Raw genomic sequence first — 102,673 nt, forward strand, 5'->3', positions numbered from 1 at the left:
ACTAAAATTAGGCTTAAAACTAAACAGTTTGAAAATACAACGAACGAACAACATGTTATTGAAAAAAAAAACCCTCATATTTGTAACGTAAGTTCCATACATTAGATTTCTCAATCTTAGCCAACTATCTAAAGCCTCCTATTGTATGACCACCCTCCAATATATAATACATGTACATAGATAAATATATTTGAACTTTGAAGCATATGCATATATATATATATGAAGCAAAAATTATTAAAGAACAATTAAAGGCATGGAAATATATAAAGTGAACTATATAAAGTAAGTAATAATTAATGTAACATGTTTGGTTTAATATGAATTAATCACAAAACAAAAAACGATGGACAAAAATAGAAACATGTGATGTAGTCTTAATTATTATTATAAAGTACTAATTTTCATAAACCCGGTTCAACCGGGTCGAACCAAAAACTTCCGAAAATACTCGACTCCCAAAACCAAATTTAATTTAAAGGCCAAATAGTAGCATGGGCATATTCGTAATTTAGCACTGCCAATTTTCATTGCCGATCAAAGCAATGAGCTTCCTCCTCCATGGCTTCGCATGAAGTGAACAACCTTCAATCTGGAGCTTCAACTCGTAAATGAAAAAATAGAATAAAATAAAATAAATTTTTGTTCGTTTAAATTCTTTTGATTTTTTTTTTCCTTTTTTGTATTTCACTACTACCCGATTCTGTTGGAATTTTCCAAACCTTTGAATGTCTTGGATCGTAGTAGCTCGAGCTCAGCACGAATATCAACGATTAATTTCGGATTGAAAGTTGAGGTAGATTCATTTTTTTTTTTTAGTTTAATTTTTTTAATTTTTTATCGAATTGAATTGTTGTATTTTTGTTGTACATTTCTTAGTATTTCTGGTTGTTTGAAGTTGGATTTGAGGTGTTTTACGTATCACGAGAATTTAGCTTCTAGGGTTCTTTCTTTCAAATGCGTGGTTTTCTGTTTATTTCTCGTTGGGTAGTTATTAAATAAAGTTGAATTAACATAAGGTCAACGAAGTAGAAGGAAACATTCTTTAATTATTTTTGGAGCTTCGAGCTGGAAATACTTTTCTAGCAGAATCAAGATGGGTATGTCAGTTGTTTTTCTTTCCAGAAATGAAATGTGGAAATCTCCTAAAGTTAAAGATGTTTTTAAAGTTGGAAATTTTTATTTACTTGTTTTCTTTAGACATAGATTTTAGTCCATTTCGTTACAATTTGTGTATTTTGGATCTTGGAGACTCTTCAAGTGATTGGAACGTTATTGAACTGTATTGGGGTGGTGTTAATCATTAGGCTAGCCATATGTGTGTTGAAATGAATTGGTTGATCCAACCACGTGCTGTTTTAGATTTCTCTACTATGGTGGCCTCAAATGGTTGGTAACTTTGTTTTTTTTTACCCCGAAACTATTATGCTAGATCTTAAAGTCAATCCTTTTCTAATACCATTTCCTTTTGATTATAGTCTTGTCTTAGTTTGCATTATTGCTGGTATAATGGCATGATACTGGTTTAATGAAACTGCAACTATGTCTATGGTGGATTTTCACTTCTAGGATTTTTAAAGAGTGGTGTCTATGGGCAACCGAAGTACAACACAACTAGTTAAGGTATTGTTAGAAGTTTGAATTTTCACTCACTTATGTTATTGAACTTACAGAGTAGTGTCTTTGAGGTTATTTTTATTCATTAGAGGGGAGAGGTATATGCACTTGCACATGGTCAATTGCTGTAGATCGAGTGCATTGAATTTCTGCAACTGTATCTTTAGAAAAGTTGAGTTTCTTGCATATTTTTTCATCTTACAAATATTTAAGATTCTCATAGATGCAATACCTGACTGGAACTTGTGTGCATGTTTTACATGAATGAAACATAGATGGGATTTGGATTCTAAAGACTGTCAGTGTGTGGGATAAATGCGTTCTGTCTTAATTATTTTGCAATTTGATCGTGCTGGTATTTGTTTTTTACTTAAAACAGATAGTTTCACTTTTGAAAAATGGTCTTTGTTATACATCAGTTCATTAGAAAGTTGGTCTTTTATTTGTTGAGATAGTTTTATCTTACTATTCTATATTAGTTAGAACTCTTGGCCTTAAGAGGATACAAGCAGTTGAGTGATAGGGTCTAGGGAGTAAGTAGTAGAGACAATCTTTAGTTTCTGACCCAAAGCTTGTGTTCCTCAAATTGAGATAATCATCCAATGGGATTCCAGAGCTGTGCTTCTTGGTCAAGTATGTTTTCCGGTATTTATGACTGAACTGCTAGTAACTTTTTTCTTCTCTGAATATTAAGGTGGGAAATCTGCCCTTGTCTTCTTTCCTTATTAATTTTTTTCCCTTACAATTTCGGATAGGTAAACGATTCTTTTGTTTCAAAGTATGATTCCAAAACTCCTTGCTGTGTGTTACTTTGCTTGCTATGGCATGGATGATGCACGGACTTTTACCTGATGGTGATGTCTAGCAAGTTTGAATTCACTTCAAGTAGCCCAGATAGACCGTTACACTCTAGTGGGCAACGTGGAGCCCACATGGCCGTCCCACTGGACAGATCTGGTAGCTTTCGTGAGAGTTTGGAGAATCCAAATTTATCTACACTTCCAAATATGTCAAGAAGTGCTTCTGCTGTTTCACAAGGGGAAGTTTTAAATTTCTTGCAATGCTTGCATTTTGGTCGAAAGTTGGTTGCTACAGATGAAAAGTCTAATCGTCAAGGGGACTTTAGCAGACAGTTACAACTTGCTCTTAGTATGTCACCGGATGATTCTCCATCTAGTTCTTCAAAAGGTAAATTGCCATCTGTGATGCCAGAAGAAATCAAGCGGATGAAGGTTAGTCTACGTGAGTGCTCTATCAAAGCCAGGTAACTCTTCATAAACTTTGTATTTTGAATCAGAATTTGTCCAATATATTCGTCAGATCCTTTGATTTTTTTATTTTCTTCAGGGAACGCTTAAAACTTTTCAATGAAGCCTTATCTGTATTTAATAAGTTCTTCCCAAGTGTACCATCAAAAAAGAGATCCCGGTTAGAAGGTTATAACAATGAGAGGTCCAATTTCATTTTATCTGGTGAGCGGTCAGCTAGGGGGCAAGCTAGTAAGAGTCATGCAATCCCTGGTGGTGCTTTTGAACATGAGATGCAGAAATCTGAAGAACGAATAAAAAATGCTTTGTCGAATAAACGCACAAGAACTTCATTGGTGGATGCAAGGGGGGTTTGTACCTTAGACCTCTTACATATTTATGTGCTATTGTGCCATTTTATTCAATATTTTGACCATTTTTCATTTTGTATATGTATACTTTTTGTGGTTCATTACAATGGTTTCTTTGTAGTTGTCCTAATTTTCTTGCTTTTTTATGTTTGACGAATCTTTGATAACCATATATTTCTTTCTTAAATCTTATGTCATACTTAAATATCTATTGGTTACTAGAAGATTTTCACAATTTTATTCATATGTTGTAGTTATCCATGCGTTTGTGCGGAGATTTATGTGAAATTCAGCTCCTTTTCTGTTCCTTGACAGTCTTCATGATTTCATAATCTACAGATGGATGTTCGTAATAATCCTCCTGTGAGACCATCTGGAGCTGCAGATAGGGAAAGAGATGCACTAAGGCTTGCTAATAGTGGTGCTGTTCCAGGTGAAGATAGGAGTTTATCAATTGGCGTCGATGGTTGGGAGAAGTCAAAAATGAAGAAAAAGCGATCTGTAATAAAGCCAGATGCCTCTTCAAGCAGTCAATCGACAAAACCAGTAGATAGCTACGATGAAGTTAAACAACAATTGCAGCAAAGACCTGTCTCTGATGCTCGATCGCGAATAAATAAAGATAACCATGGGTTTAGGTATGACTTCTTATGTCTTGTGAATATCCCTCTAATAGTCGCCATTGGACCATGTGGCATAATGACTTGTATTTGTGTATCAAATTGATGACTAAATTTTTGGTAAAACAATTGAATTAGTTATGGTCTATGACACATTTAGTCACATACTCAGATTAATATCTGTGATATTTCTGATGAAATTATTGGTGCTGAAATAAGCATGCAAACCCTTGCCACTTATATTTTACTTTATACTATGGTTCTGTGCTTGAAGCTTGCATAGTCGAGAATTGCCTCATGGAGAGTGATAATTATGATGTGGTTTTTATAGGCCAGGGGTTGCTAATGGAGCTTCTGCTGTTGGAAAATCTGATGGTATTTCCCAACAAAATGGCTTGGGTATTCGTTCATCCATGTCCAGGAGTGATTTGGACAGCAATTCCCTTGTCAATGACAGGAGAGATAATTCTATTGGTTCAGACAAAGAAAGAGTGAACCTTCGGGGTGTTAATAAGTATATCTCTTCCTTGCTGCAAATACTCAAATATTTTCATTTTGTATGTGGTCAAAGCCATCGGTTGCATGCTACATTTTTCCCTTTTCACATGCACTTTCCTTCAGTTTGATTCTTGGATCTTAGTTGGTTTAATCTCTTTTCCAAGCATTAATACGAATTTGAGATTTGAAATGTCCTTCACCTCCGTTCCCTTTATTTTGATCATGTACTTGAATTTTCCATCTGTCAATTGTTAGGTCAAACGTCCGGGACGACTTTGTTTCAACTAGTCCTACATCAAATGCTAAAGTTAATCCATCTGTTCGAGCTCCACGGTCCAGTTCAGGCATCGCTCCAAAATTTTCCCCAGTTGTTCATAGAGCAATTGCTTCTAATGATTGGGATATGTCAAATTGTACAAATAAGCCTATTTCTCCTGTTGGTGTGAGCAATCGGAAACGCATGATATCAATGCGGTCCTCATCCCCTCCAGTTTCCCATTGGGCAAGCCAGAGACCACAGAAGATCTCCCGCTCTGCAAGGAGGACCAATCTGGGTCCGATTGTTTCAAGCAATGATGATAACCCTTTGGATAGCACATCTGATGTTGTGGGCAATGATACTGGCTTGGGATTTGGTAGGCGCATGTCTGGTAGTTCTCCACAGCAGGTGAAAATAAAAGGTGAACCATTATCCTCAGCTGCTCAATCTGAAAGCGAGGAGTCTGGGGCTGCTGAGATCAAATCTAGAGAAAAGACACGAAAATCGGAAGATTTAGATGATAAATCTGAACAAGGTGTTCAAAAGGTACCTGCTTTAGTTCTGCCGACTAGGAAGAATAAGTCGGTTGATGAAGATATTGGAGATGGGGTTCGAAGACAAGGGAGGACTGGCCGTGCTTTTCCTTCCACTAGATCTCTGATGCCAATGACAGTTGAGAAGATTGATGCTGTAGGAACTGCAAAACAGCTTAGAAGTGCCAGACTTGGATTTGATAAAGTTGAAAGGTTAGACATATTTTCCATACATAGCTTATCTAAGAAACCCCATTTCAGTATTTCATTTAGTTTCAAAATTCTCGCTATTTTTCAAATTCCACTCAGCAAGGCAGGTCGTCCACCTACTAGGAAATTTACTGATCGCAAGGCATATAAACGTCAAAAGCATTCAGCAATAAATGTGGGGACAGATTTTCTTGGTAATTGCACTTCAGCTTTGTACAGCAACTTCAGCGTTAGCATGAGAATTATTCCTTCATGCCTCCCTTTGTCTAATCATGTTTTGGTTGACTTTTCATAGTTGGATCAGATCATGGGCATGAAGAGCTATTGGCTGCTGCTAATGCTGTTACAAATCCTGGTTTGTTCTTAGATTGCATACAAACATGTTTCTCTATAGATGTCAAATGTGTTTCTTTTTTCCCCTTTTTCTTTTAAATAAGGAGCTAAATGTTAAATGCTATTTTATCTTTTGTGTTGCATATGTTAATCACCCTGCTGCATCAGGTCGCACTTTTTTCAGCCCATTTTGGAGACAGATGGAGCAATTCTTTCGTTTTGTATCTGAAGCAGATATTACACACTTAAGAAAACAAGTATGGTCTATTTTTTCTATCTACCATTACTTTTCTTTTCTCACTCCACCCCTTTATTTTAATCCAGCAAATACTGCAAAGATGGTTATTTTTCCCTTGAAGTGCCATGAATATATATTATATTTCTGTATCTTGAAATAAGTAAAAGATAGAGGGAGAGACACGCTCACAGTTCAATTTCATTCCAGGTTATTGAGCTGAAGCTTATAAGCAAAACTTTTGTTTTAGTGGATTGCATAATCTTCCTAATATATGAGGCTTCATTTGAAATTTTCGCTGTTTCTTGTCATCCAGCAATAGTGTTCTATTTCATCTGACCTCCAATTGTTTTAAATTTTAATTACCTTGACATGCTTGGTTTCTATGAAGAAATCATTTCTTTGATTGCCGTATTTCAAAACTATCCTAACTATTTTCTTATTAAGAAAACGAAACAAAACAAAACTATCCTAATATTTCTAATCGGTTTCTCTTTTAGGGTGATCTTGAAGGTGCTGCATCAGGGCCAAAAATTGTCTCAGACAAGGACGCTTACAATATTAGTCACGATAATTTTGAGCACATTGAAAACGAAGCAAGCGAAGTTCCTTTAGAACATATAATTCAAGAGTCGAAAGATCATACTGTAATTCCTTTATACCAGAGACTCTTGGCCTCGTTAATTCCAGAGGAGGTGGCTGACAACGAAAATGAAGACACCCAATTTGATAGATACGGAATGCCCGAGTTAGATGAACATTATAAACCAAACAAATTGAGTCACGAAATTTCACCTAGTTCTCAGTTTTCTGGGCATTCTGCTAATGATGATCATAACATGAGAAGGGGATCGGGATCAGATCCATATATGCCTGAAACAGATAGACAGGGCATTCCAAATTCTGTGAGGAATTCCCTAAATGGCTTGATCTCCAATCAAGCTTTGATGCCTGGAATGGCCTGTTCAGAGTTTCAGTATGATGACATGCCGTTAAATGAGAAACTTCTCTTGGAGATTCAAAGTATTGGAATCTTCCCAGATTCGGTGGTACGTACACGTTCAACTAATTGATTTATTAATATCTGAAGTGGTTTTGTATCATACGTGAATGAGCAATTAACATTTAACCGCTTGGTAAAATTTTCTAACCCAAATGTTAAAAATGGAATTACGATTCTTATTTAATAAATATTATGGAACTGCCAAATCTCTTAGAAGTATCTATGCTCGACATAAATGGATATGGCTCTTGGTATAAATATCGCATTCTTTTTATTCTATTGTATGCCATTTATTAAGTTTTGGCTTCTGCTCATACTGTCTGCGAGTTCCATTCTCAGTTTTATCCCTTGTAATTATAATAAATTGAAACGGTGGTCTGTGTTTTTTCAGCCTGAAATGTTACAGATAGAGGAGGAAGAGATCACTAATGACATACGTCAGTTGGAAGAGAAGAAGAATGAACTGGTATGCTTTTACTCAGTTAGTTAAAACTTGCAAATTGTAACAATTCTTGCTGCGCTTGTATCTATATACTTGTCATAGCTTGGTACCTGCATTTTGTTTTTAATTCTCAGCTCATTGTGGTAAAATATCTTACGTTTCAATGTATTCTTTTCTGAGCAATTTTCTGGTTTCATTCATTCATGCAAATAGGTTTCAAGAAAGAACTCTTTGCTCCACAAACTGTTGCAGTCTGCCCTGGGCACAAAGCAGCTTCAAGAAAAGTATAGTTTTCTCTTTGGACTATTTAATGCATAGTAGGGTTTTTACTTCTATCAAATCTTCTGCATATTCAAGGTGTTAAAAAATCTTTTAAATCCCTACAGAGAGTTTGAAAGGCTTGCCATGGATAAACTTGTTGCAATGGCCTATGAGAAGTATATGGTAATCTTCCCTCTCAACTTCATATGTTAGCTTTTCAAACTCGGCTTTTCCTAGGAGATTCACTTTTACTCCATTGTTCTTAATTAAGCACATGAATTTCATGTGACTGCTGCAAACCGTATATGAAATACGCAAACCTTTAATAGTTGGACAATGATTTCAGATGACTGATGTAGATGAAATAGAAAATGGACAAAGCAATTTTTTTATTCCACATACTGGTTCCTTTTTCTTTCCCTAGAACGTGAACTATTATATGGTTTTATTATTTTAGTTTTTTAGCAGAAGTATGAGACGGAAATTTTGATTTTTATTGGCAGTTTTTATTTTTTAATTATATCTTGTTTCATTGAGAATGAGCACTTTTTTCAACTTTACTGATATGCAAGCCCATTCCGCTCTGAAATGTCCGCTCTGAAATGTTGTATATTTTGTTAACCTCTCTGTATGGAAATATGAGTTACAGAATTCTTTGGTGAACAGGCTTGCAAAGCTTCTAATGCGTCTAGTGGAAAGAATTCCAATAACAAAATGGCGAAGCAAGCTGCTTTGGCATTTGTTAAAAGAACATTGAACCGATGTCATAAATTTGAGGACACAGGAAAGAGCTTCTTCAGTGAGCCTTCATTTAGAGAGATGTATTCTTCCTGGTCTGTCAATCCCAATGGTGAAAGACAATCAGATCCTGTGGAGGGTGAATCAGAGAAATCATATGCCTCCATTCAATCTCTGGATGCCAGAGTCTCAGGTGTCTACTAAGATGCATTATAGTAATTTGTGAAATTATGTTCATAATCCTGTGATATCTTCAACATGAACCTCTTTTGTCATTCCGTTTTTTTTTTTCATTTGATATTTTCTTTCCATTATTTTCTTGTATATTGTGTGTGTGTGTTTTGGAGTAACATATTGTGTGCAAAATTGATTTAGCAGAAGTCGTCTATAAAATCATCTCTCTTCTGCAGCTTTGGCAGGTTCACAGAATAGCCCTTCACACTTTAATCAGAATCTGGACAACCACGATGTTACCTCTGGCAACGTGCTTCCACCTGCTACTCACCAAGCTGAGAGAACAACCGGAAGAGAAGAATTATGGTCAAACAGGGTGAAAAAGAGAGAACTGTTGCTTGATGATGTCGGTAATGCAGGTGCCCCATCAGTCATTGGGAGTTGTATTTCAAGCAGTGCAAAAGGGAAGAGGAGTGAAAGGGATAGAGATGGTAAAGGGCATAACAGAGAGGTGTCATCTAGAAATGGAACTAAAATTGGTAGGCCAGCATTATCAAATACTAAAGGGGAAAGGAAAACTAAGACAAAGCCTAAGCACAAAACTGCCCAATTATCAATTTCTGTTAATGGCCTTCTAGGCAAGATGGCAGAGCAACCAAAATCAACATTGTCTCCTCTACCAAAATCAAGTACTTCAACTGGTGGTTCAAAAGAAAAAGATCAATTTGGCTTGGATGGACTTGATGACCCTGACTCAATAGATTTATCTAATCTTCAATTACCAGGAATGGATGTATTAGGTGTTCCTGATGATCTTGATGGCCAGGGTCAGGATCTGGGTTCATGGTTAAATATTGATGAGGATGGTTTACAAGATCAAGACTTCATGGGCCTTGAGATTCCAATGGATGACCTCTCAGATTTAAATATGATGGTTTGAAGTTTGTCCTCCTTGTATAGTCTTCAAGTCTTGTTTATTAATACTTTACAAACTAAAGGGAAATCCTACGTAAAGAGTGACTGGTAGTTGCATAGTTATTGGCTACCGATCCAAATTAGGTTACTAGATTCTTTGAGGCTCCTCTTCAAGTTATTTCAAGTAAATCTTTCGGATGTTTGGAATTTTGCTCCTGTATTTAGTTGGCGACTTTGACTGTAAAGATAGTCTTGTTCAAGCTACAAGTTAGTATAGTCATAGTGATATTTAGGGTACACAGTATCCTTCATGTAGCTTTTTGATCAGAGAATGATACCTCTTGTACATAAGTTCATATTTGAAATAAATCAGCCTTTTATTCTACAAGGGTCTGGAAATTGTTTGTAAACTTTATTTCCTAATTTATTGTGGTACATAATTCTTTTAGCACAGTTAATCTCAACTGCTGGTTTGGCGATACAGAAGGTCTGTGTGCATAGAATTTTATGTGTAGTTCTCCCATTCGCATTGAATCCCCTTGTTCCTTGAATGGTAGGATGTTTTGATGACAAAGTAGATACATTCGGCTATTCCTCTGAATCTGTGCTGTAGCAGATGTCATGATAGATACTGCTATACATATGGGATGACCATCAAGATCTGCTTGGGAACGTAAGGTAAGTTTTGAAGTTGCAACTTACAAATTGAATATTTCGGATATTATTACTTGCCCTAGGAGATCTTCATTAACGATCTGGGTTTACTAGTGTTTTATTATCCTTAACGATCTTATGCATTCAGAAGTAATGGAGCCTCTCCATCATGCTGTGGAGGATTCTAGTATTAGAATGGAAAGGAGTATTAACAAATAGCAGACTTCTAGAGAGCTTGCTTTGGTAAGAAAAATTTTCATTTCCCAGGTTATGTTTAAAAGGATTTGCTTTTTAAATCCATAATGTTGTATTTACAATTCATATAAAATTTATATTTCCAGGAGGACCATGAAAAAGACGCTTATAAATTAATCTGATACAAGAGATATTTGTACTTTCTCTCATGTGTATTTTCAAATTTAAGGGGTATTTGAGAGTTTCAACGTTGCAATACATTACTTGAGTTTTTCTAGATAAATTTCTATGTACTGGGAATATGGACGGAGTCCTTGTTGCATCTGTATAGGGGACACTGATACGATAGCCTTCTTGATTGATCTTCTGATGGGTCTTGCTCCAGTTCTTCAATCCATTCACTTAGGGAACTGCTTCACACTTCCCATAGCTTGATGTTACCAAAGAGAATCCATTTTCCTGGTAACTACAAAAGCTTGAGGTATAAACAGAACTGAAAGGAGGGAGGGAGAGAAGAGAGAGAGAGAGAGAGATGTAAAAGGGACACTGATAGCCTTTCTTTTCTTTTCTTTTCTTCTAATTAGTATGTGTGTTTCTCTTGCTGCAGGTCTCCAATTCGTTCAGCTAAGAAACTGGTTTCGATTTTCCATACCTTGAGGTAATACCAAACGAAATATACATTCCTAGTCACTACAGTAGCTTGAATGAAGTAAATAAAATTGAAAATCTAGGATGTTAGGTTATCATTTTCACCCAGCTCCTTTAAGCTCAAAACTGGAAATTTGTTCTTGGTTAGTTGAAGTGTTGTTTGGTCTGCTGCCACCTCTGGATTTCCTTTTACAAGCATCTACTCTTCCTCTGTTAGCAAAGAAAAAACAATTAAAAGTGTTGTCAATACTGATCATTGTTATTTTTAGAGGAAATGCAAACAGACACATGAAAGTTCGATTACATACAGGAAATGAGATTTGAAAACAACTTTTTAGCCATCAAAATCCAGTCCAGGAAAATAACTTGTCCAAATCCAAGGAAAGAGCAACGGTCGGTTCCTTTGATATGTAGTAACCTAGGGATTATTTTCTTCTGGCTCTGGTTCTGGCTCTTCACTTCACTTTGGCCAGTTTTTTTTTTTTTTTTATAAGAAACAAGTGTATTCATATAACAAAAAAGAACAACCTAAGGGCAAGGGACAAGAGGGCCCTTCCCGGAAGAAACTAAGAAACTAAGAAATGATAGTCTTCCAATTGTTGAAAATCATTGAAAGGCTATAATTACAAAATTGTTTGGTGTAATTCGTACTCCACCAAGAAGCTGTGTGTTGCAACATAGTCCAAAAAGAATCAAAAGAATTATAGCTATCTTCAAAAACTCTACTATTCCTTTCTTTCCAAATGCACCACAAAAGGGACCGAGTCACACATTTTCATAAGATGTTTCCTTTTGGGCTATAACCTCTAATGTTGAGTCCTTCAATCATCCCCCTATCAATCTTACTAGGGAGACAAAGCTCCAATTCAAAAATCCTAAACAAATTGTTCCAAGCTTTTTTAGTAAAGAGACAGTGTAGAAATAGATGGTCCAAAGTTTTCTCTTCTTTGAAGCAGAGACAACACATCGATGGGCTAAGCAAGGTGTTCTGAACTTTTTTTTGTAGCTTCTCATGAGTGTTAAGGCTTCTATAAGCGAGCAACCATAAGAAAAACTTCACCTTCTTCTTTACCATACAACTATTTGTTGACTGCGATATGTAATCAATGGGAGATGGACACCATCAGGAGTTTGAACCTTGTTAGACTTCATACCAGAACTTTGAGCATTCCTTATTGTAAATTATTTATTCTTTCCTTAAATGATCACTTCCATGGAAAATTAATGTCCGATTGCAACCTCATCTCGGCCGCGGAGGATTTGAAATCAGAGGAAGACAGGCTAGCAGCAGACAAATGGCAGCTCGCCATCATGAAGCTGAGGTGCTGTGGATGTTGGATGATTCTTACAAGTGCAATATGGATGCAGCAATCATCTATCAGAAACTCACAGGAAGACAATGTCACAATGGAGCATTTTATAACCTCAAATGGGCATGTTAGTCTTGGAAAACGATGTTGGGAACTCACAGAAGGCAATGTTAGCCTCAGAACAAAGTCAGTCTTCACCAGATTTGGGAGTGGTAAATTCTTTGATTGTTTAGCAATTGCTTTGGACAAATTTTCAACATGCTACAACCTTTCTTTGATGTCCTGCTAGATAAGGAACAATGGGATGATAGAAGGTCTCCTCACAAATCAAAGATGCAACCAAATGGCCCATCATCTGGCAAACCATCTTAGAACATCAACAGCACTAGTGTCGATCGAAGACCATTCCCTTAGGTGCATTCTGCTCGTAAACCTTTATGTTTCTTTTTCTCATGTGGTTTTTAGTTTTGTTTCTCCAAGCTTTCTGTACAATTAGTATGATATTAGAAAGGGATATTATAGGTAATTAACTAGTAGTGTGATGATTTTATATAGAGTTCAGTTGTGACATTTTGGTGAGAGTTTATATTGTAGGACTTTGAAAGAGAGGCCTCTCGAAATGCTATTGATATATTGTAATTTTTTGTTTTAACAACAAACATTCAATCATAATTGCAATGATGGTATGAAATTACAAAAGAGTGATAAGAAACTTTCGTAATGTTGTTCCGTTCCTTTCAAATAAGCTGAAAGTGAATTTTGTTTATTTTGTGCAATCCAAATTCTCTTATACTGCGTACTTGTGTTCTTTCTCTTGTGGATGGCTATGGCCATCCTAATAATGTTTAGAAGCTACACGAGCAAATTTAACTTGAGATAACAATACAAGACAGAAACTTGAGATAACAATATGTATTTATTTTCCTTTGATGCTTCAAATTTTACATGAGTAGCGGTGGAATTGGATTACAAAATGTTACAAGAAATGGCCATGATTTGAAATCTCTTTACACAACATCATATCCCGTTTAGCATTCTGAGCCATCCACAAGAAGGATCAGAATCATCCAAATTAGTGACCAGCATAGGAACAACTATATCATCCAGTTTTGATTGAAACCTCTTTCATTAAGACACAAACTGAAGTAAAACAAGCAGCATTCATGAGAAACCGAGATCCCAGCGGACTCCTCGTCCATCCTTGCAGCAAGCAGCAAACAAATAAGATTCCAGTGTACGAGCCAGAGACGATCAACTGTCGAGAAAATGATGCATTATCAGCATAAACACCAGTTAATGGGTAAAAGCTTGAATGAGAGAAACAGAGACAGAAGGACATGAAACAATATCAAAAAATTCCAACATTCATTAGTTCTAGGTATTTCAATTGGCCATGAATGTTGGAGCCATTAACCATAGCATAATATTTTTACCTAACATTTCTATATTTCATCATTCAAGTAAAGTGATAGTCAGAAATATCACCATACTATATACATAGATTCCATTTCTAGCGACTTTCTGTAGATCTGATTTTTTAAATTAACCTACCATATAAGTTTGAAACAGGTTTCATCTAAGCCGCTTGTCCTTGTGTGCTCTTATATGGCCTAAAAGGTCAGAAGTTTGATCTTCATCTTGCTATACACAGTCAAATGCAGCTAACTTTAAGTCTATTGTCCCAAAGAAAGCTGGCGTACTTAATTTAATCATATAAAAAATGCACACAGTCATACAAAGCTATGATGGGAACTGGCAAAAAGCTGAAAGCAGAAGAATCTCAAAGTACCAAAGGAGATAAACAGTTGGTTAAAAATAAAATAAAAATTTATAAACGAGCTATAAGGGGAAAACATAGTTTAAAATATATGTTTAGCATGCAAATAATGAAGACAGAAATTTCCACTTCATTACACTGAATGATAGCTTCGGTTGCAAGAAATGATCACCTCAATCACGTAATTCAAAACAGAATTAAAAAAGATATCAAGAGGAAGCTTTAAAAGAGACGTAGTTTTTTCTTTCTTTCTTTCTTATTTTTTTGAAAGGTAAACTTAAAAGGGATGTAGTTCCTAACTTACCAGATAAAATTTAGAAAGTTGCAAGTGGAGATCCTGCATCATTGAAGTAAGATGATAGATCAATATCCTTATCTTCATACATCTTGATGAAAGGATGTTCCTGAAAGTCACACAAAAAGTGAAGACAAAATTCAGATTTATTTTTTCTATTGTGTTGACATCTTGCTTATCAATATGTAGAAAGGAAGAATTATATACCAAAAGTTCACGTGCTGACAGTCTATTCTTTGGGTCTGTTTGCACACTGATATTCATAAAGATAACAGGTTTCTGAGTCAGAAATCTCATAATGTAAAAACACTTGAAATAAGCTTAGAGTATAAGAAAATACCTACTTTACAGTTACATTTAGAAATTTCTACATGAAGTACATATAATGATTGTCATAATCTCAGGAAAAGGGACTATAGGAAAAGTTGGGTCCTTACCATGCAGAAATAAATGAACAGAATTCAGGAGTAAATTGGTCAGCCGGAGCAGAAGGAGGTTCGCCTTCAACAATGGCTTCCATAAGCTCATAAAAATTAACCCATCCTCCATCTTGCCCGGGTGGAGAATAAGGAAACTTTCCGGTTGCACACTCAAGTAATATCAGACCCAAGCTCCAAATGTCACTTTTATTGTCATATCCCTCTCCCACAATTCTCTCTGGCTATAAACGACAATACATAGAGACACCAGTCAGTTATACACATAGGTATGGAAGGAAAAACGTACAGCTTTACCAGAAAAAATAAAGGAAAGACAGCCCGAGAATTGTATTGATCCGAATATATTGAGAATTGATACTCACGGACATATAGTTATACGTGCCAACAAAAGTATTAGCCTCTTCATATGTGTTTTCCATAATTGCACTCACACCAAAGTCAGTAATCTTGACTTCCCCTCTATGGTTTATTAATAAATTTGAAGGCTTCAAGTCCCTATGGATGATGTGTCTTTCATGGTGAAGGTAAGACAACCCCTTCAGTACCTGTATGGAAGGAGAAAGGGGTTTAAAAAGGAAATCTTATATTATCTCCTAAAATTGAAAAATAAATTAATTAAAAAAGAATTCTCCAAATCCAAGCAAAGACTTATTGTACCAACCTGCTTACAAAGGGCAGCAAGATATGGTTCTTCAATTTTTTTAACCTTTTTTAAAAAATCTGCTAAAGATCCTCCATCCATGTACTCTAGGATGATATATATTGATCCATTATCATAGAAAGACTGGTAACAGACAACAACATAAGGGCACTGCGCTGATTGATTGATTTTCAGTTCTTGTGCAATCTGCTTGCGGTGAGACTCTTCAATTTTCATCTGAATTACCTGAAAGAGTAGACGAAATGATTTGGTATTTGATATGGTTTGAAATATTTTTTTTACTAATTAATGCAGATAGTTACTACTTTTTTTCTTGATTCTAAGATTTCTAATGGGTAGTGTACGAATAGGAATGTGAAACTGCTGGTGAAAGAAAAATATACCTTCTTTTCTTTTTATTTATTATTAACCATCTTTCAGTTCACAAGAAAAATATACCTTCAATATAATGATGATTAAGATGCTCTAACCACTTTTTGAAGCCTCAACTATAAAGTATATAAATCATAGAAGTCAGAGACAGAGAATTTCAATAATGTTTAAGTTGTGCAGTACCTTCAATGCAAAAAACTGAGCAGTCCATTTGTGCTGAACTAATTGCACAGTACCACCATTTCCTTTTCCAATGACTTTAATAATGTCTATGTCCGCTAAACTCAACTGATCATCTGTAGGCTTAATCGGAGGTGGCTGAACACATAGGTAGAAGGAAAACAAGTTAGTAGCTTAATATACACAAGATAGTTCACAAGACAACATAATCAACCACTTTTTCACTTTGTTCCCTATGTGTTGAAAAACAAACAAGTTCAGTATAGGAATCTCACGTATTATATACCTCAATCAATTAGTCTGAATTTCAATGATAACCACCTAATTCTTAAATTTAAAAAATAAAGATTACAAACACTATTTCCACTTATGAGTTCCTTTATTTTGTCATCTACTCCCTTGAAAAGTTATCAAACCCAAGTTTTTGAAAACTAAATAAAAAAAATGTAGATTGTGATTTTGTTTATTTGGAATTTGGCTTTGAATCTAAATGATTCTTAAAGAGAAATGAAAACCATAGTAAAGAAATGATAAAGCAACAAGCATAATTTTAAGAAATAGAACCTAAAAATGAAAACGATATCACACAGAGATTTAGTTAACTAGGAGTTAGTAACAAATGAAACCCAATCACAAATGAAACCCATAGTGAAGTGAGCACAGTACATCAAGCATAGTATACGGATTTGTAATTCCATACTTCACTGCAGAATACTTTAAGCAACTCAACAGAAACCAAACAAATACTTAATACGTAGCAAGAAAACCCATACTTGAAAAGTTAATGAGCTAAAATCCAAATTCCCTCAGCCATAACATTGAAAACTACAGCACATTATAGTCCTCTAAAGTCACACTAAGCTACAAAACTAAGAACTCTTACTGCTTCAACTTCGCTTTGAGAAACAATCCGAACCCCATCTCTGTTTACAAGCAGATCACCATCTTTAAACGTGCCACTCTGCGTTCTACACAAGAAAAACAAACCCAGATTCCAGATTCATCAGAAATTTTCACTTACACACATACACACACAAGCACAAGCACACAGAGAGAAAGATTACAGGAACGTCGCTATGGATTGGTCTTCTTTAGGAAGATTGAGCTTGAGATTGAGGTTGTTGCTGAAGCCTCCTTTCCTCATTGATGGCTGATCTCTTCCAGACTACCACCGTGTAGAATTGATACTCGGATTGAAGCCTTTTGCGATGTAGAGAGAGAAAGAGAGAGATAATTGCAGAGAAATGTCAAGAATTTGTTTATATATATGAATTAATCAAGTGTTGAGCAGTAGTTGAGAATGAAACTGATAGAATTTACAAAAAATCCAAACTCAAAAACCCTAATTACACCATTTTTGTGACACTAAGAGCTGATTTAAACATTGAAAAGAAAAAGAAAAATAGGGCTGTTCTTGGTTGGATTGGATTGGAGGATGCGGGACCGTTTACTTTTCTTCTTTTGAATCTTTGACTTTTCTTTTTCCTTTGATTTTTCTTACAAAATTCTAACTTTTCAAACTCCCAATATTGCAAAATCCAATTTAAATATGCCTCAACTACATTCATACCATATCAAATTTCTAACTTTTTAAATTGTTAGTGTTCAATTTCATCTATGAACCTAATACCTCTCTTCCCATTTAGAAGAAATAAATATAAAACATCGACGTAAGAATAACAATTTAGAGATTGTTTATTATATTGTCATAGATTATAATAGTTTGTGTTTTGTGATGCATGTTATTTTTGTTTTGATTATAATATTATGTGTTTGAGATGTGAATATTTTAGTTTTAGAAGAAAAAAATAGTAAACAAGTAATTAAAAAAATGATAAAATTCATTAATGTTTATCTTTATAAAATCTGAAATTTTGTATATCTAGTAAATATATTTTTTTAGTTCATTGTATTATATTTAAAAATATCCGGATAATGATGCATGTAAAGTAATAAAACTGCCCCAAGTATGGAGATTTGAAGTAGTGTTGATTGTAAATAACTTAAAAGTAAAAAATACCCCTAAACTCAACTTAAAACCAATTAGTCACGAAAATAACTAATGTATCTAATAATAAATTTGTGGGATCTTATAAGGATTGTGAGGTATTTACATTGTGAGATATTCATTCATTGGAATGCACCGGTGACGAATGTAGTGGACTCTACGATTTAGTGAAAACAATCTAAAAAAGAAATGTAGAAACTTAATGAGTCTAGAGGGAACTGTGAGACCAATTTACCACTATTGAGGGCAGTAGCCAAGTATACATAATGTAATGCAATAAATAGCAGCGGTAATAGTAGTGACAACAGTAACGATAGTAGTGGTAAGAGCGGGAAATAGCAAACAATAAACAACAATTGCAATATAGAAACAGTATGAGTATGTGGCTGAGTCGTGGAACACGCTCTTTTTAAAACGTTTCGCACATCTGCTAAATAATGTGCTAACAGATGGTGTCCGTCATTTCCAAGATAAAACAATCACTCGTTTATAACTGACTTTTCACACGAATCAGTCACTTGTATTCATTCAAAAACATACACAATGTTTGCTCGAAAAGTTATTTTTGGAGATAGTTTGGGAAGTAATTTTGTAAAACTGATATATATAAATGAGAAGTGAACACACAAGTATATATTGACTTTGAGGAGAAAACAGTAAAGAAATAAATAGGGGTTTTGATTGAGAGAAAATAGTGGGTGAATTATAACGTTTTGATTAGAAGAATCACGTAGAGATATAGACATATCTATATTTATCTATCTTCTTCCTCTTTCAAAAACTTAGGTGCCTTAGGGACCAAAACACACCCATCAACCAATGAGTATAAAATTTATTTGAGATTAGAATAATATTATAAATTCCTTTCACAAATTCTTCGTCCAACAACCATTGAACCAATATATAGCTATTAAACTTGGGACTCCATTTTTACGTAGTAGTAAAAGAAAAAAAATGCTGCTTTTACTTAGAAGCCCATACATAAGCCCAAATTTGAAATGGGCTGGCTGGGACCTGGAAGTGTTCTAAAAAGTTGGTGAAAATATGAGTGTGCTTTTTATGAAATTTTAGCACAATTTACAAAAATACCCTCGTAAAATGGTATGGAATTTATTGTAAAAAAAAAGATAAAAAAGATAAAAAATACAATTTCTCTAAATTTATTTAGGACAGAGACTACGTTTTGTATTAGGGTTTATTTGGATTCTTGAGTCTTCAAACTCAATAATTATACTATTAAGGTTTGCATGTAGTTGTAGATGTTGAGAGTACTCAAGATTGTGGAGTTTGAAATAATCAGTGATGTAAATGCAACTAAACTCATACTTGGTAAAACCATAAGCGTAAATTTCTTAATTTTGATCGATCAAAAAGATTAAAAAATTTAACTGATCTAACAATATAAATTAGTTAATAATCATTTTTTTTAAATGACTGGATGTTTTGCATTACAAATGTTCATATCTTTAATAATCGTGTTTATTTTTTAGGAATGTTTTTGCAAATGTACAAAAATGGATAGATAGTTGTATTTGTATAGTACGATTTCTTCTTTTGAAATTGTCCTGCACTTACTTAATGCAATATGGCCACTACAACTATTCATTAACTTAACGTAATTTTAATGTGTATAGCAAATTAGTTTTTACTAATTTGATTTTTTATATATTTTTAAATAATTAGTTCATTTAAACGAGTATATATTTCGAAGTAAAAACTCGATTATATTTTAGATTCTATTAACAATAAAAGTCTATTATCCACCAAAATCTCATTGAAATTTATAAATATTTTGATTTATTATTACGTGTATTATTAGATTGGTTATTATGTGAAATGATGATATTAATTTGATTAAACAATCAATTTGTTTTTCTTTCACATAATTGGTCTCAATCAAATGATCAAAGTACCTCCATTATTTTGCTAAAATAATAAAATCCCAAGTTATTTAATTTAAAAATGAAAAATGAACTAAATAGGAAAAAAGAAAAGAAAAGAAAAGGGATGTCCTGTCCAACGCTGTTTGCTTAGATAGAGAATTGGAAGCGGGACCCACAGTGGGGGCTACAGCGTTCGTACTCGTGTCAGTTGGATCAACCTTTTTCCACGCTGTCACCTCTTCCCTTTAGAAACAACAAATCCAATCCACGCTTTACTTCTCCACGTGTACAAACACGTATGGTTCCGATTTTAGGGATCAGAGCGTGAGGCTGAGTCGCTACCGATGTGCGATATCATACGGATTCCGTTCCTCGCTATCCTTCAAAATATATCTTTTCTTTCTATAAAACAAAGGCTTAATTAGAATAGATCATAATTAATGGCCCCAAATTCCTTCTACTATTTCAGGATTTTGTTTTGGATTTTTTCTAACATATTTCATAAATCCCCTTTATATAACTTATTCTCATCTACTTTACAACATTATTATTATTATGATATAGTTTAGTTGCTTAACTGAATTTTTGGCTTTTTTCTTCTTCTTCACATTTACAAATTTTTAAAATTTTCAAATATAACCAGCACCGTCGATATAAATTTGACATATTTCTTGATTTTTAAAAAAGACGGTTGATATATATGTTAATAATCTAGATCCAATTTCAAATATAGCAAAACAAATTATAATATTTATAAAATATAGAAATACTATATAAGTGATATATACTGATAAACTTTTATATGAGTCTAAACATTTATCGATGATATTGATAGAAATATATCAGTATTTATCGTTGATATGTTCTAAAAAAAATTGTTATATTTGTAAATATTTTCAACAATCCTCAATTACAATAATTTTTCAAATATATACGTATAGATTCAAACTATTTCAAGTTTTTACAAAAGTTATATATTGAAATGGAGACTTATTAATAAAAAAGAAAGAAAGAATGACATTTGCCTAACGATTGTGAAAAACAAATGTTGAATGCTCACTTGATATAAGACGTTATAGAGTAAGAATATGGGTTGAACCCGACAATCCATACAACCTTGGGTTAGGCCTGTAGTTGAAGAGTTGAAAATTTTGGTTCAACCTAACTTAACCCGAATTAATATATATATAATTTATTTAATAAAAAAAAACTAGTCTTCCTCTTCTTTCCTCTTACAAATATAATTTATTTATATTTGTAACTTTGAATGGTTTGAATTTATGTATGTTTAAGAACTTTGAATTTATTCATATTTTGTAACTTTGAATGTATGAATGCTTCAAAACTAGAGTTTATGTATGTATGAAATTTTGAATTATGTATGTTTGAAATTTGAGTGGACAACAATTTTGAACATTTTTTTTTAAATTAACTATTTTAAACTTTACAACCATTAGAAAGTATAAGCGAACAAAAAAAACAATACAACTCGATAATCCAACTCAACCCAATCGGTTGGAATAAGTTGGAAACTAAATTCGGTTTGTTCGTATTGCGAACCCAAAAATATGAATTGGGTTAAGAATGTCTTCCAACCCGATTACACTACAATAAGACATAATAAAAATTAATCTCATATTATTAGTCGTCTCATATTAACAAATTAATTTATTTTTAAAAATAATTTATTATATTAACCATTAAATTATTACAAATTTACTAACATACACACCAAAAAGAAAAAAAAATCAAATTAGGTTTTTGTACAAAGGAATGAAATGACCCTTCAGTTTATCTATAGACAAAAAAAACAATCTATAGAAAGTTTGTTTTGGCTGGCAAGCATGAGTTTTTATTTATTTAATTTTTAAAATAAGTAATAAAAAATAAACAAATTGTGGTGATATAAAGTTGCTTTTTCTCACTTGAAATTTAATTTGAATGGCAAAAGGCATTCAACTAGACGTTAACCAATTGTCTAAACCATTAATATTATTTATTTGTTAATTAATAACAAAAGTTGTCTTTGCATTTGAGGGGAAAATGCTACTATACTTCTTTTCCACTCATCTTCGTTTACTCTTTAAATTATTGTATCAATTAAATAATACTATGCTAATATTACTATTTTAACACTTCAAGTTACAAAGGTAAGAAAAAAGAAGAAATAAGAGAGAGTGGTAATTTAATTAGCATTACCATGAACGCAATATCCACTCCACTTTAGTTTTTAATTTAATTAAGAAAATTAAATATTTTTCATACAAAGAGAGTACAATAGTAGAAATGTTTATGGAAAACAATTTTTCTATTTAAAATTTACTAAAAATACAAATTTAAAATTATATGCAACTTAACTGATATGTTTGTATTAGATGGCAATACGTTTAAGGAGATGTTTGAGGGCAATAAATATTTAATAATATAATAAACAACTCTTATTAAAAGTCATTTGATACATGATTTACTACTCGATATTGTTTTTATCGTTTTTTATTATTTGCTACATTCTTTACCATTTATTTTCCAAACTAAAGTCGTTTACACTTCAAACACATATTAATATAACACAAACTAAAATAGTTTATACTCTAACCCACTATTTGCCTTAAACGTTCTCTAAAAGAATGGAACCTAAAAAAGAAAATGATACTAATATCTAAACTACTGTCTCAAACGACTCTTGAAGCAACGTATAAATTAAAACTATGTGCAAAGTACAACAACATGATTCAATTTCATTTGAGTTTTTTTTAAAATCTTTTAATTTGAGGTGAATTTGTGAGGGACAAATATGGTTGATTTAATTTCTTAGAGGAAATAATAAATAAAAATGGAGAGTGTGTATTGTTGACGTGGCAAAAGCGGCTTGAATTTTAGTTTGGGATTCAAATTCCAATCATTTCCCCCACGCTCCCTCTCTTCTTTGCTCGAATAATTCCTTCTTTTTCCATAGACACGTGGCGTTTTACGTGGGCAGTGGAGCCCTCCCTTTTTGTAGCTTTCCTTTTAGTCCCCTTAAATCTTAATCCATCAAAACAACCTCCCCTTCTCTTTACTTTATCCAATCCTTTCATATTTTCTCTTTCATTTTTATACTATTTTACCATTTCTCTTCTCTTTTCTTTTACATCCTTTTCACCTTTCCCATTTCTTGCCATCTATAATGTAATTAAACAAAAATTTATGTTTAGATTCACCCTTTAAACTCCTTTTCTTATTAAAAATCCATTTTGTTCCATTGTTTCATAATCATATTTTCCAATTTTAAATAGGGGTTACAAAAATTTAGTAAACAAATGAAATTTTTAATTTTTTTTTTCTAAAAGCTTTTATTGTTTTTTTTTTTTTATAAAGATATTTTATGGGTCATGTTTCCTTTACGGAATCTATGTATCAAATTAATATCATGTCTAGTTACTTGGATGATAATAATAATTCATAAAGGCCATCTTCAACAAAATAATAAGTTAAATTTGTTAATAATTTACTAGGGTTATGTTCAATACTGATATTGTTTTAGAATTCAAGTTAAACTAGAGATTAAGTTATGGTGTATATAAATTTTTGAATTCATAATTTTAGTTTATGAAATTTGATACAAATTATCAAGTTTGGAATTCTATTAGATATAAATTTAATAGATCAAATAATAATAATAAAATAATATTAAGTACAAATTCAAAACTAAACTTGTATCAAATAAATAATTGAAACTTTCTCATATAAATAATCCATATTCCTAAACTAATAGCTTTTTCAACTTTAAGATTTAAACAATTTACTGTCTTCTTCTTACATTTTATTCAGATAACGTGAAACTTATAATTCTGTCTATGATTATTTATTTACTTCTTTAAATAAATGTATTCATCTTCGTGAGTTTGAATAAATTATTAGATACAAAGTTATTCCTCATTTTCTTTATAAAGATCTTCTTTTATTATAAAAAAAATAGCAATACAATTTTAAATATTAAATAAAAAATCATAATCACAAATGGACGCAACCACAAAATAATTCATTTAATCATAGATGTTTTATCAAGAGACATGAAAGTTCTGTCACATTCACTAAGCATGCATATTAATTTATTATTATTATTATCTCAAAAAACTATTCTTACTATAATATATATATATATAGAAAAATAATAGAAGAAAGAAAACCATTTACGTAAAATACTCCCAATTAATTAATGAATATATAAAATTAGAAACCTTCTAATGAATTATTGCCCCAAATAGTGGGATTACATATTCTACATTTCCCTACACTCTCACCTAACCAAAACTTTGTCCTAACCCTTTTTTATATATCAAATATATAATTTCATTTTCATTTTTAACCAATTAAAAAAAAAAAGGAAAGAAATATCTTTTAGTGATTGCATTTTGGATTTTTTTTCCTCAAATTTATTCTAGAGATTTCAGCTGTATTTCTATATACACACACAATACAAATTTCGACTTTTAGTCTTTGGTATTTTACATTAATTAATTTAAAACAACTCTGCTATTAAATTTTGAAATTATCTATTAGTAATAGTCTGATGAAATTTGCTATATTGAAAAAAAGGGAACTTGGAACTAAATTCCCAATGAAAGAAGTTGAAGGCATTGAAAATTAAGATTAAGAATTCAACAAAGATTAGACCTAAAACAAAAAGAATTATCTTTTGGAATAAAATAAAATAAGAAGTAGAGTGGAAGTCCCAATTTTGTGCTAACATATAATTTGTGTTCTTTCGCTTTACTTTCTTCTTCAAAATCACAGCTCAACAAAGCTGTTCCATGGAGCCAAATAGCGACCCACCACCATTCTGGCCACCGTCGCCACCCATCCACCGCCGTAGATCCTACTCTCCGCCCTTCATTTCTTTGCCGGTTTTGATTATTCTCTTACCCACGCTAGCTTTGATTCTCTTGTTCTTTGCAATCCGTCCGCTTCTTTCACTCATCAATCAAGTTTACAAACCCAGTTCTGTGAAGAAAAGCTGGGATTCCTTCAATGTTTTCCTTGTTCTCTTTGCGATTATCTGCGGCATTTTCTCTAGACGAAACGACGACGTTCCGACTACCGCCGACGGAGATACCCGTGGTTCTGATCAAATGACGGTTGTTGATACTGGTGGAGTTAAGGTGAACGGAGACTCGGAGTCATCGCAGCAGTGGTTCGGATTTTCGGAGAGGAGATTTTCCGATCCGACGGGGAGAGCGCCGGTGACGACGAGATTGAGGAGGAATAGCTCTTATCCAGATCTGCGGCAGGAATCGCTATGGGGGAATGGTGACGATAGTAACAATCAGTTCCGATTCTTTGATGATTTTGAAATAAACAAGTTTCGTTCGCGATCCTTCGTGTATCGAACGCGAGGAAATGAAAGAGAAGAATCTCCGGCGATTCCGGTTGATTCGTTTGTGGTGAATTCCTCGCCGGCGCCTGAGAAGATGAAGTCTCAGTCTCCCAATCCTCCGCCTCCACCACCGCCGCCACTGCCGGTAACTCAGAGGAAACCGAGACGGACGTATCAAAATATTCAGAAAAAGGAGGAAATTCCTGAGAATAAAGCCGAATTCACGCCGCCGCCTCCACCGCCACTTCCGCCGCGAACAGTTATCCCACCGTCGCCGGTTCGTGTTCGATTGGAGGAGAAATTTGGAAAGAGTGTACGGAAGAAGACGAATGTTAAGAAAGAAATAGCAATGGCGTTGGCTTCACTGTATAGGAAGAGAAAGAGAAAACAAAAAACTAAAGATGCCTACGACGGCGACCGACGATCTCCAACGAACAACGACCGCCGCCGCCGCCCCCACCGCCGCCTCCTTCCTTCTTACGCATATTCAAAAAATCAAGCAAAAACAAGAGAGTTCACTCCGAATCTCCCCCACCGCCGCCTCCACCACCACCGCCTGTCCCATCATCATCCCGTTCAACAAAGAAGAAAATCCAGATCCCGCGTCCACCTTCACCACCGCCACCTCCACCTCCACCAGCACAGCAGCGAAACTCCACCACTAATCGCCGACCACCTCTACCAACGAGCGTCCGTAATTCCTACATCGAAAACCCCAGCATTAACAGCCGAGAAAAGAGTCTCACACCAACTATTCCACCGCCTCCGCCGCCTCCTCCTTCGTTCAAAACGACGACAGACGTGAAATCCACAGTTGGAAGCGACACTGTCGGGTCACGAAGCTCCGAAACATCTCGTTGCGGATCTCCGGATCCGGAAAACGTGAATACGTCGGCCAGCGGTGGGGCCGGAGTGGGGTCGGTGTTCTGTCCCAGCCCGGACGTTAACGTAAAAGCTGCAAATTTCATCGCGAGGTTGAGAGGTGAATGGAGGCTGGAGAAGATGAATTCGGTTAGAGAGAAAGAAAGACTGGGCCAAGGCCCAAATTATGAGATAACGACGGGCCTTGGCCCAAATGTTTAAGTTTTGGACTCTGATTGTGGTTTTTTTGTTCATCTCTCAGAGCAAAAATAAAAAACGTGTGTATATTTTGGGTGAGTGTTATATTACAAATTATTATAAGGTAATATGGGGATTTTATACTTCTAATTGGGTTTATTTTAAAAAAAGGAAATTTATATAGATATATATATATATATATATTCTATATAATAGGGTTAGGTTCAAAATTCTAATTGTGTTTTCTTGAAGCTCTTGGGTACTCATTTGACTGATTTGTGTTTTTAATGTAGAGATTGATTCTTGGAGGGTGAGAAAGATATATATACATACACTTATGGGTATTAAACTTTGGGTTTTGTTATAAGTATCATTCATTATCTATATGGTTTGTTGTTTAGTTCTTGAATTATTGTGAAGATTGGATATGACTTTAATAAGTAGAGGAGACGAGGTAATCACGCCTTCGATAGAGTACCACATCAAGAGGCTAAAATCTCTATGTAAAATTTTGAGTGCAAATAGAACGATAGAACATCTATTTGTTGTATGTTCCTCAGTTCTTGTTATATCACCTCAAAATTTATAATTTTATATGTTGTATGCCTAAGTTTTTTATTGTGTATAAAAACAATTGACTTATTAAATGATACTAAAAGATACAAAAATTAAGCATAAAATTCAAACTTCTAACCCTAAATTTTCTAAAGTGGTTATTTAACCAAAAACTTTTTTAAAGTAGAAAAAAAGAGAAGTAATCATCCAAAGTTAAAAGTAATAAACCCTAATAAAGATACTCACTATTTTAATAGAAAAAAAAAACTTTTTTAGAAAACCAAAGAGCAATCAATTTAAATCTTTAAACCGGACCAGATATGTTAATTTGAGCCTCTTATGACTTTCTTTCTAAATTTCATTAGTCCTGGAACTGATTTTGTTGCGGTAGGCTTTCCTTTTGATTTTGATAATGAAATCTAGTACCAAAATAGTGATTTATTATACGTTTGTTAACGATGATAGGTAAGTCTAAATCCATTTGGCGTTCAAACTTCTATCTCTCACTTTTAGGTTCAGGCTAGGGAACTCTTAATAAAATCTGAACTCATTCCAACCTCTGAACATGTTAATATGGATATAAAGAGAAGGACATTCCTTCTTTTTGTCTCTCATTTTTCATGGATAAACAAGTCCTTCAGACATGTCTTATGTCATCATTTGAATACATGTGACAAGGAATATGATATGACTGTTTCGAGAGGTTATGCTTGTTTATTATCAAACTTATACAAGACTATCTTTTTCATTGTTTTCAAGAAAGAGCTTTGTTTTCGTAGGGTTTTTTTCATAATTTGCTTTAAGACATGCATTCATAAAAAAGAAAGCCTATACGAACGAAGGACTGAAAACCTAAAAAATACTAAGAAAATGATACGAAGAAGAAGAGTTTTCTTATCTTATTCTTTATAAACCTACTTTCTATCAACTTAAACTTCTGATCTTTATAATTGTATCAAAGTACGATCTCTTTCAAATTCTTTTAAAATAAACATACGAATAAAACTTAAAATTATATAATCAAACTTATAAGCCATATAAAACCGTCAATACATCAATGCTTACATCCATATATACTTAATGCACATGTGGAATTGACACGTGGACAATTAGAATTACTCACATATAGATTTTAAAGAAAATTAGAATTACTCATCAAAACTTATATATTCGTTAAAATTAGACTCTCAAACTTACAATGATCGTACATATAAATCAACCAAATGATAACTATGGAACCCTCAAACTTATACAATATTTACAATTATGTAAACTCGATCATAGATGATCCAATTTTAATAGTTGAAAATAAGTTTGAAGGTTCAATTATAGCAAATTAAACCAAAATATTTACAAAATAGTATAGGCTATCTGTCATTTAAAATAAATATTGTTTTGTAATTCTATTCATTGTTTTAACTTAAAAGTTAGAATTTTTTTTTCTCTAACATAAAAATGAAAAAAGAAAAGATTATGCACAGCGACGTCGTTTCATTGTTCTCTTATATATTTTTTTAGACACTTGAGAATAGAGATGGTAACGATCCGACGTGCTCTAGGGCTCACTGTGAAAACACTGACCAAATGAAACTCGCCGGTCTCAAATCCGTTGAAAACGCTCACGAAGAGTCCGTATGGGCGGCCACTTGGGTTCCGGCCACCGACACTCGTCCTTCTCTCCTCCTCACCGGCTCCCTCGACGAGACTGTCAAGCTATGGAAGTCCGATGAGCTCGACTTGGAACGCACCAACACTGGCCACTGCCTCGGCGTCGTCTCTGTTGCTGCTCATCCTTCTGGTTTCATTGCTGCCTCTGCTTCCCTCGATAGTTTTGTTCGTGTCTTTGAAGTCGATTCCAACTCCACTATCGCCACTCTTGAGGCTCCTCCTTCTGAAGTCTGGCAAATGCGCTTCAATCCCGAGGTACTTCTTCCGAATTCCTTTGCTTCAACTGTTCTGATCTATGAATTTGAGAGGTTATTTGTTTTTCCATTCACGGAATAATACTCAACTTCTTTGACATTCCATTAGAAGATTTTGCAATCTACGTAACCTGATTACTTAGGTGAAAGTTTTTGATTGCTATAATCTTTCAATTGATTTTACCATTTGTCATTAAGTGTTCTCAACATTCTGTAATTATTAAGATCTTTTAATTTTTACGAGGAAGAAAGCTTCCTGAACTCATTTTTACCTTAGCAACCAATTGAGTCATTTTGTCCTACTCTAGGGTGCTCATGGATATGTGGTAAAAGAAAATTCATTATCTATGATTCTGTATATAAATCACTTTCTTGGACAGTCGTTTTCTTTTGTTATGGGTCTTTCTTGTTACAATATGGCTGTTTTAGTTGATTATTGGATATCAAACGTTCATTAACTCGCTTCTTGAATGAAGGAAACGTCTGTTGATGATTGTGTTTTGGTGAAGTACAGCTGTTTATAATTCATTATTTGTCCCACTAGTATAGCTTTATTAATTTCACTTGGATCCAGTGGTTCACTTTAATTGAAATTTTACTGGGATGGTAGTTTATGGAATTTGATGAGTTCAATTGCATGTTGCTGATGATGATATCGGTTAACAAGACCAAAAAATTGCATGTTTGTATGCAAATTAATGGGCTGTATTGACTCCCGAGTTATGAATCATAACATGTAGTTATCAATTATTTTCATATGCAAATTTGTCCTTTAAATCGAAATTAAAATGCCATTGGTAATAGTGACACTTGATAGAGGTGTTTGTCTTTAATAGATATTTATTTGCTGAATAAAAATAATGTTGACAGCCAAAGTGAGCATAACACAACTTTCATCCATATATGTTACGACTAAGAGACTTTCAAATACTCTACATCGATTTACTTAAAAAGAGAAGAAAAAAAAGTTTGAAGTATTGTGTTCTTCAATAACTTTTGCACTCCCAAGCTATGTGTGAGCCTTGTATACATTTTTTATCATGTCAGACACGTGTTTAGAGCGTGTGTAGATGTAGTTCTGTATGATGCCGACACCTTGCCTTCCTAGGTTGTGCACATATATAATTCTGATGGTTCTCAAACTCCAATAGCTGTTAAAATTTCCAATCCATTCTCTGATAATATACTCAAAATCGTGGTTCCAGTGACCTTGTCATTGTTTTCCTGAACATTGTTTGATGTCATGTATGAAATCTTGCACTGTTTTAACTTTATTCAAACCTGTTCTCTCTTAAAAAATAACGACTTTGTCCTGCATCTACATGAACTCAACAACCTAAATCGATTAAAGTAATGTTTCATTTAAATTCAATCAAAAGAAAATTCACAAAACTCGTTTAATCTTGGTTGATGTCATGCCTAAACTTAACAGTAACCTTTGCATCAGGGTACCATGTTAGCAGTTGCCGGTGGAGGTAGCGCATCAATTAAGCTTTGGGACACAAACACATGGAAACTGGCTGCAACTCTATCAATTCCTCGTCCGGAAGGCCCTAAGCCCACCGATAAAACTGCTAGCAAGAAGTTTGTACTTTCAGTAGCATGGAGCATTGACGGGAGAAGACTCGCTTGTGGTTCAATGGACGGGACCATTTCAGTCTTTGATGTAGCTCGTGCGAAGTTTCTACACCACTTGGAAGGCCACTTCATGCCAGTGAGATCCCTCGTGTATTCACCAGTGGAGCCACGCCTACTCTTTTCTGCCTCTGATGATGCTCATGTCCACATGTATGACGCAGAGGGTAAAACTCTAATTGGAGCGATGTCAGGCCATTCAAGTTGGGTATTGAGCGTTGATGCAAGCCCTGATGGTGCTGCTGTTGCTACCGGTTCAAGTGACAGAACCGTTAGGCTTTGGGATCTCAACATGAGGACTGCTGTTCAGACAATGACTAACCATAGTGATCAGGTCTGGGGAGTTGCATTTCGACCACCTGGTGGGGTTGGCGTGCGATCTGGTCGACTTGCTAGTGTGTCTGATGACAAGAGTATCTCCTTGTATGACTATTCTTGAATCAGACCGGATGGCAAGGGCTATTTGTGGTTTTTTAGAAAGATCTTGAGCTGTTGCCTAGACTATTCGTTTTACTTCTTCATAAAGCTACTTGTCTTTTCAGTTGTTATAACAAGGAATGATTCAATGGCAGTATTATGTTGTGAACTTATAACCAATGTTCGTTTGCTATGTAGATTTGGAATCAAGGGCAATAGACCCCAATTTTTTATTAGAGGAAAAGAAGAGCAACAGAACCTAAAAAAACCCAGAAATGGAATTGAAAGCAGTAATCTACAACGTTATTACACTTTAGACTTTGGAGCACTATTTAGTAAATAATCTTTGAGTACATCCATGACACTTCCAAAATCAGCCTTCACTTGAACAGGTGGGTTAGCAAATTGGCAAGCCATGTCTGGGATTTCCTTGGAATGATAATCAATTTTGGATTGTGTAAACTTCAGACCATGAGCAGTGCTCACCACCACTGTCCGATCAGTCGGTCCGATGATCCCTTTGTTTCTCAGCTTGATTAAAGCAGTTAGTGCAACCCCAGTGTGAGGACAAATGAACATCCCAGTAGAATCAGCTTGTGCCATTGCATCCATAAGTTCTTCCTCAGTTGCTTCCTCAACAATGCCATTTGAATTCTGCAAAGCGTAAACAGCTCGATCTATAGAAACCGGATCTCCAATCTGAATGGCGGAAGCAAAAGTTGAACTTGCTTTCACAGCCTTGAAATCTTTCCAACCAGATTTGTAATGTAAATACAAAGGATTTGCATTGGCTGCTTGAGCACAAACAAGCCTTGGAATTCTATCAACAAGGCCAAGTTCTTGACACATCTTGAAACCTTTGTAAAATGCATAAATGTTACCAAGATTTCCTCCAGGAACAATCACCCATTCAGGTACTCCCCAATCAAATTGCTGTAGAATTTCAATAGCTGCTGTTTTTTGTCCTTCAAGTCTCAAACTATTCAAAGAATTAGCTAAATAAATTGGCAATTCTGCTGTAACTTCTCTTATTAACTTCATACAGCCATCAAAATCTGTGTCTATACTCAACACAAAAGCTCCATTAGCAATGGGTTGAACAAGCTGTGCCATGGAAATCTTGTTTGCTGGAAGGAAGACAATGGAAGGAATCCCTGCAGAAGCACAGTAAGCCGATAATGCAGCCGATGTATCGCCGGTCGACGCACAACCGACTCCGACAACAGGACGTTTCAATTTCCTTAACCGATTCACTTGACTAACCAAAACAGTCATACCCAAATCCTTGAAACTCCCAGTATGGCTAATCCCACAATGTTTCACCCATAAATCATTCATACCCAGAAACTGTTTGCCAAAACGCTCGGCCCAAAACAAGTTCGAGTTACCTTCAAAAGCACTGACGATATCGTCAGGATCGATCTCCGGTAACACCCATTCCTTCTTACTCCAAACGCCGGAACCATAAGGCCACGTAGTTTTCCCCACGCGCGAATCGAATAGGTTACGCCAATACGCGCCGTCATATTTCTTCAGTGCCTCCATGTCGTGTTGAATGTCGAGCAACCCACCAGATCGGCTTCGGTAAACGATCTCGTCCAGAGAGTAGCACTCAGTGGAGTCGGGGCCAGCGTTGAAAGGGACGTACTTGGCCGAGAAGTTGCTCCGATCTTCTCCGGAGGCAGCACGGTGGCGACGGGCTTCATCTTTAATGTTCTCGTCAGCAGAACGGCGGTTCTTGAGAGTTGACAATGGGGGAGAGCCGTTAGTAGGTGGAGAGGGAGAGGAATCGGAGGTAGCTTTAGGGATTCTGAGAATGGGGTTGCGGAATTTCGGGGTGGATTGGAGCTTGGGGTTGCGAGAAGGGAGAGAAATGGTGGGGTTAAAGAGGGAGGAGGTAGCCATTGTTGGGAGTGAAGGTTTTTGGGTGAAGAGATGGAGGAGGCGGCGGCGGTGGTGATGGCTTTCTTCTTGTGTAATGGTTGGAAGAGAAACAAACAGGGCTTCGTTGATTATTATTATAACCTCCACTTTCTTCTAACCTACTGATTTTAGGGGAAAGAGAAATTAACATATTCAATTATTAACTATTGTTTTTACATCATAAATAGCATGAAAAAGACTGAAAATAATCCAAGAAAATTTTCAAAAAGTAACCAAAGGTGATCATCTATATCTATCTATTACAAATAGATACTCATAAACAACTCTAGATAGTGACATTTTTTATTTTGTTCCATCTATAAATAGAATAAAAAATCACATTTTTACCATTCAAACTACAAAATAACTGGAAATATAGCAAAATATCAGTTTATGTCAACAACACTAATACAAGTTTATCAATGTATATTAAATGCAATAATAGACATTGATATAATGTCGACGTTTATCACTTATATAATATAGAAGATTGTTATTTGCAACTACCGATGTGTCGGTTTAGTGCGTTATATTTGAAATTGCCTCATCTTTTTTAAAATTTAAAAAAAGCAAAATCTAAAAAGTACATTTTCAAAAAGCGACTACCAATCGAATTTGTTCTTGTAAACGTGAGATTAAAATTGTACATTTTTAAAACACAATATTATTAGAACTATAAAAATAGTTTTTTCCTACTGAGTATTTTCAACAATTCCATTTAAAACAAATTTCTCTGAAAAAAATTGTCAATAAAATTATGATGTTCCTCGATGTTTGTTGAAGCCCATATAGTTATTTGAACGTTCATATTGCAAATAACCTAAGCAAAGCAAAATCCACATTACAATCATTAATATATGTGTGTGGATTAATCCAACTTTTCACACTTTGCTTGCAAATATGAAAATGTGTAATATTCAAACCACTCAATCCAATTCAATTAAATTTAAATAATGCATGATTATATTTAATTGAGTTTATAACTCAACCACGTAACTACCTATTCAACGTATAAACAAAATTATACTTGCACCAATCAAATTGAGTACTCAATTTGAATCTACTTCTAAGTGTATAGATATTTTTATCAACATGTTAGATGTTTTAAATTTCTAAGATTTTTTTTAATTGATTCAACTTATGAGAGATGCCTTTTGTTTAAAACAATTGTAGAAGTGGATAATCGAACTTCCATTTCTAAGATAAAGATTATGTCAACTATTGTTGAGCTAAGTTCACTTTGACTTATGACACAACTAATGAAATAGAAAATAATCTTATAACAAAAAGCTGAACACAACTAATAAAATAGAAAATAAAGTTGTATTTGGTGACATCCAAGTAAAATCGGATTGTTATTTAAACACTTGTTCTGGATGTGTTTCACGATGTATTTATAAATCATAAAACTATTTGTAACTAAATATCGAGTTGAATATAAATGATTGTTAATTGTTTTTAGTGCAAAATAAAACAAAATTAGAGACAAAGCAAATCATACACTTCATGTTCCAAATTACTTAAATAAAACTTAACTAAAAATCAGGTAGCAGAGATTAAATCAGTAAACTTCTTTTATTAATTTCAACCCAACAATTTCTACAACAAAATAGAACATGATACAAATTTTCTCAACAAGAATTAAACAAAGAAATGCCGAAAGTCTTCAACCTTCAACGATCATTTAGATTCCTAGTCTGATCGTGTAACTTCTTGACTAATCGCTTATCCTTTCAAACACGATCACTTAGCTACCTGGACGATCACTTACTTGTCTAGTTGGCCGCTTACCTCATACAACCTGGGAAAATAAAACATAAAACGTAAGTCAAAAGACTTAGTGAGTAATACTTTTGAAAACCTTTTAGGAATACAATTTATAGATCATTTTGTTTAACACACGTTCACTGTCTAAATTCATTAACACATTTCAAATTATAAACACACATTAGCTTCACTTATTCATTTCATCAAAACATTAATCATTCTCGTGTATGGACTACTGTGATGACCTTTTTATCAACAACATTCTTGAGAATTTCCCGTTTCATTCCTTGTTGCTCAGTCTTTATGGTGCAATGCACAACTTTTATGCGTTGTCCTGCCTCATTCTACCATGCTTGCCTTCTCTATGTGGCTGCTTTTACTCATTATATGCACATAACAACTAGCTTGTTGATAGGAAAAGAACTTATGGTTTGCACATATTTTCACATTCACCTGCGATAATAAAACATAACATAAACTTTAATTCAAAATCTCTTTGAAAACACTCATATATGAAATATCAATATAAAATAGTATACAATTAGAAGAAAGTTTTTAAGATCGATAACATTTTAGAAAATCACTCACGGTCTAAACTTCCTTTCTCATAATGTCCAACCCTCTCTTCAACGTATCAAATCTCTTTGCTTCTCTCTTTGTAAAATCTCATATTAATCATCATTTCCTCGTGTCTTCTTCTCTTATTTATATTAATCATAAGTTTGATTAGTCATTCTTTTAATAACTTCTATGATTTTACCAACTTTTGCTTTACTAAATTTTAAGTCTTCGCATGCCATGACACCTGAAAACTCCCCACCGATTTAGTAATTAACATCGGGAACCTCTTTGATTTCCTACATAATCGTTTAACTTGTTACACAATCATCTATCTTCTTATATGATCGTTCAGTCTCTTATACAACCATTCTATCTCTTTTACAATATTTTTTTATCCTCGTTTCTATTTTCTTATGCAGTCATCTATCTTGTCATATAACTTGTCTTACACGATCCTTTACGTTCTTATATGATTATTTAACCAAATGATCACCTTTTATTCAAAAAATGATTTTCACAATACACAAAGAGTATACTTCCTCAACTTCAAGCCAAACAACAAAATAATCACCATTTTGAATCACGAGCAACAAGCTTGCTCTTGCGATTAACTGATAGATAGCCAAAGTCGTAAGTGGTGCAGAACAACGAAGATGAAAGTCATGAATATAATCAACAAACACTTGAACCTCATTCTCACGTAATTTTCAAACGATTTGTACCTCATCATTAATTAATTTATGAACATACTTAAACATACAATTTACAATGTTACATATAATTTAAATCTAACAACAAATAATTTGAGACCGTAACATGAAATGTCATATTTATCAATAATTTTATTAATATACTTTTACAATATAAAATTTTCAAATTAGAACCGAAGTAGATTAAAAACATAAAACAAAATCTAGAATGCGTACGAAAACACAATCTTTTACCAAACATAACATTTTAAGTTAGAAATATCCATTTGAGGTTGAATAGATGATGAAGAATGACCTAAATTTTACATTAAAAATAATATTGGAGAGGAGAATGTTTGTATGGAATAGAAAGAAAAGGGAAGAAAGAAAGACATTTTAGAGAAAAATGTGACCAAAATTATCACCAACCATATCTTATTCTTAAGGAATATCAAGGTGTGACAACCAATGATTCTTAGGCATCACATTAGAGTGACGTCAAATATTCCCTTTCCCAATTCCTTTTTACTTTAAATAATCTTCAAAACAATTTGATTTAATTTTTTTTCTTTCAAATATTTAATTTACTTTTTAAATATAACAAAAAATTTACTTGATAAACCATAAATTTGACTGAATTACTCAAGAAAAGTTAGAATTGAGTCGTTGTCATTGAAAACAATCCTTATTGTAAGGATTATTTATGGAAAAGTTATCGTAAGATATAAACATAAGAATCTGTCTAAAAATTTATCAAATCAAAATGACTATATCTTAACTTTTAAAGTTGTAGTAATTGATTTTTTTCTTTAAATATCAAATCATAGGTACAAAATTTATAAACTTACTTAGACCATTTCTAAAAGTTTAAATCGTTAAATTACTTGATTTTGAGAAAATAACAAATAAATAATTTATTCATTTAGCTATTTTAGTATATAAAAAGTTTGATTTTTTTTTTTATATGGATGCAATTTTTATAAGCAATATGTTTGATTTGTTATAATTCAACAATGTAAGTGTAGGTAAATAGTAGATAAGACACGACTATTATATTAGAGTTCAGTGATTTGATTCTTTATCTACATTTTGATTGGAAAAAAACGTGTAAGAGTTAAAATTTCAACATTTAACTTTGAAATAAATATATTGATAACTACATTGTATCACGTTTAAAATATATCATACTTCTTTTACATCACTACCACCGAACGGATCATAATCGGTTTAGTAAATATTCAAACCGACATCGACATCAATGAGTAAAGGTTGGTCGGTCGAGTTTGTTTAACACTTAAAAATATATTTTAAAAATTTATGATTTGAAACTTTTTGAAACCGATACTTTTTGTCGGGCTGAATTGGGTTTCTATAAGGTCCATAGATAGAAAGTAAAAATAAAATAAAAATGGAATGGCAAATGTGGTAAATAAAAGTGAGAAAAAGGGCAAAGACATTAGGGCCCTTGATTAGCTCTCTAATGTCGGATTAAGAGCATAATTATGAGTAATTGAGACATACAGTATGTGGAGGCCACGAATGTTGAACCAGCGCCAGCTGAGCTCTCAGCCAATTTTTTTTTAACTTTTAGAGAGAGAAAACTTAGGGAGAGACCCTCTTCACCAGAGAAGCAGCTTCAACCTTTTTTGCCTTCGTTTATAAACAATCTCGTCTCACTTTTCTACAGAGAGAAAGGAGGAAGAAGAAGCTTTGAAAATAGGGGTAACCCACCAAAAATTAGAAAGAAAACAAGGAAAAAACAACTTCCTTCTAGGCAGCTTTGTTTGGCTTTCTTTTATTCTTCAAAGTTGCCAATTCAATCTTCTGTATTTGTTTCGTCAATATTTGGTCTTCCTGTTTCTTACCCATCAACGGTTTCAATCCGATCTAACTCGGTTCCGTTTCTCTCGGATGAGTTTGCGGCTGAGGAAGATCTTTTGAGGGGTTTTTATTGATACCCTTTTGTGAACTTCAGCTTTGGTGGCGTTGTTTTTGGCTATTTCAGCTGTTGAAGCTTTGTGGGTACTTGTTTGTTTGCTCCGATCTGGGTCACCGAGTCTTTGTTCCTTTTGACCCTTTTCTTAATTGGATGAGTTAACACGGAAGATCTCTGTTTACAATCACCATGGTAACTTCAATGGATTTTTTTATATTTGTTTTGTTTACATTGTAATTTTATGGATTTATTCGGCTCCATGACCATTTTGACTTCATTTCTTTGTATATGGGTGGATAGCTTGCTATTTTTAGCTGTTCCGACAATTGAGTTGAATTTGGAATTTGAAGTTGTAATATTGGGTAGGATTTTCAATGGAATGTGGTTTTAACGCCATTTTTTTCTTCATTTGAGCTCAAACTATATTTGGCATTCATGCTGGTCTCATTTCCATTTTTCCAGAGCATGGGTAGGAATGATTGTAATTGTGGGTTCAATTTAGTACATTAAATAGACTGAATTTTAATATGGAATACCCCTAAAAATAAACTGAACTGGAGAATGAAAGCAATCCCAACCTGTTTATTAGCCAATTCGACCAAAGAAATTGTTGGTTCAGTGCATATTTAGATATTGTACTTCACATTGGCCTGTAGTTTCCTCCCTTGATTCTATGTACAAACGGAGTTTCCCTTGTTAGGCATTTGTTGGTGGATGACATGTACATAGAGTCAAGCATTTTACCCTTTAGTTTTTATTAGAAGGTGCATGCGCTTAAATACTGTCATTTTAAGGTTAGTAAGATACCAGTGGAAAAGTATGAATGATTGCACAAATGCTTATGAGGAGGAAAGGGGGAAACTTGAAAAAAAATTTGTCGTGGTACTGCATGAATATTTTTTAATTTAGTAAGGATTTATCTTGGCAGTGAATCAAATAATAGTTGGTGTGCTCCTTCTTGTAGAAAGTAGTAGGTCGAGTGCCTCCTAGTCGAGTTTTTGTTGACTGTGGCATTCATTTAGTTTTCTCCACACTTTTTATGTCAAATGATCCAGTTTGAGGTACAGAGTAGGGGTGTAAATGAGTTGGGTTAGGGAGACTTTTTGGACCAACCCGAACTTTTGGGTTGGTCAAATTGACAACCCAAATAACCCAAATAAAATCTTCAACCCAACTTGGGTTGTCGGGCTATTTATTTTCTTTTCGTTAAATATATTATTTATTTACTCAAAATACTTAAATTTGTCTACAACACATTTTAATAACTAAAATTTCATAAAAACTCAAATGTTAAATATCGAAATTCAACATATCTATTACAAATGTAAAAAAAACTTCACAAAATATGTATGAATTATAATATTTATAAGTTGTAATATATATTTTAATACTATTAAAAATTTGGGTTGAGTTAGGTCAACCCAGATTTTGAAAAATGTAACCCAAACCCAATCCAACCTGAAAAAAAACATAAAAAATTCAACCCAACCCAACCCAAATTAAAAAATAACTCAACCCAACCCTTTCAATGTGGGTTGGGTAGTCCGGGTTGTTCCGGTTGTTAGGTTATTTGAACACCTCTAGTACGGAGTGATTGCTTTGGAGTTAGGCATGCATTGATAATTGATTCATACCAGTTGATCTTGAGTAACGTAAGTATAATATTCTGTTAGTGGCAAATGGTTTTGAAACTTGACCTTTTTATTGTATAACCTATTTATTTTGTTAAGTTGGAACGTGTTCCTATTCTATAATAACATTTATCATCTACTACAATTGCTATTACAGTTCTTCCTGGTGATGTTTCCATTCATTATTAGGATCCTCATCTGTATGCCCTGTTCTATCATTAAACTTATGATTACTTAGGCATTTAGAGGGGGTTCTGCGGGATTGATCTTTTTTGGGTGCCCTTCAGCAAAAAAAAAGAAAGATTCCTTAGACATTACTCCTTGTTTCTTATGTAGTGTGAATGCCCGTGTCATTCATAAGATTCATCAAAGCATTGAAAAAGTGAAAAATTAGAAAAGAGGAGGAAATAGCCAAGAGAGGGTACTTCAGTTGGTATCTGCTATCTATCAAAGAAGCAGTATAGTTACAGAAAGAGTACGTTAAATGGAAGTGAGCAAATCAACAATATCCCAAAATTCTGACCACTCTTTTGCCCAATTCAAAGAAAATTCTTGAGTTCCCCTCTCCAAATTTTGCACAGAGATAGACTACCTAAGACTGTAAGATTGGAACTTGTCAATGCTGTAAGATAACTAGTCAATGCACAAATTAAAATTTCTGTAGAAGCACCTATCCATGCCAAACTCTTTGAATAACCTCTTGTGTCCCATTTCAGTATGCTAACATGAGAAATAAATTTCTTCTATTTCCTGAATGCCCCCATTTCAATTGGAAAAATGAAGAACTTTCACTATACAACCAGATGTAGCAACCTAAAGTCTGAGATACGAGAAGTCCCCTTGCTACTTCTAAATCTGTGTTAGAATCTAAGGATCTGCTGAGTCTCCTTGCTATCTTATAAATTCTCAGCACAAATATGGCACTGCATGCAGATAACTTAAAACTAGGAATCTGTTTTGAAATCGGTTAGGGGTGTTTCAGCTTTCCATATCAAGAATCTACATAGAAACTCAACTTTTGTTTGGGTATTTCAGTTTTCCGTAGGCTCCAAGTCATTGGTTTGTCAAGAATGCATTCAAATTCTTTGCATTTATAGTCTAGTTCTCCTTTCATGTGTATTCTTTCTGTGAAATCCGTCTTATTCAGTTTCATGCTCCATATAGTTCTGTTGATTATATTTGGATGAAGTAAAAATTAATGTTTAATATAGCTTTTTGAGTTGCGTATGTTATTGAATTGCATGTTACTAATCTTGGAACACTAACACTTCCTTTTGCTGTTTTTCTTTAAATAGAGTGGACCAGTTAACATCATTGTAGGTTCGCATGTCTGGATCGAAGATCCAAAACTAGCTTGGATTGACGGTGAAGTTTTCCGCATCAATGGCGAGGAAGTTCATGTTAGGACTACCAATGGGAAAACAGTGAGTCAGGCACTCAGCATATGAATAATTTCCATGCCAGTGTGTCTTTTCAGATGATGGATGCCATAAATTAATGAATAATAGTTAATATCATTTGAGGCATCTTACCAGGAAGTTTAAGCATGAATAGATGTCCATTGACTTATATGCATTTGATCTGTTCTCCATTACTTTTCCTCGAAATGATGATTTCCTAGATGAAATAATAAATGATTTTGACGCATCATAGTCAGTAGTCAAACTAGTACCATTGAACTGAATCCAACTGATACTTGACTATTAATTGCAGGTTGTTGCCAATATATCAAAGATATTCCCCAAGGATACCGAAGCACCTGCTGCAGGTGTCGATGACATGACAAAGCTGTCATACTTGCATGAGCCTGGAGTTCTGAGCAACTTGGCGACCAGATATGAACTCAACGAAATATATGTAGGAAACTGTAATCTTTTCTTCTTGTGCATGCAGTAAGAATACTTTCAGATGTTAGATCTTTGAATTAATTGCATATTATACATCTGACATCCCTGCAGACATACACTGGAAATATACTTATTGCAATAAATCCATTCCAAAGGCTACCTCATCTTTATGATACTCACATGATGGAGCAATACAAAGGAACTGGATTTGGAGAACTGAGTCCTCATGTCTTTGCAGTTGCTGAAGTGGCATACAGGTAATCTTTGGAGGGGGAGGGAGGTGGGATAACAGAAGGACATGATTTATTTTAATTTTTAAGTAGATTAAGTAACAATTCAATGATTTTGTCTTCTTTTTAGGCTTTGGTTGTTGCAAGGCCTATGGTTTCTTGGTCTAGTTGTACTTTAGTGGGCAGACTAGTGCTGCCATGTAGGCATTTCACACTGCCATTCTTTATAAACCATGCACCTCCTTAAGTTGAATTGAAAAAGAGACCAAAAGAATGAATTTGGACAAAAACATTTCTTCATTCGTAAAGCTATTATTAACACATACACATCTTATGTTCTTTATTGTTTTCTTAAATTTGTCATATTTATGGAATGTAATTCTTGGTATATGTTAGCAAGGTTTGTTAAGTTAAACATTTGATTGTTTTGTCAGAGTCGGGATGACAGGAGAATTTTTATTTAGAGTAAAAAATGCTGTTAACCATGTGTTTTCTCTGCCATTTTGGTTTTACTAGCTTCTTCTATCCATTACAGAGCAATGATTAATGAAGGAAAAAGCAATTCAATTCTAGTTAGTGGAGAAAGTGGTGCTGGTAAGACCGAGACCACGAAGATGCTCATGCGGTATCTTGCATACCTTGGAGGTCGGTCTGGAGTGGAAGGGCGAACTGTTGAACAACAAGTCCTAGAAGTATGATAAGGATCTTTTCATTATAATTTTAAGCACGCCAAAGTTTATATTTACTATGCAGTATAGAGATCTACTTGCATTCCATAACTGAAGCCTGTGATGATTATTATTCCTTTTCATTTCCTCCCAGTCCAATCCTGTTCTTGAAGCATTTGGCAATGCAAAAACTGTTAGGAACAACAATTCAAGGTGAGTGGTTCTAAACGGCAGAATATGTTTGAATCTATAGAGTTGGATGTAAAGTTAAGATGTGTTCATGCTGAGAAAACAATTAGAAATATCACGAGAAATAATTATCTTCACAGATGATTTTTTTTATGAAATTATCTTCACAGATGATAGCAAATTAATTTTGGGACCTCTATGAAATCATTCACTTTTCTTTTCTCACATTTGGTTTTTAGCAAGGTTCATGTTCATGATATATGAAACTATAATTGTCTACTTCTCACATGTCCAATGATTTGTGCGAAAAGGAAAACAAAACTTTATAATCATTTCTATGATCAATGATTATTGGTAGTTGGTTTTAACCAAGCCTTGAAACTCCATATATCTTCACTGCTTCATTATCACTGAATGTTCTCATGCAAGGGACAACATGCTCTTAAATGCCAACTACTTACTTAACTTGCTCAAGAAGTTTATCTGATGGTTGATAATTGTGGTTTGAAATGCAGTCGTTTTGGTAAATTTGTTGAGATCCAATTTGATAAGAGTGGGAGAATATCTGGGGCAGCTGTCCGAACTTATTTGCTTGAAAGATCTCGAGTATGTCAGATCTCAGATCCTGAGAGAAATTATCATTGCTTTTACCTTCTCTGTGCAGCTCCTCCTGAGGTACAATTATCAACTTTAAAATTGTAAAAATCATTTACATGTAATGGACTGATTTGTTAGTACTGATGGTAGCGTAGCTTATATACCTGATTCTAATCAATGCATTGACAAAAATCAGGAAAGGGAGAAGTATAAGTTAGCAGACCCTAAATCATTCCACTACCTAAATCAATCTAAATGCTTTGAGTTGGATGGAGTGAACGATGCCCATGAATATCTTGCAACCAGAAGGGCTATGGATGTAGTTGGAATCAGCGAGGAGGAGCAGGTGATTTTCAGTAATTTTTTGTGTTGTTGTGGTGTGTCATGTTGCATCAGAATTTTGATAATGAGTAATTCATTTCAGGAAGCAATTTTTAGGGTTGTAGCTGCAATTTTACATCTTGGAAATATTGAATTTGCAAAGGGAGAGGAGATAGATTCTTCAGTCATTAAGGATGAAAAATCCAGATTCCATCTTAATACCACTGCCGAACTGCTTAAGTATGTTTTCTGAAACTTCTACTTAGGTTGTTTTAGTCATTATTAATACTTCAAAAGCTATCATTTTCTAAATGTTTAATTTAGGTGTGATGCAAAGAGTTTGGAAGATGCACTGATTCAACGTGTTATGGTAACGCCAGAAGAGGTTATAACTCGAACTCTTGATCCTGTGGCTGCTTTGGGTAGTAGGGATGCCTTGGCTAAAACGATTTATTCACGACTCTTTGATTGGTAATGTCTCTTGTCTCGAGGTTTGGTTTGGATCCTTGGGTCCTTCCTTTTACGCATTTTTTTCTTCCTCGATTCTTATTCTTTTTCTATTCTTCAATCCATATGGATGATCAATCAACCTAGAAAGATCTTTCAAAGTTTTGCTGTAAATGTATTAAATGCTTCTTCATTCTTTTTGAAACCTTTCCTGTAGGCTTGTGGAGAAGATCAACAATTCAATTGGGCAAGACCCAAATTCTAAATCATTGATTGGAGTTTTGGATATTTATGGATTTGAGAGTTTTAAATTCAACAGGTAATGGTCACATGCGAATTCCTTAGTTAAATCATATATATTTACTAGCAATTGATTAATATTTTTTTTATTTAATAGTTTTGAACAGTTCTGCATCAATTTCACAAATGAAAAACTGCAGCAACATTTCAATCAGGTTGGTTGACTTGGATCTGTAAACTTCACTTTAAGACACTTTTTACTTACTTGCTTGATTGTGTATATGCAGCATGTTTTCAAAATGGAGCAGGAGGAATATACCAAAGAGCAAATCAATTGGAGTTATATTGAGTTTGTTGACAACCAGGACGTGTTGGATCTGATTGAAAAGGTTTTGAGCTCTTCTTCCCCCACCCACCCCACTGTTATTTATCATTTTGCAGCTATTCTGATCATACTTCTAAGATCTTAATATTTATGCAAACATATGTTTTGATGTGAGTGAGGGATTTTTAATAAAGCACTCATTTCTTTTATTTGCCAAGTACAAGATTTAAGTAATTAAAATACAGTTCTTTATTCACAGAAACCGGGAGGAATTATTGCACTTCTGGATGAGGCCTGGTATGTCAGCTAATATTTTATCAGTATAAACTTTTCAATGTTTCATTTACTCTCTCAAAATATTTTTAATTCTTTCTTCGATTCTCACGTTCCTTTTTTATTTTTTGCTCCAATCAGCATGTTTCCTAAATCTACACACGAAACATTTGCTCAGAAGTTATACCAGACTTTCAAGAGCAACAAGCGCTTCATTAAGCCTAAGCTATCGCGTACTAGTTTTACAATATCTCATTATGCTGGGGAGGTGAAATATATTATGCTTGTTTCTTAGTTTCTTATGCTCCGGGCTCAAATGCACCCTCTCTCAATTTTTTGTTTAAAAAAACTGCTTCAGGTGACTTATTTGGCAGATCTATTTTTGGACAAAAACAAAGACTACGTGGTAGCAGAACATCAGGCCCTCTTAACAACTTCAAAATGCTCCTTTGCGAGAGCTTTATTTCCTCCTCAACCAGATGAAACATCAAAATCCTCAAAATTTTCTTCCATTGGTTCACGTTTTAAAGTAAGTTTTACTTCTTTATTTTTTATTTATTTTTCCTTTTCTAACTTGAAATTCATGTTATGTTGTGGGTTAGGTATAGTTTGACAAAGTACTGATGCTTTCACATTCTTAATTATGCAGTTACAACTTCAATCCTTAATGGAAACCTTAAATTCAACAGAACCTCACTACATCAGATGTGTAAAGCCAAATAATGTGCTCAAGCCTGCTATTTTTGAAAATTCAAACGTTATCCAGCAATTACGTTGTGGTGTGAGTATGCTGTGTCAAATTGGCTTTGTTGTGCACCTATACTATATCTGGCCTTATCATTTAAAAAAAACTAGCGATGGTTTATCATAGCCTTTTTGTTAATTTTATGTGGTTATTCCATACAATTTAGGGTGTCCTCGAAGCAATTAGGATCAGCTGTGCTGGATATCCAACCAGAAGAACATTTTATGAGTTCCTCCTACGTTTTGGGGTTCTTGCACCAGAAGTTCTGGATGGAAAGTAAGTTAACTTACTGCCCTATGAAACATATTTCTCTCTTAACAAAATTATAGAAAAATGAGGGGTTGAAATAGGAGAGGTGAGACAAGTTTAAGTATTCTTTGTGTCCTGACAGTCTGATATTACTACCATATGTGCAGCTATGATGACAAGGTAGCCTGCCAGATGATCCTGGATAAAATGGGTCTGAAAGGTTATCAGGTGATTTCATTGTTGCTGTAAACTTGTATTTTTTAAGGTCCCTTGGCCATTGCTCTGGTTGGATTTGAAACCCATATCTCCAACACTACACCACACCTCCATACCTTTTATGAGATTACTTCTTGAAATCCAATGGGATCGATAGATTGAAGCAGTTGATTCAAATTATTTTGATAACCACAAATGCACACATCTTTTGCTTATTTCAAATCATTGCTTCATTAATCAATTCCTCTTGCTACAGCTGTTATGAGTTTTGGTTGGGTGATTGCCAAGTGGGGTTTGTTAATGTGCAGTACAGAAAACCTCATTCTTGTATTGTGTTTAACATTACATACTTTTTCTCAAACTTTGAGTCTAATGTCTTAAGGTCCCAGATGCCTTCATTGGCATGGATATCCAAGTACTCAATTCTTTTGGCATTGATGATTGTACTTGTTTGAGACTCAAGATCTCACTTGAAAGCTCCTAAGTGCTTTCTAGTTTCTGAAGGTTTTGCGTATCTCCAAGATTAATTTATTGGTTAACTTGGTTGGGCAGATTGGTAAGACAAAAATATTCCTGAGGGCTGGGCAGATGGCTTCTCTGGATGCAAAGAGAACAGAGGTGCTTAGCAATGCTGCCAGAACTATTCAAATGCAAATTAGAACGTTTATTGCACGCAAGGAGTTTGTTGCATTACGTAAAGCTGCTATACATGTGCAATCATTTTCTCGAGGTACTTTCTTGGACTGTCTCAGAAATACCGCATGCTCATTTCTTCTTAGTCTTTTTTCATTTTAAAAATATTCTTTAACATAGCAAGAAATCATGAAATTTTTATGAGTTCGTCGAGACTGAAGAAACTTTTGGCTTACATCATCAATGGTCTCGGAATCTCGTGTTGTTATTTTTATAAATTGTTTGATCACTTGTTACCTGTGTTCCTGGAAGTATGCCTATTGCGGTTGTCTGGAGTCTTAAGATATCTATTTTGGGATGTGATTGGGTTCTTCTTCACATTGTTTTGTATTATTTTGATTTTTTGTTTTTGTGTTGTGAGAAATGAGAGTCCGGATCACTTTTTGGTTAATTGCTCTTCTTCCGGAAGCTCTTGGGAGAAACTCTTGTTGATCTTCTGCCTTAGTTCATGATGCCTTCCTTTTCTGACAAGTTCTTTCAGATTGACCTCACTTTATCCACGAAGAACTGTTATTCTTCTGTGGCTGAATTCTTGCACGATGGTAGGGGAAATGTTGAAGATGTTTGTGAGAAGGTGTTGATCCAATGTTCCTTGACGGGATGTTAACAATTATATTTTCTTCCCATTTGATAATTGTGGTTTAGGAGATGGTCCAATAGATCTCCAACAATTATCTAGCTATATATTTCATTGATATCTTGAAGTACGATACCAAAGAATATCATATTAAGAGATAATTACAAAAAACACCTCCACTGACTAGTAAGGGTGTTTAGATTATAATTACAAAGGGGAGGTAACTTGCTGCAAGTGATAGTAAAAAAGTGGATTCAATAAAGAAGTTGTTCCATTAAGATTATGATTATTAGTATACTTGTTTGTTTCCTACATAAAAAAAAGTTGCTTTATTATCTCAAAAGAAAAAAAAGAAAAAGGAAAAAAAAGAAGTTGCCTTCTTCAATCTGAAAAAGTTATTTTTATCCCTCAATGTAAACATTTATTAATCCTCTCGATCAATGGTTTAAGATTTATGAAGTTAGTTTTTTTCTCTTAAAACTCTAACGTGTGTTTGTTTCAAATTATAATTAGGTGTTTTGGCTCGAAAACTATTTGAGCAGTTGCGACGGGAAGCAGCAGCTTTAAAGATCCAGAAGTGTTTCAAGAGATATATTGCCAGGAAATCATACTTAGATTTGCTCTCATCTGCAATCAAATTGCAAACAGGGTTAAGGGCAATGAAGGCTCGTGATGAATTCAGATTCAGAAAGCGTACCAAGGCAGCAATTATCATTCAGGTGCTGTTTCTTGTTTGTTTTAGAGTAATTATTTGAAAATATAAAATCTAAAACTTCTAAGATTTGTAATTGAGAACTATATTCATTCTGCAACATTATGTTTATCAAATCAGTTTGTAGTACCTAGATGTTGATTGGATTCTGATTTCTTTTGGTTGACTTGCAGGCACGTTTGCGTTGTCACATGGCGCATTCTTACTATACGAGACTCCAAAAAGCTGCATTATACACACAGTGTGGTTGGAGGCGACGAGTTGCACGAAAGGAGCTAAGAAAACTGAAAATGGTTCAAATACACCGTTTATTTTGACTTTGTTTTATATTTAGGACAATTTTTGAATGAAAGAAAGTTGTGGGAGGAATAAATTAAGGCACTCATATATGCTTTCTATGCACTTAGGCTGCAAGGGAAACTGGTGCACTCAAAGAAGCAAAAGACAAATTAGAAAAACGTGTAGAAGAACTCACATGGCGCTTACAACTTGAGAAGCGGCTGAGGGTATTTTCTTGATTACTTTCTTTCGTTCAATGTAATGTGTGGATCTGGGTTGGGCTGAGGGTATTTTCTTGATTACTTTCTTTCGTTCAATGTAATGTGTGGATCTGGGTTGGGAAACAAAATGCTCTACATTGTTCTGCAGAAATTGATATATTTCTTTTTCCCTGCTGAATTGTAGACTGATCTGGAAGAGGAGAAAGCCCAAGAAATTGCCAAATTACAAGATTCTTTACACAACATGCAATTACAAGTTGAAGAAGCAAATGCTCAAGTTATCAAAGAGCGAGAGGCTGCTCAGAAAGCTATTGAAGAAGCACCTCCAGTTGTCAAGGAAACTCCAGTTTTTGTCGAGGATACTGAAAAAATCAATTCCTTAATGGCTGAGGTGGAAAGTCTGAAGGTAGGTTTCAACCATTTAGCCAATCTATACATATTACTCGAGTTGCAAGTCTATATAATGTATGTAGGCAGGAATAACAAGGCCAAAATATTGGAGAATAATCTGCATGAAAACGTTTCAACAAAATAGCTCTTAACTATTCTTGATTGCTAGAGGAAAATCTAAAATGAATTTGGGTTGTGAAATTGGCCATTCTCTAGTAGATTTGAAGCTAAAAAGTAATGGTTGTCTTGGTTAGCAAATATTTTTATTGGCCATAAGGGGGATCAGAGGGTCTGTGATTGGTCTTTGTTGCTGTTCTTTATGGCCGCTAAATGGTAAAGCTTCTTACATTTTTTCTCAAATCATGAGGATAATCTAACCCCAGAGATTTACAGGCTTCGCTGCTGTCAGAGAAAACGTCAGCTGAAGAAGCTAGAAAAGCTTGTACTGATGCTGAAGCCAAAAATGTGGAGCTGACTAAAAGACTTCAAGACACAGACCAGAAGGTGGATCAGCTTCAGGAGTCAGTCCAGAGGTTCGTAAGAGTGATTAAATCTTTGCATCTATTGTTTATTTTTCATTGAATTGAATATAGCTAGCTTGACCTATGCCTTTCTCTGGGGTGTCAATTTCAGATTATGTTATTTCTTCTCTTGAATTTGTTTGATCTTCTGACAACATTTCTTATCACACAGTCCAAGATTATACGAATCTTTTGTAATTTTGGTTCAGTTTTTCTTATTGTCTCAATGATTCCTTCTTGTGTCTATTTGTTTCTCAAACAATTATATTTTCGTTACATTTTCTTTCATGCATGCCCATTGTTTGAAAAATTCAAGTTTCTTGCTTGCTCCAAAGTTTTGTAAGACAGGTTACATGCCTTAAAGTTAATAAATGAAACTTTATTCTCTGCATTAGGCTTGAAGAGAAGCTTTCAAATTCAGAATCAGAGAACCAGGTACTTCGTCAACAAGCCTTGACGATGTCGCCAACAGGAAAAGCTTTATCTGCAAGACCCAAGTCAATGATTATTCAGGTATAGTGTAATATTCATATGATACTCTGGTCTTTTAAATAAAATGTTATTTCTGAGAAATCCCATCAATTTTTTGTTGAAATTTCAGAGGACACCAGAGAACGGAAATATTCCACATGGAGAGGCCAAAGTATCATTGGTAAGGAAAATTAACTTTTATGGAACAAAAGAACAGTTTTAGTATAGAGAACTTTATATCTTAAATTATACATTCAATGTATCAGGATACAACTCTTGCATTATCAACTGTACGTGAGCCTGAATCAGAGGAAAAACCACAGAAATCACTTAATGAGAAACAGCAGGTAAGAAAGGATCTTACCATAATTTAGAAGAAGCAGAAAAAACTGGGAGCTTTATGCAAACTTGATTCTCCTTTGTGTTTGAGAGTAACTTGTTTGTCTTTTGTGATGCATTATGATGTTCAGGAGAACCAGGACCTGCTAGTGAAATGCATATCTCAAGATTTGGGATTTTCTGGAGGCAAACCAGTTGCTGCTTGTGTCATCTATAAATGTCTTCTTCACTGGAGGTCGTTTGAAGTTGAAAGAACTGGCATATTTGATCGAATCATTCAAACAATAGCTTCATCCATAGAGGTGAGATGCTGTGTTTGCTTCTGGAACTGGCTACATTAAGTTGCCAGTTTCTATTAGTAGTTCTATCTGGTGATGGAAATACATGAATTTCATCTACATATTATTGACACTTGTGGCTTTAACTCTACTGAAGGTCCCGGACAACAATGATGTATTAACTTATTGGTTATCTAATACATCCACTTTATTGTTGCTGCTTCAACACACTCTCAAAGCTAGTGGAGCTGCTAGCTTGACTCCTCAAAGGAGGAGAACTACTTCAGCTTCTCTTTTTGGAAGGATGTCTCAAGTATGACACTAACTATGTTCCTTCAGGCCTTTATGTTTTATTGTTATTTCTTCTTAATCGCCTCTTTTTTCCTCACTTGCACCTTATAGGGATTAAGGGCATCCCCACAAAGTGGTGGACTATCGTTTCTTAATGGTCGGGGGCTTGGTAGATTGGACGATTTTCGGCAGGTTGAGGCAAAGTATCCAGCACTGTTGTTTAAGCAGCAGCTTACAGCATTTTTGGAGAAAATATATGGAATGATAAGAGACAACCTGAAGAAAGAGATCTCCCCCTTACTGGGACTGTGTATTCAGGTAATTGCCAAATCTTATCGTTCTTCTAACTGTTTATAAAAAGTGTTGGAATGCCTTGAATCCCTCACCTCCAAACGACTGAGCACGGGTCTCGCTTGTCCCTAGGGTTTAGAGGAATACATTATATAAACTTTAACTTTGTTGGTATCTCTAAATTTGTAGTTTGATATCGTCTCTCTAATAATAAATTGCTTTCTCTTTTGTTGTGGACGTAACTAACACTGTTAGTGAACCACATAAATTTCAGTTGGATTCCTTTACTCTTTATGTTTTGTTTGTCGATTTTATTATTGAAAAGAGAGACAAAGAGTTCACACCAATTTACGTGGAAACCCGAGTACCGGGAGAAAAACCACGATTGTTTGTGTTGTTATTATTTTCTAATGAATAAAGCAATAGGTACAAGAGAGAATAAATAGAGTACACAATGGAATAAAAAAGGAAAAGATTTAGGAAAATAAGGAATACATTCCCATAATCTTTCCATAATTATTCTAGGATTCTAACAAGGAAAAAACCTAGAAAAAAAAGGAAAGAATTCCAACATTTATAATAAAAAGATAACTTCAAACTACTGTCATGGCATTATGATAACAAGCGAAGCCCCTTTTGTTATTATTATCTTCAAAGATTACTTCTTTCATGGTTATGGTTCTTTGGAGCACTTCTGTTTCCTTTCCCAACATTTCATATGTATTGACTGTTTTTTCAGTTGCTGTTTTGATTGTTTTTCTGCCTTTTTTGGAGTTTGTTAAACTTTTGGTCCTCATCTTGTTAGCCCTTGTTTTTGAATTCCGGGTTCTTTGGTCGCTTAGAGATTTAAGCTCTTTGTATAATTCTCTTGTACTTTGAGCATTAATCTCATTTTATTATATTAATGAAGAGACTCGCTGTCTTTTAAAAAAAGTGATCAATGATGGGACTTTCTTCCCAAGTAGTGAGAACTAAGCAGCTACATTTAATTCAATTAGGCTCCTCGGACATCCCGTGCAAGCTTAGTGAAAGGACGCTCCCAAGCAAACGCCATGGCTCAGCAAGCCTTGATTGCACATTGGCAAAGCATTGTGAAAAGCTTAAACAATTATTTGAAGATCATGAAAGCAAACTATGTGAGTTCTGAGTTAGTGTTATATACTAATAGTTCATCATCTTTATAGCAAGTAGAAGTGTGATCTTATGCCGGTTTTGACAGGTTCCTCCATTCTTGGTCCGCAAAATTTTCACTCAGATATTCTCATTTATTAATGTTCAACTATTTAACAGGTAGTCATTCAAGCTCAACATTTTGTAACTGGATTGGGTATCTTTCAGGCCAGTTAAATTTTCTATTTTCACTTCGGAAAGTTTAAGGAGTCAGTTAAATTTTTTGCAGCCTTCTTTTGCGACGTGAGTGTTGTTCATTCAGCAATGGCGAGTATGTGAAAGCTGGCTTGTCTGAATTGGAACAGTGGTGTTCTGGAGCAACCGAGGAAGTAAGTAATCACAAAGCAAAATCGATTTCAATAGTTTATATGCCCTTTCTAATGCCCTTCTCCTGTACAGTATGCAGGGTCTGCCTGGGATGAGTTAAAGCATATTAGGCAGGCTGTTGGATTCCTTGTAAGTTTATTTAAATAAATCTCAATTCTTCAATAATGTACAATTTTGCCTAATTGATTTGGACTCTTTTCCTTTTCAGGTTATTCATCAAAAGCCCAAAAAGACATTGAATGAGATAACAAAAGACCTATGTCCTGTTAGTGCTTTGCTTCCCTTGTCTCTTGTTTTCAAATTATTTCAGCCTTTACTTCATTTGCTTACTTATTTTCCATATTTTTATACACTGCTTCTCAGGTGCTTAGCATACAACAGTTATATAGGATCAGTACAATGTACTGGGATGACAAATATGGCACGCATAGTGTATCTTCAGAAGTACGTTAACTTATTGGAATTGGTTCTAATCAGTTTTCTCTTAGCCTTTGAATTACCGTTGTGGTTCTAATCGCTGTACCTCAAATTTCTCCTTATTCTGACACCCTTCTTAATAGTGCAGGTTATTTCGAGTATGCGAATTTTGATGACTGAAGACTCCAACAATGCTATCAGCTCATTCCTTTTAGATGATGACTCTAGGTACAATCTTCATTCAAATTGCCGCTCCCATTTAATCTCTATGGTCTGATGAGTTTCATTATTATCAGTGTTTTAAAAAGCTCACCCATATTAAAAAAGAAAAAAGAAAGGTTTTTCTTTTTAACTAAAAAAAGAATAATTCTGAGCCTAAATACAAGTCTCCTTCCTGTGTTTGCTTTCTCATTTTTTGTATTGTGCGCCTCACAGGAAAAGGCTTACAGAAATGCTGATTGTTGTAATCTCTTTTTTGTTAATGCAGTATACCATTTTCTGTGGACGATATCTCCAAATCCATGAAACAAGTAGATGTAACAGATATAGATCCTCCACCGCTGATACGAGAAAACTCTGGGTTTGGGTTTTTGCTTCAACGTGCAGAGTAGTGCCCTATGTGTTCATGAATCATGGCTTATGAGGGTGAAAATCTTGTCTCTGCACTAGGAAGACAAACTGCAGGTCAAGTCTCTGTGCATATACTTAATTGTTTTGTCACCATTCCATGTGTATAGTTATATTAAATTCCATCCTCCCAGCGACCGAGTTCGAATGGTCGTCTTGGTTGAATTTGTTTCGCCTCTCGTGTTATATCAACACTGGGAGGGTCTTCGTCCAGATTCAAAGACATGTCACTGAGCGTGAGCATGTGCTTCATGGATCGAACACGGAAGTCTAGAAAACGATCACCATTGCAGTGGTCTTTCTTATATTCGTTTGGTTTTTTTCTCCTAAGGTTCTTATAGTCTTTGGGTGTATGGCTGTTTTTTAGGCCTCTTTTTTGGGTTAGATTGTGGAAGCAATTTGTATTTAGTGTGATGTAATTTTTCATTTTTTTTTTTAAGAAATAGGAACCAAAATGATAATGCATCTCTTCATTGTATTTTTTTTTTCTTCTCATTTTCTTTTTTTGGGGGGTTTTTAGTACAGTATTATTTTGTTATCTTGTTGCTCATATGTCTTAGTACTTTTAGGCACCATGAATAAAAAGGTAGCAATTATTATCATATTATTATTCAAATGATTTGAGGCTAATTTGTTTCCATTTAACAACCATTTTTTATATGGTTTTGCTATTACTGGATGATGATAAATTCAGTGGAATGATATTGGAAAAAACATAATAGATTAATTGTTATCTGAAAAAGTAGTTTTCATATTTGATTGTGTTTATTAGATGTGTTTTGTAATTGTAATAAACAGTGAGGTCCGCTCTCAAATCTATAATCAAACAATTCGATGAGCAAATGTTATAGTTTGTTCGTATTTGGAAATTACGAACTCATCACATTTACTCTTACCATTGGGTTTAGGGTTCAAATGTGTAGAAATTAATTTTAAAAATTATAGTCGGTAAAATAAAATCGGTGGCTTTTATTTTGAAATTTTATTTTAACAAAATTAGTCTATTTTTACAAAAATATTTATGGAAGTTACTTGAAACTTCCCTAAAATTGAAACTCAAAGGCTGAGTTCCTCCAAATAATTCAAATTTCAAATATAACAATTGTGTGTAAGGACTGAATCGATTTGGTTTTAGAAGGCTCAAGATCTTAAATATCAATTTTCTCTAGGGCTCAATTTGTAAATATCAATTGCTCCAAAAAAATCTAATTTTGTATAGGCTGGATTCTCAAATATCATGAAAAAGCAATGAAAAGTAAACAATATTCTCATTGATAGAAAAAATAAAAAGGTATTGACATACACAAACCTTACCAAAGTTTGCGATGAGTATGGATTAAACAAATGAAACGAATGGAGAAATCTTAAAACGTTAAAAGTAACCTATTTTTCACACCCATTTCCATTGTCTATGAAATGGAAAAGCACAAAATTAAAAGAAAAAAGAACTACTTCATCTCTCTCCTAGAAACACCACTTTGATTATGAAAGCTGTAATACAATACTTACAACAGTCATGGATCAAAATCGATAAATATATATATTGGGTATATATAATTAGACCCAGCAGCCTAACATATTTGAGAGAAAGATCAAACCAGGTACAACTGCAGATTACGACTGCAATGGCTCTCTTGAATTGATATCAGCTCCGTTTTCGTATGCGGGAACTGGGGGATGATGATTTTGATCGTCTTGAAGCGGTTGTGTCTCTGTTTTCTTCTTCTCTTTCTGAATCACCTGCCTTGGCATGACCTCTAACAGAAAGCTCCCTCCATTCCAGACTGCGGCTGAAACTTTTAGCAACTGGAAAACTACGTGCAACCGATAGGATAAGAAGATCGGAACAGCTAATGCCATTGTCAATACTGTAAATATTCCCTGGAATAAGATGTACATGAGTAGACGATTCTGATCTCCAAGTAAACCACTTAATTTCCACCATACGTTGTTTGTTTTCTGTGCCCTTTTAGATAGTTCCCTAGAAAGAAACCACAAAAGGAGGGTGTTAGTGTGAGTTAAAAATAAATGCAAATGCTTTTGCTGTTAATGCAATTGATTTCTAGTCACATAGGGAAAACCTGTATGAAGTCATGACTTCAGGATCTCGTAAGAACCGTTGACGACGCAACACATTGACAATCAGAAAGTAAAGAATCTGCCAAAGAGTGTAAGCAACCAAAGGAACTAGAAACAGCCATGTCCATAAGTATGACTTGTCCTCTACATAGGGCCATGAAGCTCTGCGGGAAGTTCCTTCGGGATGCATGGCTTCAAATGTTGCCTCGTTCCACCATCGAATGGTGAAGAAAACCAAACCTGGAAGAAAAACATCGAGCATATCATTAAGTTGTAACATAAGACTCTAGAAATATTAACTTGCCAGTTCATGGGTGAAGTACAGCATCCTAATCCAACCCCGAAACAGAACTGTTATCAAACAAGGCTCGATTTTAATGGTTAATGGTACTACAAACAGAGCATAATCTCTCTTATGATTTTAATATTGGAGTATTCAATCTACAAGTGGACCCTTCACAGCATTGGAAGCATACTTTCATCTAGCTTATACCTAAGGCTTGTGCTCAATTATTGCATAACTTGTGAAGCTATGTTTCAAAAGTACCTCTTGCAAGATGAAGGATTACCACAAATTGAAGTTCAAGAAATTAAATCATGAATGCTTATTACATTTGGTGTCATCAATCGAGAAATATGATTTTTCCAAAGTTGACAGAAGCAGGTGAATGCTCAATGCACTCTTGATCCAAATTACTATGTTTTTGAGCAACTTCTTCAGTTATCAATAAGATTCCTTTAATTAAATTTTTTACGGGAAAATGTTAGTAAAAAAGAACAACAAACTCACCAGGAATTAGATGTATAAGAACACTAACTATTTTGTCAAAAGAACTAAAAACCAAGCTACAACGCCAAACTATGATCGCCCATGCTAATGGTCCCTACAGCAATAGTTAGAATGTCAAATGGAGGTACATGAAATAAATTTCCAGTCAGATTACAAAATTGTGCAATACTAACCTCTGCAAATGAGAAGCAAATCATGAAAAGTTTTTCATTTTTTGGATACAGAAGAAGGTCAACAATGAAAATCGTGTTTGCATAATAGCAAAAATCCTGAGTAAGGAATATAAATATGTTAGCTCCTCAGCATGAAAGGCTTCCTGATGAAATACAATAAAAGTGATAGCAGTTATCCAAGCATATGTATCTTAGGTAAGTGGGAAATTTATGAAATGGCTTGTGATTAAAAAAAAAACAAAGGAAGAGTTCCAATCGACATTTATCTACCAAGATGCACCTATCCAAAATTATACACAAAAAATGAATTAAAATATTTAAAGAAGGATGCAAGAAGAATTTGTCACATGACAATAAATTCAATGAGATGCACAAAGTTAGGTGTGGCTTGAGATGCACTTAAATACTTTTATATCTATTGGCAAACAGTATAACCTAAAGATTTGAAAATTGACCAACTCTAATTCTCAAACAAGGCCTGCCTCCTCACAACTCCACCGAACCTGCTGCGGAAATTGCTTTACTCGAATCACATTTAAATTATCAAATACACACAACTTTCAAACATCTCCTTCCATCCAACCATAGTTCAAGTCGATGAGATCTTCTCGATGGATTTTATACATATATGAAATCCCACTAAATGATGTATGTCTTTCTATGATTGCTGACAACCCAGCTTGTAGACTCTACATCCAAGAAAATGCCATTTATCCGAACCCAGCAACAATAGGCGATTAACATTTTATACTGTATGAGAATCACGTGTACGAATTGAAGGGAAGCAAGCGAAAAAACAAGAAAAGATGCAAAGCTTACCAAGAGGTAGTAATGCCATTTCTTGAACCGATAGTATATCCAACGAAGAGGGACAAAGGTAACGTAAAAGAAACAATATACATATGGAATATCCTGAGGTCCTGATCAGAAAAAATGGCCAAAAGAGGAAAATCAATCCAATATTGCAAAATGTAAAAGAATCGCAATCCATTGATTCAGATGATTCAACTCACTCGCTCCTAAGATGAAGCAGAATCCTCCGAAACCAAGAACTCCAAGCAGGTGCGTAACCTAAACAAGTTGGAAAAAAAACGCCTCACAAACTCAGATTCAAATGCAACAGAATCGAAAATAAGACATAAATCATTCTCGTGATGGCGATAAATCGAAATTCAGAGCATCAAACAAGTCTAATCGACTCGATTTGGCACTACAGTGAGAGACAAACCTTATTAATGAATCTTTCATGTTCTTCGGCCTGCTTAGCGATCTTTACCGCCTGTTTAGATAGAATCTCTTTTGTTTGAACTGCTTGTTTCGACAACATCTCTTTCGTTTGCGCCATTTTCTACAAATCGAATTAACAAATTGCAAAACTTAGAGAAAAAGACAAAAGAAAAAAATAGAGGATGAAATAAAATCAAAACAGAACAGAACAGAACACACCTTGGATCGGTCCTTCAAAATCTGTTTAGCCTGTTGATACGAGTCTCCATCTATATCCTCCATGTGATCTTCGTTCTGCGCCATATTTGCTATCATACAACACGGATTTCAGAACTCGAAAAGATGAATTTACAGAACTGAAATTTGAAGGAATACAAACGAAACGACCAAGAAAAACTAGTTTGACAAAGATTTTGTTCTTCGTGTAATTTTCTTAAAACTTCGATATCGTTGAGTTGAATTCCAAATTAAAAGATTTATGTATAGAATCAAAGAACTCATGAATCTCTTTTATCTCACATTTCTAGAAGCTACGGATTCATTTGGACTCACGTAAATTAAGATCAAAGCATGGGATTCCAAGATGGTTCTACACAATTTTTTTCCCCTTGTTTATCATTCAATCACTATATCAAATTTCTAACCTTCATTTTCAATTAAATATTTAATTCACTCTATAAACCAATTTTAAAATATTAAAAATTGATTTTTTTAAAAAATAACTAAATAAATTAAAATATTTACATACTATACTACCATTTTTTAATTCTATCATGGTTTGTATGTATTATGAACTTTTTATACGAATTTATAAATAAGAAGTAAAATTTTGTTATATTTATAAATATCTTTTGGTTATATTAAAGTTACTCGATAAATTATTTAAAACAATAAAATATTTAAAAGATATAAAAAAAAATTAATTCATTTTTGTTAGATACTAACAAGTATTTGTTGGTGTCTATTAACATTTATCAATAATACAGGGAAGTAATATAAAAGTAATATTTTTTTTATGTATATAAATATTTTAGTTATTTTGAAAACCATTAATAGAAAGTATTTAGGTAATGACATTGACAATAAAACCTAAACAAAAAATATGGTTTAAAAAGGTGCACTAAATTTATGAATTTAATATGATTTATGTGGTTAACAAAGCTCTATTATATGTTTTCTCAAAAAAAGTAAAACTTTATTGTATGATGCATTGGTTCTTTGTCATAATTGTTCTAAAGTAATAGAAATTATAACTTTATTAATTGAGGATACCTAAGATATTCCATCAATATAAAAAGTTATAAGTTAGATCTTGGAATTTGTTTTTTCACGCTTTTCTATAAATGATTTTATGAGTTATTTTTAAAATTATTTTAAATATTAGAAAATAAAACTAAACTAGATCAATACTTTAAAATTTGTTTTATTTCAGTGTCTCGATTTGACGAGATTGAATTTTGTATTTTTAATAAACTTTAAATTTAATTTCCCAAATTTAAATGGAGTGTTAAAAAATTTGTAAAGAAAATGCAATATGAGATATATAGGAAAATCATGATAAATAACAAAAAGTTTTCAAAATTTTGATAAAGAAACAATCAATAGGTGCAAACAAAAGATTGAAAGACTAATTTACGTGCCACTAATGATGTTGATACAACGTTTTACGTATAGCGAATACAAAGGTGACGGAAGATTGAAGATTCCTAAATGATCTATAATAAATTCGATAGTGATTTTAAGTTTTAAAATGTACTTTCACTTTAAAAATTTGAGTTTAATTTAAATTTAGACCGTACATTTCAAAATTTACATTTTTAATTTAGTTTATTTTACTTAATATTCATTTTTCATATTTGATGTTAATTTCAGGTAATTAATTTTTTTTATAACTTATCAAATATAGAAAAATAGATTAAAAAAATATTTTGACAAATCAATTCATTTTTTATTATTTTTCAAAAAGTCCAATTTTTTAATTAAAAATTTACTTCATGATTATCCTAAATTAATTAATAAAAAAAAGCCTAAAATAATAAATAAAAGGTTAAAATTGTAAAGGTAAAAAGAGGAATAAAATGAATTTCAAACTTCAAGCATAAGATAGTAATATTTTCAAATTTAAATTAAATTGAAAATAAATTCAAAATTGAAGAAGTGAGATTTTTTATTTTTTAAGGAAATATTTAATAACAAAAGTAAACTTGATGTTGATGTATGCTTCACGGAGTGACCACCAAGTGGATCCATTGATGACGTAGATGTATCCTGATTGGTCAATAATTGTGCTCATGTACACGTGTCAGATTTAGATACAAATGTCATGAGAAATTTTCCACCCACTCATTTCCTGCCAAGTATTTCCTACGTGGCTGTACATGAGAAAAAGGAATTCAATGTTCATTTAGCAAAGAAATACGGTGCCGTATTGGATTGCCTTTTACAGCAAAAAAAACTTAGAATTTTGTCTTGTTATATAATGAGAATTGAAAAAAATATAACCCAATGTATAAATAAAAGAAAAGAAAAGAAAAAATTATAAACATAACTTTCATAAAATAAAAAAACAAATTAAAATATTTACAAACTATAGTAAAATTTTATAATTTATCACATACTTTTTATCACTATAACCTATCAATGATTATCGATAATAACATTTGTTAATTTTAAAATTTTCACTTTTATTTCAATTTCATGGATTTAATTCTAACGTGTATGACTTCCAAAATCCACAAAATAGCACTATTCATAAGTAATTTGACAATTTTTAATACTAAAAATTAGCATGTTTAAAACAAGTGCATACAAATTAGATAAGAAGAAGAATGATAGTTGGTTTGATGAATAATGGGTAACTGTTTTACTAATATTTACAATAATTTTATGCCGATGAATAACTCATAAATCTTCTTCATAAATTAAATTTATGCTATAAATCTTTTATGCCAACCTAAAAACATTGAAAATCAAATAATTAAAAAATAAATTTGTTATTTGTTTCTACAAAACTCAACTCTCTCCTTGGCTTCTCCACTATTTATTTATTTCAAATTGGTATCTTCAACGCAAATGATAGGAAAATTGAGTATAATAATAATAATAAAAAAAATTGGCATATAATAACATCATGATAAGGTGAAATAAATAAAATAAATAAATAAAGAACAATTCATATAACAAACAGTTTTTGTGAAATTGGGGATAAATATTTTTCATAAGTAATCTACTTAAGCTATATGATAAATCTAAAACATAGACATTTAAATATTAAAGCTATCTTATGGTTTAAATAGTTAACAAACTTCCAACGACATGAACAAAAGCAAACTTTTCTAAAAGTTTAGGAACTAAAATAGACGTTCATAAAAGTTTAAGGACTAAAATAGAATAAAAAAGCAAAGTTTTGAAACCAAAATATGCTTTAAACATAAAGATATAAGTTGTATTGCAAATTTTCAAAAAAGCATGATTAATAGGTTTTTTATGTACAACCCATGGGATGATCTTCAAGCCATAACCAAAAAACCAAAATGTCAAGCACAAGAAGCTAAACTAAAAGAAATCCCTCCATACAACCCCTAAAATGGAGCTTTCTAAGAAAATCTTTGTAATTTATAATCTTAATCTCATTTGTAATGTTATTAGAAATTTCAACTAAAAGGTTCCACATAACTTTTAAGTTCGTTTTGACCTAAATAGAAGAAAAATACAAACTTCATGGATCATAGTAACAATGTTAAATACGACAACTAGGTTAATGTAAAAGCTTTGCTTTAATATTTGATAGGATATTAATATTATTAATAGAATATTGAGGATGAAGAACATACTTAGAACTATGAAATTAAAAGCCCTAATACTTGATCTTATTCTTAATGCAATTTCCTCGTCTAATCCCTAAAATTTGCCAAGAAAAAACCAAATAAAAAATTGCCCTAATTCTTCAAACACTCCATCAAAATATTTCCAAGCTTCCCTTCATCAATGGCCTCCACCACTTTCTCAATATCTTCTCCAGGGCTAACCTTCTTTGCTCCACTCAACAGTTGAGTCCCCACTTCATTTCTCACGAATCGGTAGATTGGGTAAGTGCTGCATTTCTTGATTCTATTTTCAATTTCGAAATCACCATTCTCGAATCTCCCTCTTGCATTTTCAACATCTTTTTCCAATTTCGCCTTTAATTCCTCGAGAAACTCTGGAATTTGCTTGAATATGGCAATCCCTGTTTCGTTTCCGTTATCTGTTTTGCCTGTTGCAACTCCTTTCAATGCTTTTTCAACTAGAACTTCTAGTAATTTTGGGATTAGGGTGTAGGATGTGTTGGTGGGATCGTCGATGTAGGAGAAGACTTCCTCGCGCTCGATTACTTGCAAGAGATCTTTCTCACAAAATCGTGATTCGAGAAGTGATCCATACTCTGCCATGTAGAGTGTTTTTCTGATGGTTTGTAGAAGAGCATTTTTCACTACCTCCCTCATATTTTCTTCGAATTGTCTTAAATCGATTGCTTGGCAAAGCGCTACCATGTATGTAGCAGACATGAGCTTTAGTATTTCAATGGCTTCAGCGGATTTTCTGGCTGAGATTAAACCTAGAGAGTTTACATCTTGATTGTGTTGTTCTGCACTTTGGACATGGGTAGTGACAGGATTTGCTAAGTATTGGAGCTCAGAGCAATAAGCAGCCATGGCGATTTCCGCCCCTTTGAAGCCGTAGTCCAAGCTAGGATTTGGTCCGCCGCTCAAATTAGATGGTAATCCATTATTGTAATGATGACATACGAGTTCAGAGAATTGGGCAAACATTAGCTTTCCAATTGCAGCGATGGCGATTCGAAGATTATCCATGGAAACTCCAATTGGGGTCCCCTGAAAGTTTCCTCCATGTACAGCTACATCTCGACTAACATCAATTAATGGGTTATCATTCACAGAGTTAATTTCCCTTTCGATCGAATGAGTTGCCATTCGAATGACTTCGATTTGGGGTCCGAGCCATTGTGGAGAGGTTCGAAGTGCATAACGATCTTGTTTTGGCTTTGTCAATGGGTCATTTTCATTGCAGATTTTTGCTTCTTTCATGAAATCGCTTTGGTTCAAGAGGAACTCCATGACTGCAGCGGATTCAATCTGACCGGGGTGGTGCTTAAGCTTATGGGTTAACGGGTCTGTAAATTCTGGCTTCCCAAGCATGGCTTCACAAAACAAAGCAGAGAGAACACTGGCTAAAAGAGCCAGAATGTTGGCGTCGTAGCAAACTGTAGCAGCAACAGCTGACCCAACAGCAGTTCCATTGACTAAAGCTAAACCTTCCTTTGCTTGAAGCTCAAATGGGCCTGCAACTCCAGCTCGTTTGAGAGCTTCAATGGCAGTAATCTCATCACCTTCAATGGTAGTAACCTTGGAATTATGCCTTCCAGTGACAACGCCAGCAATATAAGACAGAGGAACAAGATCTCCAGAAGCAGTAATCGTCCCTCTCAAAGGCAACTTAGGGATCAAATTCTCATTCATCAACTTCACTAGAGCTTCCAGAATTTCCCAACGAATCCCTGAGTAGCCTTGCATCAATGTGTTTGTTCTAACAAGCATCGCCACCTTCGAGTAGCAAGACGGAAGATTATCCTTTCCAATGACACCAGCATTGAGGAATCTAATAAGCTCTGTTTGGAGGTCGGATATTTTGGTCGTACGGAGATGGGAGGTGGCACCAAAGCCCGTGGTAACTCCATATATATCTATTCCGCTCGACACTTTCTCAGCAACCCATTTTGCACTTTCGGCCACACGATCATGTGCCACAGATTCATTCAAGATGACTTTGACATCACTTCGACGAGCAATGGTGGCTACCTGAGCGACAGTAAGCGTGGTGCCTTCAACATCAACAGTTTGAGCCTCTTGAAACTCCGATAACATGCGACAAACCTCTTCAAAATGGGTCTGGCTGAGAGCATTGGCAGCTTTGACCCAATGGTCGGAGGTCGAATCGGAGGAAACCGATTTTGATAGAGGAACAAAACCAGTTTTGGAGCGAGCTGAAGAGCAGAGAAATTGAGAGTTGGCCATTAGAGGAAAAAGAAGAAGAAGCTTAGGAAAGAAAGGAGAGTGATTGGATGGTGTAGAGTTTTAGAGTTTTGTGGGATTTGGAAGAAAACATTGGACATGAATTTATAGCAAATTTTAATGGTTTGAATTCTAATTTCTTGTTGAAGCTGAAGCTGAAGCTGAAATTCTGATGAAATTACACAAAATAGAAAGCTTCTGCTTCCCTTTCATGAAAAATCATATCTTTTTCTTTTCTCTTTTGAAACATTTTGTTTTTTTCTTTTGTATTTTGCATTGTAGTTTCTTAGTCTTTTTCATGAAGAAATGAGCATTTGAGTGAGGGTGGGATCTCTATTACAACATTGTTTCCTATTTTGTTATTACCAACATAATTATTCATTTTTAGGTTTTACACACATCAAGCACTTAAAAAAACCCAAATAATCTAATAACTAAGTTGAAATCAATTTCTTTTTTGTTTTTCTTCTTACATAAAGTTGAATGAAGCTTATTAAAATATTTATCGATATATTCGTAAATTTAAAGGATTAACATCTTTTGTAAGTGCATGCTCGTAAAATAATTTTGATATTTTGTTAGTAGAACCATAAAATTAAAATAAAATCTCTCTAGCCTTAAATAATACTTTTTTCTTTTTTGAAAAATAATCATATCTAAATTTTATTCTTTTATAATAAATTTTATATTGTTTTTTACATGAAATGTTAATATATATTTCTTTTTTTCTATTTCTGATGAGGTTTCTTTCCTCTATAATTACATTTTGGTTACACCAACTTTTGGTGGACAATGGCTTTTCAAACTCATAGTTTGATGTTACCAATTTAAAAGAAAAAGAAAGATTGAGATTTGACATAAACATAGTGCAGGAGATTTACATCATAATTATTAAATGTTAGTTATAATATGAATCTTCCCTTCACATTTACTTGTAGATAATAAATCAATTTCTCTTCAAATTCTATGGAACACGAAATTACACAGAATATTCTCCTCTTTTTCTTTTCAATTTCAAACAATTTTTCAAATTATGCTTTTCATTTGGTGTGAAAGAAAAGAAAAGAAATTAGACCGATGAAAATAAGATGTTTTTAAGTCATACTTCTTTTCTTTGAATAAGTGTATTTTAAAAGAAAATTATGGTAAAATTTCTAAAATATAATAAAATTTTAGATTCAATGAATGAATTAAGTTAGTTGAACTAGGTTCATTTTGACTTCGATTAAAGTAGTATGATACTTATGTTAATTGTTGTAAATATTTTATTATAATATGTTTATAGGTACAGACGAATTTAGTATAGGCACAGGGGCTCGAGTCCCCTCAACTTTATTGTCTTTATATAATATGTATAAACAAAACCAATTATTACTTGATATTTGTAGTCAGTTTAGTGGTAATTATGTTTGTCAGCTCCCTTCAAAATTCAAGAAATTTATTTTTGTGAAAATTGTTTCTAAACACTCTATTTTTTAAATTAATCACTCGAGAATGTATCTCGTACAAAAATAAATTATTTTTAAAGAAATTAAAATTAAGATTAAAAAGAAAAAAACAAAACTTTCAAATTCAAAGTTTTAGGTGTGGAATACAAAAAGCCTAGCTAGGGCTAGAACAGATAGCATATATATATATATATGTGGATATTATGATATAAATTAGACTATTGATTAAAATACTATTTTGATAATTTAGATTTAGTCTCCATTACTTTGTTTATTGTTGTGTTTTGTTATATGTTTATCATTTTTATCTATGGTTGCATAACATTTATTAATTTTATTTAATCTATTTCCATAAAAGTTAACCTTTGATACTAACATTGTATTTTAATCGACATAAATATCTTTATTTTAACCTTGATAATCATTTTGCTTTTAGCTTTTAGTTTTTAAAATTTAAATTTATCAAATAATATCTTTTCAGTCTTTAAAACAAAAATTAAGATTTTCAAAACCAACTTAAAATTTTGAAAACAGTTAATAAAGCGAGTTTCAAAATTTAACTATATAAAGTCACGTACGGAGTGCAAGTCCTACTCGAATAACCAGATAATTTCGATTACCAACTCATATTATATGGGTCGGATTGAGTTAATTTAGAATGTGAGTTGGGTTGAATTAAAATTTTCTATGTTGGGAGTTGAAAAATCCAATTCTACCCAATTCTTATTTATTTAATAAAAGTAAAGTTAGTAATATTTTGTTAAAGGATCCCATGAAAGGGTGTTACGCAAAGTTAGTCAATCCAATAATACAACCCTAAATTCAACTCAACTCAACCTCTATTTTACCGGTTGGGTTGGAAAGTTATCAACTCAAAAATATAAGTTAATAATTATTTACAAATTAGAAAAACATAAATTAAAAAAAATTATGGTTACATTAGAAATTTCCATCTTTTTTTTTCTTAAAATAAAAAAAAATAAAAGACAGCAAAATCCATTCCAAAATCTTTACAATTTCTCTTTAATTTCAAACCAATAGTTTTTGTTTTTTTGTTTGGAAAAAGAAAGGAAAAAACATAACAATATATATATATATATATATATATATATATATATATATATATATATATATATATATATATATATATATATATATATATATATATATATATATATATATATATATATATAATAGTGGAGGTCCACTTAATAATAATATAATATTTAGAAGTAAGATATTCAAAAGTAGGTAAGCAATTTCATTTCTAAAATTTATCCCTTTCATATTCAACAAACTCTTTTTTTTCATTCATAGGTAAATTATGAAGAAATATCTCTCAATCTTTTTCTCTTGTTTAAAAAATATATTTGAATTATAACTTCTTATGATTTTATACAAAAAAAAAAAAAAAAATTGATCACCAATCAATTTAAATCTCAATTTCTATTTGAAATTATAATTTCTCTCGAAATATACTTGATTTGAAACAAATATCAATTAATATATATGAATTTTAAACTCTAAACTAATAATTATATCAATATAAACCCCTTAACTTTAGGTTTATATCAATTTAAATCTTAAACTTTCATAAATGCATCAATTTAAACCTTAAACTTACATACATAGATCAATTTAAACCTCTCAAATTTCATACGTGTGTCTAAATAAAACATGTATAATAGATAGTTTAGATCGAAACAAAATTTAAGGTCTAAATTGATACAATTATTAGTTTGAGTTTAAATTTGATACAATTTTGAAAGTTAAAAGTTTAAATTGATACAAATCTTATGATTTAATATTCGTGAAATAGTGAAGTTGAAGGAATTTATTATAACTTTGGAATATTCAATACAACTTTGATTATAAAATGGATAATATGAAGCTAATAGTACAATAATGATTAAGATGCTAAGATTGTCATAGAATAACAAGTGGTTTGTAATATTTTGCAATTTTGTTATGAGTTTTTAAGATAATAAAGTGACCACACAATTTGGAAAAGAAAAACTCTCTCTTAGCCCATCCAATAATTTCAAAGCAAACCCTAATAGCTCAACTTCAATCCAACCAAACTTTGATATATATACATATTGATTTTAACTAATTAACAACATATTATATAACTAATTAACAACATAAACTTAAATTAGGTGTTTATATAATTTAAGTTTGTAAGTTTTTGGTTTAGCTTTAATTATTTGATTTGTTGGTGTACGAATGTTACAACGATGTTGAGTTTAGGTTTCATTTAATATATACACCCGCTAATTATTAGATTCTTACACTATTTTGTGAATAAATTGATCTTAAACTTCTACGTTACAGTGTTCGTACTAGATTTTCGAAGAAATTTATTTTGTAAAGTTGAACTAGTGTTGATGTTGTATTTGTGGAGTTGAATTAATGTTGATGTATTTTTATTGATTCGATGTTATGTGGTTCGATCTTTAGAATTTGATGCTATGATTCTTTTTCGATTGGATGTTTACGCTTAATTTAAGAAAGCGAAGCACGTAAAGTTTTTGAAGTTTAAGTCTTGAAAGAAAGTTTGTAATTAAATGAACTTCAATCTTCGAGCGAAGTTAAGGTCTTGAAAGAAAGCTTGTATCTTCATAGGAGGTTCAATCTTCGAGAACGATCAACTTTAGGAGTTAGAGAGTCTTCTAACTCTTGAATGAATTATCTCTAGAACTTCTGGACTAAAAAATTTCCAATCTTCGAGAACGATCAACTTTAGTGACTTTATGGGTTTGAGCAAGGTTGGTCTATGGATTAAACTCATGAGTTCAACCACGTGCATCTGAGTAATATTTAGACTCAATTAAGTTTTTTTTTTTTTACAATTGAACTTAATAATTAACTTAATCCAATCATTACGATGAAAATACATGTCATTATCAAAATTGGTCAATTTACATTTTTAATTTTAATTTAGAACACATGTCAATTTTTTTAATTAATTTCAAATTCAATTATTTATACTTTTAATGGTTGTAATTGGTCTACAAACTTTCCAAGCAATCCATAGAAATAAATAATAGTAAATAAAAAATTAAGTTGTTTTGAGTGTAGCAAGAGGAAGAAAATGAGAAAAATAAACCTTCCTTTTAGTTTTTCTTTCAATCTTTTATGTATTTGTTTGGGTCACTGAATTCTTAAAATGTTACGTAAATAATGCATTTAACTCAATTTCAGCTATTTTTGTCTTTAGGTTTTTTAAATTAATTTTATAATTCCACTTTATCATTGATCTAAATTAATTAATCAACCCCAAAAGACCAAAATAGCCACTAAGTGAGGCATATAGAAGCTACGTAATACTAAAATCATACTTCAAGAATAAATGTATTAAAATGTTACTTTATTGTATTCAAAATTATATAATCGTATAAAAAATATATTTACATAAAGTCATAGACCTCCAAATTAAACAGATCAAAGCTTTGACCCAAGAATATCATATATTTCTATGTATATTAACAAACTTCATCACTGTGTGTACATTTAGTATAGATTCCATCATTAGTTGCAAGGCAGCCTCTCAATAGAAAGCTTCGTGATAATATCACCATCAGAATGCAGTCCTCTTAACCAAAGAAATCCCTTGAGGATTCCCACCAATTTCTTCCAAAATTATCAATAAGTTGCCATTTGGACTTAACCAATCGCGGGGAATGTGATACCTGAGATTTTGAAATGTTTATCAATGGTGATAGCTAGAGAAAAAACTTTGAGGGCATGCTTAGTTAGGAATGAATTTAAAATGGTAAAAATGATAATTGAATGTAAAACTTTAAAAGTAAACCTTCAATGATTAAGGATATGCTTTAGAGCGATTTGACTTACCATTTCTGAGAGGGTCCACCACAGTTCCACAAGCATTTCTTCTCAGTAAAGAATCCAGTATAACTGCATTTGTTACACTTGCCCCTTGCAATATATCCAGGAAAATAGCGGCCAATGCTCCGACCGTTAACCCATATTTGACCTTTACTCATGCTGCTCATGTCTAAAGCCAATGGTTCATTACCAGCCGGGGTATTGAAAGTGGTCTGCGGATTCCACAGGTGAAGTTTTCACAATAAAAAAAGATGTAGAAAATAAAGGATGTTAGTTTGAAATTCGCTCACCTTGTACCATGTGAGGGGTTGCTTTTGAAATGAGCCTTTCATCCATTGCACAGAATTACTTCCTTTAACAGAATAAAGATTCAAGATTTCTCCTTTCAAACCAACCTGCTCAGGAACATTGTAATTGAGATTCTGTAGCTTCTAAAAGCATTACTACTGTTTTTCAAGAATACAGAAAAGAAAAAACAGAAAGTGAAAGCTCCGGTACATCGATTTGGTAATGTACCTTGTAAGACCATTTATATTTAGACATGTCTCGAGTGCCCTCGTTCAGACCCTTCAACGTGACAGGGCCTAAAACTCCAGCATTCCAAGTATCAAAATGCAGGCCAACATTCTGACATAAAACAAATGAAAAGGTAAGTCGATTACATAATCAATAATAAGAAATATGGTAACATAGAAACTAACCGGAAATCAATAATAAGAAATATAGTAACAAAGAAACTAACCGGAAGACCGACAGTAACACTCAGCATGGAAAGCTTGTTAACTCCTTGCTTTAGATTAACATATTTACTGAAAGTTATTCTGGGATCCTCCAAACTCCCATATACACTTCCTACATTCAGAAAATAATATTGCTACGATCTTAGAATCATTTAGCTAATGCTCGGAAGTTCTTTAAGTTAAAAATGTGTGTGTTTAAATGTACCAGATAGTTGGCCATTTATGAAAACATGCAAAATATGGCCTGCCGAATTGACTGTGAGAAGGGGCCATTGTCCGCTCTTTAGAAAGCCTTCAGTCGAATCAATCCTTATACTAAGAAAGATAAACGTGGGACAGAGTAAGATATAACAACATTTTATGCTCAAAAGATGGTGAAAATTCGTTAAGTATAGAGGACTTACTCTGTCATGTACCACAAATAATCTGTTGTGTCCCAGGTGACGCTTACTTGCTCCACTAACCCATCCTTGGTTGTTGTATCCTGAGCATAAGCAGAAGCAGGTTCTTCTTTGTACGAAAGCCACCAAAATGAACTAATTGGCGTCATTTTTGCCTCGTAACTTTTAACCCCAATCTGTAAAGATCCCTTGCATCAAACTTCATCTTTCCAAAATAGAAAAGGTATCCAAATAATGCCACTTTGGCTTATTAAGAATTTCAAAGGTTCCATAAGCTTATGTTTTATCATTTTGTTTCTTTAACAATCATTTTCAGACGCAATACGTAATTCTCGACAACCATATAACCATAAGAAGATTTGGAATAAATAATTTTGGATCTCGCCTTACTCTTGCAGTGTTGAAAGTCACAGTTTTGCAATCAGGAAGGATGCTGATCGACCATGGTGGTAGATCGTATGGGTGATTCCAAAAGTTGACCCTTACAAAAGCTGATGTATCATAATTTGCTAGGAAAGCAGCACATGCCCCTGAACTTGACTTGAAGACACGAGCCTTCAATAATCATTGAAAAAATCAAATTAGACTGTCTTTCAAAGAAAAATGCAATTGTTCATAGATATTCTTTCAAAACCCACCTCTTGATTTTTCCCAAGCCATGTACTGGTAGGATCTGCTGATACTAAAGCAGGTTCGCACAACTTGATGGCTTTGTGCAAATCTCTTAGATGTCCCCATTTCGGTTCCCTTAATAGGCCTGTCAAAACCACAAAAAATTATCAGAGTAATAGAAGCATCTAATAACCTATTTTTAGAAGCTCCTATTTCAGTATTTCTAAAGCATACCATATTCATCTATTGGAGCATCAAAGTCGTAGCTAGTGGTAACGAAAAGACCAGATGTTCGGCCAAAGTTAGTTCCTCCATGGTACTGCCATATGAGAAAATTTTAACAGATTTACAGATGTGAGATAATTCCATTCATCAGTTAACCTTTACTGAACACTCAATAGCTCATTACCATATAATAATTGACGAGAGAACCACCATTCTGTATGAATCTTGCGACTGAAAAGGCCACATCTTCAGGTGGTCTGTAAGGAGTTGGACCACCAAATGCAGTGTACCTTGAATATTACACAAATGAGAAGAATGTCAATTCTAAAGGACCTCTGGTGACATGCAAGTGATCTAATCCCTCAAAAGTCAATTTCTTTTTTCTCGGACTTTAGCCAATACAGAGGATAAATCACATACCAACCGCTCCAGTTTTCTGTCCATATTTTGGGTTTATAAATCTGGTTTGGTTTGAAATTTTCGCAGTAAAACCCATTGCAGGTGTCAATCTGAGAGACATAACCACCATGAAGACAAAAGTTTTAAGAGGGAGAATATAGAAAATGACAAAGAAAGTTTATCTACAAGATCCACAATTCTACTGGTTTAGTTCAATAAAATAAAAATTATACTTAAAAAAGAAGACAAGCATTTATGCTGAAGAATCCATAGGATTTTAACTGATCTAGAGACAAAGTCAAAACTTCAAAGAATTCCCAAAAAGAATAGAAATAGGGGAAAAAGGAAGATTGTATTTCCTTTTCGCCTTCAAAGGATTTAAGACATTGAGAGATACAAAAAATGACAAATTCACACAGTGATTGAAATAAGCAAGAGAAACATATAAAAAAAGACAAGTATGGGTCCAAGTGTATAAAAGGAAAATCCACCAATTGAAACGAGCAAAGCAAAGAAAGTGAAGTCGTTAACATTGAAATCCCACAAAGAATGAGGTTCACATTTAAGGGAAACAAAAAACAAACAAGCAAGCTCGGGAACTTAAAAGAGAACGGTATCAATTTTTTTTTTCTAGTCTCTTTCATTCCATCAATAGTTTGAACGAGTCAGAAACAACCCCAATACATGTTCCTCAGTGAAGAGACATCCGCAAAAGGAAAATAAATCCACAACAGAAAGAGATTAGAATGGCTTACCAAAGGGTCAGGAGCATCCTCTTGCTTGCACATCACCCATGGGACTCCAGTTTTAAGACCTACCGCCATTTGAGCAGCCCATTTGGTATAAGATTTCCCTGGGGCACCTATTTCCCATTCTACTGGTCCATATTCATTCTCAATCTGTCATGCCAAACATTGAGACAAACAATGTAAAGTGTATCACTGTTAATGTGTTTTTATTGAATGATAAATATGCAGGAAACCCATTCTGAATATGAGCAAAGATTTTTCTTCACATGTTTGGAAGTTACCTGAGACAAAATAATGGGTCCTCCCTGGGTGTGAAATAACTTCTCCCACTTCATCATATCCACAATCTTAATAACGAATTTTTGCATAGCCGCCTTTATTAAAGAAAATTAGATCAGTTTTTTAAGAGTAAATGGGCCATAAAATTATTGGCTTTGGGAGAGTCCATGGACATTTCAGCATTTTCTAACCTTGAAAGGTGCATTGTCTGTCCTAAAGGCAATGCCAGGAACAAACTTTAGCCAAAGAGGAAATCCACTGAATTATTGACATTAAAAATGGGGGGGGGGAAATCAGAACAGAGCCACATGAAAATAATTTTTATATAAGATAAGATTCTGGTAGTATCAATTTATTTTACCCATAGTTCCATTCTGCACAGACATACGGACCGATCCGGAGATGAACATATAAGCCTGCTTGCTGCACCAGCTTTATAAACCTCACCAAGTCGTATCTTTCCTCAAAGTAATACTGTACATTTGCACATCAAAATATCAAAAATACTAAAACAAAAAAATTCAGAAAGCAAAGACAAAATGTTTTCCCATGCTACCTTGTCAGGAGAAGGTTCATGGCCATTCCAGAAAACATATGTCTCTATAATATCCAACCCTCCATCTTTAGCCTTCTGTATGAGGTCCGGCCACATCTACAACCACCACAAAAACCCAAGAAAAAGTTTTAGAAAGAGATAAATATAAAGCACCAGCGATTCACCGTGGATGTATCTAAACCTGGGGTGTGCTTCTTGGGTAATGAATAGAGCCAGAAATCAAAATTCTTCTCTGACCATTAATGATGATGGCTTTATGGTCATAAGTCACAGAGCCTATTGTAGAACAAACCCACGTAAGCAGACACAAAAACAGCAGCACAGTCTTTGGCATTCTGAAAATTTTGCAAGCCAGCCCCTCTGGTCCTCAACAGCAACTTGTTTTTAGCTCGCTCTCGTGCAGAGATAATATATGTTTTCAGTGAGAGGCAACAGAAGCGAGCGCATGGATTTCTTATTCTTCTTTCTACCCCTCCCTTGCCCTTGTTTAAAATGGGCAGATAGAGAATGTGAGAGGCAGATGCAAGACCACTGAAGGAATGGTGAGTTCCGCTGCAAGAGCAAGGTGCTTTTTATAAGCATTTATAACAAAGAGACAAAAGAAAAGGACAATGTCATCGACTACTTTTAGAAAACTGCCTCTGCCTCTGCCTCTGCCTCTACCTCTGTCCTATTTTCAAGCCAAACATTTTGGCATTGTTTAAGGATTTATTCAACAGCATCTAAATTTTGGATTAGATAACTAATCCCTGAATTTTAAACGTAATTAGGATTCATACCTATATACAAATTTGTGTCTTTTTTTAATTATAAGAATACTGGTAAGAGTTTTAATTTTTTTTCTTTTAATTTTTATTATCATACATGCGTACATGTGTGTGTGCGCGTGCCTACATATAACAATGTTGGTTTGTCTTCCAAAAAAAATGCAAGTATGTGAACACACTTATAACTCCTTGTAATAAAACAATATGCAAATTTAAGGAATATCCACCGGACTTACAATTTTAGTCTGATGCATATAAATAATCAAGTTTTAATTCAAAGTCTAAAAAGATTAGTTATGTATATAGAGTCAAATTGTGTTCTGTAATATATTAGAAAGATAATTTTGGTTCAGTCTAGCATTGTTCTTCTTCGCTTTCTTTTTTCAACTTCTTTTTATTATATGCCAGATGTACAAGCTTGTATTGGGTTTGACTGAGCTATTTTTAAATTTTATTCTATTTTTTATAATATTTTTGGATAAAAGGATATGATAAGGATGTCAAGGAGATAATTTTAAGAGTGCTATATTTATCTAAGAATATTTCTTATAACAATTTTGTAACTATCTTTTTCTAAAAATAAGAATTTTGAAAGCATATTTCACAAAAAGGATAAGGCAACAACCTAATGTCGAGGAAGAGGATGCCCCCTCCTAAAGAAAGTACTTGCTTAACTTTACCAATTATGTAAATTCAACAATCATATACGTAGGGAAGTTAAGCTTGCAAATCATAAAACTTTGTAACTAATTTTTAAAAACTAGGCTTATTTACTGATAACTTTTCTCATGTTGCAACTAATCCACCGTTTTCCTTAAAAATTTTAAAACTTCCTCCTCAAAAGAAATAGACAAGTGAAATTTTAGAAACCAAAAAGTAATCACGAAATCATTATTAAACAAGAAATCATAAAATTTTGAAAATTTGAAAAGGACATAAATATTTCCGGATGTGAATTTCAAGTAATGAAGGTAATATAAGAGAAAAAGAAAAATTATTTGCTTAAGCAATACAATTACTTGCTTGTAAAGAGAACAATTTTGCGAAAATGACACATACTTGACGATGCTAAATCAAGAAGCCTTTACATCAAACAAGAGTTAAAACCTAACAACATGAACTATCTTCAGTTATTTCAATACCTAACACTATCCTGTCAAATTTGCCCATTAGTTAATTAGTTATGGAACCAAATTAATTCATATCTGTTTTAACATTCATTGCACAGAAGTCAATGGGCAAACACGAACATTTCACCGGTGAGAAAATCTGATATGATAAGAGAAATTTACAGAGAGATCCATACCAAGAAGACAAAGGTAGCTGCTCCTCCAGTAAGTCCCTTGGCCAGACTACGGATTTTTCTAGAAGACGTCTCTTCATAGCTGCAAATGATATTCACTGTGGTTAGCATGACCCTTTCCATGAGAAGATGAAAGTTGGATTTTATCTATTGAAATGACACTCACATGACGTCTGAAAATAGCCATTGCATTAGATGATTGCATTAAAATTTGATCTAATCAAACTTCAAACTGAATTTATCAATAGTTTTCCATGACACGAATCATCATCTAAACAGAGACAGATTATAACCATAGCCTACAATCGAAACATCTGTGTTTTCATTGTTGCAATTACATTCGTTCTAGCATCCTGTCACAACCTTTAAGTCAAGGATGACAAAAAATAGAAACTTCAGATCTTCAAGCTACCTTTTAAATCTACTACTAGAAAGAACATTGTTGTCCATATTACTGATTACTTTCCTTCAGTCAAAGAAGAAATGATTGTTCACTCATTGTTCCAATCACAGTCCATGTCAAGTATAGGAGATTCAGAAATGTAGGATATCCAAACCCTTTCAATGGCAGGAGGTCCACCAACTACAATGGTGGAAGCTGATGCATAACATAGTCAAATGGTCTCATTTACAACAAAAGGAGAGAAAAAATTTAACACCACCATTATCAATGACTCCTTACCATTATGCATTTTCCCGAGCATTTCAATACAGGATGAAAAAAAATGAACAGGTGGAATTAGGTAAAAAAATATTTGAAGAAAACTAGAACAAATTTCTTCATTTTTCTTTTCAAATAAAATTTTGAAAAATATTGCGAGAAGAAATTCAGGACAGAGAGCAACTTCACTACTTCTAGACCAAGTAACAGGTGAAAGAAAATATCCTCAACAATGAACAAAGGACCTGTCCAAGAGTCAACCTTCCTAGAGTTTTGGATTAACCCCCTTGCTCAATATTAAAGGTGGAATGCTCCTATAACTGGAGGACTTCTATTGAACAAGCGTACAGAGGACTCTTCTTTACTGATGGTCAAGTTGACCCTCTTTTGCTGGAAGGTAGAACACAGATTTGAATTATGAAAACGAGTTCCACCCTAAGTTTCATTAAAAACATGGAGCCTCCTAGAAAAGAGCTTGGGGCTTTGCAACACACTCGTATCCAATCTCTCGTGGCTTTCCATTTTCATCAATGGTAGCACAGTGAAAAGATTTTTCAATCCTGCCTCTTAATAACCATTAAATATAGATTTGAATCTTCATGCCCTAATAATATTAATTACATTGTGGCAGTCTTTCCAATGTATCTCTTCATCCATTTTGGGCACAACTCTCGACATGTTTTTTGTTTCACCCAAAAGACCTCGTGCCATTGAAAATAGTTCTCTTCACTTACATACCATATATCATCCTTGTTCTAGCCAACGTGGTACTTCGACCACACTCCAACATCTCTTCAATCAATTCTTAATGTAGTAACACAAAAACGTGTGAAAAAAACGAAAATGAGGATGATATTTGATCGAATGAATAAAGTTGCATATAATCTCCTCCCAAACCAAACAATGGGTTATCTTCTAATTGGTATCACAGTAATCAAAGGGAATTAAGGCAGAAAAAAACGCCAGAAAGTAAATAGTAAAAGCATACAGACTCTGATCAACTTGAATAAAACGAAAAGGAATGCAAATTCATCATTTGACACTGAAAAACTAACATAACCCAGATTTCATTAAGCTAAAAAGCGAAAATTCCGATCGAACTTACATAGAAGAGGAAGCGGCAACAATGAGGCCATAGAGGCGATCATTGAGACCCCAGTTGGGAAGGAAGAGTTGAGAAGGTGACTGGTAACAGGTTTGGGCGCCTGCAGAAGCCATGGTCAACGAAGTTACAAAATGCGAAATGGGAAAATCATTGAAATCAAAAGAAAAATGTTGGCAAAGAAATTCAATCTGAACTCACCATCAAATGCAGTGAGGAGCAAAGAGATGGTTTCGAGTGGAATTGAAGAATGGAATGGAGAGCTTGGGAGAAGCTTTGGAGACTGTGAAGCTGAGCTGAAATGTGAATGACAATGACTTGGACCGATTTTGACTATGAAGTTGTAGTTTTTTATTTTTGACCTACTCTTTTCTTAAATTTGAAAATTAGACCTTCAATGAACTCTTTAGTAACTATTAATTCAACTCTTCAAACTTTGATAAACGTATAAATATTAAAAATAAATAATAGGATTGTTTTTAAAGAGTAAATGGTAAGATTGTAAAAAATATTTCCAAAACATATCATATTCTTAAATTATATCAATAATAGACACGGACTTCTATCGATGTCTATTAATGGCAAGGTAGAAACTAGTAAAAATCTACCTATATTATTGATAAATTTTAAAATTTTTTGCTATATTTTGAAAATTTGGTGATTCGTTATGCCATAATTAAAAATGTTTCATTTTTCATCATTTTCAATTATAACAAAATGAATCAAAATTTTGTTATATTTTGTAAAAATTTGTAACAATTTTGCTATTTGAAATAGTTTCAAGAAAGTTTTTCTTTTTATAATTAATTTTTGGACGTTGTTTTTAAGTAAATGGTCAAAAATGAAAATTACATTTAGTTAGGTAAGTTTCAAAATATTACATTTTTAGTAAAGTTTATAATTTGGTTTCAATTTAGATTTTAAGTTCGAAATGTTGCAATGTTTGAGTTTTGTTTCAATCCTAGGTGTAAGGAGTTTTCTTTCTAAATACTCATTTTTTTCATGAAAGTGGTAAAATATACTAGTTAATTTTAAAAAAATTTAATTAAGTTTCACTATTTTACTCAAACCTAAACTTTTAATTCAATCAGTCTTCCAACATATTAATTAAAGAAAACATGACATTTAAAAATATTTAAAAATTTATATAAATCATTGGTAAAAAATTTAAATTCAAAATTTAATTCAAATAAATCTTAAATAAAATCTCAATTCTTATACATTTAAAGTTTAAATACTTTCAAAAAAAATATTTGTTATACATTTTTAGGTTATTTAAGGATTTAAAAATTATTTAATTTAACATTAAATTAGATTTGATTTGTTTGGAAGTTTTTATAAATTTAATAAAATACATTTTAAAAAAATTATTTAAATTAAATTTATCAGAAATAATTTAGATAAAATATTTGAAAGGTGAGAAACGAATAAAAAATAAAAATAAATAAATAAACATGAAACAATAAAATTAAAATAGAGAGTTAAATTTGAGGGCTAAATGTGTAAACTAATCATAATCATAATTAGTATTTAATTAAAATTAATTTTGTAAATAAAATAAATTAAAAGTAACATTCTTTTAAGATTATTAAATTAATTAAAAACAAACAATGTTTCATAAATAAAAGAGTAATTTTTAAAAATAATAAAATAATAAAACTATGGAGAGTTAAAAATGTAGGATTACGGGCAAGTAAAAAAGTTTACTAGAAGGAGGGAAGAGGGGTTATGATAAACCTAAAACAATGGTATGATAACTCTTCCTCCAAACAAGAGTTTGGTTACCATAACCATAACCCAATAGTGATAATCCTTTGACCAAACAGCTCCTAAATCTTATAGATGAAATAAACTAAGAGTAAAAATGTAACATTTTTGGAACGTAAATATATAAAAAGATTTGCAAATACTTTGTCCACCGTTGTCGCTGCCACAAGCTGAGTCGCTCTCATTTCCTTATTTTTGGTGCTCTTTCTAAACTTGCACTTTTTTTCCACTCTTGTCACTGTCCAATCGGTAGAATCCTAAATCATTGATTGGTTCGAAGATAATTTTAATTATATAATTATATATTATCTAACATAGAAAAAAAAAAGTATTCTATTATACCTATCGGACTGGAATTTAGAGAAAGAAGGAAGAGGAAAGGAGATCAACCAAGCGTCACTTTGAAAGGCAACAAGAAACAACCAAGCTTGTATGGAGTTAATATGTTTGAAGTTAGTAAATTTGTGTTTAGAACCTAGAATTATAACATGTAGTTTTTTAATAAATATGAAAATAAATAGATAAATTTTTATGGAAGAGTTACCAAATAAAGGTTCAAATTTCAAAAGTGTTTAATATTAAATTTAATTTTTTTTGTGTCAAGAGATAGATGACCAAACACATAATTTCTGAAAAATAAAAAATGAGCAAGGAGTTCAAATTTTTTTTAAAAAAAGTTTAACTAAAAAAAAGTTTAAAGAGTTCAACTGACCTATTTTTATTCATCGACAATTGAAGTTGATTGAAACAGTCAGTTCAGCGGTGAATTAATTGAAAAATCTTTTCGACTCCCAAACTATTATGATCAATCCCTAAGTCCAAGTGAGTGATTGAGTCCATGCTTCCAAAAAAACAATAACTAGCAACTGCATGCTTCTGATTTCAAATGCTTAATATAAGAGAGAACAAAAACAAAAAGAGAGATTAGCATTGGCCTGGGCTTTTTCTTTCTTCTTGTTGCCTTTCAAATTATCATACAACTAAAATTAGTTGGAGTCCTTTTTTTCTTTTTCCATTTTTTTTCTTTTGGTGTCGAAACCAAAGTGTTTGAAATCCAAATAGTACATACCAAAGGGCACTTTGACTCTGACTCTCTCCATATATATGAAGCCTAAAAATTAAAAAAATTAAAAAAACCCAAAAACAAAACCTCTCCAAGTGAATATTTGGATTAACACTACTACTAACTACTACAGCACATTCATTTTGCTTGCTCTGATAAATCTCTAACTGCACCCAACTTTGTTACAGCAGAGAAAGAGAGCTTCTTGTAGTTCCTGAATGATATGCCACAAATCAATTTGGAGAAGTAAGACCAAATCAATATAATTTCAAAAACCCCACTTCCCACCAACTCATCATCTATCTATCTACTGCCATAACCTGAAACCAATACAGCAACATAAAGGAAAAATATCCTCAGTTTCATCAAGGAGAAATGAAAAGGAAACGTCTATTAACACCAGAGCTTAAAAAAAATGTAATGGCAAATCCAAGGCTTAGTAATTTATGGATTAATGGCAAAAAAAAAAAAAAACAACAGTACACATTCAACACAAGGAACTTCTCCACTACTCCACTCAAACACTGTTTTCGATCTAAGAAGCATGGGCACTCTCCGTTTTAAGACGTATGTCCGTGTTGGACATGCTTTGGACTCGCAGACATGTGGAGACATGTTTATGACATGCTTGAGAAATTTTTTTAAAGAGAAATGGTCCAATTTAAAGCTCAAATCAATTATATGCTGAACTAAAATTTTTGAGACAGAGAGACCAACCTTTTCACCAAAGATAAAGCATAAACATAAAAAATTGAAGTTAGAAAAACTTAAATGATTCATCACCTATAATTGTTAATTAACTTGAAATTTTATGTTTCTTAGTGGGGTGCAATTAGTATTTTATGTTAAATTTGTATATATCTTAAAAAATAATAATAGATAAAGAGTATCTCTAATGTGTTCGTGTCCTAGTTTTAGTATGCTTTTGGCATACTTTGGGTGTTGGCCATTTCATCTTTAACTAATCTAATTCGTGTGATTTATAACTAGTCCCATCATTCTATGTGGCCTATTTGAATGATCTATCAAGCCACTACACAGTTTAATAAGAACTGTGGGGAAAGAAGTTTCATCATTAGTTATGAAGAAAAAATCGTGGAACAAACTCTATATTTGAAATTTTTGTTTCTTAAACAAGAAATTATCGAACCTTTAATCGTCTCCTGAAGATTCACATTCTCTGTTCTCTGGCACATTCTGATCGATGAATTGTTGAATTGTTCTCCAATAATGATCGCCGCCGGCCAGCCAAGTGTCCATATGCATGCCAGATGGGAAGTCAACGAAGAGACAACGGTTGTTATGAGCAGCTGCTTTGGCATACAGCATCTGCATGTGGACTGGGGGAACCATCTCATCTTGTAATCCAGATAAGAAAAGAATTGGCTGCTTAATCTGCAGAGATGGTTTCAAAAATAGCAACTTACAATTACAACCAAAGCAAGCAAATCATGTCGAAAAAACTGATATTTTGAACTGTTAAGCCCCACCTTGCCAACTACATCAATGGTGCTCCATGGAGAACGCACAAGAAAATTGAGAACCTTGGGACCTTTTGATCCAGGGCCTCCAATAAACCACTTTAGAAAGGGTAGCAAAACTCCAGCCATATCCAAAATTGAAGTGAAAGTATTTTCTAATATCAGTGCAGCAACCTGTAATTCAGAATATAGTAAACAACCAACAAAATGCAGAATAAAAAGCACAAAAGAGCTTGAAGAAGATCAACAAATCTTAATGTAGTTTATGACAGTAAAAAATTGATAGTGACACTGGACACGGAACACATTTTGATTCGAAAACTCATAGTAAATCTCTAGGCATCTTTATCATGACCGATAGAGGCTATACAAGGAGCTGTCAATAGGCAAACCGTAGCCCTCCAAACAATACCTTGTCAGGGTTATTTTTGGTAAGAACCGCTCCAACTGCACCCCCAAGTGACCTTCCAAACACTAGTATCCTAGACGTGTCAATGTCGGTCCTTTGAGAAAGATGATCCAATGCAGCCTACTCAAGTGCAATAAAAGCATAATGTTTTCAGTTACACTTGTTGAAAAAAGAAATAACATATGAAAAGAGAACAAGTGTAATCACAGAAAGCGGCTCCGTAAATCTATAGAAAAAAGATAAATAGATTCCTATGAAGATGTGAAAAACTTGTTATTGGATCAATCATAGCATCGCCGGTCACGACCCTTCAGCTATCGACAATGTGGCATTGAACCGATGTTGGAAAAAATAAAAATGAAAACCAAAGCACACCTGAGCATCTCTAGTAATTCCATGCTGAGAAGGATAACCATCACTTGCTCCATAACTGATTGAGGTCAAATGGCATCAGTGATCATTCCATTAAAATAGTAGCAGTATATGTATATCAATGAACATATTTGCTGCTGGAACATATTAAAAGGCATACTTGCACTTGTCAGATTTATGTAAAATAACATACCCTCTATATGAAAGCATGAAAACATTGCACTGTAACCTTTGTATCATGATGCGGACCATTTCAAGACGATGGGCGATGTCTAGAGCAGGAGGTCAAGGTAAAAAAATAGGAATCTATCCCAAAAAGCCATCAGCATAACTAATATACACTAGACTATTTTTTTAATTACCAAATATATATAGTTAAGAGTAGAGAATTCAGACGTGCATCATGAACGAAATTCTAATCAAGATGTTTAAAGAATGCTCCAACATGTAGTTCACAATAATTTTCTCGTATCTAATTTCCACAAAGATGGCCATGACAATCAGGATACTTCCAGCATTTTCTTGGAAAAAAAGAATGGTAGGACCTGCAAAACAGCAATACCACAAAGTAAGTCTTGAAAAGTTACCCCCACATTAAGGTAAATATGTAAACCCAAAGAGGGAACAGGAAAGTAAGCATTATGAATTAAGCTGTTGATGGGTGAAAAACAGGCAAATATACGGTTAAAATAATCTGGAAGAAAGATATATGAAAGAAGAATATCCCTATAACTAATAAAACAACTGATGACAAGGATGTATGAGAAAATCCACTTTAGGAGTTATAACTAATAAAACAATTGACGAGTCTGCAACCACCATGGCAGATGGAAATTTTAAAAGATGTTAGAATCTGCAAGGAAAAATCTCTATTTCTTGATTCAAAGTAAGCCCCAATCATCTAGGGAGTCTTTTAAAAAAATTTAGGTGACTGTGAATCTGGATTCCTCTCTAGAAGTATTTCATTACAATCTTGCATATTCCACCACCACAAATATAACAACAAAAAGGACCTCATAAACAATGTCGTCTACAGTTTTTCTGATACCCCTTTTGCATCAGCATTTTTCTCATTTCAACCTTCAACAAGAAATATTAAACTTCACCACTGTCCACTTAAATCCAGTAATGTGATATCAGCAACGTGAATACTAAATTCCATATACATCCAATACATTGTCTCTAACGTTTAAAAGAACTTTTACATTCCCAGGCACAAATACCCATCACGAGATTCCTGAAACAAGTACACCGCCATCTCACCCCAATACACAGGTCCCAAATATCTACATTCTCAATCAACCTCAATTCCCTTCACTTTTAAGCTAAATTTATATTCCACAGATTTGATCAGCTAAGCATTCGAACTTACTCACAAAGAAATGATCAATCGACCATCCCAATAGACCTAATCATCAATCTCTTCCCTCCATTTCACACCACTCTCTTCAGAAAGAGAAACATAAAACAAATTCATCTCGATAACTAATCAAACAACCCAACCACAAAACAAAACTAAGATCCGCCAGTTCCAGAACCAGAAATTAGCTCAGAGTCGCAAAAAAACGAGAACATACCCACATCACCTAAACCCTACCAGCAAAATCCATCATAATTCAATCAAGATAAATCTCAAAAAGAGAAGAATCAAACCTCGGCAATCGGGGAAGAGTTTAATGAACCACGAGTGAAGCCGGACTCCATCAGAAGATCGAAGCCATACATCCTCATAAACAAGGCGAAGCCGAGATGGGGTAATCGCATAAGATTTAGTAAGTCCAGGAAGAGCAGGCACATAAACCAATCTCTCTTGAAAAGCGACCAGCAACGCCATTCCTGCGACCACCAAACCTCCAACGCCATAAAGCAACGCACTCACATAAGAAACCATATTCGATTCCTCTCCCTGTTGCCGTCGTTTTCCACCGATTTGAAAATTGAAAATTGAAAATTCAGGGTCGGTGGGAAATGGGGAAATTCATGAGATTTTGAAGAAGAAAGAAGATGTAAGACGTGAGAAGATGAGTTGGGTATGAAGTTCAGAGGAAAACTAAACTTGGGTCGGTGTTGGATTTGCCATTGAAGAGTTATACAGTGAGTGCCTGTTCGTGTTCTTCGTACAGTGACATCGGCAAGCAGTGGTAATGGTCTATGACTATGGCTATGGCGCTACTTCTAATCTCTTTTTCTTGGCAAAAAAAAAAGTGAAATGATTTTCAATTATGAAATATGATCCAAAGTCTTTTTATATATATATTTAGTATCATATTGAACCCTTTGATTTATAGATATGTTGACATATTAATGGATATTTACATCTTTGATCACAACTAGCAAACATCTTTTTGTTAAAATCTTGATGGTCCATCTCAATCTAAAACAATTGAGAAAAACTATTTCAACCAACTTTCTAAAATTTCCTAATTGTGGAAGGTGAAAAAATTTTAAGTTAGTTTTGACTATTTCTCATTCTCATTTCTAAGAGGGTGCTAGTTTTGAAGGGTAATCGATGGTTCGATTCGGATCGAGTGTCCTATTTAGGCACTAAAAAAATCCATCATTGATATGAAATTATTTTTTGAAGAGGGAAGGTTTGATCCTAATCTTCATAATCATTATACTAAAAAATATAAAAACTTATTACAATCACACATAGCTTGTGTACGACTATGGGCAGATATATTAAGGAGCACGTTCTCCCTCACATTCCCAACTTTTGTATTTCAATATTAGTTTTGAAGTGTCAAATTACAATATATCTTAAATAATGTGTTTTTTTATTATATTATATATTTGGTATACTGGTTGTGCCCTTTTAAAATCCCAAGGTTTTGAGTTCTTAACTATTTGAAACCAAAGACATTGGCTCCTTTATGATAGATAGTTTTGTGTTTCTAAAAAAATCAATGAGACATTTCATAGATTCTACCAATTTAGAATTTGTTTAAAATTGTTGATATTAAAGTATTGATATAATATTAAATTTACCCTATCGTCTATAGTTAATATTTTTAGGTCAATTGTTGATTTAATAGCTTGTATATGTTCATTTGCTTGAGTTGAACAACAACCATAAATAAAAATTCAAACTTTTAACCTAATCAACGATATATTTCAATTAATTAAACTTTGTTTAGACCGATATATCAATTAAATGGTAGCTAATAAAGTAGTAATAGAGGTAGACCACTAATTATTTTCCACTCATTTTATTTAAAAGTTTTTTTAATTAATAAATAAAATAATGTTTTTTAAACCTTTTTCTTTTGGGTCAAAATGGTAAAAAGTTATTCCTTAGAACATCAATGGATTCCACAAAGTGTTAATGTGAAATAAGTTTTATCTTTCATTACCATATTATTGTACTTTGAGTACTAAAAAAAGACCCATTTTGAAATAACTTTTCCCTTTATAATTCAAAACAATAAATAAAAATGACAAAATTAATGTCAAATTACAAGTTCACTTTTTTTAACTTTTAATGTTCAACTTGTAATTTTATGTTCAATAAATGTATGAATTAAAAAAAATGGTAAATAGGTTTGTGGGTATAAAATGCACCTGATATACGTGTCCAAACATACGTAGATGGATACATTAATTATTGTATAATTATCTTCAATTAGAGACAGTCTTCTCTCGTAGACATATAAATGGTATTTATTCAATTTTTTTCTCAACAAATACATAGAATGTAATATGGATACCAATGAATCAATTCGTGTGTAACCACCTCCCCTCAATAGTTGCATCTTATGACCATAAATTACATCGGACAACTATAATTGCAATATCTATTGATTTATAACAACATCTACTCTTAATCTTTTTTGTTTTTCTCAATGAACACAAGAATAGACGCACTAGTCCATGTGTAATCATCTCCAATTAGATAGTCGTGTCTTATGAGTAAATTTTACATATTTGCCATTTTAAAATAAACGTCTAGAATGGATGCAAATCTATGGACAACTTCCTTCCTTACATCTTATTTGATAACTATTTTGTTTTTTTAAAAGCTAAACTTCTAAACTTTAATCTAAATTCTTTTTTTAAAAGCTAAGCTTCTAAACTTTAATCTAAATTCTAAAGTTTTACGGCATTTAAAATTCAAGTCAAATTTTTAAAGAAAAAAACCGTTATAAACTTTATTTTTTTACTTTAACCAAAAATTCAAATGTTTCTTATAAAAAAAAAGGCAAGGCTAAAATGGTCATTCATTGTGGGTGTAAAATATATGAAGGTTAAAAAGTTTGAGTGAGTAAATTTGAAAGGGTAAAATATAATTTTAGATTGATGAAAAGCAAATGAATAGTATAGGGATATGATTATGTTATTTATTTATATATTATTTTATTTTATTTTATTATTTATGTGAAGTAAATTATGACCAATAATAAAATAAATAATTGATGGTCTTTTTATTCCCACAAAAATGGAAGAATTTTCAACTTTTGATCTGTCTTGAGACAACCAAGCAAGCCATGGAATCAAAAACAAATTCAAGAAAAAGTAGAAGTTAATGAGGAATCAAAGAGAAAAGAAAAACATGTGAAGAAAGTAATTGGTTATCATGCTAGTGGACCTTTGTATCAAACAATTAGCTGGTCAAGCCTAAAAGCCACCTAAACCATAGACCAATTTCTAAAATTACTAAATTGACCAAATGTGAACTTGGAAGGACAAACCTACAAGAAGAATAGGAGTTAATTACGTAATTAGTTAATAATTTGGTTTTTATCCTACTTGTAATAAAACTCTATCAGCATATAAAGCATATATTATCATTCTAATAAACGATATAAAGTCTTGATTCTTTCAGGTTTCTCTCCTTTTGAATACTTAGGTTCCATCAAAACGTTCATTGTCCAAATAAAGGTTGTATGATCCAATGAAACCCATATTTTTAAGAAATCAATGTAAAATTTTTCAAGAAATTAGTTGAATATCATAATAATGTTGCTTAACAATTGATATCAATTTGAGTGTAACTTAATTGATTTGACGTCGAAAAAATGAATATTTGTGTTCGTGAAAAAACCAAGACTCATCTAAATATTGTTTTAATTGGCAATTTTTCTTTCTAAATATTGTTTAAATGAATAACGAATTGAATTGTATAAATGCAGTGTCATGTTAACAATAATTTTGGTGAATTTTGTTCTCACTCACATTTACTTTTTGACCATTCTTTTGTTCTCTGCTTGAGGTTGAGAGAAATTTTGAACATTGAAGATGATTTATTTTTAACAAATCTGGTATTAGATTGGGTTTGAGTTAAAATATATTAACTAAACATAATCAAGACATCAATATTATTTGAAAGTATTTAATCAACAAATAAATATGCCTTATCTTTCAATTGTTTGGATAGAGCCAACTTTAGAATTGGATTGGATCAGCCGGCTGTCCTGGCTAGGCCTGTCTATTGAAGAGGCTTAAATGACGTAAATTTAATTTAATGATAAAACTAAAATATAATTTTTTAAAACATATTTAGAAAACAAAAAGTCATATATTAAGATTTTCTTTGTGATTTTAGCGTGGTAGCATGGTAGGAACCCCTAAAGAGGTTTATTGTGGTCCGTTAGGGTTTCTGATTTTAGTGTGGTACGAACCCCTAAGGAGGTTTATTGTGGTCCATTAGGGTTTCTGATTTTAGTGTGGTACGAACCCCTAAGGAGGTTTATTGTGGTCCGTTGATTTCTGATTTTAGTGTGGTACGAACCTCTAAGAAGGTTTACTGTGGTCCGTTAGGGTTTCTGATTTTAGTGTGGTACGAACCCCTAAGGAGGTTTATTGTGATACGTTAAGGTTTCTGATTTTATCGTGGTACGAACCCTTTAAGGAGGTTTATTGTGATCCGTTAAGGTTTCTGATTTTATTGTGGTATGAATCCTAACGAGGTTTATCACCACGAACGCTAACGAGGTTTATCATTTGCCTTAAATAAAAAGTAACACCTAATTTTAGAATTCCTAGCTAGTTTTGATATTTTGACATAGAGTTGAGTCTAACAAGGACCCTTCTCATTCAAAGTAGAAGAAAAACTTGGTATCTTTTTACATGTAGGGGGGACATGGTGAGTTTTGAACCTAATAACTTGGATTTTTAAGAGGCACAACCACTGTACAAAAAGCTAAGTAGAGTAAAAAAGAGCATTATTTAAGATGTATTGTAATTTGACACTTAACTAATATTAAAATACAAAAACTTGGAATGTAAGGAAGACGTGTGTCCCTACCTTCTTAATAGATCCGTGGTTGTGAATCACTCCTATTCATAAATATGAATGAGTATTAGGAAATATTATCTTTTTGGTAGACAACCAAACCTAATTCTACTTCTCCAAGTGTATTATGAATTAATTAACCAATAACCTTAGTTTAGAAATTGCATTTTGATTGGTAAACATTGATGGCAATCACAATTTATTTTTCCAATACAATGATTGGAATGAAAAATAAAATACTAATGTCCTTTCTTTTTCTCGAAAAAAACCCCTTAAATTTGTCAATATTATTTTTTTAGGTGTAATATTTTTCCACTTCAAGCAATCAATTTACTTTATTGCATGTTACCACATATAAGATTATATTTATGTGATTCTTTTATTTATGTTCATGAAAATTACTAATAATTTCTTTTACAACTTATTCTCAACACTCTTTTGGGTTAGATCCCAACTAATTCTTTGGATTTACAAATATCTTTAAAATTTGTGACGAACTATAACTTCATTATTTTCTATCATTTTTAAGAAAAAAACTATTAACCTAAATTTTGTCAAAACCACAATTACCTTTCATTTTTGTTATTTATACGATTATTCCTTATTTAAATATAAGAAGTGTAACCGCAACTATGATCATATTTATATTTGAGGAATTTATAAAAATAGCAAAAATAAAACAAAAAAACTTAGTAGAGCTATGTCATTTACATTTTTTAAATTGCAAAAAAAAAAAATTTACAAACATATTACCGTCTTATTATCATAATATTTGCAAAATTTACAATAACGACAAAAAAATATCATCATCTAATGCAATTTCCAATTTCCATTTAAATTTTAAGCGACATTTTTCCCATTTTTACAAAATAAACTTTATACGGATAATCCATGTCCAATAGGCCATAACACAGCAGGATAATTTTTGGTTCAACCATTTTGGGCCGAATCTTCATTTGGGCTCAATAGAAAGCCCAATAAGAAATAAGATGAAGTGGTAGTCCCCACCATTCCAAGTAAACTTTTTGGATATTTTCTTAAATTTTAATTTTAATATTCTCTTTTACAATACCGCGTAAAGGAAGTTTCTGTGGAGACCAAAGAGAAGAAAGGAGAATCCTTTCCTCAAGCCATCATAAAAAATTTAATTCAATCAGTTCATACATAAACCAAAATTCATTGATCCGATCCTCCCTCTATTGAAAGTTTGATTCATTCCTTTCAATTCGGATTTTTTCTCTACACTCCGATCGCCCGCCATGAGTTTTCTCTTCGGCAAGCGCAAGACTCCCGCCGGTAATTGCTCTCCGATCACTATTTTTCTCTCTTCCCATCAATTTTCAGTTTCATTTAGTAGTTGTGGTTATTTGTTTCGATTCCTGGAGTTTATGGTTTAATTTGTAGTTAATCATAGCCTCTGCGATATTGGAGTTCTTAATTTTACCTACTATTGGAAGTTCATTTTCTAGTCTGTTTATTGCCTTCAGATGCTGATTCAATGTGAACTGTTAATACGATCTGCTGATTCTTCTTATTTTTGTGGTTTGATTTCTAGATATTGAACCCTACTTGATTTCGAATTGTTGATTGTCTTTTAAGAAATGGTTTTTAATGCACGTGTTGTAAGCCAACTGCATTATTTAATTGCAGATTTGGTACATTTACCTACGGTTTATAGTTAGAATTTAGTTCTGCAATTTGATTAGATTTTTCAATCCGAAAGTAATAAATCATTTTAGCGTTTGAACTCTTTGAGTTAGCGATAAATTAATCTGATTTATAAAGCTTGACATTTCTTTTTACCCTCGTTAACTTAAATATGAAATCGAGCTCGCGTGTTAGGAGTTCTAAGAATTAATATGGAAACACAAACATCATAGTTTAATAGTTAAAGACTCTCTAGCTTAGATTTGCCATCATTAAACTATTAATTGTAGTAGTCAATCTCATAACATCTGACGTTGTATACATTATTGTCAATCCAGAACTCCTCCGGGAAAATAAGAGGATGTTGGACAAATCGATCAGAGAAATTGATAGGGAGAGACAAGGTCTTCAAACACAAGAGAAGAAACTCATTGCAGAGATTAAGAAAAGTGCCAAACAAGGGCAAATGGTGTGTATTGTTTAATTTTCCTATCTATAGTTCATATTTTCTTTTGTGAGATTCCATTCTTATTTTGATTCCTTTCTTTTACTCAATGAAATTCTCTAAAGCTTGGACAGCATACATCACCTGAGTTTTATCATTCAACTTGTATTTTTGTTAGGTTGTTGATATAATATTGAATTTACCACCCATCAGGTTAAGCTTTTGGGTTTATCGAAGATTTAACAATTTTCTTAGCTCCTCTTCTCTATCTTTGACAATGAGTGTCATTGTGGTGTATTCCATATTTGGAAGTGTCAAAGATGAAAACAAATAAGGGAAAAACATTATAACACATTTCAAACGCTCCACAATTTTTGTTTCTAGAATTACATCCCAATTTGATATGATATGTTACTGTTGTAGGGAGCTGTGAAAGTGATGGCAAAAGATCTAGTAAGGACCAGGCACCAGATTGAAAAATTCTACAAGCTTAAATCACAACTTCAGGGTGTATCTCTTAGAATTCAGGTACAATTTATGTCATGACTTGTTCTTTTCCATTCGTGCATCTCATATTTTGTACAACATCTTACATATTAGTTCTTGATAACTCAACATTTTTGTTTAATCCACTTTTTTAGACTTTGAAATCAACTCAAGCAATGGGAGAAGCAATGAAAGGAGTGACAAAGGCAATGGGACAAATGAATCGGCAGATGAACTTACCATCCCTGCAGAAGATTATGCAAGAATTTATGAAACAGAATGAAAAAATGGAACTGATGACTGAAGTGATGGAAGATGCCATTGATGATGCTTTGGAAGGAGATGAAGAAGAGGAAGAAACAGAAGAATTGGTCAGCCAAGTTCTTGATGAGATAGGAATTGACATGAACCAAGAGGTAACTTTTATCTTTTTTAAAAAAGACCCTGTGCAAGTATCAACCTCACTTCAAATGGATAACTAATCTAACCATTTATTTGTATTTGAACTCACAGCTCGTAAACGCGCCATCAACTGCTGTTGCTGCACCAGCAGTGAAGACAAAGGTTGCACAAGCAGAAGCAACAGGGAACGACGATGGTGGAATTGACAGCGATCTTCAAGCGAGGCTAGACAATTTAAGGAGAATGTAAATGTAAGATCTTCATTTCTTGTTTTATATCGATACCCTCCAACCTGACTAGAGCTAAGAGGGACCATTTATGCCACTGCCGTAGACTTAATGCCATGATTTCCAACCTTGTTTTGGATATATGAATAGAAAATGGGAACGATCAATGTTCAAGCGTAACTTTCTGACTGTATATACATTATACATATATTGGTTTCTTTTTATAGGTTTACCACATGGAAATTGTTAGTTAGCTTGACTCTCTATTATGTTGGGTTTCAATTTGGTCCTTATTTTCTTTAAGGCTTCTATACAACATGGAAATACCCATCATGATCCGGTTTCTTTTTTGTCTTTATATTTATGTATCTTTGTAGTTTATATTAAATCCTCCAAGATAAGGTAGAGATGCTTTTTCAAAGCTTTAAGTTTAACACAATCACAGGAACGTAGGTAAATATTAATTTAATGTAAACAAGGAAATTTTGGTTGTACTAATGTCAAATAACCTAAATTAAGAAACTTAACTTTTTGTCTACATCATAATGCACCAACCAACTTTAAATTCCCCTTAAAGCTCATTGACGATCACAAATTGATTAGACTTCAAAAACATGATTTTAAGGTGCATCACGATTTTTATAAAGATACAAATTCTCATCCTTAACTTTTTTGAAACCGTAATTTCATGGAAAAATGAACATTAGTCATCGTTTTCTTATGTAAGTAAAATGTTTCGTCTTGATATTTGTAAAATTGAGGTCATTCAACCTTATTAGCAAGAACTAAATATAATATATCATTACATGAAATTGTGATTGGGGTGTAGTCTTTCTCAAATGTTCGAAATGGGTCCCTACTTAATAACTACACCCCATCTAAAACACCTACCAACTCTTTTACAAATTCTTCATTATCCTCATCCTTTGAACCACCCAACAAACAAACATCACAAACAAAAGAATCAGAATTTTCCAAATCCAACCACCTATTTCAAAGTTATTATGAACATCTTCGGTTTCAAACCTCCAACAACACATGACCTGAATTCTCCTCTTGCTCCGCGGTGGCTTCGTGTCGGCTCCGCCCCGCCACTGCCACCGCCACCGGAGCACGGCAGAGTGGGCAATCGGAGTGAGAATAAAGCCACATATCTATACAAGAAGCATGAAACGTATGTGTACATCTCGGCAATTTCTTAACCTCTTCACCATCCTCAAACGCTGACAAACAAACTGCACATTCATTCCCATTCCCTTCTTCCGCCCCCGCCCCCGCCACCTTCTTGAATTTGAAGCTGCTCAAGGAGCTCTGGAAGCTACGGCTTGAATTCATCATCTCCTCGTAACTTCCAGCCATCCGACGGCGGTGGCGGTTGTCTGAGCACCACTTGATAACGATGAAATTGTAGAGAACTAAGACAATCGCCGCCGTTCCGACAACGACAAGGCCATAATACAACATGGGTAAGCTTGATTTTGCAGGATGAGGGGTAGAAGTAGAAGTAGAAGAATCGCTCATTTTTGGATTCTGAAATTAACAGAGGATTTTGTGGGTATTTTTAGGAAGAAGAAGAAGAATTAGCATAATTGATTGAATTGATAATAAGATGATGTTTTGAGAGTCAAAGATGGAAGAATTTTTATTTGCTGTTGAGAGGTTTAATTCATTGAAGTAGATAAAATGTAAAGCTTTCAAAGAATGAAGACAAAACTGAGTACAATCAGGACAGAGAAACAAATATGAATGAAAGAGAACAAAATTTTGTTGATAAGAAGAAAACACTTTTTTTTTCTCTCCAATTATTTGTTTTATTTCATTATTTTTTATAATTGAATTGTTTTATGAAAAAAAAAATCTCTCACAAGGATAAAGGAGGAAATGTAGTATTAAATTTTTGTCAACATGTTGATATATTTGCACATTTTTATAGGTGTCAACACCTATAGGAAAAGTGAATCATTTTTTTTATATTGTAAAAAATATATGAAACTTAAAAAGCAAAACATCAAAATATCCGTAATTTACATGATGAGTAAATTGTCATTTTCGTCGGATTGTTGAAACTTGAAAGTTACATGAAACATTAGAAAAAAACTATAAAACAAGAAGTTATTAATATAAAAGACAATGTTTAAGTTAGGGGTGTTCAGGATTCGGTTTAATTTGAAACTAAAACCGCAACAAACTCCAAAACACAAAAAAATGATCTCATTTGAAACCGAACCGCTTATGCATAAATATTAGAATCAAAATCCTTTATGAACATCATACATAGATAAAAGTCCTACAAAGTTATAAACATAGATTAAATTAATTTGTACAATAATTAAATATAAAATATAGAAGTTTAAAAAATTGTCGACATTTAGCTATAAGAATTAGAATCATGATCTTGCAGCTTTTAGAATGAAAATAAGGGTTTGTTTGTTGAAGGGTGTCGTCTTCGTCTCCTTATATCATTCGAGTTCCACTTCCAACACCGTCTACTCCTAAGTAAGTATTACTTATATATTTAATTTTATATAAAAATAATTTCTCAGAAATATCATCTGATTGATATTTTACACCTTGAATATGTGAGATTAATTAGAGATATTAATTGAGATTTGAAAGTTTCATTAATAAAAGAGATTAGTATTTATGGCCTATAAAATGGCTATTTGCTTCAATTTAATTAAACGGAAGTACAACATGTCGTAATTTGCGTTCACACTTCATTAGAAGAAGAAAAGTTAAGGTGACATGACCTTGAACCCACACTACATGACGTGTCGTTTGGGCGAAGACGACATGACCGGCCAACATTATTTCAATTTATAAATTGCAAGAGGTTGATTCTTTGGATTTTTCTTTATATCACTAATTTAGTGATAGTTGAAGGAGTCAGAAGCATGTGTTTGTTGGCACCAAAAACTCCCATGCGACTCTCAAAAGAGTTTGAAAGTGCACTTAACCATTCTAAAAGAGTTGTTCATGTTCCAAGTTGGTGTGTATTTAGTTTTAACCGTTTCAAAATGAGCATCTGGGTTCTCGAGGGTCAAATGAATTTAAAAGGCTTTCGAGTTTTCTTTTTTTCATCCCTAGTTGACTAACATTAAATGATAAATTAATAACCAACCAATTTGTTAAATTTCATAGATGTATTTTGGTCATGAGGTGATTTTCTCTCTCTTCTTTTTCTCTTTGTCATCCTTTCCTTACCCTCCCTCTTTTGGCCAACTCTTTGTCCTCATCCATAACGAGTGCAACTATAATTCTAAATATTGAAAAATCAAACGTCCAATTTAAATGGATTTGTTAGTTTGATTTGGTTTTTCAATATATAATTGGACATATTGAACTGTATTTAAGAAAAACTAAAAATTATTGATTCATATGGGTTTTTATTGAAAAAATCAATCAAAATCAAATTGAATCGAACCAAACCGAGGTGTCATTACTTTTATTATTTTGGATGAGCGTGAATTTGATATGTTTGTTATTTAGAAAATAAAAGACAATATTATCTAACAGAAAAATAACAAAAGAATTGAATGCCCATTAAAAAAAATAACCAAATTTTAAAATGATAAAAGTTTGGGAAAAAAAATAAAAGAAAAAACATAATAAGAATTAAAATTGAAATCCATCCGATCCGATCAACAATGTAACCATTGGTTTGGATTTCTATTTCATAAAACCAATCGATTAGGATTAGTTCTTGGTTGACGTCAAGACCAGGAAAACCAAATCGACTATCACTTTTAGTTGTTATTGTATCGCGTTGAATACATATTAGATCATAGATCAAAAGTAAAGGAGAGAGAAGTGATTGTTGTGCACATAAATAAATATTGTCACACTATATTAAATGTACACGAGCGAAAAGTATTCAAATCAACTATAGAAACAAAATTCAAAGTTTAACGGTTTTCTTTCTAAGGAAAAGGTCTCTACCCTTATATCTGTAAATTTTAAAACGACACCCACATTGTTAGTTATTATATTTTAGTTCACCAAAATTTAACTTCAAATGAAAATCAAAATTTTAGGTAAGATTATTGATAGACACAGATAGAAACTGACCAATGTATATCAATGATATAATCTAAAATTTTGCTATATTTTGTAAAAAATTTGGTTTACTCGACTGTTTTTGAAAATGTCCCATGTTAGATTTAGTTTTTGCTTTAAAAAAATTGATTAGCGTTTTATCATTTATAATAATTTACCTTTTACGATGATGTAATAAGTCAAATGTACAAAATAATATATAATTTTAATATTTTTCTTGTTATCATTTTGCAAGACTCCAAATATCCATTTACGCCTTGAAATTCGAAAGTTTATTAATTTAAACCATTGTATCAATTCAAATCTTAAACTTTCGAGACGGTATCAACTAAAACCATAAATCAATAATTGTATTGATTTAAACCTTAAATTATAAAAAATGAATCAATTTAAACCCTAAATTTATATATATATAAGCTTTTTTTTATCTAAATTGATACACACTGAAAATTTAAGATTTAAATAGATACTATTATTAGTTTGGAGTCAAAATTAACTTACAAAGTTCAAGTTTTAAATCGATACAAATTTGTATAAATTGAAAATTTTCCTTTTAAACATTATGTACGCAAAATTTTGTGAACAAAAAAAGACAGAAAAATTGCATCAAATGACTAAAACATTCAAAGAGAAACAATTCATGACACTTTTTCTTTTTTACGTATTACGAATATGACAAAATTATTGATATCAGACGACTATCAGATGATAATTATAAAACTATCAAAAGACTATTAAACAGAAATTATAAATTTATCGATTTAAATTTGCTATTTTTACAATTTAGAATATATCACATTACCCGTATTATAATTTTCTTCTTATTATTTCGTTTTATTTTTTTGCAATGCCCCCAACAAGATATATATAACTTTAAGAAAAGAGAGATATAATAATTCTGTTAGAAGACAGATTTGGGCCAAATGGGCTTGATTTGGGCCCATAAATAGTTTTGCAAAACTAGAAAGTGGAAAAATTAGGCTATTAAACTAAATAATCAAACAACCTTTGCAAAATTAAAAAAGAAACAAAGTAATTAAACCAACACAGTTAATTATGATTGGATAATAATATAATAATAAAACAATTATACAATAATTTTGCACATAAACCAAATTACACAAAAACTAACAATTTAGCCGATTTACCTTCCCTTTTTTACCTCACTATAAAAACCTTTCAATTCTTTTTTTATTTTCATTCTCAAATCATTTCACTTTTCACAAAAATTCACTCAATCTGCTCCTCCAATAAGAAAATTACTGCCATTCAACACAAGGTAAAAAAAAAAACTTTCATTCTACTATTTATTTATCTTTGTATTTTTTTTATAATTTATATAATGCATTGTTATCCATTTTTTTTCTTGGGAAGGGAATAATATTTTTTTATGTGATGGATTAGGTGTAGGTTTGAAGAGAAGATAATTATTTGAATAAATTAATTGCACAAAATTAAATTATTGTATGTGTTTTTATTTTTTAAAAAACTTGTAAAATAAAATACAAAGGTGTAAAGTTTTTATTATTTTTATTTTTGTGGGAAGCGTAATTTAAATAATTGTTAAACCCCGCGAAAAAACAAACGGAAACTCGCCGTCGCCGTTGCCGGTGCTCAGCTCTACTTCGGTAGCTCTCTGTTCTTCATTTTTCTTCATATTCTTCTTCTTCTAATTTGAATATTCTAAGATTTCGTTTTCTTCTTTGTTTCCTTTTCATTTTAAGTTTTTAATCTGAAACCGGTGGAAAGCGGCCACTCTTATTGACTTTCTTTTGCTTTTCTCAAGGAATTCCCAAGGCTCTAAAACCATTGCATGGAATTCCCAAGGCTCTAAAACCATTGCATGGTCATAATCTAAGTGCTTCTTCTAGCCAGGTTTGAATTCTCTTTCTTGCTTTTCAATGGCGTCCAGCCATGCATATCTCTTTTATTTGAGCCTTTGATTTTACTGAATTTCGTTTTGGTCTGAAATTGAACCTAGAATGTTGTTTTTTGGTTTTTTATTTTAGGGTTCTTGGGATTGCATTGTTTGTTATGTTAGTAAGAAGTTAATTAAGAGGTGTAAAAGCAGAAGATGGCGGATAAGAAAGGAATGGAACAGCTTGTTTTAAGGATTTTGGAAGGTGAAGAAGGAGTTCGTGAAAGTAGTAAAGATCTTAATAAACCGTCTGTTGGTTCTTTTCCTGATTTTGACCTAAAAGAAACTCGGAGTTTTAGGTGCACGATTCCACAATCCGTGGTTGGGAGTTCTCCTTCACACGAGATTTCCAGAATGACTCCTCATAAACCTCCAAAAATTCCAGGCGAAACGGTGACACGGCGTGCATCATTTGCTTGTTCGTCGTTTACGAAGCCAAAATCGAGGCTAATAGAGCCTCCTTGTCCTGATGGTGCAAGTTTAGCAGAAGAAAAGGAGTTAGCAAAATCTACATTGTATAGCTCTTCTAAGGTGGACTCTCCAGCTAAGATAACCACTGTGACTAGTCCTAAAGAAGCTTTGAAGGCAGCCCCGATAACTCCGAAAACACCATTGATTGGAACTACTGGGAATGAGGAGGAAGATGATGAAGAAGTTTACAGAACTGCAGAACTGAAAGTGAAAGAAAAATCTGGGAAGAGATTGAAGAAAACAGTTATAGTGGAATGGATTGCATTTTTGTGCTTAACAGGGTGTTTGATTGCTAGCTTAACTATAGAGACGTTGGTGACCAAAGAGATTTGGGGATTAGGACTGTGGAAATGGTGTGTTCTTGTATTAGTTATTTTCTGTGGTCGTTTGTTTTCGCAATGGTTTATCAATTGTCTGGTTTTCTTGATTGAAAGAAACTTTCTACTCAAAAGAAAGGTTCTTTATTTTGTTTATGGGCTGAGGAAGAGTGTTATAATTTTTATTTGGCTGGCTTTAGTTCTTCTAGCCTGGGGTCTATTATTTGATCAAAGCAGCAAGAGATCTAAGGAAGGCAACAAGATTCTGAATTATGTTACACGAGCTCTTGGTGCTTCTCTAATTGGAGCAGGACTATGGCTGGTTAAAACTTTGTTGGTGAAGATACTCGCTGCTTCTTTTCAGTGCACTAGATTCTTTGATCGGATTCAAGAATCGATCTTCCATCAATATATACTACGCATTTTATCAGGACCTCCGCTCATGGAAATGGCTGAGAGGGTCGGGAGAGCGGCAAGCACAGGACAGTTGAGTTTCAAGCATTTGAAGAAAGAAAGTGATGATGGGAATGAAGGGAAGGAAGAGGTTATTGATGTAGATAAACTCAAAAAGATGAAGCAAGAAAAAATCTCTGCTTGGACCATGAGAGGGCTAATCAATGTTATAAGGGGTTCAGGATTGTCCACCATCTCTAATACAATAGAGAATTTTAAAGAGGAAGAGGTTGAGAAAAAGGATAAGGAGATTAACAGTGAATGGGAAGCAAGGGCTGCAGCTTACCAGATTTTCCGAAACGTTGCAAAACCGGGTAGCAAGTGAGAATTTTACCTTCTGAAAGATCTTGAATTTCACACTTAATTATATTTGGAGAAATTTGCTAACCAATGCTTTTAATCTTGTTCCCATGGTTAGGTATATTGATGAAGAGGACCTCTTTCGTTTTATGAGTAAAGAGGAAATTGATAATGTGCTGCCGTTGTTTGAAGGAGGAGCTGAAACTGGGAAGATAAAGCGAAAAACCCTGAAGAATTGGCTGGTTACTTTTTAGCCTTTTCTTTCAAAGTGAAATTCTAAGCAAACCTCTTACAAACCTATGCCTTAGAAATGTATTTTTGATGTTGCAGGTGAATGTTTACGTCGAACGCAAGTCGTTAGCTCACTCATTGAATGACACCAAAACTGCCATAGAGGAGCTAAACAAGCTTTCATCTGCAGTTATACTAATTGTGATCATCATTGAATGGCTACTTCTGATGGGTTTCTTAACTACGCAAGTACTCGTTTTCATTTCATCACAGATTCTATTGGTGGTTTTCATGTTCGGTAACACTGCCAGAACTGTATTTGAAGCCATCATATTCGTATTCGTGATGCATCCATTCGATGTTGGGGATCGTTGTGTCGTAGATGGTGTCCAGGTAACTTTCTTAATTCATAATGTTTTTGGATTCTATCGAAGCAATCTTACCTGGTTTAATTCTAACCCATGCAGATGGTTGTTGAAGAAATGAACATTTTAACCACAATCTTCTTGAGATATGATAATGAGAAGATCTTCTATCCAAATTCTGTTCTAGCCACCAAACCCATTAGTAACTACTACAGGAGCCCCGAAATGAGCGACTCGATCGATTTTTCCGTTGACTTCTCCACCTCAATAGAAAGCATTGGAGCTCTAAAAGCAAGAATAAAAACGTAAGTTCCATTCAGTTTCTAAACTACATTTGTGAAAGCATTGAGTTTGACATATCATTTCAAATGTATTTATTGCTCAGATACTTAGAAAGCAAACCGCAGTTCTGGCGACCGAACTACAGTGTCGTAGTGAAAGAAATCGAGAATGTCAACAAAATGAAACTAGCTCTATGTGTTAATCACACCATAAACTTTCAGAACTACGGTGACAAGAGCAATCGTAGATCGGATTTGGTGTTGGAGCTGAAGAAAATTTTCGAAGAACTCGGTATCAAATACCATCTGTTGCCTCAAGAAGTTCAGCTCAACTATGTGAGTTCAGCAGCACCATCTCAAAGATGAAGGTGAAGAGGTCATTTCTTGAGTTTTGCTCATTTTCTTACAAAACTCTCAAATACAAAACACAATGCCTATTCATTCTCATGAATGGCTTTCAAGTTTGAATCTTTGATAGGATGGGAACAAATTTTGAGGGTCATGAGTAAGGGAAATAGAAATGAATTGTAAAATATTGATCAGTTGTTGTCAACAAATTTTGAATTTTATTTATGGAAATTTTAAGATAATTGAATGTTGAAATTTTACCAAAATTTTGGAAAACTTTTAAATATAACAAAATGAATCTAAATATAGTAAACTTTTGTATAATTCAATGTTATATCATATTTCTTATTAATAAAATTTAAAATTTTGTTATATTTTGTAAATATTTTTATTTACAATAATTTTTCAGTAATTTAAAATTGTGTTATATTTTGTAAATATTTTTATTTACAATAATTGTTCCAGCGTTTATTTTAAGTTTGAATTTGTTTTCCATCATGATACATGACAAAAAGCTTAGAAAAATAAGTTTATTTGACCTTTACAACTTTAAATCTTTAATTTATTTATGCAAATGTTGATTTAGATTATTTTTAAAAGTTCGAAGATTTATTAGCCATTAATCGAGGTTTAGAATTAAGAATTTTATTAGACATAAAATTTAAATTAATGTACGATAGAATAATTAATTTCCATAAATTTTGAATATGTAAGTGCTATATTACACAATAATAAAAGTTGAAAACTTACATAATATGGATACTCTTATAAATTTCAAAAACAAATAAATAAAAAGTTTTAGCAGTCCAACTTTTAATTTAAGTTAACAAGATACAATTACAAATTTAGTCTCTAAAATTTTAATCATACATCTAATAACTTTTTCAACTGTAAAATTTCTCATAAATTTTAATCATAAATCTAATACCTATTAAATATTTAGTTCATAGAATTTGAAAAAAAAAAAAGATTTTAGCTATGGTTTATAATAAAAATTGTCTTTATGAGTTTGATCAAAATTTCATAAATAGTAGGTTTAAATTTTATTAAACTACGACGTTATTTATGAAGTTTAATCAAATTATATTACTATATTCTAACCTAAAATCCATCTCCAAATTAAAATACAATAAACTAAAAGTTTGCACTTGATTTACAGACTTCCCTTAAACCTCGACTTCCTAAACATGCACTCTTAAACACAGCTTTTTCAATCTCAAGCTACCTAAACCTCCAAACTTAACATTTTTAGGAATAAGTTTCCAAATTTGCACACCGAACGACGAACCTTTAAGGTGTTCGTTACAACCAATAAACATCAAAATAAATAATCACTGATATATTTTGGAAGGCAACCTATTTAGAGGGTAGCGAAGGACACAGAATAAGGTGGAGAGTATAGAGGCCCAAAGGGAAGGCCCAAAGGAAAGGCCCAAAAGTATAAGAAGACCGTACCGGAGGATTTGAAAGGCGATGATGATTGGACCAATAAGATAACCTTATCTACCAATAAAGCATTCAGAAGTTGCCACGTCAGACCAAGATCAAGATTTCAACCTCACCAACAATCCCCAATTCCCTCCGCTTCTTCTTCACTGGCCCACACCCTTTTCCCAAAAATCCCCTAATCCCCCAATTCTCATCTTCCCAACAATTTTCCACAAAATCCTCCATTCCCCCAACCTCCCAATTCATCCCATCAATGGCTTCCACTTCCGCTCTTTCAATGGCCTTACCATTCACCCACGCCACCCGCAAGCCACTCTCCAACGACGCTTTCTTCAACCCATTGCCCTCTTTTAAGTCCCGCAAGCCCATCGCCACTGCTCCCATCTCCAACGGAAGGATCCTCGCCGTCCGATCTTCCTTCAAGGAGAAGGCTGTTGCTGGAATCTCTGCTGCTGCTCTCACCGCGTCGATGGTCATTCCAGAGGTTGCCGAGGCTGCCGGATCCGGTGTCTCGCCCTCCTTGAAGAACTTCTTGCTGAGTATTGCGGCAGGTGGAGTGGTGGTGGTGGCGATATTGGGGGCGGTCATCGGCGTCGCCAACTTTGACCCGGTGAAGCGAAGCTGAGCGCAAATGTGAAGTAAAAAGGGGGAAAAAAAAAGAAGTAAATTGTAATTTTTGTGTTTTACGTTTATTTAATCGTTGTGTTTGTGGTCATGCTAAATTGCTAATGTATGGATTTTTTAGCTGTAAACTTTTTCCATTCAACTCTAAATTTCTCCATCTCTCTTCATTTATGCCCAAATGAATCTCTATTCAATCACAACATTTTCAATTATGAATTTGATATTGATGTTTAAATAAAATAAATAAATAAAAAGGAAAGTAATTTTTTTTTCCGTATGGTGAAGGAATAGTTTTAACTTTGTGTTGTGCAATTTAAGTATTCCTCCCTCTTAATAGGTGAGACTCAAAGGATAAATTTAAAATTACTACACACAAGGAAGATTTTGAGATAAATTTGTTAAAGTACAACACTTAAAAGTTAAGTGATTCAAATCTTTCACCTTTGGCCAACCTTCTCAACAACTTTCAAGTGCACCTTCATCAAAAGGTTATCTAATGTTAGTAAAACCAAATAAACATCACAATAACTGAACTTATAATTTAATATTAATATTTAAATTAAACGTTTCGGTAATTGTGGTATCATTGACATAAACTCAAATATAAATTTCAAAAC

General features: G+C 33.1%; 14 protein-coding genes and 1 non-coding gene across 24 annotated transcripts; 7 read left to right on the forward strand and 8 right to left on the reverse strand.

Moving 5' to 3' along the window:
* The first annotated feature begins 547 nt into the window (after positions 1 to 547).
* LOC101208478 lies at positions 548 to 12,962 on the forward strand. Of its 7 annotated transcripts, none has more exons than XR_004219420.1 (16): positions 548 to 796; positions 2,373 to 2,881; positions 2,965 to 3,235; positions 3,575 to 3,873; positions 4,187 to 4,369; positions 4,609 to 5,358; positions 5,455 to 5,549; positions 5,651 to 5,710; positions 5,857 to 5,945; positions 6,424 to 6,972; positions 7,318 to 7,392; positions 7,582 to 7,652; positions 7,755 to 7,812; positions 8,296 to 8,560; positions 8,778 to 12,475; positions 12,553 to 12,962. XR_004219420.1 is itself a non-coding variant. In XM_011661701.2 (16 exons), the coding sequence occupies exons 3-16, from the start codon at positions 2,469 to 2,471 to the stop codon at positions 9,479 to 9,481; spliced, it is 3,882 nt and encodes a 1,293-aa protein (XP_011660003.1). In that variant the 5' UTR covers positions 548 to 796; positions 1,570 to 1,623; positions 2,373 to 2,468; the 3' UTR covers positions 9,482 to 12,962. The 7 variants fall into 7 exon arrangements, 4 of the variants coding, with proteins under 4 accessions (XP_011660003.1, XP_011660004.1, XP_031746003.1 ...); XR_004219422.1 differs by having other exon boundaries at positions 8,778 to 12,449; XR_004219421.1 differs by having other exon boundaries at positions 8,778 to 10,963; positions 11,960 to 12,962.
* A 198-nt stretch (positions 12,963 to 13,160) lies between these two features.
* Positions 13,161 to 17,441, reverse strand: LOC101204545 (mitogen-activated protein kinase kinase 2). Of its 2 annotated transcripts, XR_004219423.1 has the most exons (10): positions 17,053 to 17,441; positions 16,872 to 16,956; positions 15,992 to 16,126; positions 15,437 to 15,661; positions 15,138 to 15,320; positions 14,773 to 14,996; positions 14,543 to 14,588; positions 14,345 to 14,444; positions 13,815 to 13,904; positions 13,161 to 13,518 (listed from the first exon to the last, which is right to left on the reverse strand). XR_004219423.1 is itself a non-coding variant. In XM_004143966.3 (9 exons), the coding sequence occupies exons 1-8, from the start codon at positions 17,130 to 17,132 to the stop codon at positions 14,355 to 14,357; spliced, it is 1,068 nt and encodes a 355-aa protein (XP_004144014.1). In that variant the 5' UTR covers positions 17,133 to 17,441; the 3' UTR covers positions 13,161 to 13,518; positions 14,345 to 14,354. The 2 variants fall into 2 exon arrangements, 1 of the variants encoding a protein (XP_004144014.1); XM_004143966.3 differs by lacking the exon at positions 13,815 to 13,904.
* Positions 17,442 to 24,672: 7,231 nt separating this feature from the next.
* On the forward strand, positions 24,673 to 26,318 carry LOC105436333 (formin-like protein 20). The gene is made up of 2 exons (XM_031886738.1): positions 24,673 to 25,601; positions 25,748 to 26,318. Exons 1-2 carry the CDS (start codon positions 24,673 to 24,675, stop codon positions 26,316 to 26,318), a joined length of 1,500 nt encoding a protein of 499 aa, XP_031742598.1.
* A 2,042-nt stretch (positions 26,319 to 28,360) lies between these two features.
* LOC101205036 (WD repeat-containing protein VIP3) lies at positions 28,361 to 31,067 on the forward strand. Its single transcript, XM_004143968.3, has 2 exons — positions 28,361 to 28,772; positions 30,219 to 31,067. Exons 1-2 carry the CDS (start codon positions 28,434 to 28,436, stop codon positions 30,843 to 30,845), a joined length of 966 nt encoding a protein of 321 aa, XP_004144016.1. The 5' UTR covers positions 28,361 to 28,433; the 3' UTR covers positions 30,846 to 31,067.
* Positions 31,023 to 32,899, reverse strand: LOC101204787 (threonine synthase, chloroplastic). The gene has a single exon (XM_011661706.2). It carries the CDS (start codon positions 32,726 to 32,728, stop codon positions 31,130 to 31,132), a length of 1,599 nt encoding a protein of 532 aa, XP_011660008.1. The 5' UTR covers positions 32,729 to 32,899; the 3' UTR covers positions 31,023 to 31,129.
* Positions 32,900 to 37,322: 4,423 nt separating this feature from the next.
* LOC101204300 (myosin-17) lies at positions 37,323 to 53,911 on the forward strand. Its single transcript, XM_011661707.2, has 39 exons — positions 37,323 to 37,891; positions 40,626 to 40,754; positions 41,044 to 41,187; positions 41,289 to 41,434; positions 41,943 to 42,099; positions 42,230 to 42,288; positions 42,780 to 42,939; positions 43,058 to 43,207; positions 43,286 to 43,422; positions 43,507 to 43,653; positions 43,847 to 43,948; positions 44,027 to 44,084; positions 44,157 to 44,258; positions 44,454 to 44,491; positions 44,609 to 44,735; positions 44,826 to 44,996; positions 45,117 to 45,248; positions 45,379 to 45,488; positions 45,629 to 45,689; positions 46,230 to 46,407; positions 47,461 to 47,666; positions 47,833 to 47,952; positions 48,067 to 48,165; positions 48,344 to 48,565; positions 48,943 to 49,082; positions 49,466 to 49,583; positions 49,672 to 49,722; positions 49,808 to 49,888; positions 50,012 to 50,182; positions 50,316 to 50,471; positions 50,561 to 50,767; positions 51,739 to 51,876; positions 51,960 to 52,030; positions 52,140 to 52,239; positions 52,310 to 52,366; positions 52,446 to 52,502; positions 52,601 to 52,681; positions 52,803 to 52,882; positions 53,142 to 53,911. The coding sequence occupies exons 1-39, from the start codon at positions 37,889 to 37,891 to the stop codon at positions 53,263 to 53,265; spliced, it is 4,590 nt and encodes a 1,529-aa protein (XP_011660009.1). The 5' UTR covers positions 37,323 to 37,888; the 3' UTR covers positions 53,266 to 53,911.
* Positions 53,912 to 54,530: 619 nt separating this feature from the next.
* On the reverse strand, positions 54,531 to 58,241 carry LOC101205272 (uncharacterized membrane protein C776.05). 3 transcript variants are annotated; one of them, XM_011661708.2, is made up of 9 exons: positions 58,103 to 58,241; positions 57,770 to 57,858; positions 57,552 to 57,671; positions 57,337 to 57,394; positions 57,143 to 57,243; positions 56,324 to 56,419; positions 56,151 to 56,244; positions 55,363 to 55,600; positions 54,531 to 55,262 (listed from the first exon to the last, which is right to left on the reverse strand). In XM_011661708.2, exons 2-9 carry the CDS (start codon positions 57,851 to 57,853, stop codon positions 54,896 to 54,898), a joined length of 1,158 nt encoding a protein of 385 aa, XP_011660010.1. In that variant the 5' UTR covers positions 57,854 to 57,858; positions 58,103 to 58,241; the 3' UTR covers positions 54,531 to 54,895. The 3 variants fall into 3 exon arrangements, with proteins under 3 accessions (XP_011660010.1, XP_011660011.1, XP_004144017.1); XM_011661709.2 differs by having other exon boundaries at positions 58,070 to 58,191; XM_004143969.3 differs by lacking the exon at positions 58,103 to 58,241 and having other exon boundaries at positions 57,770 to 58,060.
* A 3,066-nt stretch (positions 58,242 to 61,307) lies between these two features.
* On the reverse strand, positions 61,308 to 63,982 carry LOC101205510 (phenylalanine ammonia-lyase). The gene has a single exon (XM_004143970.3). It carries the CDS (start codon positions 63,622 to 63,624, stop codon positions 61,489 to 61,491), a length of 2,136 nt encoding a protein of 711 aa, XP_004144018.1. The 5' UTR covers positions 63,625 to 63,982; the 3' UTR covers positions 61,308 to 61,488.
* A 4,440-nt stretch (positions 63,983 to 68,422) lies between these two features.
* Positions 68,423 to 77,062, reverse strand: LOC105436334 (beta-galactosidase-like). Its single transcript, XM_031883015.1, has 21 exons — positions 76,914 to 77,062; positions 76,716 to 76,815; positions 74,953 to 75,031; positions 73,061 to 73,431; positions 72,880 to 72,975; positions 72,685 to 72,797; positions 72,515 to 72,581; positions 72,326 to 72,418; positions 72,051 to 72,194; positions 71,317 to 71,405; positions 71,081 to 71,186; positions 70,906 to 70,990; positions 70,698 to 70,816; positions 70,450 to 70,614; positions 70,063 to 70,235; positions 69,864 to 69,973; positions 69,661 to 69,770; positions 69,435 to 69,545; positions 69,209 to 69,313; positions 68,925 to 69,130; positions 68,423 to 68,761 (listed from the first exon to the last, which is right to left on the reverse strand). Exons 4-21 carry the CDS (start codon positions 73,211 to 73,213, stop codon positions 68,650 to 68,652), a joined length of 2,157 nt encoding a protein of 718 aa, XP_031738875.1. The 5' UTR covers positions 73,214 to 73,431; positions 74,953 to 75,031; positions 76,716 to 76,815; positions 76,914 to 77,062; the 3' UTR covers positions 68,423 to 68,649.
* Positions 77,063 to 79,387: 2,325 nt separating this feature from the next.
* LOC101205744 (alpha/beta hydrolase domain-containing protein WAV2) lies at positions 79,388 to 84,014 on the reverse strand. The gene is made up of 8 exons (XM_004143971.3): positions 83,458 to 84,014; positions 82,314 to 82,349; positions 81,998 to 82,076; positions 81,808 to 81,862; positions 81,436 to 81,552; positions 81,033 to 81,197; positions 80,693 to 80,937; positions 79,388 to 79,862 (listed from the first exon to the last, which is right to left on the reverse strand). The coding sequence occupies exons 1-7, from the start codon at positions 83,693 to 83,695 to the stop codon at positions 80,695 to 80,697; spliced, it is 933 nt and encodes a 310-aa protein (XP_004144019.1). The 5' UTR covers positions 83,696 to 84,014; the 3' UTR covers positions 79,388 to 79,862; positions 80,693 to 80,694.
* On the reverse strand, positions 81,628 to 81,770 carry LOC116401869. The gene has a single exon (XR_004214272.1). It is a non-coding gene; the product is annotated as a small nucleolar RNA snoR2/U65 (small nucleolar RNA).
* Positions 84,015 to 89,083: 5,069 nt separating the features above from the next.
* On the forward strand, positions 89,084 to 91,576 carry LOC101205975 (vacuolar protein sorting-associated protein 2 homolog 1). Its single transcript, XM_004143972.3, has 5 exons — positions 89,084 to 89,332; positions 90,022 to 90,152; positions 90,552 to 90,656; positions 90,770 to 91,030; positions 91,128 to 91,576. The coding sequence occupies exons 1-5, from the start codon at positions 89,296 to 89,298 to the stop codon at positions 91,263 to 91,265; spliced, it is 672 nt and encodes a 223-aa protein (XP_004144020.1). The 5' UTR covers positions 89,084 to 89,295; the 3' UTR covers positions 91,266 to 91,576.
* A 687-nt stretch (positions 91,577 to 92,263) lies between these two features.
* Positions 92,264 to 92,764, reverse strand: LOC101208966 (RING-H2 finger protein ATL39). Its single transcript, XM_004144073.3, has one exon. The coding sequence runs from the start codon at positions 92,762 to 92,764 to the stop codon at positions 92,264 to 92,266; it is 501 nt and encodes a 166-aa protein (XP_004144121.1).
* A 4,258-nt stretch (positions 92,765 to 97,022) lies between these two features.
* LOC101209209 (mechanosensitive ion channel protein 10) lies at positions 97,023 to 100,249 on the forward strand. Its single transcript, XM_031882895.1, has 6 exons — positions 97,023 to 97,174; positions 97,309 to 98,779; positions 98,877 to 99,000; positions 99,089 to 99,382; positions 99,457 to 99,659; positions 99,740 to 100,249. Exons 2-6 carry the CDS (start codon positions 97,374 to 97,376, stop codon positions 99,999 to 100,001), a joined length of 2,289 nt encoding a protein of 762 aa, XP_031738755.1. The 5' UTR covers positions 97,023 to 97,174; positions 97,309 to 97,373; the 3' UTR covers positions 100,002 to 100,249.
* A 1,320-nt stretch (positions 100,250 to 101,569) lies between these two features.
* Positions 101,570 to 102,235, forward strand: LOC116401689. The gene has a single exon (XM_031880096.1). The coding sequence runs from the start codon at positions 101,686 to 101,688 to the stop codon at positions 102,055 to 102,057; it is 372 nt and encodes a 123-aa protein (XP_031735956.1). The 5' UTR covers positions 101,570 to 101,685; the 3' UTR covers positions 102,058 to 102,235.
* The last annotated feature ends 438 nt before the right edge of the window (positions 102,236 to 102,673 follow it).

The sequence above is a fragment of the Cucumis sativus genome, chromosome 1 (genome assembly GCF_000004075.3).
Source record: "Cucumis sativus cultivar 9930 chromosome 1, Cucumber_9930_V3, whole genome shotgun sequence".
Classification (NCBI taxonomy): Eukaryota; Viridiplantae; Streptophyta; class Magnoliopsida; order Cucurbitales; family Cucurbitaceae; genus Cucumis; species Cucumis sativus.

What these genes read in the sequence shown, in the direction of transcription:
- LOC116401689 (XM_031880096.1), top strand. Translation starts at nt 101,686, where the DNA reads ATGGCTTCCACTTCCGCTCTTTCAATGGCCTTACCATTCACCCACGCC.
- LOC101204545 (XM_004143966.3), bottom strand. Translation starts at nt 17,132, where the DNA reads ATGAGGAAAGGAGGCTTCAGCAACAACCTCAATCTCAAGCTCAATCTT. An exon ending in CTCAAAGCGAAGTTGAAGCA is followed by an intron (nt 16,127 to 16,871) that starts GTAAGAGTTCTT and finishes CTATGTGTTCAG; the next exon opens with CCACCTCCGATTAAGCCTAC. An exon ending in TTGCTGCCCTTTGTAAGCAG is followed by an intron (nt 15,321 to 15,436) that starts GTTGGTACAATA and finishes CCTTCCATACAG; the next exon opens with GTACTGAAGGGGTTGTCTTA.
- LOC101205744 (XM_004143971.3), bottom strand. Translation starts at nt 83,695, where the DNA reads ATGGTTTCTTATGTGAGTGCGTTGCTTTATGGCGTTGGAGGTTTGGTG. An exon ending in ACTCTTCCCCGATTGCCGAG is followed by an intron (nt 82,350 to 83,457) that starts GTTTGATTCTTC and finishes GCTGTTTTGCAG; the next exon opens with GTCCTACCATTCTTTTTTTC. An exon ending in CCATTGATGTAGTTGGCAAG is followed by an intron (nt 80,938 to 81,032) that starts GTGGGGCTTAAC and finishes CCATCTCTGCAG; the next exon opens with ATTAAGCAGCCAATTCTTTT.
- LOC105436334 (XM_031883015.1), bottom strand. Translation starts at nt 73,213, where the DNA reads ATGCCAAAGACTGTGCTGCTGTTTTTGTGTCTGCTTACGTGGGTTTGT. An exon ending in CAGACAATGCACCTTTCAAG is followed by an intron (nt 72,419 to 72,514) that starts GTTAGAAAATGC and finishes TCTTTAATAAAG; the next exon opens with GCGGCTATGCAAAAATTCGT. An exon ending in TGCTCCAATAGATGAATATG is followed by an intron (nt 70,817 to 70,905) that starts GTATGCTTTAGA and finishes TGGTTTTGACAG; the next exon opens with GCCTATTAAGGGAACCGAAA.
- LOC101205510 (XM_004143970.3), bottom strand. Translation starts at nt 63,624, where the DNA reads ATGGCCAACTCTCAATTTCTCTGCTCTTCAGCTCGCTCCAAAACTGGT.
- LOC101209209 (XM_031882895.1), top strand. Translation starts at nt 97,374, where the DNA reads ATGGCGGATAAGAAAGGAATGGAACAGCTTGTTTTAAGGATTTTGGAA. An exon ending in GTGTCGTAGATGGTGTCCAG is followed by an intron (nt 99,383 to 99,456) that starts GTAACTTTCTTA and finishes TAACCCATGCAG; the next exon opens with ATGGTTGTTGAAGAAATGAA. An exon ending in CTAAAAGCAAGAATAAAAAC is followed by an intron (nt 99,660 to 99,739) that starts GTAAGTTCCATT and finishes TTTATTGCTCAG; the next exon opens with ATACTTAGAAAGCAAACCGC.
- LOC101204787 (XM_011661706.2), bottom strand. Translation starts at nt 32,728, where the DNA reads ATGGCTACCTCCTCCCTCTTTAACCCCACCATTTCTCTCCCTTCTCGC.
- LOC101208966 (XM_004144073.3), bottom strand. Translation starts at nt 92,764, where the DNA reads ATGAGCGATTCTTCTACTTCTACTTCTACCCCTCATCCTGCAAAATCA.
- LOC101208478 (XM_011661701.2), top strand. Translation starts at nt 2,469, where the DNA reads ATGGTGATGTCTAGCAAGTTTGAATTCACTTCAAGTAGCCCAGATAGA. An exon ending in AACCTTCGGGGTGTTAATAA is followed by an intron (nt 4,370 to 4,608) that starts GTATATCTCTTC and finishes GTCAATTGTTAG; the next exon opens with GTCAAACGTCCGGGACGACT. An exon ending in TGTGGGGACAGATTTTCTTG is followed by an intron (nt 5,550 to 5,650) that starts GTAATTGCACTT and finishes GACTTTTCATAG; the next exon opens with TTGGATCAGATCATGGGCAT.
- LOC101205975 (XM_004143972.3), top strand. Translation starts at nt 89,296, where the DNA reads ATGAGTTTTCTCTTCGGCAAGCGCAAGACTCCCGCCG. An exon ending in GTGTATCTCTTAGAATTCAG is followed by an intron (nt 90,657 to 90,769) that starts GTACAATTTATG and finishes CCACTTTTTTAG; the next exon opens with ACTTTGAAATCAACTCAAGC. An exon ending in GAATTGACATGAACCAAGAG is followed by an intron (nt 91,031 to 91,127) that starts GTAACTTTTATC and finishes TTGAACTCACAG; the next exon opens with CTCGTAAACGCGCCATCAAC.
- LOC101205272 (XM_004143969.3), bottom strand. Translation starts at nt 57,865, where the DNA reads ATGATAGCAAATATGGCGCAGAACGAAGATCACATGGAGGATATAGAT. An exon ending in TTTGCTTCTCATTTGCAGAG is followed by an intron (nt 56,245 to 56,323) that starts GTTAGTATTGCA and finishes CTATTGCTGTAG; the next exon opens with GGACCATTAGCATGGGCGAT. An exon ending in GAAGTCATGACTTCATACAG is followed by an intron (nt 55,263 to 55,362) that starts GTTTTCCCTATG and finishes GTTTCTTTCTAG; the next exon opens with GGAACTATCTAAAAGGGCAC.
- LOC101204300 (XM_011661707.2), top strand. An exon ending in CTGAGGTGGAAAGTCTGAAG is followed by an intron (nt 48,566 to 48,942) that starts GTAGGTTTCAAC and finishes AGAGATTTACAG; the next exon opens with GCTTCGCTGCTGTCAGAGAA. An exon ending in GAGAGGCCAAAGTATCATTG is followed by an intron (nt 49,723 to 49,807) that starts GTAAGGAAAATT and finishes TCAATGTATCAG; the next exon opens with GATACAACTCTTGCATTATC.
- LOC101205036 (XM_004143968.3), top strand. Translation starts at nt 28,434, where the DNA reads ATGAAACTCGCCGGTCTCAAATCCGTTGAAAACGCTCACGAAGAGTCC. An exon ending in AAATGCGCTTCAATCCCGAG is followed by an intron (nt 28,773 to 30,218) that starts GTACTTCTTCCG and finishes CCTTTGCATCAG; the next exon opens with GGTACCATGTTAGCAGTTGC.
- LOC105436333 (XM_031886738.1), top strand. Translation starts at nt 24,673, where the DNA reads ATGGAGCCAAATAGCGACCCACCACCATTCTGGCCACCGTCGCCACCC. An exon ending in GCAATGGCGTTGGCTTCACT is followed by an intron (nt 25,602 to 25,747) that starts GTATAGGAAGAG and finishes CAAAAACAAGAG; the next exon opens with AGTTCACTCCGAATCTCCCC.